Here is a 144,179-nt window from a genome sequence, read left to right on the forward strand (position 1 = left end):
CATTCGTGCACCCACGTTCGTCGTTGAGTACACCATCGCAGGCGCTCCTGTCTGTGATGCAGCGTCAAGGGTAACCGCAGCCATGGTCTCCGAGCTGATAGTCCATGCTGCTGCAAACGTCGTCGAACTGTTCGTTCAAATGGTTGTTGTCTTGCAAACGTCCCCATCTGTTGACTCAGGGATCGAGACGTGGCTGCACGATCCGTTGCAGCAATGCAGATAAGATGTCTGTCATCTCGACTGCTACTGATACAGCACGGCGTTGCGAATTACCCTCCTGAACCCACCGATTACGTATTCTGCTAACAGCCATTGGATTTCGACCAACGCGAGCAGCAATGTCGCGATACGATAAACCGCAATCACGATAGGCTACAATCCGTCATTTATCACAGTCGGAAACGTGATGGTATGTATTTCTCCTCCTTACACGAGGCATCATAACAACGTTTCACCAGGCAACGCTGTTCAACTGCTGTTTGTATTTGAGAAATCGGTTGGAAACTTCCCTCATTTCAGCAAGTTGTAGGCGTCGGCACCGGCGCCAATCTTGTGTGAATGCTCTGAAAAGCTAATCATTTGCTTATCACAGCATCTTCTACCTGACAGTTAAATTTCGTGTCTGTAGCACGTCATCTTCGTGGTGTAGCAATTTTAATGGCCAGTAGTGTACGTACTCGGATCGCTAGGTAAACAGTTCAAACAAATTGTATTAATGAGTTTTATTCCAAAAAGAAATGGCAATACATAACTTTGACAATTTCACAGATGTGTCGCAAGCAAAAGGCGACATACAAAATAAGCAATCTCTTCAGTGTAACAATTCCCAGGTCTGTGTGTCCAAGCGGAGTAACGAGTGTTTACGCTTCTGTCCAAGTCGGCAGTCCTGAAGCTGCAATTCAACTGCGCCGCGACCAGGCGGGCTTATCTCTTCTTCACACAGGGGCCGCTGCCGTTGCGTTGTCGTCCTAGAGAGGGGTCGGTCAGCGTACGATTGGCTGACGTCTTCTTCAGAGCCTCTCTGCTCTGCCGTTCCCGACTGGCGTAACGGCGCTTGACTTTACGCCTTAACACCCTCACTCCATTTGCGAGCGGGACGTAAAAAGGAGTGGGCGGTAGGTGTAGAAAGTACCCTCCGCCATGCACCCGATGGCGGTTTGTGGAGTCTGTACGTAGACGTAGACATTTTTAAACGAGTAGAGAACGCTGTGGAAGTACACATAATTGTTTTTTACGATATTCACCTGTCACCTATACGAAGGGGTCCTCAGTGAATTTTATTGAATTTCTACACGCCTGGGTATCCCCTGATGTGCAGCAGTTTTAACGGCGGCAGCGAATTGGCCACGTACTGCTCTGTCTGTGCGTACCTCGCTTAATTGACAGTTTCTGCCCGCAGCCGGAGCGGCGGCTAATCACGTGACGCGGGCGGACGGCCGGGTAATTGCTATCTGCGGTCACTTTGCCCGCCACCGACCCCCATCCCGCGGAGCAGAAGCGCCGTATGACGTCGTTCGGTACTTTCCGCTTCTATAAAAGCGAGTCTTTGTCCAGGCCGTCAGCTCCCTGTCGTTGTCGTCTCTTTTGTAACTTCGGTCAGTATCGTCATTCCGCCTACCCCTACTGCTCCACACTTTGATCAAATGCCCGGGTTCCCGGGTTCGATTCCCGGCGGGGTCAGGGATTTTCTCTGCCTCGTGATGGCTGGGTGTTGTGTGCTGTCCTTAGGTTAGTTAGGTTTAAGTAGTTCTAAGTTCTAGGGGACTGATGACCATAGATGTTAAGTCCCATAGTGCTCAGAGCCATCACTTTGATCAAATGTCTTATCCGGCACAGCGACGAACCACGTGTAAGTACGTAACATCCCGTTACTCACTAATCGTTCACTGTGGGAAACTGGCCGTGCTTTGCATGTGCCCAACGGAAATAATAAAATTTGCGATAAGGCTACCGTTTCCGAAGAAATCTGAACCTGACTGAAGGGAAGATGTGTACAACAAGCTATTCCGAAAAATAGTTTATTTCTCTCTTACTACTCTGCCGCTCATATACTTTATTTCGTCTTTGTTGATAATTAGTACAATAGCTAACGTAAAGTACTAACAAAAGGGTTACCACAAGGATCGATTAGACTGCAACAACTAAAGCGAAATGGTTTAAGATGATTAATAATTACGGTCACCATCCCAAGAGAGCAATTATCGTTCGATAAGGTAGTAATGACCTGAACAGTAGTTGTCAGAAGTAATACTGAAACAATCGCATAGTAACAGAATGCGTACACACATGTAGTTAAAATTACAACGGTCCGCAGCTCATGGTCGTGCGGTAGCGTTCTCGCTTCCCACGCCCGGGTTCCCAGGTTCGATTCCCGGCGGGCTCAGGGATTTTCTCTGCCTCGTGATGACTGGGTGTTGTGTGATGTCCTTAGGTTAGTTAGGTTTAAGTAGTTCTAAGTTCTATGGGACTGATGGCCATGGATCTTAAGTCCCATAGTGCTCACAAGAGAACCTCCCCATCGCAGCCCCCTCAGATTTAACTATAAGTTGGCACAGTGGATAGGCCTTGAAAAACTGAACACAGATCAATCGAGAAAACAGGAAGAAGTTGTGTGGAACTATGAAAAAAATAAACAAAATATACAAACTGAGTAGTCCATGCGCATCATAGGCAACATCAAGGACACTGCAAGCTTAGGTGCGCCGTGGTCCCGTGGTTAGCGTGAGCAACTGCTGAACGAGAGGTCCTTGGTTCAAGTGTTCCCTCGAGTGAGAAGTCTACTTTTTTTTATTTTCGCAAAGTTATGATCTGTCCGTTCGTTCATTGACGTCTCTGTTCACTGTAATAAGTTTAGTGTCTGTGTTTTGCGACCGCACCGCAAAACCGTGCGATTAGTAGACGAAAAGACGTGCCTCTCCAATGGGAACCGAAAACATTTGGTCTCAAGGTTCTAGGTCAACCGATTCCTCCACAGGAAAACACGTCTGATATATTCTATACGACACTGGTGACGCCGTGTGCGTCACATGACAGGAATATGTTGTCGACCCACCTAACTTCTACACTTGGCGAATGGGTAAAAAGATTCTTCTACCTTGCCCGATTTAGGTTTTCTTGTGGATGTGATAATCACTCCCAAAAAAGTGATGAAAACATAAGAGTTTGTCACATAAACTGCAACAATTGAATGCAACAGTTTCACAGACACACAGTTTTCCCTGTGCTCTGTCAAAACATCTGTTTTTAACGTTTTCAAGTTTTTCCGTGTGTAGACCGTCAAATCCTGCATATGTCCAAACAAATCTGAACATGTCCTGGAATTTTGGAGAGCGAAGTTGATTATGTGTGAGTGCCTGCACTTTGATAATTGTCTGAAAATAAAAAATTAAAATTCTCACTCGAGGGAAGAATAGAACTAAGGACCTCTCGTTCCGCAGCTACTCACGCTAACCACGGGACCACGGCTTTCCTGAGCCCATATGCTCCAAAATGTTACCTATCTTGCACATGGACTACTCAGTTGGTATATTTTGCTTATTTTTTTCAGAGCTCCACACAACTTCTTCCTGTTTTCTCGATTGATCTGTGTTCAGCTTTTCAAGGCCTATCCACTGTGCCAACTTATAACTAAATCTGAGGGGATTGCGATGGGGAGGTTCCCTTGTCAGAGCCAAAATTACACGGAAAAAATTATAAATATTGCAATTAGTGACTTTAGATAGTATAGTGCAGTTAAATGAAATAATTTGGACTCTGATTTGAAATACACAACATTTAATTTACTGGAACTGAAGCTCACTATTGTGAACGACATAACTCACGTAATCTCACGCTGCTGTCTACTCGATATTAGCGGCTTTTGAGAAACACAAATTAATTGTAGTTTAACGAAAGGACCATATCTACGTACGTAAATGATCTGAGGGGCGAGTTGAGCAGCAGCTTACAGCTGTAGGCTGATGACGTGAAGGAGTGCTCGTTGAGTGTCTGTGGAAGTAAACGAAATGACAGACAAAATTTCTAGCCGGTGTGAAGAATGGCAGCTTGCTCTAAATTTAGAAAAATGTAATTTAATGCGGATGTGTAGGAAAGCGTAACTTTCGAATACTCAGCCTCTATTTGAAAAAGGCTATGTCCCGACATTGACTGACATCATTGCCCACCCAAACCGCTAAGCATAGAAACTTGAAATTTGAAGAGTGTCTGGATCTTATACTGAAGATATTGCTCGAAATACCTCTCAAAAGGAGTGAAGCAGGGGATGAAAGGCTTTTTGAAAATATGGCGCTCTTAAAGTAATTCTGAAGGAAGAACTACGAAAGTATTTGGTTTCTCCCTAAGATATAAAAAAATAAATGTCTCAACGTTTTTGGAGATTTAACAATTAAGGGGTAAAATAGTGCATGATAATTTTTTTGGAAACAATTCATTATTAAAGCAATGTTAAAGCCTTTTTGAAGCTGCATCAATGACATCGGTATTTGGATTCACCGTCAGAAATTTAAAAATAAGTTTTTCACTCTTTTGGAAATTCAGTTCCGTGGGGGGTGAAACAGAAAATATCACTTTATATTAAAAAATTTCATAGCTAAATCTATGAAAAGTGGTATTTCACTTCCCGGTTCTATATTAGAAAACATACGTCAGGGAAAGAAAGTTCCTATGAAAATATCAGCAAAAGAATGTAAAAGGCATGATTGACAAAACCCTTGGACTCCAGACACCAAAATCGCTTTTCGAGGCACATTCGTGAAACACCATACTTCTATAACCTTAATTAGCGTGAAAAGCTTGGAAGTTATTAAATTTATGTACAAAATAAAAATCTGGTTAAAGAGAAAAAAAATCATTGCGGACCGTATAGAGACTACTCGATCGAAGCAGCGGGCACTAAGCTACTCTCTAATACATCTGGAACTATGGTTCTTGATGCAAGTACATCATATTACGCAGATTACAACCTGTTAAACCCCAACGTTGGGGGATTTTATTGTAAAAGAAAAAAGAGAAAAGAAAGAAAAAGAAAGGAAAACAGCTCGCACATCTACATTGAATGTAACATTCAACTACTTTTACCGACTTCTCCGTGCAATCAGCGACATTGATCTTGGGGTAACATTTTATAGGATTCCTGCAAATTCCTAGATTGGACTAAAAGGTCATCGAGGAGGGTGCTACGCTGTACATCTGTCAGCTCAAGTTGGAGGTAATGAGGAGGTACATCAGCAGTGACAAATAAATTGAAACCAGTCTTCATTGTGCAAAGTCTTGAAATCTCTGTGACACCTCATGACGAAATTTTTCAGTTACTAAACGGAGCTAATCGGGTCTGGTCGAGAAGTGACTGCTTGAGTTAGGAGAGATGTTCCATGCCATGGAACTGATTGTTCCATAGGATTAGCTTTTGTTTTACAGCACCAATCTTGACAGCCATATCTGTTAGCAGATCATTTACCCCCATCGTTGAAAGACTTGATTACATTAAATGACTGGCGATGTCGACCATAAAAGATTTTGTCACTGCTCTATTTTACCTGAACTCAGTTTTTTCCATACTCACATCGTCTTTCTGCTTGGTGGTGTAAGGCTGTTCCAGTGAATATTTTTTTTCTACATAATAGTAGTACGATGGTGTATTAAGCACTTTGCGTGGTGTTGAAGAAGCAGTTCCCATTCAGCGTTGAATGATGTGTCTTCTCCATTTCTTTTAGCAGGTGTGTAGACGTAATGTTGTTCCTCCTTCAGTACACAAATCTAATGCAGAGACTTGTCCGACCAGGCAACATGTTTCCAGTCATCAACAATCCAATGTCGGTGTTGACGGACGCAGACGAGGCGTAAAGTTTTGTGTCGTGTAGTCATGAAGCGTACACGACTGAGTCTTTGGCTCAGAAAGCCCATATCGATGATGTTTCGTTGAATGGTTAGCGCACTGACGCTTGTTGAAGGCCAAGCGTTGAAATCTGCAGCAAGGGTTGCACTTCTGTCAAGTTGAACGATTCTCTTCAGTCGTCGTTGGTCGCGTTCTTCGAGGATCTTTTATTTTTCGTCCTCAGCGATGTCGTGATTTGATGTTTCACTGGATTCCTCATATTCACAGTACACGCGTGAAATGATCGTACGGGAAAATCCCCACTTTATCGCTACCTGGGAAATGCTATGTCCTGTCGCTCCTGCGCACACTGTAACACCACGTTCAGTTCATTTAAATCTTGCTAACCTGCCATTGTAGCAGCATTTACCGATCTAACAACTGCGCCCGACACTTGTCTGAAGCAGGCGTTGTGGACTGCAGTGCCGTATTCTGACTGTTTACATATCTCTGTATTTGAATACGCATTGGTATACCAGTTTCTTTGGCGCTTCAGGGTATAAAATTCAATCAATTTCTTTCTTCAGTTTAGTGCGAAAATTGCTCCTTAAATTTTCTGTGTTTTTCAAAGAATAATAAAAGAAAGAGAAATGTTCTCAAACATAGTTTTTAACATGAGCTATTAACATATATACGAGTTTTCAAAGATTTTTCCGTCACCGAATGCTGACTCAGACTGACCTTCACAGCTTGAACGTACTGTTTACGTCCTGGCTGCGCGTGCGCGTGTTTACTGCAGCGAGCTTAGCACGTGTAATTTTTTACAAATGAGGACTATGGCACACTGTTCCAGAAAGAACATTTCACGTTCTCTAACGAGTATGTGAGACCTAAGGCACATGAGATCCAACGCTTTTTGCCAGACGAAATGCGAATTAATTACGATGACCTTGGGTTCAAATGGCTCTGAGCACTATGGGACTCAACTGCTGAGGTCATTAGTCCCCTAGAACTTAGAACTAGTTAAACCTAACTAACCTAAGGACATCACAAACATCCATGCCCGAGGCAGGATTCGAACCTGCGACCGTAGCGGTCTTGCGGTTCCAGACTGCAGCGCCTTTAACCGCACGGCCACTTCGGCCGGCTATACGATGACCTTATTCGTATCCTTTAAATGCGAACATTTTTAGGTTAGGCTTTACCGTGACTGTTACTGACATTAAATGAAACAACAAGTTTACTGTTATTTATTTTTTTTTTTCCACGACGCGTTTCGAAGGTTTAAACCTCCATCATCGGGTGGATTTACATTAGTTAGTATTACATATGTGTGTATGTTGTGTTACGATTTTGGAGGAACTTGTGACACTGTGGTCACAGGAGGTACTCTAGTTTACTTATTAAAGTTTACCATTAGATATCAGTTTATTTTTTGCCAAAAGTTATCCAAAACCATATTCCGAAATAGTGTCTTGTTTCACCACTAGGCAGTGTCACAAGTTCCTCCAAAATCGTAACACAACATACACACATATGTAATACTAACTAATGTAAATCCACCCGATGATGGAGGTTTAAACCTTCGAAACGCGTCGTGGAAAAAAAAAAAATAAAATAAAGTAAAACGGTGACTGGTAACAGTAAACTTGTTGTTTCATTTATTCGTATCCATTCATCTACCGTTAGTAGCGTCGCCTACGCCAAGCTGGCAACAGATTTGGCACGTGACTAGATACTGAACAATGTAAAACGAGCATTAAAGTTTCGACACTCAGATAACCATATAGAGGATGTGTCAGTGGATCGTGCGGGTTTAGGTACGTGCACCACACGGATCTCTGTACTGCCCTTCGAGGTACCAAAAATGATGGAAACAGACGCATTACGACAATGTGGAATGGTGATCGGCCACACCGCCGAAAAATGTGCAGATTTCACAATTTATCCAGTTCTCAACGGTACACATTGGGCTGACTAAACGTGTGCCCTGATGTTTGTATTTCGGGGACAGCTGATCCATAGTGATATACAACAAACAGCCAAAGACCTGTTCGGGATGCATCAGTGAGGAAGATGCTCGGTTATACGAGAGGCGTTTGCACGGACTTTTCAAAGTTCGAGAGATGGCAGCACCGGCGCGTATCGAGGTCATGTTTAGTTAGTAGCGTCTTTGGAAAGAAAGCAGACCACGTTTCAGCCACATTGGTCTATTTCTCTGTGTTTGGAATTCGTGTGACTGTCAAAAAATGGACGAAAAAGAATTTCATATGGTGATTAAACATTCCTTAATGAAAGACAAAACGCCTCAGGAGACTAAAGAGAAGCTTGATAAAATTTACAGTGACTCTGCACCTTCGATTAGAACAGTTTATAAGTGGTTTCAGAATTTTCTGAGTGGCAATATGGGCACAAGTGATGCCGAACGTTCTGGACGCCCCGTGGAGGTTACGACCCCAGAAATCACTGATAAAAATCAATGATATGGTGATGGATGACAGAAGAGTTAAGGTGCGTGAGATTGTTAGTGCTGTGGGCATCTCGAATGAACGGGTACACAATATTTTGCATAAACATTTGGACATGAGAAAGCTATCCGCAAGATGGGTTCCGCGGTCGCTCACGCTTGACCAAAAACGGAATCTTGCAACGCAAGGATGGTTTGCAGCTGTTCAGGAAGAACCTGCACGACTTCAAGCGTCATTTCATCACTGTGGATGAATCATGGATATGTTACTATACTCCTGACACCAAACAACAATCTAAACAATGGGTTTCCAAGGGAGAACCCGCACCAAAAATGGCGAAGACCGTTCCTCCGGCCGGAAAGGTTATGGCGACTGTCTTTTGGGATTCACAAGGGATAATCCTCATCGACTATCTGGCAAAGGGTAAAAATATTACGGGTGCATAATATTCATCGATATTGGACCGTTTGAAAACCGAGCTGCAAGAAAAACGCCGGCGATTGGAGTGCAAAAAAGGCCTTTTCCATCATGACAATGCACCAGCACACACCTCAGCAGTTGTGGTCGCAAAGTTAATGGAAACAGGATTCCAACTTGTTTCACTTCCCCCCTGTTCTCCAGACGTGGCTCCCTCGGACTACTATTTGTTCCCCAATTTGAAGAAATGGCTGGCGGGACAAAGATTTAATTCAAGCGAGGAGGTGATTGCAGCAACTAATAGCACACTTGGACAATTAGAACAGCGTGAACAAGTCTAAAAGGACACTACGTCGAAAAATGAGGAAGTAGTTTTTATTTTTGTACGGACTTTTCAAACGTCCGTCGTAATGCCTCCAGAGAAGATCAACGCAGTTGCCCATGGGCGACCAACAAGGTACAGGTACGGTCACGTCCCTTCCGCTGACAAACGTGGCGCCGAGGCCGTCTATCGGTGCACTGTGTACCGACTCAGCAGTGGCGGCAGCGCCGTTGCAGACCATCGAAGAAACACCGATCGCAGTTACGCCCGACCGCCTACCGCCAGTGCCAGCTGTGACCGAAGGACGACTGGGGCAGGATATGGATGTACAGGTGCATGGCGTGACGGGCAACGATGTGGAGGATGCACACCAGGATGAACTACTCACTAAGGGCGATGAGGTACTCACGTACAAGCAGCGTTCGCCGAAACGACGTAAATAGCCCCCACTCGATCAAGACGACTACCTTTATCTGCCAGCTGAGATCAGTGATGGTTGTAACAGCCTGGAGCATTCTTCGCGAGAGCTGCTACAGCATGGGGACGCCGACTGTGCGCTTTCAGATGCTGAAAGGTTGTCAAGCTTTTCAGATGACTATCCCCCTGCAGATCCCATACACTCTTCCAGCTTCCAACAGGATGCGGCAGAGGTATCACGGGCACCACACGACAATAGGGATCAGTGAGGGATTGTGGCTCCTGACACCCTCGATTGGAGGGACCAGGTAGACGACACATGGGGAGCTAACACGCAATGTGTCAGGGACGCTATGGTGACGCCCACCCACCCAGATGGCTGATGATGTCGGACGACTATAGGAAGGTAGCCCAGTCGTGGAAGTCGGGAATGTCAACGCTGCGGTACTCCACCTCAATCTCGTAGTAGAGGCACCAAACTGCAAGCCTATAAAATTGGGACTGTCAATACCAACAATACTGGTTCGACAGTGAAGTTACAACTCCTTCTTGATAAGTTATACACATATGACAATGATGCACTGTTGGTGCAAGGAGCACAGGTCAACGCTTTCCCTGAGGTACCTTGTAGCTTCACGCACAATCACATTACTCGTGCAATAATAGTGGCATGGCGATCTAGAAGCGGGGAAGGGACAGAGGCAACGGATCTCTCTTTTCTACATCTACACAGGGTCTTACATAGCATAGTTGTACTCTGCAAATACTGCTCCTCCTTTTGTCCTCAAGTACGACTACTTTCTACAGTGCGGTGACTTCAGTTGCGTCCTGGCTCCGAAGGACCAAACTCCCTGCAAGGAACTGCAAGTGATGTGCCAGGACATGAACGTGTGTGACACATGGGAACGGATCCTCGGGAATAGGGAGGGTTTCACATTTTTCACCGAACACTCGGCGAGCCGCCTTGACTGTATTTACGTATGTCTCCAGTGGCCTACAGGAAGCGATAATTGCTGCTGAAATATGGCCCACGGATTTTACTGAGTATTTGATATACGAGGGCAGTTCAATAAGTAATGCAACATATTTTTTTCTCGGCCAATTTTGGTTGAAAAAACCGGAAATTTCTTATGGAATATTTTCAAACATTCCCGCTTCGTCTCGTATAGTTTCATTGACTTCCGACAGGTGGCAGCGCTGTACGGAGCTGTTAAAATGGCGTCTGTAACGGATGTGCGTTGCAAAAAACGGGCAGTGATCGAGTTTCTTTTAGCGGAAAACCAGGGCATCTCAGATATTCATAGGCGCTTGCAGAATGTCTACGGTGATCTGGCAGTGGACAAAAGCACGGTGAGTCGTTGGGCAAAGCGTGTGTCATCATCGCCGCAAGGTCAAGCAAGACTGTCTGATCTCCCGCGTGCGGGCCGGCCGTGCACAGCTGTGACTCCTGCAATGGCAGAGCGTGCGAACACACTCGTTCGAGATGATCGACGGATCACCATCAAACAACTCAGTGCTCAACTTGACATCTCTGTTGGTGGTGCTGTCACAGTTGTTCACCAGTTGGGATATTCAAAGGTTTGTTCCCGCTGGGTCCCTCGTTGTCTAACCGAACACCATAAAGAGCAAAGGAGAACCATCTGTGCGGAATTGCTTGCTCGTCATGTGGCTGAGGGTGACAATTTCTTGTCAAAGATTGTTACAGGCGATGAAACGTGGGTTCATCACTTCGAACCTGAAACAAAACGGCAATCAATGGAGTGGCGCCACACCCACTCCCCTACCAAGAAAAAGTTTAAAGCCATACCCTCAGCCGGTAAAGTCATGGTTACAGTCTTCTGGGACGCTGAAGGGGTTATTCTGTTCGATGTCCTTCCCCATGGTCAAACGATCAACTCTGGAGTGTATTGTGCTACTCTTCAGAAATTGAAGAAACGACTTCAGCGTGTTCGTAGGCACAAAGTCTGAACGAACTTCTCCTTCTTCATGACAACGCAAGACCTCACACAAGTCTTCGCATCCGAGAGGAGCTCACAAAACTTCAGTGGACTGTTCTTCCTCATGCACCCTACAGCCCCGATCTCGTACCGTCGGATTTCCATATGTTTGGCCCAATGAAGGACGCAATCCGTGGGAGGCACTACGCGGATGATGAAGAAGTTATTGATGCAGTACGACGTTGGCTCCGACATCGACCAGTGGAATGGTACCGTGCAGGCATACAGGCCCTCATTTCAAGGTTGCGTAAGGCTGTAGCATTGAATGGAGATTACGTTGAAAAATGGTGCTGTGTAGCTAAAAGATTGGGGAATAACCTGGTGTATTTCAATGCTGAATAAAACAACCCCTGTTTCAGAAAAAAAATGTGTTGCATTACTTATTGAACTGCCCTCGTACTTGTGCACCATCAGCCTACCAGAATGTGTGGTGCAGGCGAGGGCCTTGGAAATTAAAAGTTCCTCTATTATCACATCGAGAGTGTCATAAGCGCATTGAGAACGTGTGGGTCACATGTGAGAGGCGACTCTCATCATAAACAACTGTGACACAGTGGTGGCTGGCATTACGTCGCGCCCTCATTAGGTGCAGATGGGACACAATAAAGTGGCACCGGGACACTAAAGACTAGTATTAAGTGGTACTCCGTGAGCTGTCGCTGCAAGCCCCTTCTCCCCACTGTAAGGCGCGACAGGATGGCAGATCTACCTGCAGGGGCCAGATGCTTGAACGATATTGCTTTCAATGCATCATCTATTACGCAAAAAAAAGATGATTCCGCCTAAGGTTAATCGCGGATGGTTGGTATCTGAAATCACGACGTGACATAGCTTCAGCCTTTTTGGCCGCCGGTCGATGTGGCCGTGCGGTTCTAGGCGCTTCAGTCTGGAACCGCGCGACCGCTACGGTCGCAGGTTCAAATCCTGCCTCGGGCATGGATGTGTGTGATGTCCTTAGGTTAGGTTTAAGTAGTTATAAGTTCTAGGGCACTGTGACCTCAGATGTTAAGTCCCATAGTGCTCAGAGCCATTTGAACCTTTTTGGCCAGATTTCCTCTTCTGTCGACTCGACCACTGCAGGCGAGACTGAGCCGTATGGATGAGGAAATGCTCCTGGAGGCGATCACGTGATTTCATCGAGCTTTTACAGACATCACGATGCCTTACAACGTATAATGACCTCATGCAGCCCGACGCGTACACGCCGCCAGTCCTTGTTGCAGGATACTTTCTCCCGATACCCAAAAAAGGCTGGAGGTCACATTGTGGATCAATACTGACCGCTCACGATGCTTAACGGTGATTATAAAATCTTTGGCCAAATGATGGCGACACGGCTCACAGACGTGAGTACACAGACGTGATTCCACTGGCCGCTGCCTGTCGACTTAGAGCAGCTGTAGTTTCTGTCGACTTCGTTCAAGCTTCCTAAAATCGATCATTTGCCACATGACGTTTCCATCTCTTTTTATTTCGCTCATCACGCGGCTGCAAAGGGGTGCCGTCTCCAAAGTGTTCCTGTAACGCGGTAGCGCTGAGCTGCTCACGAACGAGGTGCAGGAGACGCTCATTGGCATGGGGTTGAGGGGCAACGTCTTCATCTGTTGAGCATGTGCGGATGACCTGCTGTTCCTCCTGCAATTGGCAGAGGCGGTGCTAAAGTCCCTCGATTGGATCGTACAGTATGGAGTGGCAGCGAGCAGTGTTTTGAATATGGCGAATGGTGGAAACGCTGTGATGCCTGGGGATAGCACTTACCCGTGATCTACGGAGGACGGCGACGATAAGTTGTAGGCACCTGGTCCGGATGATCCGCATTTAGGTGCGACGTAATTCCTATGAGTCCTGGACACGCTACAATGCGTACAGTATATCTTGCGTCACGGTTACCACAAACTGCAAGGTATTTTCACTGCCGAGGGAAATCGCGGATCTGCTGATGGCAGCCTTCGAATATTTTATCAACCAAGAGATGATAAGATTCGTTATGCCGCTCTGACTCTCGGCACATCAGATGGTGGACTTGGTGCTACGAACGTCCGCCTTAAGTCTTCAGTCATGTTCTTTCGAGCGAAGCTCAGAGTACGGCACCGTCGGAGGTATGGAATAACAGTGGCAATACTTGACGATCTAATGCCACTCTCTTATGTGGCAGCCGGCCGGAGTGGTCGAGCGGTTAAAGGCGCTACAGTCTGGAACTGCACGACCGCTACGGTCGCAGGTTCGAATCCTGCCTCGGGCATGGATGTGTGTGATGTCCTTAGGTTAGTTAGGTTTAAGTAGTTCTAAGTTCTAGGGGACTTATGACCACAGCAGTTGAGTCCCATAGTGCTCAGAGCCATTTGAACAATTTTCTTATGTGGCGCCTGTTCCATTGGAAAGATTATTGTAGACTGTAGGTATGTCTGCCATCGTCCAGAGAACCGACGCTGCGAGATATTTACCGTCTCTTGATGCTGAATCGCGATATTAACTGGATGGAACGGCTGTACCCTATGAAAGCCTGTCCCACGCTCTGGCGTTCTATGCACCTCCTGTGTAAACTCGGCGGCTCGATCCTCATTGTATTTTCTAGTTAATCACAAGTATATAACACGGACCAGACCGCATGTAATAAACATGGTTGATTCGTGTTTTTGGACATACCTCGGGCTGATGGACACCGATGAACACTGTTTAGTGCGTAGAAAGTCGATGGAAGTGACGACTCTAACATGTCGTATCATAGACTTGCTTAGCTGTAGCACTTACACGGAGATCCCACTGCCAATAACTCTTTCTATAGATTTGACATACTTCACCACCAAAAAAACCAACACGATAAAACTGATCTCAAGGATGACGATGAATTGCATGTATGACGACAAAGGAGTGGACGAGCTGCGGTGTTGGGTGTACTTAAACAGCACGAGAAACTACAGCGCCGAACCAAATATGGACCACATGCCAATTTCTTAAGAAGAGTTTTATTAATCTTCCGATCAGTTGGAGTGTCCCATTTCTGAGCAGTTTTACTGCGTGATTAGTTTTTATTGGATACGCGGGCAAATCCTCATGGTCTGTGAGTTCAAGAAGCCGACTGGTTGCCCTCTGTTGGAGAGATGGAGATTCGGATGTTCTTTTATTTGGCATAATTTTGAAATGGTTCAAATGGCTCTAAGCACTATGTGACTTAACATCTGGGGTCATCAGTCCTCTAGGCTTAGAACTACTGAAACCTAACTAACCTAAGGACATCACACAAATCCATACCCGAGGCAGGATTCGAACCTGCGATCATAGCAGCTGCGTGGTTCCGGACTCAAACGCCTACAACCGCTCTACCACAGCGGCCGGCGGCATAATGTTTCAAGTCAATTATTTCCACATATTGCGGGAGTGAATATTTGATTATTTTATTATAATTTTCTACCTTTCTGCCATTTATGGCAAAAAAAATTGTCTTACAGTTTACTGCCTTTTCAGGGTTTTAGTAAAAATGATAAAAAGAAAAAAACCGTGAGTCGCATTTACCTATGACTAAGTACCACTGACTGGTTTAGAGACCTACCAAAAGTAAGTACTTACGTTTTTAACTAATTTCGCATCATCCTGTAAACCCACTGTATTTTTTTTTTAAAGAGTGTATGATTCCTGCTTCGGGTGCAAAAGGTCCTGGGTTCAAATCCCGTCTAAGTCCGTAAATTTTTATTACTAATAAGCAACAAGATCAGATCTACAACTTAGCTCTGACGTAAAATTTAATTTAATTTTATAAGAAATGTACACTTCATTAGTTTTAAGCGATGTTGTCTTGCATGATGAGGGGCCCAATATTCGGCAGGATGACAGAAACTGTCCTTCAGTGGATGCGCGACTGTTCGGTAAAACATCCAGCCGTCGCCTCTGTACGAATCATCACCTGTCTCGGGCGACTGTTGCGCCTGTGCTAGAACAAGGAGGCAGGTCTCGGCCTTAATCAACGCACCGCTGTGTTACCTCACAGAGAGGCCTCTCTGCCAGCTCTGACGTCTGGTCTGGCAGGATCCAGAAAACCCCAGGCGTTGGTGGAGATGTTTTGCAGGTTCCCAGAAAATGGAGGTTAATTTTGGTCTATTGCAAGAATTGCTAGTGAGATGTGATTCTTGAAGGGTGACTTTGTGGAGCCCTGTTATTCTCAACCACTGAAGTTGTCTAATACTGAATTTTTCGTGATGTTTTTATGTTCATCGACACCGGACTGCGCTGAACGCATAGCTTTTACGTTTTTACTCATAAAATTCGTAATTTCTTGAGATAGATGTGTGGCTATGGCTCTTGAGCAGCTTATCGTGGTCTTTCTTTACCTCTCTCTCTTTCTCTCTCTCTCTCTCTCTCTCTCTCTCTCTCTACACCTCTCTCGCTTTCTCTCTCTCTCTCCTCTCTCTCTCTCTCACTCTCTCTCACTTTTAAATGTTATTATGCTTTTTTTGTTCATGCTATTTGAAGATCATACTTTAAAAAATATTTTAGAGTCGTGACTAAACCACGACGAAACCCGTTTTCACTTTGCTCCTCACGAGTCCTCTGGATTAATGCTACGGAAGCAGAAAACTGATCGAGGTACTGAAACAAGATGTCCACTAAGTTCAAAATGTTCGAATGGCTAAAACATCTGAACTCATCAGTCCCTTAGACTTAGAACTACTTAAACCTTACTAACCTAAGGACATCACACACATCCACGCCCGAGGCAGGATTCGAACCTGCGACCGTAGCAGCAGCGCGGTTCCGGACTGAAGCGCCTAGAACCGCTCGCCCACAGCGGCCGGTTCTACTAAGTGCTAGGGTGTTAAATTTGTGATCATGTTACGGTATGTCACTTGTCTATATCACTAATGAGCTAAAACGATCATCCAATACCTTTCGCAGGATGCTCTTCTAACAGCTATCAGGGTCCACAAAAATTTGATCATCAGTATTTCGTATTTATATTACTGATAGAATTTAAAATTTTAAAATACTAACATAGTCTGCTTATTAAGAGGTCTAACCTTAACCTACAGATTTAACACATTAAGCCATGTATCAAAGTTAGAAACTATGTATTTGTCTTGAGGCAGCGTAATTCACCGTGGGCAAATTACCTAAACCATGAGAGAACTTTACACATAATGTCATATGATTTCAAAACTTTTTCTCGCTTACAACCCTCGCAAAATAAGTAGGCTCATACTACATTTTCTTTGTTTATTTACTAAAATTTTAACATTATGTATGACGTTTTAATTTATTATCTCCTTACTACTCCTCTATTTGTAACACATTTTGAAGACTGCATTCGCATATACCCCTGAATGTATGTGCAAAATTATATCATTATTCGACACACAGTTCAGAAGATACATCATAAACATAGCTTGAAAATTACTTTTGAATACATTGTGGGAGTGAACAGTGATCAATGTGTTACAAATATTTACTAACAAAACAGTCTTGATCACAATTTATTTATTACGGTGACCGCTTTGGACCACTACTGTAGTCATCGTAATAAATAAATTGAGATCAAGACAGTTTTTGCTGGTAAATATAACCTGAAAAATTAGTTTTTCTTAAAATGGACCACAAATTACCGAGACTATACTCATCCAGTGGGTGATCATAAACTAATAAAGTCAACGCGAATAGGATTTTGTGCCTTCAGCCATGAAGGTTTTACATCTTTCTTGTCAAATATTTGACACATTAACTCATTTGTGAAGTAGTCTGATATTTGAGCCTAGTTTGTACATGAGAGTCCGCTGCTTTAAAACAATCGATGGTACTGGTGTTTTCTAACAGAATACAAAAGAAATAGTTTTCATCTACCTATAAAAGACAGTGTCCTGCCTGAATGACTCATCATCGCCCAGCGCATATCGCTAAGGACAGAAACGTGAAATCTGGAAAGGATATTTATTGTATATTGTAGGTATCGTTTAACAAGTGGTTTTTCTAAATCCTATGCATAAGGATGTGAAATACAGGATGAGAGGTGTTTTGGAAATATGTCGCTGTCAAGCCAATTTTGTAGCTAGACCTACGAAAATTGATGTTTAGTTTCTCGATCAGAAATTCAGAAATACATATTTGAACATTTTTGGAAATTTAACCGCTATGAGAGCGAAATACTGAGTGATTCTTTTTAAATTAAAAAAAAAAACGTGTTTCTGTGTTCTTGGAAATTCAGCCCTTAAGAAGTTGAAATTGGGGATCAAAGTTTTTAAGAAAATATTTCGATATATTAAAATAAATTAGAGCTAAATGTATGAAAACTGGTATTTCACTAGTCGATTAGATTAAAGAAATATGTGTTAGAGAATGGACGTTCCTATGGAAATATCACCACCAGAAAGCAAAAGGCATGATTAACAAAAACTTTGGATCCAGCTACCAGAATCGCTCCATGGTCAGAAGTACACTCCTGGAAATGGAAAAAAGAACACATTGACACCGGTGTGTCAGACCCACCATACTTGCTCCGGACACTGCGAGAGGGCTGTACAAGCAATGATCACACGCACGGCACAGCGGACACACCAGGAACCGCGGTGTTGGCCGTCGAATGGCGCTAGCTGCGCAGCATTTGTGCACCGCCGCCGTCAGTGTCAGCCAGTTTGCCGTGGCATACGGAGCTCCATCGCAGTCTTTAACACTGGTAGCATGCCGCGACAGCGTGGACGTGAACCGTATGTGCAGTTGACGGACTTTGAGCGAGGGCGTATAGTGGGCATGCGGGAGGCCGGGTGTACGTACCGCCGAATTGCTCAACACGTGGGGCGTGAGGTCTCCACAGTACATCGATGTTGTCGCCAGTGGTCGGCGGAAGGTGCACGTGCCCGTCGACCTGGGACCGGACCGCAGCGACGCACGGATGCACACCAAGACCGTAGGATCCTACGCAGTGCCGTAGGGGACCGCACCGCCACTTCCCAGCAAATTAGGGACACTGTTGCTCCTGGGATATCGGCGAGGACCATTCGCAACCGTCTCCATGAAGCTGGGCTACGGTCCCGCACACCGTTAGGCCGTCTTCCGCTCACGCCCCAACATCGTGCAGCCCGCCTCCAGTGGTGTCGCGACAGGCGTGAATGGAGGGACGAATGGAGACGTGTCGTCTTCAGCGATGAGAGTCGCTTCTGCCTTGGTGCCAATGATGGTCGTATGCGTGTTTGGCGCCGTGCAGGTGAGCGCCACAATCAGGACTGCATACGACCGAGGCACACAGGGCCAACACCCGGCATCATGTTGTGGGGAGCGATCTCCTACACTAGCCGTACACCACTGGTGATCGTCGAGGGGCCACTGAATAGTGCACGGTAATCCAAACCATCATCGAACCCATCGTTCTACCATTCCTAGACCGGCAAGGGAACTTGCTGTTCCAACAGGACAATGCACGTCCGCATGTATCCCGTGCCACCCAACGTGCTCTAGAAGTAAGTCAACTACCCTGGCCAGCAAGATCTCCGGTTCTGTCCCCCATTGAGCATGTTTGGGACTGGATGAAGCGTCGTCTCACGCGGTCTGCACGTCCAGCACGAACGCTGGTCCAACTGAGGCGCCAGGTGGAAATGGCATGGCAAGCCGTTCCACAGGACTACATCCAGCATCTCTACGATCGTCTCCATGGGAGAATAGCAGCCTGCATTGCTGCGAAAGGTGGATATACACTGTACTAGTGCCGACATTGTGCATGCTCTGTTGCCTGTGTCTATGTGCCTGTGGTTCTGTCAGTGTGATCATGTGATGTATCTGACCCCAGGAATGTGTCAATAAAGTTTCCCCTTCCTGGGACAATGAATTCACGGTGTTCTTATTTCAATTTCCAGGAGTGTAGATAATCGTTTTTCCGTCGATCTGTTTGCCAGTGGAACAGGAAAGGAAATGACAAGTAGTGGCACACGCACCGTACTGTGTCTTGCAGAGTATATATGTAGATGTAGATGTAGACTGTAGAAATCAAAAGAACAAAATCTGAACAGAAAAAGTTTGAAGTAATTTGCAAGAAATTAGCTATTTCTGTTAGAAAGATTAGGATTTACCGTCCCAACGGTCAGCCTCTGTTAGTGAATATACGCCACCTGGAGGAAGATATCTCCCGAAGGACTGAGGTGTACGACCAACTTCGATTATGTCTACAAATCTACGTTTGAAGCCACTTTCGCATCAGAGACAGTTTCACGACGTTCACGAAATGTTTCATCAAGCACAGACAAACAGTCTACCGCACCCGCTCCATCCGTCCGGTCCACTTGACACTGTGTTACCTTGTACTGACTGATACTGTAGATACAGTGGCTACGTCATCTGCATCTGAGTCTCCTCCAGGTTCTGAATCTTCTGCATGCTCTTCGGCAACCTGTTCCCAGTGTTTCCCAGAACTGCATCTGCCATGGAACTACAGGATGTCACCACCATAGAGTCATTTTAGAGACGTAAAATAAATACCCTCAGAATTTCAGTATGGTCCCTCGACCAATAAAAAACCTACATAAAACGAGTAATTCGTGTGGTATTACTGTTTTCATCACATTACATACTTCCAGCAATCACCCTTCATACGCATTGTCAGCGAAAATAATTCATATTATCTCAAGTGGCTAACTTTCTCGACAAAATTTGTGAAAGAATATTACCTAAAATGTTCTTTTTTCATTAGAAGAAGCATTTCACGGCGTGTTATTAGTAAAATTGAGTACAATTAGGAACTTAATTCACGACAACCTATTTCTTTACAAGAACAGTACAAAAGATAACTTGTAACAACAACAACGCTATACTATTGTGTATATAATAATTTTTTTCTTCTGAATTTCGATAAATTAGTATAATCGATGTTCTGATTTCGTTTCTTTTTTGTTTCATGCCATTTTGTTAAAGAAACTGTAAACAATTTTCGATGTGAATCTTAATGTTTATGTTCAATTTCAAGCAATATTGTTATCAAAGTGAAGTGTAACTAATGTTGAAACTATTGTAAGATGTTAAAGTTGTAATTGTACGCCTGGTCCATACGTAGGCAATGTATTAGGATATGTAGAATGCAAAACATCTGGTGAATACCCTGTCTATAGGGGAGCAGGAAAAGTTGAAGGCAGGCGAGCGCGGGAAAATACACACGGCCGCTGTACGGCATAACGGGCTCAGCAGTAGTAGTAGTCGGAGTTGGGCATCGGTCTGAGAAACACGTTCTGGATCGAGGAGGCTCTCCTGGAAAACGTGATTTCGTTGAGCCTCGGATGCGCCGTTTCCGACGTCGATACAGCATGGCAATATTCCATAGGCACTAAAAGGAAGAGTATCGCGACGCTAAGAAGAAGCAAAGTGCCGATACATCAAGAGCCATTGCTGTAATTGTATGTGTGCTTTGTGCCTCGCCATCTCGCCGCCTGCCCACCGCCTCATCGAAGCGAACAGGTTGAAACTTTTAGTACTGTATTCGTGTGGACCAGTGTTACTTTTGTTACATACTGTTCAATAACAACTTAAATTTTATCAGAACTGTCCTATCATTTAATTATTCTCACAACTAACCTAGACAGGGTCCTTTCCACATGTTGTGCAATCCGAGTGTCCCAAGATGAAGATTTAAAGTTTATGTTAATAATAATTACTTGCATACCTATCTATGTTAGAATGATGTTTAAAGAACTTTGTTGTTAATGAATACATAGGTAAATAACATAGGTATGACAAAGTCGGAAGATAATGTTGAAATTGGTTTAGTAATGAAGTTTAATTAATTTGAGACAAAAATAATGGTAGTTAAATGAGCAGGAAATAAGACAAAAAGAGTAGTAACTCATATATTGGAAATCTTGAATGTTTAATGCTTCCAATAATCAAAAATTTCAATACAGTGATCATAACAGTTTCAGGGTCTCCCCCCCCCCCCCCTCTTTTCTTTTCTATTCATTTGAATTCTGAAGTGTACTGAACCGATTTGACCAGCAAAGTTAAAGTCAATATAAATCCTAAATTTATCAGTGTTTTACCCTTTTTAAAATTGACATTGTATGTGTGTTTCGAAAGTGCTATTTCTAGGGTAACCTATGCCCAATTTCAATCAGATCAATAGACAATACGAAGTTCGTAGTAAACATTATAGTGTATTGTTGTGTATTTATGGCTTGTCCATATTAGTACAGAAAGTGAAATTATTAGTTCAGTAGATTTTCCGGTTCTAAAATTTACCATATAATGCAGTGTTACTACGTGTTGTTATGCTCGAACGTACATCCACTTGTACAGGGAAGAAACTCAGTTAATGCCTAATTAGGCTGGCGACCGTATTATTAACAATTGGTAGCATCTGCTGTGTTGTTTCTTGTCCGTCCTAACGTGTAGTTGCACTTCAGACTTGCTTGACGTACCATTATTGTTACTGAGTGTGTGTAAGTCTGATCTTGCCTCCATTCAGGTACACGTGGTCAACATATATACCAAAATCCTTTCTTATAAGGTGAAGCCTGTCAACTTACCATAGTACAGGCTTTAAAGAGCTAACGTGCACAAGAGCGTAGTCGTTACAAACTACCTGCAAATATGCTTACAAACTACTCCCAAATTAATTTTATACTTTATAATGCACAAAATCTTATTGTGACTGTAACATAATGTCGTTTAGATCAGTAAATATCAGAAGAGTAAAGACAAAGGCGAAAAATGCTAGCTGATCACATAACCAACTCTGAAGACGAGTGCCTCAAAGACCATCAGTAAATATACATACCATTGCGCATTTTTTCGCCGATATTTCAAGCTCACCGACTTATAAATATAAAAATGGTATTCACACTTATCAGAGAAACTATTGTGAATCTATTAACATCAATAAAATCGATTGTTTATAGTAAATTAAGTAATAAACAGCTTTTAAAATCAGTGACGTACCCTTTCCCGCTTTTAAACCTTCTTCATCACTTACACATCTTCGACACATGTAGGTATGGACATAAATGGAGAAGGGAAATCAAATGTAGCTATCTGAAATTAAATGGGGAATGTTCTTCGTCGATTATTCCATTGTTATGATATCGAGGAATTACAATTGTCGGAAAAATTTCGACTCGACTAAATCGTCCAACTATTGGCGCTGCCAGGTTCAGGCCAAGCTATTCATCTAGTACCTGTTTCACTGGCCATCCCGTTAGCTCACACTGAAAAAGCTTCAATTCAGAAAATGTCAATGATCATCAGACGATATCATATGCGGAGGACGGATCCACTCCAAAATAAGGAAAATGCGGTATGGATTACACGTTACTAACTATTTACTATTAAACTTATTTGTCTTTTCTTGACCACGTCTCTCTTCTGTGTTTCATTAAATAATCATTAAAAATCATATTTATTATTTTTTGAGGTAGTATGCAATAAGAAAAATAAACAATATTACTAACTACAAACGAATTCGAATGTGTTTGTTGATCATAACAAGAATGTCACTTACTGCTGAGTGAGTTTTATTGCTCATTTATTCCATTTCTTGCAGAGTTTACCAACTTAAATTATATGTCTTCTGAAATTAGGAAGGCGAAGAAGCTCTGAGATTTACGGAACCCATTTTCATCTACTGCTTTCTGAGTAACACTCGGGCAAACTTGTCCCACTCCTTGAATAACGGCCATTCTAAAGGAATCTCTCGTATTAAAAACTTCTGATGAAACTCCGCCAGCAGCCGCAAGAAATCTAGAAGTCAACAAACAATTTGGAGAACGTCCTCCGAGGGCCTTTTGTCAGTGAGACTGGAGCGAAGTGTGGCGCAGAGGGTGCTAAGCACCTTCCCTTAATTGGAAAATGGATTCAAAAAGTCGATAGGAGGTACGACACTCCGCGCCACTATAGATACCGTATGTTTGCATTCCGCATTTTCTTCTTCTTGAAAGATAACGACAAGAAAATCAATCTTGTCTGTTTATTTCAGTGCAGAACGTAAGAAAATCGGCAAACGGAATCTCATCCTTGCATTGACTAGAATATATGTGACCACTACGTACTCAGTCTTAAGCTTTTTTGTGATTTTTCTCAACGCTTTGGTTAGTGATCTTTTTACACCTACACACTCGTTAAAGTGGTAAGAGCAACTGGACTTCATGCCACTGACTATAATTACGATTCTTAATAGATGAAGTGAAGTAGAGCTACTAACTACTGATGACTCGTTTTTGCGTTACTGCTTGTTCTGACAAAAAATACCGTTGTAGTTAATTGTAGTTTCTTATTGACTAGGTTACTGTCCAAACAAACAAGTAGAAGAGAAATTAACATTTGCAGACTGTATTCTTGACATTTTTCCTTGCCCATTAGGAAGTCACCCTGAAAAACTGTTATTTTGAATCACTTTACAACATTTCATTCAGTATTTAGTTTCATGTTTTTTCTGGTGCCGAATACCGGATGGTTATGATTAAACTTTCCCTGTTTAACACTTTACAACACGGAAACTAATTACCTTACGAGGATCAAGCTTAGTAGCATGAATGCCAAGTACATGGGGAAGAGAAATAACGCAGAATCAACTCAATCGGAACACTTTTAATGTGCTGCTACGGTACATAACACCATTACATACCGGTAGTTTTACTGTTACCAAAGGCCGGACGGAGTGGCCAAGCGGTTCTAGGCGCTACAGTCTGGAACCGCGCGACCACTACGGTCGCAGGTTCAAATCCTGCCTCGGGCATGGATGTGTGTGATGTCCATAGGATAGTTAGGTTTAAGTAGTTCTAAGGCCTAGGGGACTGATGACCACAGATGTTAAGTCCCATAGTGCTCAGAGCCATTTAAACCATTTTTTTTGTTACTAAAGGGGCTGAAAATGGCGTCAATCAGTGTCCAGAAGAGTCTTAAAGCGCAGCACTGCATTCTGGACAGCAGAACAAAGCCTGTCCGTTGGTATCCTGGCTACCTCTTTCGATATGCTGCGCTTCAGATCAGCACATGTGTGAATGTTCCCCTGGTAAACCCTCTCCTTCAGGTAGCCCCACAACCAGAAATCACAGGGAGTGAGATCAGAAGATGATCGTGCCGGTACAGCATTTGGAAACGATCGGCTGATAACTCGATTGATTCCAAGTGTGTTTCTGAGAAGCAGGTGAACTTCAGGAGCAATGTGCGGTGGGGCCCATCTTGCATGAAAAATGTTGAGTTCAATGCCCGTGTCTCATGTAGAGCGGGTATGACATGCAGGCGAAGCATATCGCAGTAACGCTGGCCACTCACATTGCACGTCTTTGGTCCTTGAGCACCAAATTTTCAAAAAAGGAGTGCGTCAATTATGAACGAAGCCGGGTATGTAGATCGGGTATGACATGCAGGCGAAGCATATCGCAGTAACGCTGGCCACTCACATTGCACGTCTTTGGTCCTTGAGCACCAAATTTTTAAAAAAGGATTGCGTCAATGATGAACGTAGCCGGGTATGTATATCGGGTATGACTTGCAGGCGAAGCATATCGCAGTAACGCAGGCCACTCACATTGCACGTCTTTGGTCCTTGAGCACCAAATTTTTAAAAAAGGAGTGCGTCAATGATGAACGTAGCCGTGAAGCCATACCATTCGGTGACATGTTCACCATACAGTGGAACGTCATGCACAGAGATTGGAGGTGAAGATCCCCACACCCAACAATTCTGTGCGTTCAGCTCATACGACAAAGAAAAATGAGCTTCATGTGTCCATAGGCTGGTCCAGCGCCAGCCATCGCCATCTTCAATCATTGCGAGAAAGTGGAGATGATGAGTCAATGATGAACGTAGCCGTGAAGCCATACCATTCGGTGACACGTTCACCATACAGTGGATCGTCATGCACAGTGATTGGAGGTGAAGATCCCCACACCCGGCAATTCTGTGCGTTCAGCTCACACGACAAAGAAAAATGAGCTTCATGTGTCCATAGGATGGTTCAGGGCCAGCCATCGCCATCTTCAATCATTGCGAGAAAGTGGAGATGATGAGTCAATGATGAACGTAGCCGTGAAGCCATACCATTCGGTGACACGTTCACCATACAGTGGAACGTCATGCACAGTGATTGGAGGTGAAGATCCCCACACCTAACAATTCTGTGCGTTCAGCTCACACGACAAATAATAATGAGCTTCATGTGTCCATAGGATGGTCCAGGGCCAGCCATCGCCATCTTCAATCATTGCGAGAAAGTGGAGATGATGTGTCAATGATGAACGTGGCCGTGAAGCCATACCATTCGGTGACACGTTCACCATACAGTGGAACGTCATGCACAGTGATTGGAGGTGAAGATCCCCACACCCGGCAATTCTGTGCGTTCAGCTCACACGACAAAGAAAAATGAGCTTCATGTGTCCATAGGATGGTCCAGGGCCAGCCATCGCCATCTTCAATCATTGCGAGAAACTGGAGATGATGTGTCAATGATGAACGTGGCCGTGAAGCCATACCATTCGGTGACACGTTCACCATACAGTGGAACGTCATGCACAGTGATTGGAGGTGAAGATCCCCACACCGGGCAATTCTGTGCGTTCAGCTCACACGACAAAGAAAATGAGCTTCATGTGTCCATAGGATGGTCCAGGGTCAGCCTTCGACATCTTCAATCATTGCGAGAAAGTGGAGATGATGAGTCAATGATGAACGTAGCCGTGAAACCATACCGTTTGGTGACACGTTCACCATACAGTGGAACGTCATGCACAGTGATTGGAGGTGAAGATCCCCAAACCCAACAATTCTGTGCGTTCAGCTCACACGACAAAGAATAATGAGCTTCATGTGTTCATAGGATGGTCCAGGGCCAGCCATCGCCATCTTCAATCATTGCGAGAAAGTGGAGATGATGTGTCAATGATGAACGTGGCCATGAAGCCATACCATTCGGTGACACGTTCACCATACAGTGGAACGTCATGCACAGTGATTGGAGGTGAAGATCCCCACACCCGGCAATTCTGTGCGTTCAGCTCACACGACAAAGAAAAATGAGCTTCATGTGTCCATAGGATAGTCCAGGGCCAGCCATCGCCATCTTCAATCATTGCGAGAAAGTGGAGATGATGAGTCAATGATGAACGTAGCGTGTTTTTGGTACTTGCATTGTTTAATTCATAAATTTCGGGCGTATTATAGTATTTGAGAGTTGTAGCATCGCGTTTTAGTACCTGAATAGTGTAAATTCGCGTAGTCGTCTGTCATCTGTTTTTGTTTTGTACGGCCAGTGTCGGTTGGTCACAGTCAGTGTGCTCCCTGCCGCCGTTGGATAAGCAGCTGCAGCAGCAAGTCGTATACTCCTAGCTCATTCATTTGTTACATAGTTTAATTCTTAATTTCTTTGCGTGTTTTTGGTACTTGCATTGTTTAATTCATAAATTTCTGGCGTATTATAGTATTTGAGAGTTGTAGCATCGCGTTTTAGTACCTGAATAGAGTAAATTCGCGTAGTCGTCTGTCATCTGTTTTTGTTTTGAACGGCCAGTGTCGGTTGGTCACAGTCAGTGTGCTCCCTGCCGCCGTTGGATAAGCAGCTGCAGCAGCAAGTCGTATACTCCTAGCTCACTCATTTGTTACATAGTTTAATTCTTAATTTCTTTGCGTGTTTTTGGTACTTGCATTGTTTAATTCATAAATTTCGGGCGTATCATAGTATTTGAGAGTTGTAGCATCACGTTTTAGTACTCGAATAGTGTTAAATCGCGTAGTCTCCTTCCGCCGCCGAGCAGTGTGTCAGCAGTGCACAAGTGGCAGCATTACTGCATTTACTAGGCAATCTTGTATTTTAATAACCGTTTCAATTTTGTGTCGTTTTGTTTGCGCTCTCTGTAGATTAGTTCAGACGTTCTTTGCACAACAGTTTTTAGCATGGATAGGGACTGCAACTGCTGTGTTTGGATGCAGGCTGAGTTGGCATCTCTTCGCTCCCAGCTTCAGGCAGTGTTGGCTTCGGTCACACAGCTTGAGGCTGTTGCCAATGGGCATCACTGTGGGGGTCCGGATGGGGGTTTGTCGGGGATGGCCAGCTCGTGCCACGCATCCCCCGATCGGACTACGACTGTGGTTGCCCGGGATACTGCCCGCATTGAGGCTGATCCCTCACCTGTGGTAGAGTGGGAGGTCGTCTCAAGGTGTGGCAGGGGGCGAAAGACATTCCGGAGGGCTGAACGGAAGGCCTCTCCAGTTTGTCTGACGAACCGGTTTCAGGCTCTGTCTCAGGCTGTTACTGATCTTCAGCCTGACATGGCTGCTTGTCCTGTTCCAGAGGTTGCCCCTCAGTCTGCAAGATCCGGGCAGTCGCAGAGGGTGGGCTTACTGGTAGTTGGGAGCTCCAACGTCAGGCGCGTAATGGGGCCCCTTAGGGATATGGCAGCAAGGGAGGGGAAGAAAACCAAAGTGCACTCCGTGTGCATACCGGGGGGAGTCATTCCAGATGTGGAAAGGGTCCTTCCGGATGCCATGAAGGGTACAGGGTGCACCCATCTGCAGGTGGTCGCTCATGTCGGCACCAATGATGTGTGTCGCTATGGATCGGAGGAAATCCTCTCTGGCTTCCGGCGGCTATCTGATTTGGTGAAGACTGCCAGTCTCGCTAGCGGGATGAAAGCAGAGCTCACCATCTGCAGCATCGTCGACAGGACTGACTGCGGACCTTTGGTACAGAGCCGAGTGGAGGGTCTGAATCAGAGGCTGAGACGGTTCTGCGACCATGTGGGCTGCAGATTCCTCGACTTGGGCCATAGGGTGGTGGGGTTTCGGGTTCCGCTGGATAGGTCAGGAGTCCACTCCACGCAACAAGCGGCTACACGGGTAGCAGGGGTTGTGTGGCGTGGGCTGGGCGGTTTTTTAGGTTAGATGGCCTCGGGCAAGTGCAGAAAGGGCAACAGCCTCAACGGGTGCGGGGCAAAGTCAGGACATGCGGGGACCAAGCAGCAATCGGTATTGTAATTGTAAACTGTCGAAGCTGCGTTGGTAAAGTACCGGAACTTCAAGCGCTGATAGAAAGCACCGAAGCTGAAATCGTTATAGGTACAGAAAGCTGGCTGAAGCCAGAGATAAATTCTGCCGAAATTTTTACAAAGGCACAGACAGTGTTTAGAAAGGATAGATTGCATGGAACCGGTGGTGGCGTGTTTGTCGCTGTTAGGAGTAGTTTATCCTGTAGTGAAGTAGAAGTGGATAGTTCCTGTGAATTATTATGGGTGGAGGTTACACTCAACAACCGAGCTAGGTTAATAATTGGCTACTTTTACCGACCCCCCGACTCAGCAGCATTAGTGGCAGAACAACTGAGAGAAAATTTGGAATACATTTCACATAAATTTTCTCAGCATGTTATAGTCTTAGGTAGAGATTTCAATTTACCAGATATAGACTGGGACACTCAGATGTTTAGGACGGGTGGTAGGGACAGAGCATCGAGTGACATTATACTGAGTGCACTATCCGAAAATTACCTCGAGCAATTAAACAGAGAACCGACTCGTGGAGATAACATCTTGGAGCTACTGATAACAAACAGACCCGAACTTTTCGACTCTGTAAGTGCAGAACAGGGAATCAGTGATCATAAGGCCGTTGCAGCATCCCTGAATATGGAAGTTAATAGGAATATAAAAAAAGGGAGGAAGGTTTATCTGTTTAGCAAGAGTAATAGAAGACAGATTTCAGACTACCTAACAGATCAAAACGAAAATTTCTGTTCCGACACTGACAATGTTGAGTGTTTATGGAAAAAGTTCAAGGCAATCGTAAAATGCGTTTTAGACAGGTACGTGCCGAGTAAAACTGTGAGGGACGGGAAAAACCCACCGTGGTACAACAACAAAGTTAGGAAACTACTGCGAAAGCAAAGAGAGCTTCACTCCAAGTTTAAACGCAGCCAAAACCTCTCAGACAAACAGAAGCTAAACGATGTCAAAGTTAGCGTAAGGAGGGCTATGCGTGAAGCGTTCAGTGAATTCGAAAGCAAAATACTAGGTACCGACTTGACAGAAAATCCTAGGAAGTTCTGGTCTTACATTAAATCAGTAAGTGGCTCGAAACATCATGTCCAGACACTCCGGGATGATGATGGCATTGAAACAGAGGATGACAAGCGTAAAGCTGAAATACTAAACACCTTTTTCCAAAGCTGTTTCACAGAGGAAGACCGCACTGCAGTTCCTTCTCTAAATCCTCGCACCAACGAAAAAATGGCTGACATTGAAATAAGAGTCCAAGGAATAGAAAAGCAACTGGAATCACTCAACAGAGGAAAGTCCACTGGACCTGACGGGATACCAATTCGATTCTACACAGAGTACGCGAAAGAACTTGCCCCCCTTCTAACAGCCGTGTACCGCAAGTCTCTAGAGGAACAGAAGGTTCCAAAAGATTGGAAAAGAGCACAGGTAGTCCCAGTCTTCAAGAAGGGTCGTCGAGCAGATGCGCAAAGCTATAGACCTATATCTCTGACGTCGATCTGTTGTAGAATTTTAGAACATGTCTTTTCCTCGAGTATCATGTCGTTTTTGGAAACTCAGAATCTACTATGTAGGAATCAACATGGATTCCGGAAACAGCGATCGTGTGAAACCCAACTCGCTTTATTTGTTCATGAGACCCAGAAAATATTAGATACAGGCTCCCAGGTAGATGCTATTTTTCTTGACTTCGGGAAGGCGTTCGATACAGTTCCGCACTGTCGCCTGATAAACAAAGTAAGAGCCTACGCAATATCAGACCAGCTGTGTGGCTGGATTGAAGAGTTTTTAGCAAACAGAACACAGCATGTTGTTATCAACGGAAAGACGTCTACAGACATTAAAGTAACATCTGGCGTGCCACAGGGGAGTGTTATGGGACCATTGCTTTTCACAATATATATATAAATGACCTAGTAGATAGTGTCGGGAGTTCCATGCGGCTTTTCGCGGATGATGCTGTAGTATACAGAGAAGTGGCAGCATTAGAAAATTGTAGCGAAATGCAGGAAGATCTGCAGTGGATAGGCACTTGGTGCAGGGAGTGGCAACTGACCCTTAATATAGACAAATGTAATGTATTGCGAATACATAGAAAGAAGGATCCTTTATTGTATGATTATATGATAGCGCAACAAACACTGGTAGCAGTTACTTCTGTAAAATATCTGGGAGTATGCGTGCGGAACGATTTGAAGTGGAATGATCATATAAAATTAATTGTTGGTAATGCGGGTACCAGGTTGAGATTCATTGGGAGAGTCCTTAGAAAATGTAGTCCATCAACAAAGGAGGTGGCTTACAAAACACTCGTTCGACCTATACTTGAGTATTGCTCATCAGTGTGGGATCCGTACCAGATCGGGTTGACGGAGGAGATAGAGAAGATCCAAAGAAGAGCGGCGCGTTTCGTCACAGGGTTATTTGGTAACCGTGATAGCGTTACGGAGATGTTTAAAAAACTCAAGTGGCAGACTCTGCAAGAGAGGCAATCAGCATCGCGGTGTAGCTTGCTCGCCAGGTTTCGAGAGGGTGCGTTTCTGGATGAGGTATCGAATATATAGCTTCCCCCTACTTATACCTCCCGAGGAGATCACGAATGTAAAATTAGGGAGATTAGAGCGCGCACAGAGGCTTTCAGACAGTCGTTCTTCCCGCGAACCATACGCGACTGGAACAGGAAAGGGTGATAATGACAGTGGCACGTAAAGTGCCCTCCGCCACACACCGTTTGGTGGCTTGCGGAGTATAAATGTAGATGTAGATGTAGAAGCCATACCATTCGGTGACACGTTCACCATACAGTGGAACGTCATGCACAGTGATTGGAGGTAAAGATCCCCCCACCTCGCAATTCTGTGCGTTCAGATCACACGACAAAGAAAAATGAGCTTCATGTGTCCATAGGATGGTTCAGGGCCAGACATCGCCATCATCAATCATTGCAAGAAAGTGGAGATGATGTGTCAATGATGAACGTGGCCGTGAAGCCATACCATTCGGTGACACGTTCACCATACAGTGGAACTTCATGCACAGTGATTGGACGTGAAGATCCCCACACCCAACAATTCTGTGCGTTCAGCTCACATGACAAAGAAAAATGAGCTTCATGTGTCCATAGGATGGTCCAGGGCCAGCCATCGCCATCTTCAATCATTGCGAGAAAGTGGAGATGATGAGTCAGGGATGAACATAGCCGTGAAGCCATACCATTCGGTGACACGTTCACCATACAGTGGAACGTCATGCACAGTGATTGGAGGTGAAGATCCCCACACCCGGCAATTCTGTGCGTTCAGCTCACACGACAAAGAAAAATGAGCTTCATGTGTCCGTAGGATGGTCCAGGGCCAGCCATCGCCATCTTCAATCATTGCGAGAAACTGGAGATGATGTGTCAATGATGAACGTGGCTGTGAAGCCATACCATTCGGTGACACGTTCACCATACAGTGGAACGTCATGCACAGTGATTGGAGGTGAAGATCCCAACACCCTGCAATTCTGTGCGTTCAGATCACACGACAAAGAAAAATGAGCTTCATGTGTCCATAGGATGGTTCAGGGCCAGCCATCGCCATCTTCAATCATTGCAAGAAAGTGGAGAAGATGAGTCAATGATGAACGTAGCCGTAAAGCCAAACCATTCGGTGACACGTTCACCATACAGTGGAATGTCATGCACAGTGATTGGAGGTGAAGATCCCCACACCTAACAATTCTGTGCGTTCAGCTCACACGATAAATAAAAATGAGCTTCATGTGTCCATAGGATGGTCCAGGGCCAGCCATCGACATCTTCAATCATTGCTAGAAAGTGGAGATGATGTGTCAATTATGAACGTGGCCGTCAAGACATACCATTCGGTGACACGTTCACCATACAGTGGAACTTCATGCACAGTGATTGGAGGTGAAGATCCCCACACCCAACAACTCTGTGCGTTCAGCTCACACGACAAATAAAAATGAGCTTCATGTGTCCATAGGATGGTACAGGGCCAGCCATCGCCATCTTCAATAATTGCGAGAAAGTGGAGATGATGAATCAATGATGAATGTAGCCGTGAAGCCATACCATTCGGTGACACGTTCACCATACAGTGGAACGTCATGCACAGTAATTGGAGGTGAAGCTCCCCACACCCAGCAATTCTGTGCGTTCAGCTCACACGACAAAGAAAAATGAGCTTCATGTGTCCATAGGATGGTCCGGGGCCAGCAATCGAGATAATGAGTCGATGATGAACGTAGCCGTGAAGCCATACCATTCGGTGACACGTTCACCATACAGTGGAACGTCATGCACAGTGATTGGAGGTGAAGATCCCCACACCCGGCAATTCTGTGCGTTCAGCTCACACGACAAAGAAAAATGATCTTCATGTGTCCATAGGATGGTCCAGGGCCAGCCATCGCCATCTTCAATCAAGGCGAGAAAGTGGAAATGATGAGTCAATGATGAACGTAGCCGTGAAGCCACACCATTCGGTGACACGTTCACCATACAGTGGAACGTCATGCACAGTGATTGGAGGTGAAGATCCCCACACCCAACAATTCTGTGCGTTCAGCTCACACGACAAAGAAAAATGAGCTTCATGTGTCCATAGGATGGTCCGGGGCCAGCAATCGAGATAATGAGTCGATGATGAACGTAGCCGTGAAGCCATACCATTCAGTGATACGTTCACAATACAGTAGAACATCATGCAAAGTGATTGGAGGTGAAGATCCCCACACCCGGCAATTCTGTGAGTTCAGCTAACACGACAAAGAAAAATGAGCTTCATGTGTCCATAGGATGGTCCAGCGCCAGCCATCGCCATTTTCAATCATTGCGAGAAAGTGGAGATGATGAGTCAATGATAAACGTAGCCGTGAAGCCATACCATTCGGTGACACGTTCACCATACAGTGGAACGTCATGCACAGTGATTGGAGGTGAAGATCCCCAAACCCAACAATTCTGTGCGTTCAGCTCACACGACAAATAAAAATGAGCTTCATGTGTCCATAGGATGGTTCAGGGCCAGCCATCGCCATTTTCAATCATTGCGAGAAAGTGGAGATGATGTGTCAATGATGAACGTGGCCGTGAAGCCATACCATTCGGTGACACGTTCACCATACAGTGGAACGTCATGCACAGTGATTGGAGGTGAAGATCCCCACACCCGGCAATTCTGTGCGTTCAGCTCACACGACAAAGAAAAATGATCTTCATGTGTCCATAGGATGGTCCAGGGCCAGCCATCGCCATCTTCAATCAAGGCGAGAAAGTGGAAATGATGAGTCAATGATGAACGTAGCCGTGAAGCCACACCATTCGGTGACACGTTCACCATACAGTGGAACGTCATGCACAGTGATTGGAGGTGAAGCTCCCCACACCCAGGAATTCTGTGCGTTCAGCTCACACGACAAAGAAAAATGAGCTTCATGTGTCCATAGGATGGTCAGGGGCCAGCAATCGAGATAATGAGTCGATGATGAACGTAGCCGTGAAGCCATACCATTCGGTGACACGTTCACCATACAGTGGAACGTCATGCACAGTGATTGGAGGTGAAGATCCCCACACCCGGCAATTCTGTGCGTTCAGCTCACACGACAAAGAAAAATGATCTTCATGTGTCCATAGGATGGTCCAGGGCCAGCCATCGCCATCTTCAATCAAGGCGAGAAAGTGGAAATGATGAGTCAATGATGAACGTAGCCGTGAAGCCACACCATTCGGTGACACGTTCACCATACAGTGGAACGTCATGCACAGTGATTGGAGGAGAAGATCCCCACACCCAACAATTCTGTGCGTTCAGCTCACACGACAAAGAAAAATGAGCTTCATGTGTCCATAGGATGGTCCGGGGCCAGCAATCGAGATAATGAGTCGATGATGAACGTAGCCGTGAAGCCATACCATTCAGTGATACGTTCACAATACAGTGGAACATCATGCAAAGTGATTGGAGGTGAAGATCCCCACACGCGGCAATTCTGTGAGTTCAGCTAACACGACAAAGAAAAATGAGCTTCATGTGTCCATAGGATGGTCCAGGGCCAGCCATCGCCATTTTCAATCATTGCGAGAAAGTGGAGATGATAAGTCAATGATGAACGTAGCCGTGAAGCCATACCATTAGGTGACACGTTCACCATACAGTGGAACGTCATGCACAGTGATTGGAGGTGAAGATCCCCACACCTAACAATTCTGTGCGTTCAGCTCACACGACAAAGAAAAATGAGCTTCATGTGTCCATAGGATGGTCCAGGGCCAGCCATCGCCATCTTCAATCATTGCGAGAAACTAGAGATGATGAGTCAATGATGAACGTAGCCGTGAAGCCATACCATTCGGTGACACGTTCACCATACAGTGGAACGTCATGCACAGTGATTGGAGGTGAAGATCCCCACACCCGGCAATTCTGTGCGTTCAGCTCACATGACAAAGAAAAATGAGCTTCATGTGTCCATAGGATGGACCAGGGCCAGCCATCGCCATCTTCAATCATTGCGAGAAAGTGGAGATGATGAGTCAATGATGAACGTAGCCGTAAAGCCATACCATTTGGTGACACGTTCACCATACAGTGGAAAGTCATGCACAGTGATTGGAGGTGAAGATCCCCACACCCGGCAATTCTGTGCGTTCAGCTCACACCACAAATAACAATGAGCTTCATGTGTACATAGGATGGTCCAGGGCCAGCCATCACCATCTTCAATCATTGCGAGAAAGTGGAGATGATGAGTCAATGATGAACGTAGCCCTGAAGCCATACCATTCGGTGACACGTTCACCATACAGTGGAACGTCATGCACAGTGATTGGAGGTGAAGATCCCCACACCCAACAATTCTGTGCGTTCAGCTCATACGACAAAGAAAAATGAGCTTCATGTGTCCATAGGATGGTCCGGGGCCAGCAATCGAGATAATGAGTCGATGATGAACGTAGCCGTGAAGCCATACCATTCAGTGATACGTTCACAATACAGTGGAACATCATGCAAAGTGTTTGGAGGTTAAGATCCCCACACCCGGCAATTCTGTGAGTTCAGCTAATACGACAAAGAAAAATGAGCTTCATGTGTCCATAGGATGGTCCAGGGCCAGCCATCGCCATTTTCAATCATTGCGAGAAAGTGGAGATGATAAGTCAATGATGAACGTAGCCGTGAAGCCATACCATTAGGTGACACGTTCACCATACAGTGGAACGTCATGCACAGTGATTGGAGGTGAAGATCCCCACACCTAACAATTCTGTGCGTTCAGCTCACACGACAAAGAAAAATGAGCTTCTTGTGTCCATAGGATGGTCCAGGGCCAGCCATCGCCATCTTCAATCATTGCGAGAAACTGGAGATGATGAGTCAATGATGAACGTAGCCGTGAAGCCATACCATTCGGTGACACGTTCACCATACAGTGGAACGTCATGCACAGTGATTGGAGGTGAAGATCCCCAAACCCAACAATTCTGTGCGTTCAGCTCACACGACAAATAAAAATGAGCTTCATGTGTCCATAGGATGGTTCAGGGCCAGCCATCGCCATCTTCAATCATTGCGAGAAAGTGGAGATGATGTGTCAATGATGAACGTGGCCGTGAAGCCATACCATTCGGTGACACGTTCACCATACAGTGGAACGTCATGCACAGTGATTGGACGTGAAGATCCCCACACCCAGCAATTCTGTGCGTTCAGCTCACACGACAAAGAAAAATGAGCTTCATGTGTCCATAGGATGGTCCAGGGCCAGCCATCGCCATCTTCAATAATTGCGAGAAATTGGAGATGATGAGTCAATGATGAATGTAGCCGTGAAGCCATACCATACAGTGACACGTTCACCATACAGTGTAACGTCATGCGCAGTGATTGGAGGTGAAGATCCCCACACCCGGCAATTCTGTGCGTTCAGCTCACACGACAAAGAAAAATGTTCTTCCTGAGTCCATAGGATGGTCCAGGGCCAGCAATCGAGATGATGAGTCAATGATGAACGTAGCCGTGAAGCCATACCATTCGGTGACACGATCACCATACAATGGAACATCATGCACAGTGATTGGAGGTGAAGATCCCCACACCCGGCAATTCTGTGCGTTCAGGTCACACGACAAAGAAAAATGAGCTTTATGTGCCCATAGGATGGTCCAGGGCCAGCCATCGCCATCTACAATCATTGCGAGAAAGTGGAGATGATGAGTCAATGACAAAAGTAGCCGTGAAGCCATACCATTCGGTGACACGTTCACCATACAGTTGAACGTCATGCACAGTGATTGGAGGTGAAGATCCCCACACCCAATAATTCTGTGTGTTCAGTTCACACGACAAAGAAAAATGAGCTTCATGTGTCCATAGGATGGTCCAGGGCCAGCCATTGCCATCTTCAATCATTGCGAGAAAGTGGAGATGATGAGTCAATGATGAACGTAGCCGTGAAGCCATACCATTCGGTGACACGTTCACCATACAGTGGAACGTCATGCACAGTGATTGGAGGTGAAGATCCCCAAACCCAACAATTCTGTGTGTTAAGCTCACACGGCAAATAAAAATGAGCTTCATGTGTCCATAGGATGGTCAAGGGCCAGCCATCGCCATCTTCAATCATTGCGAGAAAGTGGAGATTATGTGTCAATGATGAACGCGGCCGTGAAGCTATACCATTCGGTGACACATTCACCATACAGTGGAACGTCATGCACAGTGATTGGAGGTGAAGATCCCCACACCCAACAATTCTGTGCGTTCAGCTCACACGACAAAGAAAAATGAGCTTCATGTGTCCATAGGATGGTCCAGGGCCAGCCATCGCCATCTTCAATCATTGCGAGAAGGTGGAGATGATGAGTCTATGATGAACGTAGCCGTAAAGCCATACCATTTGGTGACACGTTCACCATACAGTGGAAAGTCATGCACAGTGATTGGAGGTGGAGATCCCCACACCCGGCAATTCTGTGCATTGAGCTCACACGACAAAGAAAAATGAGCTTCATGTGTCCATAGGATGGTCCAGGGCCAGCCAACGCCATCTTCAATCATTGCGAGAAAGTGGAGATGATGAGTCAATGATGAACGTAGCCATGAAACCATACCATTCGGTGACACGTTCAACAAACAGTGGAACGTCATGCACAGTGATTGGAGGTGAAGATCCCGACACCCAACAATTCTGTGCGATCAGCTCACACGACAAAGAAAAATGAGCTTCATGTGTCCATAGGATGGTCCAGGGCCAGCCATCGCCATCTTCAATCATTGCGAGAAAGTGGAGATGATGAGTCAATGATGAACGTAGCCGTGAAGCCATACCATTCGGTGACACGTTCACCATACTGTGGAACGTCATGCACAGTGATTGGAGGTGAAGATCCCCACACCCAACAATTCTGTGCGTTCAGCTCACACGGCAAAGAAAAATGAGCTTCATGTGTCCATAGGATGGTCCAGGGCCAGCCATCGCCATCTTCAATCATTGCGAGAATGTGGAGATGATGAGTCAATGATGAATGTAGCCGTGAAGCCATACCATTCGGTGACACGTTCACCATACAGTGGAACGTCATGCACAGTGATTGGAGGTGAGGATCCCCACACCCAACAATTCTGTACGTTCAGCTCACAAGACAAACAAAAATGAGCTTCATGTGTCCATAGGATGGTCCAGGGCCAGCCATCGCCATCTTCAATCATTGCAAGAAAGTGGAGATGATTTGTCAATGATGAATGTGGCCGTGAAGCCATACCATTCGGTGACACGTTCACCATACAGTGGAACGTCATGCACAGTGATTGGAGGTGAAGATCCCCACACCCAACAATTCTGTGCGTTCAGCTCACACGACAAACAAAAATGAGCTTCATGTGTCCATAGGATGGTCCAGGGCCTGCCATCGCCATCTTCAATCATTGCGAGAAAGTGGAGATGGTGTGTCAATGATGAACGTGGCCGTGAAGCCATACCATTCGGTGACACGTTCACCATATAGTGGAACGACATGCACAGTGATTGGAGGTGAAGATCCCCACACCCAACAATTCTGTGCGTTCAGCTCACACGACAAAGAAAAATGAGCTTCATGTGTCCATAGGATGGTCCAGGGCCAGCCATCGCCATCTTCAATCATTGCGAGAAAGTGGAGATGATGAGTGAATGATGAATGTAGCCGTGAAGCTATACCATTCAGTGACACGTTCACCATACAGTGGAACGTCATGCACAGTGATTGGAGGTGAAGATCCCCACACCCAACAATTCTGTGCGTTCAGCTCACAAGACAAAAAAAATGAGCTTCATGTGTCCATAGGATGGTCCAGGGCCAGCCATCGCCATCTTCAATCGTTGCGAGAAAGTGGAGATGACGAGTCAATGATGAACGTAGCCGTGAAGCCATACCATTCGGTGACACGTTCACCATACAGTGGAACATCATGCAAAGTGATTGGAGGTGGAGATCCCCACACCCAACAATTCTGTGCGTTCAGCTCACACGACAAATAAAAATCAGCTTCATGTGTCCATAGGAGGTTCCAGGGCCAGCCATCGCCATCTTCAATCATTGTGAGAAATTGGAGATGATGTGTCAATGATGAACGTGGCCGTGAAGCCATACCATTCGGTGACACGTTCACCATACAGTGGAACGTCATGCACAGTATTTGTAGTTGAAGATCCCCACACCCGGCAATTCTGTGCGTTCAGCTCACACGACAAAGAAAAATGAGCTTCATGTGTCCATAGGATAGTCCAGGGTCAGCCATCGACATCTTCAATCATTGCGAGAAAGTGGAGAGCGAAGTCAACACGTGGTTGCGCGTCCTGTGGTGCAAGCTGCTGTAAGATACGGATCTTGTACGGAGTCCATTGGAAAATGGTTCGAAGCACCTTCTGTAGAGTGGACAATGGGATGTTCAACGGTTGTGACACAGCACACGCACTACCTGACGATCGGGAACTGCGCGCAGCGTTGTGTGTCGTAGCAACAGCGATTTTATCAACCACCTGTAGGCCAACCGATCGTCGGCCTCTACCCGGAGCGACGCACAGTTGTCAAGTAGATTCGAACTACTTCGTCATGCTCCGCACAGCACGTGCTGCAAGAAGAGCCTTCCGTAGTCCTTTCAGCTGACGATATTCTCGAAGTGCAGCTGGAGCATTACTGTTGTTTTATAACAGAGCTTCACCAGTAATGCCCTGCTCATGTTGTCAATGCCTTGTTGACACGTCAATAAGTGCACAGCAACAAATTGGTATGTGAGACTATGAATCACGCTGACTGATCACAGCACCTAGTGGCCAAAGTTGGAACTGGACGGTGGCGCTGTGAGGCGAGGAAATCATGCACCCCATACTATGGTCATTAATGGTAATACGTTTGGTACTTGTATCGTAAATAGTTTTCACGTTATAACGTCTTAAATTGGGAAATTTTCATTAATACCACTCGGTACTATCATCCCCCCCCCCCACCCATGAACCATGGACCTTGCCGTTGGTGGGGAGGCTTGCGTGCCTCAGCGATTCAGATAGCCGTACCGTAGGTACAACCACAACGGAGGGGTATCTGTTGAGAGGGCAGACAAACGTGTGGTTCCTGAAGAGGGGCAGCAGCCTTTTCAGTAGTTGCAGGGGCAACAGTCTGGATGATTGGCTGATCTGGCCTTGTAACAATAACCAAAACGGCCTTGCTGTGCTGGTGCTGCGAACGGCTGAAAGCAAGGGGAAACTACAGCCGTAATTTTTCCCGAGGGAATGCAGCTTTTCTGTATGATTAAATGAAGATGGCGGCCTGTTGGATAAATTTTTCCGGAGGTAAAATAGTCCCCCACTCGGATCTCTGGGCGGGAGAAAGAAAACTGGCGTTCTACGGATCGGAGCGTGGAATGGCAGATCCCTTAATCGGGCAGGTGGGTTAGAAAATTTAAAAAGGGAAATGGATAGGTTAAAGTTAGATATAGTGGGAATCAGTGAAGTTCGGTGGCAGGAGGAACAAGACTTCTGGTCAGGTGACTACAGGGTTATAAACACAAAATCAAACAGGGGTAATGCAGGAGTAGGTTTAATAATAAATAGGAAAATAGGAATGCGGGTAAGCTACTACAAACAGCATAGTGAACGCATTGTTGTGGCCAAGATAGATACTAAGCTTACACCTATTACAGTAGTACAAGTTTATATACCAACTAGCTCTGCAGATGACGAAGAAATTGAAGAAATGTATTATGAGATAAAAGTAATTATTCAGGTAGTGAAGGGAGACGAAAATTTAATAGTCATGGGTGACTGGAATTCGAGTGTAGGAAAAGGGAGAGAAGGAAACGTAGTAGATGAATATGGATTGGGGCTAAGAAATGAAAGAGGAAGACGTCTGGTAGAGTTTTGCACAGAGCACAACATAATCATAGCTAACACTTGGTTTAAGAATCATGATAGAAGGTTGTATACATGGAAGAACCCTGGAGATACTAAAAGGTATCAGATAGATTATATTATGGTAAGACAGAGATTTAGGAACCAGGTTTTAAATTGTAAGACATTTCCAGGGGCATATGTGGACTCTGACCACAATCTATTGGTTATGACCTGTAGATTAAAACTGAAGAAACTGCAAAAAGGTGGGAATTTAAGGAGATGGGACCTGGATAAACTGAAAGAAACAAAGGTACACAGTTTCAGGGAGAGCATAAGGGAACAATTGACAGGAATGGGGAAAAAATACAGTAGAAGAAGAATGGGTAGCTTTGAGGGATGAAGTAGTGAAGGTAGTAGAGGATCAAGAAGGTAAAAAGACGAGGGCCAGTAGAAATCCTTGGATAACAGAAGAAATATTGAATGTAATTGATGAAAGGAGAAAATATAAATATGCAGTAAATGAAGCAGGCTAAAAGGAATACAAACGTCTCAAAAATGAGATCGACAGGAAGTGCAAAATGGCTAAGCAGGGATGGCTAGAGGACAGATGTAAGGATGTAGAGGCTTATCTCACTAGGGGTAAGATAGATACTACCTACAGGAAAATTAAAGAGACCTTTGGAGATAAGAGAACCACTTGTATGAACATCAAGAGCTCAGATGGAAACCCAGTCCTAAGCAAAGCAGGGAAAGCAGAAAGGTGGAAGGAGTATATAGAGGGTCTATACAGGGGCGATGTTCTTGAGGAAAATATTATGGAAATGGAAGAGGATGTAGATGAAGATGAAATGGGAGATATGATACTGCGTTAAGAGTTTGACAGAGCACTGGAAGACCTGAGTCGGAACAAGGCCCCCGGAGTAGACAACATTCCATTGGAACTACTGACGGCCTTGGGAGAGCCTGTCCTGTCAAATCTCTACCATCTGGTGAGCAAGATGTATGAAACAGGCGAAATACCCTCAGACTTCAAGAAGAATATAATAATTCCAATCCCAAAGAAAGCAGGTATTGACAGATGTGAGAATTACCGAACAATCAGTTTAATAAGCCACAGCTGCAAAATACTAACACGAATTCTTTACAGACGAATGGAAAAACTAGTAGAAGCCGACCTCGGGGAAGATCAGTTTGGATTCCGTAGAAATGTTGGAACACGTGAGGCAATACTGACCTTACGACTTATCTTAGAAGAAAGATTGAGGAAAGGCAAACCTACGTTTCTAGCATTTGTAGACTTAGAGAAAGCTTTTGACAATGTTGACTGGAATACTCTCTTTCAAATTCTAAAGGTGGCAGGGGTAAAATACAGGCAGTGAAAGGCTATTTACAATTTGTACAGAAATCAGATGGCAGTTATAAGAGTTGAGGGACATGAAAGGGAAGCAGTGGTTGGGAAGGGAGTAAGACAGGGTTGTACCCTCTCCCTGATGTTATTCAATGTGTATATTGAGCAAGCAGTAAAGGAAACAAAAGAAAAATTCGGAATAGGTATTAAAATCCATGGAGAAGAAATAAAAACTTTGAGGTTCGCCGATGACATTGTAATTCTGTCAGAGACAGCAAAGGACTTGGAAGAGCAGTTGAATGGAATGGACAGTGTCTTGAAAGGAGGATATAAGATGAACATCAACAAAAGCAAAACGAGGATAATGTAATGTAGTCGAATTAAGTCGGGTGATGTTGTGGGTATTAGATTAGGAAGTGAGACACTTAAAGTGGTAAAGGAGTTTTGCTATTTGGGGAGCAAAATAACTGATGATGGTCGAAGTAGAGAGGATATAAAATGTAGACTGGCAATGGCAAGGAAAGCGTTTCTGAAGAAGAGAAATTTGTTAACATCGAGTATAGATTTAAGTGTCAGGAAATCGTTTCTGAAAGTATTTGTATGGAGTGTGGCCATGTATGGTAGTGAAACATGGACGATAAATAGTTTGGTCAAGAAGAGAATAGAAGCTTTCGAAATGTGGTGCTACAGAAGAATGCTGAAGATTAGATGGGTAGATCACATAACTAATGAGGAAGTATTGAATAGGATTGGGGAGAGGAGAAGTTTGTGGCACAACGTGACCAGAAGAAGGGATCGGTTGGTAGGACATGTTCTGAGGCATCAAGGGATCACCAATTTAGTATTAGAGGGCAGCGTGGAGGGTAAAAATCGTAGAGGGAGACCAAGAAATGAATACACTAACAGATTCAGAAGGATGTAGGTTGCAGTAGGTACTGGAAGATGAAGAAGCTTGCACAGGATAGAGTAGCATGGAGAGCTGCATCAAACCAGTCTCAGGACTGAAGACCACAGCAACAACAACATACCACCATACCCTCACATCCAACGTACAGCCATTAAAGAGAAGCTGTTGTATACACAGGAAATATATATAAAATTAAGACTTTATTGGCAGTGTAATATGCTTCACAACCAAGCCATTTCTCTTGGTAAGTGCATTCCAAGTTCACCATACAGTGGAACGTCATGCACAGTGATTGGAGGAGAATATCCCCACACCCGGCAATTCTGTGCGTTCAGCTCACACGACAAAGATAAATGAGCTTCATGCAAACAATAGGATGGTCCAGGGCCAGCCATCGCCATCTTCAATCATTGCGAGAAAGTGGAGAGCGAAGTCAACACGTGGTTGCGCGTCCTGTGGTGCAAGCTGCTGTAAGATACGGATCTTGTACGGAGTCCATTGGAAAATGGTTCGAAGCACCTTCTGTAGAGTGGACAATGGGATGTTCAACTGTTGTGACACAGCACACGCACTACCTGACGATCGGGAACTGCGCGCAGCGTTGTGTGTCGTAGCAACAGCGATTTTATCAACCACCTGTAGGCCAACCGATCGTCGGCCTCTTCCCGGAGCGATGCACAGTTATCAAGTCGATTCGAACTACTTCGTCAGCCTCCGCACAGCACGTGCTGCAAGAAGAGCCTTCCGTAGTCCTTTCAGCTGACGATATTCTCGAAGTGCAGCTGGAGCATTACAGTTGTTTCGATAATAGAGCTTCACCAGTAATGCCCTGCTCATTTTGTCAAAGCTCGTGTTGACACGTCAATAAGTGCACGGCAACAAATAGGTATGTGAGACTATGAATCACGCTGACTGATCACAGCACCTAGTGGCCAAAGTTGGAACTGGACGGTGGCGCTGTGAGGCGAGGAAATCATGCACCCCATACTATGGTCATTAATGGTAATACGTTTGGTACTTGTATCGTAAATAGTTTTCACGTTATAACGTCTTAAATTGGGAAATTTTCATTAATACCACTCGGTACTATCATCCCCCCCCCCCCACCCATGAACCATGGACCTTGCCGTTGGTGGGGAGGCTTGCGTGCCTCAGCGATTCAGATAGCCGTACCGTAGGTACAACCACAACGGAGGGGTATCTGTTGAGAGGGCAGACAAACGTGTGGTTCCTGAAGAGGGGCAGCAGCCTTTTCAGTAGTTGCAGGGGCAACAGTCTGGATGATTGGCTGATCTGGCCTTGTAACAATAACCAAAACGGCCTTGCTGTGCTGGTGCTGCGAACGGCTGAAAGCAAGGGGAAACTACAGCCGTAATTTTTCCCGAGGGAATGCAGCTTTTCTGTATGATTAAATGAAGATGGCGGCCTGTTGGATAAATTTTTCCGGAGGTAAAATAGTCCCCCACTCGGATCTCTGGGCGGGAGAAAGAAAACTGGCGTTCTACGGATCGGAGCGTGGAATGGCAGATCCCTTAATCGGGCAGGTGGGTTAGAAAATTTAAAAAGGGAAATGGATAGGTTAAAGTTAGATATAGTGGGAATCAGTGAAGTTCGGTGGCAGGAGGAACAAGACTTCTGGTCAGGTGACTACAGGGTTATAAACACAAAATCAAACAGGGGTAATGCAGGAGTAGGTTTAATAATAAATAGGAAAATAGGAATGCGGGTAAGCTACTACAAACAGCATAGTGAACGCATTGTTGTGGCCAAGATAGATACTAAGCTTACACCTATTACAGTAGTACAAGTTTATATACCAACTAGCTCTGCAGATGACGAAGAAATTGAAGAAATGTATTATGAGATAAAAGTAATTATTCAGGTAGTGAAGGGAGACGAAAATTTAATAGTCATGGGTGACTGGAATTCGAGTGTAGGAAAAGGGAGAGAAGGAAACGTAGTAGATGAATATGGATTGGGGCTAAGAAATGAAAGAGGAAGACGTCTGGTAGAGTTTTGCACAGAGCACAACATAATCATAGCTAACACTTGGTTTAAGAATCATGATAGAAGGTTGTATACATGGAAGAACCCTGGAGATACTAAAAGGTATCAGATAGATTATATTATGGTAAGACAGAGATTTAGGAACCAGGTTTTAAATTGTAAGACATTTCCAGGGGCATATGTGGACTCTGACCACAATCTATTGGTTATGACCTGTAGATTAAAACTGAAGAAACTGCAAAAAGGTGGGAATTTAAGGAGATGGGACCTGGATAAACTGAAAGAAACAAAGGTACACAGTTTCAGGGAGAGCATAAGGGAACAATTGACAGGAATGGGGAAAAAATACAGTAGAAGAAGAATGGGTAGCTTTGAGGGATGAAGTAGTGAAGGTAGTAGAGGATCAAGAAGGTAAAAAGACGAGGGCCAGTAGAAATCCTTGGATAACAGAAGAAATATTGAATGTAATTGATGAAAGGAGAAAATATAAATATGCAGTAAATGAAGCAGGCTAAAAGGAATACAAACGTCTCAAAAATGAGATCGACAGGAAGTGCAAAATGGCTAAGCAGGGATGGCTAGAGGACAGATGTAAGGATGTAGAGGCTTATCTCACTAGGGGTAAGATAGATACTACCTACAGGAAAATTAAAGAGACCTTTGGAGATAAGAGAACCACTTGTATGAACATCAAGAGCTCAGATGGAAACCCAGTCCTAAGCAAAGCAGGGAAAGCAGAAAGGTGGAAGGAGTATATAGAGGGTCTATACAGGGGCGATGTTCTTGAGGAAAATATTATGGAAATGGAAGAGGATGTAGATGAAGATGAAATGGGAGATATGATACTGCGTTAAGAGTTTGACAGAGCACTGGAAGACCTGAGTCGGAACAAGGCCCCCGGAGTAGACAACATTCCATTGGAACTACTGACGGCCTTGGGAGAGCCTGTCCTGTCAAATCTCTACCATCTGGTGAGCAAGATGTATGAAACAGGCGAAATACCCTCAGACTTCAAGAAGAATATAATAATTCCAATCCCAAAGAAAGCAGGTATTGACAGATGTGAGAATTACCGAACAATCAGTTTAATAAGCCACAGCTGCAAAATACTAACACGAATTCTTTACAGACGAATGGAAAAACTAGTAGAAGCCGACCTCGGGGAAGATCAGTTTGGATTCCGTAGAAATGTTGGAACACGTGAGGCAATACTGACCTTACGACTTATCTTAGAAGAAAGATTGAGGAAAGGCAAACCTACGTTTCTAGCATTTGTAGACTTAGAGAAAGCTTTTGACAATGTTGACTGGAATACTCTCTTTCAAATTCTAAAGGTGGCAGGGGTAAAATACAGGCAGTGAAAGGCTATTTACAATTTGTACAGAAATCAGATGGCAGTTATAAGAGTTGAGGGACATGAAAGGGAAGCAGTGGTTGGGAAGGGAGTAAGACAGGGTTGTACCCTCTCCCTGATGTTATTCAATGTGTATATTGAGCAAGCAGTAAAGGAAACAAAAGAAAAATTCGGAATAGGTATTAAAATCCATGGAGAAGAAATAAAAACTTTGAGGTTCGCCGATGACATTGTAATTCTGTCAGAGACAGCAAAGGACTTGGAAGAGCAGTTGAATGGAATGGACAGTGTCTTGAAAGGAGGATATAAGATGAACATCAACAAAAGCAAAACGAGGATAATGTAATGTAGTCGAATTAAGTCGGGTGATGTTGTGGGTATTAGATTAGGAAGTGAGACACTTAAAGTGGTAAAGGAGTTTTGCTATTTGGGGAGCAAAATAACTGATGATGGTCGAAGTAGAGAGGATATAAAATGTAGACTGGCAATGGCAAGGAAAGCGTTTCTGAAGAAGAGAAATTTGTTAACATCGAGTATAGATTTAAGTGTCAGGAAATCGTTTCTGAAAGTATTTGTATGGAGTGTGGCCATGTATGGTAGTGAAACATGGACGATAAATAGTTTGGTCAAGAAGAGAATAGAAGCTTTCGAAATGTGGTGCTACAGAAGAATGCTGAAGATTAGATGGGTAGATCACATAACTAATGAGGAAGTATTGAATAGGATTGGGGAGAGGAGAAGTTTGTGGCACAACGTGACCAGAAGAAGGGATCGGTTGGTAGGACATGTTCTGAGGCATCAAGGGATCACCAATTTAGTATTAGAGGGCAGCGTGGAGGGTAAAAATCGTAGAGGGAGACCAAGAAATGAATACACTAACAGATTCAGAAGGATGTAGGTTGCAGTAGGTACTGGAAGATGAAGAAGCTTGCACAGGATAGAGTAGCATGGAGAGCTGCATCAAACCAGTCTCAGGACTGAAGACCACAGCAACAACAACATACCACCATACCCTCACATCCAACGTACAGCCATTAAAGAGAAGCTGTTGTATACACAGGAAATATATATAAAATTAAGACTTTATTGGCAGTGTAATATGCTTCACAACCAAGCCATTTCTCTTGGTAAGTGCATTCCAAGTTCACCATACAGTGGAACGTCATGCACAGTGATTGGAGGAGAATATCCCCACACCCGGCAATTCTGTGCGTTCAGCTCACACGACAAAGATAAATGAGCTTCATGCAAACAATAGGATGGTCCAGGGCCAGCCATCGCCATCTTCAATCATTGCGAGAAAGTGGAGAGCGAAGTCAACACGTGGTTGCGCGTCCTGTGGTGCAAGCTGCTGTAAGATACGGATCTTGTACGGAGTCCATTGGAAAATGGTTCGAAGCACCTTCTGTAGAGTGGACAATGGGATGTTCAACTGTTGTGACACAGCACACGCACTACCTGACGATCGGGAACTGCGCGCAGCGTTGTGTGTCGTAGCAACAGCGATTTTATCAACCACCTGTAGGCCAACCGATCGTCGGCCTCTTCCCGGAGCGATGCACAGTTATCAAGTCGATTCGAACTACTTCGTCAGCCTCCGCACAGCACGTGCTGCAAGAAGAGCCTTCCGTAGTCCTTTCAGCTGACGATATTCTCGAAGTGCAGCTGGAGCATTACAGTTGTTTCGATAATAGAGCTTCACCAGTAATGCCCTGCTCATTTTGTCAAAGCTCGTGTTGACACGTCAATAAGTGCACGGCAACAAATAGGTATGTGAGACTATGAATCACGCTGACTGATCACAGCACCTAGTGGCCAAAGTTGGAACTGGACGGTGGCGCTGTGAAGCGCGGAAATCATGCACCCCATACTTTGGTCATTAATGGTAACACGTTTGGTACTTGTATCGTAATTAGTTTCCACGTTATAACGTGTTAAATAGGGAAAATTTCATTGTTACCACCCGGTACCATCATATCCTCGCATCCAACGTACAGCCATTAAAGAGAAGCTGTTGTATACACAGGAAATATATATAAAATTAAGACTTTATTGGCAGTGTAATATGTCCACAACCAAGCCATTTCTCTTCGTAAGTGCAGTCCAAGTCTTTAGAATACAGTTACACTGAAAAGCCAAAGAAACTGGTACACCTGCCTAATATCGCGTAGGGGCCCCCAAGAAGACCCGTAACACGACATTACACGGACTCGACTAATGTCTGAAGTAGTGCTGGAGGGAATTGACGCCATGAATCCTGCAGGGCTGTCCATAAATCAGTAAGAGTACGAAGGGGTGGAGATCGCTTCTAAACAGCACGTTGCAAGGCATCACAGAGACGCCCAACATTGTTCATGTCTAGGGAATTTGGTGGCCAACGGAGGTGTTTAAACTCAGAAGAGTATTTCTGGAGCCACTCTGTAGCAATTGGTGTGTTGAACTGTCCTACCGGATTTGTCCAAGTCCGTCGGAACGCACAATGGACATGAATGGATGCAGGTGATCAGACAGGATGTTTACGTACGTGTCACCTCTCAGAGTCGTATCTACACATATCATGGGTCTCATATCACTCCAAATGCACACGCTCCACACCTTTACAGGGTCTCCACCTGCTTGAACAGTCCCCTGCTGACACACAGGGTGCATGGATTCGTGAGGTTGTCTCCATGCCCGTACAAGTCCATCCCCTCGATTCAATCTGAAACGAGACTCGTGCGACCAGGCAACATGTATCCACTCATAAACAGTCCAATATCGGTGTTGACAGGCGCAGGAAAGGCGTAAAGTTTCGTGTCGTGCAGTCATCAAAGGTACACGAGTGGCCCTTCGGCTCCGAAGCCGATATGGACGATGTTTCGTGGAATGCTTCGCAGGCTGACACTTGTTGATGGCCCCACACGGAAATCTCCATAAATCTGCGGAAGGGTTGCACTTCTGTCACGCTGAACGATTCTCTTCAGTCGCTGTTTGTCCCGTTCTTAGAGGATCTTTTTCCGGCCGCAGCGATCTCGGAGAGTTGATGTTTTACCGGATCCCTGATATTCACGGTACACTTGTGAAATGGTCGTATGGGAAAATCAACACTTCATCGCTACCTCGGAGATGCTGTGTGCCATCGCTCGTGCGACGACTGTAACACCACGTTCAGAAAAAATGGTTCAAATGGTTCTGAGCACTATGGGACTTAACATCTGAGGTCTTCAGTCCCCTAGAACTTAGAACTACTTAATCCTAACTAACGTAAGGACATCACACACATCCATGCCCGAGGCAGGATTCGAACCTGCGACCGTAGCAGTCGCGCGGGTCCAGACCGAAGCGCCTAGAACACGTCGGCCACATCGCCCGGCCCACGTTCAGACACATAGATCTTGGAAACCAGCTACTGCAACAACAGTAACCATGCAAAAATTGCAACCAGACCCAACAACACTATTTCCGGCAAACTTTAAAATCATTGAACATGCACTCACCGATACACAGAAGTAATACATAATAAGAAGAACCCACAAACACTGACGCTCCGCAGCCAACCAAAGACATACACTACTGGGCATTAAAATTGTTACCACGAAGATGACGTGCTACAGACGCGAAATTCAACGGGAAGGAAGAAGATGCTGTGATGTGCAAATGATTAGCTTTTCAGAGCATTTACACAAGGTTGGCGCCGGTGGCGACACCTACAACGTGCTGACATGAGGGAAGTTTCCACGGATTTCGCATACACAAACAGCAGTTGACCGGCGTTGCCTGGTGAATCGTTGTTGTGATGCCTCGTGTAAGGAGGAGAAATGCGTACCATCACGTTTCCGACTTTGATAAAGGTCGGATTGTAGCCTATCGCAATTTCGGTTTATCGTATCGCGACATTGCTGCTCTCGTTGGTCGAGAATATGGAATCGGTGGGTTCAGGAGGGTAATACGGAACGCCGTGCTGGATCCCAACGGCCTCGTATCACTAGCAGTCGAGATGACAGGCATCTTATCCGCATGGCTGTAACGGATCGTGCAGCCACGTCTCAATCCTTGAGTCATTAGATGGTGACGTCTGCAAGACAACAACCATCTGCACGAACAGTTCGACGACGTTTGCAGTAGCATGGACTATCAGCTCGGTGTCCATGGCTGCGGTTGAAACATCCCCTTAGAAAAATTATACAAGACTGTGCTTAAACTGACACTCAGTATTTTTAGCGCAACGCAATCTGACTTTGAAAAATCCCTACAAAAGAATGGCCCTGACTAACATTAACCTATACCTTTCACGAATCACTCACCTCACAAAAATGTTCGTTCCTCGGACTACTGCAATACAGCGAGCGCCACTACTGCCAGCTAAATAAAAGATTCAAACTACTGATAGGCATAGTTAGCAAATGAAAGATTTTGATAGAAAACAAACAATGTATTTACCTTAATAGTGTTCAAAGTTGCACAGAAGATCAGACAACAGAAAATGAAGAGAGCATATGGTATGACATATGAAATATACAATAAAAAATGCATCTCCTCGAACACAAAAATCAGACACTACTGCGCAGTAATTAAGCCAGCAGCACTATATGCTAGTTAAACGCTCACACTCCACACAAAATGTGACTTAGAAAAAATACTAAAAGAAGAACGCAAAATTATGAGAAAGATTTTAGGTCCAAAATTAACAGAAGAAGGATACCGGATACAATCAAGAAGAACCACAGAAACTATATCAAACCTGGCAGCAGACATAAGAAGGCGAAGATTAAAATTTTATGGACATGTCACTAGACTTCCCCCCACACGACTCACCAACAGAATTCTCACTTACATAGAAAAAGTCAAATCAACAACACCATGGATTAGCCAAGTAAAATTAGATTTACAAAAAGCAAATATTGAACTTAATGTTGTCAAAGATAGAAAAACTTTTAGAAATAAGGTGGAAAAGTGGATTGTATTGTCGGAGAAGGAAGCACTAAAGAGACCAGGAACAAAATGGACAGAAGAAAGAAAAAGAAAACATGGAGAACGAATGAAAGAAGTATGGAAGAAACGACGTCAGAAAGCTTTCGGGATCCTTCTGGGTCCATTCGCGATAAGTAAGTATATATATATATATATATATATATATATATATATATATATATAATCAGTTCATGATATCCAGTCTTACAAATTTACTGTCTCATCATCCGCTCTCACAATTCCGCCATCTCTCTCCCCACATCCACCGCTGCTGGCGGCTCACGTCCAACTGCGCAACGCTACGCGCTGTTAACATCCAGCTGCCCAACACTACAATAGCCAACAACAATGCAAACCAGCCACAGACTGCACACAGCACAGCCAGTGATTTTGATACAGAGCGCTACGTGGCGTTACCAATAAAAACAAACCTAAACGGCCTACTTACACGGTTACACTTGACGCTGCATCACAGACAGAAGCGCATGCGATGGTGTATTGAACGACGAATCTGGGTGCACGAATGGCAAAACGTCATTGTTTACACCATCATGATGGTCGCATCCGTGTTTGGTGACATCGCGGTGAACGCACATTGGAAGCGTGTATTCGTCATCGCCATAGTGGCGTATCACCCGGCCTGATGGTATGGGGTGTCATTTGTTACATGTCTCGGTCACCTCTTCTTCGCATTGACGGCACTTTGAACAGTGGATGTTACATTTCAGATGTGTTACGACCAGTGGTTCTACCCTTCATTCGATCCCTGCGAAACCATACATTTCAGCAGGATAATGCACGACCGCATGTTGCAGGTCCTGTACGGGCCTTTCTGGATACAGAAAATGTTCGACTGCTGTCCTGGCCGGCACATTCTCCAGATCTCTCGCCAATTGAAAACGTTTGGTCAATGGTGGCCGAGCAACTGGCTCGTCACAATACGTCAGTCACTACTCTTGATGAACTGTAGTATCGTGTTGAAGCTGCATGGTCAGCTGTACCTGTACACGCCATCCAAGCTCTGTTTGACTTAATGCCCAGGCGTATCAAGGCCGTTATTACGGCCAGAGGTGGTTGTCCTGGGTACTGATACCTCAGGATCTACGCACACAAATTGCGTGAAAATGTAATCACATGTCAGTTCTAGTATAATATATTTGTCCAATGAATACCCGTTTATCATCTGCATTTCTTCTTGGCGCAGCAGTTTTAATGGCCAGTAGAGAATAAAGACGATACACCAATGAGAGCCATTATTAATTTAGGGAAAGTCCCAACATATTACATAGCCAAAAATCTCCGAAAGGTAATGACAAACCATTTTAAAACAGAAAACAACAGAAGATTGATAAAAGTAGGAGACCTAAGGGAACACATCTAGACTACGCAGGTACCACACCCAGCATCACTAACTTCCTTTGACACAGAAAACATGCGTACCAGCATCCCCATCACAGGCACAATAGAAATCATAGAACAAAATCTCACATCCCACGGCAATATCACTACAGCAGCAATAACAGAAATAATAAATATGCTCAGATTCGTAACCAAACAAAATTACTTCCAGTCTAGGCTTAGCAATCATACACAACCGCTCGCTCGACGAAAGGTCTGTACTCGAACACTGGATAGTTGCACACGTCAGTATTGAAGAAAGGCAGTGCCAGTAACCAACTAAATTTCAGGCTCATATAATTAACGTCGATATACAGCAGGATTTCGGGGCATATGTTGTATTGGTCCAATTAGTCAGTCCTGATTCAGACAGCATCCCCAGCCGAGTCACAGACCTTACTCGCATGAGACAAGCTGGGTGATATTCCCATTTTGGTCTGAATTAACTCGAAGAGAACGGTCTATTGACACACAGCTCGTTACTCACACGAAATGTTGAGTGTTATTGACAAGGAATATCAAATTGATTCTGTATTTCTAGATTTCCCCAAGGCTTTTGACACTGTACCTCACAAGCGGCCTCTAGTCAAATTGCATGCTCACTGAATATCGTCTCAGTTATGTGACTGGATTCGTGATTTCTTGTCAAAAAGGTCACAGTTCGTAGTACCTGACGGAAAGTCATCGAGTAAAACGGAAGTGATTTCTGGCGATTCCCAAGGTAGTGTTACAGGCCGTCTGCTGTTCCTTATCTCTATAAGCAGTTTAGGAGACAATCTGAGCATCCATCTTAGATGATGCTTGCAGATGATGCTGTGATTTATCGTCTAGTAAAGTCATCAGAAGATCAAAGCAAAATGCAAAACGGTTTAGTAAAGATGTCTGTATGGTGCGAAAATTGGCACTTGACCCTAAATAACGAGAAGTGCGAGGTCATCCACATAAGTGCGAAAAGGAATCAGTCAAAACTACAATTATGAACAACTTAAATTCAATGAAATGTTTTGGGGTACGTGAACCGAAGACTGCGTTTTATTGGCAGAACACTCAGAAGATTCAACAGATCTACTAAAGAGACTGCCTACACTACGCTTGTCCGACCTCTTTTAGAATACTCCTGCGCAGTGTGAGATCCATACGAGATAGAATTAACGGAGTACATCGAAAAATGTTCAAAGAGCAGCACGTTTTGCATTATCTAGAAATAGGGAAGTGTCACTGACATGATGCAGGATATGGGGTGGACATCATTAAAACAAAGGCGTTTTTCGTTGCGGAGGAACCATCCCACGAAATTTCAATCACCACCTTTCTCTTCCGAATGTGAAAATATTTTCATGCCACCGACCTTACATAGGGAGAAGCGATGATACAATAAAATTAGGTAGATCAGAGCTCGCATGGTGCTGACTTCTTCCGCGTGCTATTTCAGATTGAGTTATTGTGAAGGTGGTTCGAAGAACCCTCTGCTAGGAACTTAAGTGCGATTTGCAGAGTATATATGTAGATGTAGATCTGCAAAGTAAGCGAGAGGGCATAGGATTCACAATATCAGCAGTATGAGAGAATATTTTTACCAGTTATTTAGAAAATCAGATATTTGAAAAAATGACCACTGATGAAAGATTTAAAATCATATATCGGTACAGATATGTGGATGACATTGTTTGTCTGACAGATGAGCCAAATGGAAAATACAGATGAATGCCACTCTGAAATCAATAAAGCCCATCAGAACGTAAAATTCATATTTGAAAAAGAAGATCAAACAAATTTTGCCGGCATAACAATAATAAGAGATAATGGCAAACATACATTCGGACACAATAATATATTCCACGTGTAATCATCCCCACAAGGCTTGCGGCACTAAGACATATGTAATATAGATTACACAGGATTCCTCTCTGCAAGAGAAACTATGAAAAAGAAATGAGTACAATCATACGAACAGCTAGGAACAATGATTATGTGAGTGCAGGCTTTCTCGGCGAATTTCATATGTGAAGTATTCACGGGTTGTCAGGCCTGAAGATGATGGAGACGCATTCCATCGAAACGTTGCTACGAGACGACGACGTTACTCGGCTGACAACCCGTGAAGACTTCATATATAAACAATGAGTATGACACACATGTAGTACACAGACTCTGTCAGAAAGAAAAAAAAATACAACATGCCGAACATTTTCTGAATGGAACGAAACTCACAAGCTGAAAACTGACAAACACACTCAACACACATGCACAATGACAACATCGCACAGATAAGAAGCAGATGCTACACTATGACTTGCACACATAACACAGAGAGTGGCAAACGTACTAAAAGAGGAGGAGGATATTAGTGTTTAACGTCCCGTCGACAACGAGGTCATTAGAGACGGAGCGCCAGCTCAGGTGAGGGAAGGATGGGGAAGGAAATCGGCCGTGCCCTTTCAAAGGAACCGTCCCGGCATTTGCCTGAAGCGATTTAGGGAAATCACGGAAAACCTAAATCAGGATGGCCGGAGACGGGATTGAACCGTCGTCCTCCCGAATGCGAGTTCAGTGTGCTAACCACTGCGCCACCTCGCTCGGTGTACTAAAAGACAGGATTTCGAAATAACATATAAAGCTGTGAAAACCTTCCAATCAAATTTAAGCCAACCAACAATCAAGAGCGTCACTTTCCACGTATCAGGAATATACAAACTCGACTGTCAAAGTTGTTGTGCTATAAGGCCGTTGTGACTGAGCGGTTCTAGGCGCTACAGTCTAGAACCACGCGACCGCTACAATCGCAGGTTCTTACCCTGCCTTGGGCATGGATGTGTGTAATGTCCTTAAGTTAGTTAGGTTTAAGTAGTTCTAAGTTCTAGGACTGATGACCTCAGAAGTTAAGTCCCACAGTGCTCAGACCCATTTTTTGTTGTTGTGCTATACACATAAGCATGATATGCAGGAATTTTGAAACACATTAAAAGAACACATCAGGTGTTGGAAGTATGAAAGCAACCACTCCACACTCACAAAGCACTTAAAACACCACAACCACGGTCCTACAAACATGAATAAGATGTGAAAATCATCAGAATAAACAACCTTACGTAGATCTTATACAGATCCATTTAACAAGCCATTTCTGAAAACAGACATGTGATAAATGAGTAAACACACATCAATGCAGAGTCTCCACTACACTTAATAAACGTAATGATAAGAAAGAAAGCATTCGATTTGCACATTGTCACGTTAATAGAAATACAACTCTCTCTCTCTTTCTCTGTCTGTCTCTCTCTCTCTCTCTCTCTCTCTCTCTCTCTCTATCTCTATCTCTCTATCTCCCTCCCCCTCTGATTACACACATACAGATAAGCACAAAATTATATTAAAGAAACAAAACAAAAAATGTATTTAAAAATCATACCAACCCAAATGCCATTTCACACACACACTTTTATATATTCTCAGTCACAGACGTATACCTTCACACACTCAAAAAGGTACACATACTATCACCTAAGCATACCAAAGCAAAAACCAGTTCACACACACACACACACACACACACACACACACACACACACACAGACACAGATACCACACAAACAGATGATAGACATCTCAAAATTACACTCAATAATGTTCGATCTTTGGAAATAACATTCTACTGTAGGCAAAACCAATCAAAACAAATGTTCAGGTCCCAGTGCTGTGAAGCCTGAAAAACAAAATTTCAAATGGAAATTATGAGATGAAGAACAGCGCAGAAATGGTACAAAAACACAATATGTAGAACATCGTCCACGGGATCTGTAAGAAGAATTAAAAATTATTAGTACATCGCAGAAAACCCAACCACCAGAACTGTTTATAGCCTGTCAATACATCGTCCCAAAATATAAACTAAACGGTATAAACAAAAAAAGTATATATCCCTGGCCAAGGAAGATACCTTGCAAAGAATAAAGGCGAAACGTGTATGGCACAAAAATTGTGTTTCATTCAGTTGTAATTAGACGGTCGAAAAATAAAAAATTGTATTATTCCATCGACTCTAACACACTGGATATGCATACACTGATAAGCCAAAACGTTATGACTACTGCACACCGCGACGATGGATGCCGCATGCTGGCATTGCTGGCACGTGACGCTTTAAAAGAAGAAGACCACGATGTAAGCGGAGCAGACACGGATGGGGCATAAATCTAGAAAAGATATAAGCTGCAAATGGGGAAATTTGACAAAGAGCAGATTATTATTATGCAAAAAATGGCTCTGAGCACTATGGGACTCAACTACTGTGGTCATAAGTCCCCTAGAACTTAGAACTACTTAAACCTAACTAACCTAAGGACATCACACACATCCATGCCCGAGGCAGGATTCGAACCTGCGACCGTAACGGTCGTGCGGTTCCAGACTGTAGCGCCTTTAATCGCTCGGCCACTCCGGCCGGCTATTATTCTGCATATCCTGTGAACGAGTAACGGGGAAACTGGCAGTGCTACTGTCGTGAGCTTGTACAGAAGGAGGTAAAGGGACAGTGAAACTACCACCAGGCGCTAAACGGCTGGATGTCCACGACTCTTCACAGAGCGTGGGATTCGGAGGCTTCTCTGCTCTGTAAAGGAGGATAGACGGTGACACGTATCATCTCTGCCGCTTCACGCACAGGTGTGTTGCAGGACACTGTTGAATACGGAGCTCCGCAGCGCACCATCCCTACGTGCTCACGCGTTGACCCAACGACACCGTCAATTACGACTTCAGTGGGCACGGGGTCATCGGGATTCGACCGCCGACCAATGGAAACGCGTCGGCTCATCGAGTGAATCACATTTTTGTCACACTAGGTCGCTGGTTGTTTCTACAAACTTCGTCATCTAGGCGAACGGCGGCTCGAAACGTACAGCGCTCCATGGACGCAGGCTGCTGGGAGCAGTACTATGCTATGGGAGGAGACATTCTCCTGTGTTTGCACTCGACCTGTAGCAGTAATCGAAGACGAGCTTGTAACCTCCCCCTCACTTATCGACCTTAATGACAGTGAAAAATTAAACCGCGTGTACCTAATGGAAATTCTGGAAAAGCAATCGTCTCCGAGGTTAATTTGTCGGTAAAGAGGGAGGAAAGGGTTACATCTAAATGAAAGGAAAAATGCTAATGAAACTGGTGGAAATTAATTTTGAAATAGGGGTAAAGTTAATAAAGAAAGTAAATGTGCGGCCGCTACGTTAACAGTTAACTAGCGGTAATTAGATATTTGAGATTTGGGGGAAATTACGGTCGCCAGTCCTAAGGACAATTACTATAGTAACTGAAAAAGAAAGATTATTACACATATAATTAGCACTAGAAGCGTGGCAACTGAAGGTTGACAAGTGTAGTGTGAAAACTGAAAGTTTGTCAGAAGTAATAAATTTCTCTACACTCTGACTTAATTTTAGCAAAAGAATTAATAAAACCGGAAAATCGAAAGTTAATTTAGTGACTGAAGTTAATACTGAGCTTTCTTTCTGAAACACATCGAAATTCAGTAAAATACGGTTAGTCTTGGACTACCTCAACAATCATTTCAAAAGCTACTCGAATCTACGCAATTTAGAAACAAGAGATTTGACTTTGAACTTGAATTAAGTGATTCTGAACAATTAACAATAGTAAAAATTAGTACGTACCAAGCTGAGCTGCAGTCACAGGTAAGCTAAAATACGGTAACAAAACTCGCACTCTTAATTTATGCTTGTGTAATCTAGATATTGTAGCCAGCTATGAATACTTTAACTGAACTTTGAAATTAAAGCAGCTAAATTGAATTATGTTACTTTAATGCTGGCGTTTGAATTTCAACGACACTCGGGTTCATTTCGGAAAAGGAAGGGACCCTGCTTGGAAATGCAATTGGGACAATGAGCAACAAAGGTTCATGCTAAGTAGCTGTAATTTTGTGATGCAACAATTTTAAAAGTTGGAAAAGCTGAGGTCTGCCATACAGTTCTAAAACTTTACGTGCTTCCTGTCTTCCTTGTTGGTTGATTGAAGGTTTGAAGCCGTCGATCGAGGAGGTTGCGACAGTCACTCATTGTCGGCCGTCGCTGTTGCAGAAGCTGGATGTTGGCGCGCCTCCCTCTCGACACGGTCACCAGGCGAAACGGGCTCTTGATGTGCGCCAGATAATGCTTCCCGTCCGCGACACCATGTCAGAGACTATCATCGCAAGCCGAGCGCAATTACATGCTGCCAAACCCCGAAAGCGCGGCAACTCGCGGGAGCTTCACACAACACACCTGCTCCACTCGCTACTCCCGCCAGACTCTCTCTCTCAGCCCGCGCTCCACGCGACAGAGTTAACACTACCAAAGATCCTACACACTTTGATTCTTCACACGACCTATCGATGTAATCGTTCGATAGCAGTTTTCCCTAGGCAAGACCCAGCGTAAAAATACAAATAATATTTACGAAACAAACCAATTATACATCGATATAAATGCATATAAGTAAAACAATTACAATATGTAAAGGCACAGAAATGTCATATATTCAGGTAACAAAAATAAGGAAAACAAATTTATAGTACAATAGACAGAAATAGGAGGATATGCATTTTCGGCGTTACAAGCTGACAGCTGCGAACCACTTGCATGCGTCCATGCTCTACGTCTTCCCCGACGGTGCTGTTATCTTGCAGCAGTATAATTGTCCGTGCCTTGGAGCCATAAACTTGCTACAGTGGTTTGAGAAGCATTACAGTGAACTCGCGTTGACAACTCTGTGACCAAATCCGCCTGATGTAAATCCTATGGAACCCATCTGGTTCGCTACCGGTCGCCATCACCGCCGAAGCAAATCAGCGGCCCGTTGTTTACATGACTTGTGCCTAGACATGTAGTGCCACATACCTCCACAAACCTACCAACGAAATGTCAGATCCCTGATACGCCGAATCAGTGATTCACTTCCTTCCAAAAACGTAGAAACAAGATATTAAGCAGGTGGAAATCCTATGAATATTAAAATTGGAACTAAGAAAGGTAAAATAAACCTAAATTGCTTGGGATTTGCTGATGACCTAGCATTACTAGCTAATAATATTCAGGAAGCCACGAAACAAATAACATGCTTACAAAATATAGCACAAAAATTAGGACTCCAGATATCATTTGAAAAGACTGAAATAATGGTGACGGATCCACTTGTAATAGATCACATCACAGTGAACAATAGGGAAATTAAAATAGTGAAGCAATTTAAATACCTGGGTGAAATTATAACACATAAATTGGACGAGAAACCTGCATGGCGAGCAAGAACTAATAAAATGATAAAAGCTCAAAAACTAACATGGTCTACGTTCAATAAAAAATGTCTATCAATTAAAACAAAATTAAAACATTACAAGACGGTGGTTCAACCAGAGGTTACATACGGAAGTGAAACTCTTTTTAAAGTCACCCAGAAAAACAGAATTGACAAAATTCTAAAAGTAGAGAGAAGAATTGCTAGAACATGCATAAATAAGAAATATCAAAAAGCTGGGCAATGGCGGATAGTTCCAAATGAAGTGGTATACACAGAACTGGAGCCCATCACCGATACTATACGAAAGAAAAGGATCTCTTTTTGTGGTCACATTCTGAGGACACCAGAAACCAGATTATCAAGGAAAATTATTGAGAAACTCTGGAAATTGAAACAACAAGGAGGATGGCTTAAGGAAATAAGAGAGGATATGGAAGAACTGGAAATAACTCTGGGTGATTTGCAGAACAAAACGCCAAATTTAAAGAAGTTGAGGGACACAGAAATAAGATTTAAACCAAAAATTGACAAACGACATACAATGAAAAGGGTATTTACAGATGAGGAACGACGAAAAGCATCGGAACGAATGAAGAGATACTGGGCCACTCGGAAGGGGAAAATACCAAAGAAGAGGACCAGAAATGATTGACTGAAGTGGTCCAATGAGGCCGTAAAAGCAGAAGAAGAAGCAGGTGGTCATAATGTTTTGCCTCCTCTGTGTATTTCTCAGTACGCTACTTCATTAAACGACGAAATTTAATTTATTATACTGCCGTCGTCAGCTCGTGGTCGTGCGGTAGCGTTCTCGCTTCCCGCGCCCGGGTTCCCGGGTTCGATTCCCGGCGGGGTTAGGGATTTTCTCTGCCTCGTGATGACTGTGTGTTGTGTGATGTCCTTAGATTAGTTAGGTTTAAGTAGTTCTAAGTTCCAGGGGACTGATGACCATAGATGTTAAGTCCCATTGTGCTCAGAGCCATTTGAACCATTTTTATTATACTGCCACTGGGACTTCTCCAAGGGAGTCCACTCATCTTGGTACTGATGGCTGCTAAACACATTGTGTTATTCCTCCATGACCTAGAAAGGAAAAACATTATCTCTCTGTGTTTTATTATCTTCTGTTGCCATTTTCTGTTTGATTTCCTTGATGCTGGCAGTAGGACTGTCAGTGTCCCGACTCATAATGGAAGTGTATTAGATCTAATGCCAGAAAGCAGACCTGGCCTCTTTGAAGACTTCCACATTGCGACTCGTATCAGTGAACACCGCATGGATGCGGCAACGATGATTACCAAAGGACAATGGGCAGCTAAAACATGTAGGAAAGAATATATGTTCAATAAACTAGATGAAAAGCACTGGTGTCATACCTCAATCAGGAATTTTAACACACGACACGAGCATGTAGAGTAGCTATGGCTCAAGTTTAAAACAATAGTTGACGATGCAGTGCATAGATATGTACCCAGTACAACAGTTCATAATCAGAAGGACCCTCTGTTGTATACAGTAACTGTAAAGAAACTTCTAAAGAAACAGAGATTGCTGCGTAATACGTATAAAACAAAGTGTAGGGCTATAGACAGAGAGACGCTGAATGAAATGCGTTTGGCTGTTAGGAGTAAATACGTGATGCCTTTAAAGACTACCGTATCAGAATGTTGTCAAATGGTCTTTCACAAAATGCAAAGAAATTTTGGTCGTATTTAAAGGCTAATAGTGGCACCAAAATTAGTTTCCAGTCACTCGCTGATGAAACAGGAACTGAAATTGAAGGTAGGAAACCAAATCAGAAAAGCTGATCTCCGTTTTCAAATGTTTCTTTACGAAGGAAAACCCAGGAGAGTTGCCCCAGTGTCATCCTTGTTCACAGATGTGTGAAATAAGTGCCATTGTAAGTAGTATCGAGAAACAACTAACATCGTTAAAACTGAACAAAGCTCAAAGCTCCAATGGAATCCCTATCAAATTCTACACTGAATTTGCGGCCGAGTTAGCCTCTCGGTGAACCCGTAATCTATTGTAGATCCCTCCAGCAAAATACCGTGCCCGGTAGTTTGTAGACGCGATCCACAAGCTATTGCCCAATATCTTTGACATTGACTTATTGTAGAATCTTGGAACGTACAGGGTGTTATAAGCATAAATATTTTGATCATTAGCACCTTAACATCTAACTTCAGTGTGTTACTTGTTTTTTTACTGTAGTCCAACAGTCTTTCTGCAATATGTCACACAGTTTACTGCCTGTTGTTTTCTACACGGTCAGCACTGCGCCAGTAATTGGACTACAACTGTCAGTATAAACTAACCGTTATACGTCCATGCTTACACACTTAACCTCCTGACCTGCTGCACAGCGGTAAATAAGCACTAATGGCTGGCTCTTGCTTCATGTACTTCGAGGTTCTAACCTACCTCGAGACGTACTGCTCCTAACAGCTAGAATTATAAGTCTGCAGGTGAAGTAAGTATTACAGTAATGTCACCAATAAAAACATGTGCACTTATACCCCTGATAAAGTGTATTTTGAGCTCAAACGTAGTGAGATAATTACTTCGAACAGAGTGACGTCCTTCAAGCCAACCAACGTCGATTCTGAAAACCTCGATCATGTGAAATCCAACTCACATGTTTCTGACTTGATGTACTGTAAGTTTTGGATCAAGGCAGTCACGTAGATGCAGTGTTTCTCGATTTCTGAACAGCAACTGACTCAGTACCAGGGGTGCGTTTGTATGATTGTTATCAAAAGTACAATCGTGTCGAGTATCGAGCGAAATTTTTGATTGGATCGAGGACATTTTGACAGGGAGGACACAAAAAGTTTTGTTGGATGGGTAGCCATTGACAGATGCAGAAGTAACATCGGGCGCGCCCCAGGAATGTTTACTGAGACACTTGCTGTTCATGTTGTATATTAATGACCTTGCAGAGAATATTAATAGTAACCTCAGAATGATGCAGTCATCTATAATGAGGTTCTTCTGAAAGAAGCTCTGAAAATATTCAGTCTGACCTTGATAAGATTTCAAAGTAGTGGAGAGATTGGAAACTTGCTTTGAATGATCAGAAATTAAAAAATGTGCACTTCACAAAACGAAAATCGTAGTGTCCTTCACTTTGGATCAAGGCAGTGAGGCAGATGCAGTGCTTTGGATTTCCGAGAAGCAATGGACTCAGTACCACGTGTACCTTATGTGCTTTGTTTTCGAAAATACGATAGTGTGGAGTCTAAAGCAAAATTTTAGACTGTATGGACGGTTTTTTGATAGGGAGTACACAAGTTTTCATGGATGGTTACTCATTGACAAATGTAGAAATAACTTGGGGTGCGCCCCACGGAAGATTGTTGGGACACTTGCTGTCCATGTTGTGTATTAATGACCTAGAAGAGGATATCAATACCAATGTCAGAGTTTTTGCAGATCATGCACCTATCTATAATGAGATTCTTCTGGAACAAGCTCTGCAAATATTCAGTCTGTCCTTGATAAGATTTCCAAGTAGGGTAATGATTGGCAAGTTACTTTAAACGGTCAGAAATTCAAAAATATGGACTTCACAAAATGAAAAAAAGTGTTGTGTCTTTCGATTATAATACCAGTGAGTCACAGTTGGAATCGATCAGCTCAAACAAATACCTAGGTGTAGGACTATGAAGTGGAATTATGAAACAGGCTCGGAGACTGCTTACAGATTACTCGTGCAACCCATCCTAGAATACTGCTCAAGTATGTGGATCCCGTACGAAATAGAACTAACAAGGGACACTGAACATTTACAGAGAAGGGCAGCACGAATAGTCACAGGTTTGTTTGGTCCATGGGATAGAGATACTGAAGAAACTAAACTATCACACTCTTGAAGGTAGATCTGAAACATTCCAAGAAAGCCTACTCACAAAATTTTAAGAGTAGTCTTTAAATGATGATTCTAGGAATGTACACTACTGGCCATTAAAGTTGCTACACCAAGAAGAAATGCAGATGATAAACTGATATTCATTTGACAAATATATTATACTAGAACTGACATGTGATTACATTTTCACGTAATTTGGGTGCATAGATCCTGAGAAATCAAAACCCAGAACAACCACCTCTGGCCGTAGTAACGGCCTTGATACATCGGGAATTGAGTCGAGCTTGGATGGCGTGTACAGGTACAGCTGCCCATGCAGCTTCAACACGATACCACAGTTCATCAAGAGTAGTGACTGGCATATTGTGACAAGCCAGTTGCTCGGCCACCATTGACCACACGTTTTCAATTGGTGAGAGATCTGGAGAATGTGCTGGCCAGAAAGGCCCGTACAGAACCTGCAACATGCGGTCGTGCATTATTCTGCTGAAATGTAGGGTTTCGCAGGGAGCGAATGAAGGGTAGAGCCACGGGTCTAACACATCTGAAATGTAACGTCCACTGTTCAAAGTGCCGTCAATGCGAACAAGAGGTGACCGAGACGTGTAACCAATGGCACCGGATACCGTCACGCCGGGTGATACGCTAGTATGGCGATGACGAATACACGCTTCCATTGTGCGTTCACCGCGATGTCGCCAAACACGGATGCGACCAATATGATGCTGTAAACAGAATCTGGATTCATCCGAAAAAATGACGTTTTGCCATTCGTGGACCCAGGTTCGTCGTTGAGTACACCATCGCAGGCGCTCCTGTCTGTGATGTAGCGTCATGGGTAACCGTAGGCATGGTCTCAGAGCTGATAGTACATGCTCCTGCAAACGTCGTCGAACTGTTCGTGCAGATGGTTGTTGTCTTGCAAACGTCCCCATCTGTTGACTCAGGGATCGAGACGTGGCTGCACGATCTGTTACAGCCATGCGGATAAGATGCCTGTAATCTCGGCTACTAGTGATACGAGGCCGTTGGGATCCAGCACGGCGTTCTGTATTACCCTCCTGAACCGGCCGATTCCATATTCTGCTAAGAGTCAGTGGATCTCGACCAATGCGAGCAGCAATGTCGCGATACGATAAACCGCAATCGCGATAGGCCACAATCCGACCTTTATCAAAGTCGGAAACGTGATGGTACGCCTTTCTCCTCCTTACACGAGGCATCACAACAATGTTTGAGCAGGCAACGCCAGTCAACTGCTGTTTGTGTACGAGAAATCGGTTGGAAACTTGCCTCATGTCAGCACGTTGTAGGTGTCTCCACCGGTGCCAATGCTCTGAGAAGCTAATGATTTGCATACCACAGCATCTTCTTCGTGTCGGTTAAATTTCGCGTCTGTAGCACGTCATCTTCGTGGTGTAGCAATTTTAATGGCCAGTAGGGTACTACAACTCCATAGGCTTCATGACGACAAGACTAGTTTAATTACAACACTCACTGAGGAATTTAAACAAACATTATTACCGCGCTCCATATGTGAATGGAACAGAGGAGAAACCTAAGAAATGGTGCAGTATGATGTACCCCCTCCAATGCAGTTCACTGTGGTTTGCAGAGTATGGGTGTAGATTGTTTAAGGCGCCAGCTGAACGTGTTGCTGGTGCGGCGGCCCTGCCAGCATTCGTCGTGACGCAAAAATTCTGCAACAGCGTCTCGGCAGGGTGCGAAACGTTGACCAGTGCTGCCGACAGCGTGGAGACCAGTCGCCACGTCGCCACGTCGCCACGTCGCCACGTCGCCACGTCGCCACGTCGCCACGTCGCCACTAGGCAGTGGTGCGGTGCTGAAATCTGCTGCTGCTGCTGGATGGCGAACTCTTCCCCGAGGGGTGTCAGCTCTCTGCTTCTAGCGCACCGCGTCTTCTGCTGACCCCCATGTTGTGGCTGGTCGCAGCCATTTCTACAGCCTGTGTCACGCGTTACGAGGCAGTTTCAGTGACACTCAAATACCGTCTGTTGTGTCGGGCGCGGACAGCGAAACGGCACAGTCGCTTCTTAAAAGCCAGTACCACAACCTCAGTGCTCAAAAAGCACCTCTATCCACACAAAATAATTAATAACTTTTCCAATTGTAATGTATCTGTGGTGTCACCGCCAGACACCACACTTGCTAGGTGGTAGCCTTTAAATCGGCCGCGCTCCGGTAGTATACGTCGGACCCGCGTGTCGCCACTATCAGCGATTGCAGACCGAGCGCCGCCACACGGCAGGTCTAGAGAGACTTCCTAGCACTCGCCCCAGTTGTACAGCCGACTTTGCTAGCGATGGTTCACTGACAAAATACGCTCTCATTTGCCGAGACGATAGTTAGCATAGCCTTCAGCTATGTCATTTGCTACGACTTAGCAAGGCGCCATTAGCAGTTACTATTGATGCTGTAAACCACGTACCGTCAAGAGCGATGTTCACCATTTACGGATTAAAGTTAAGTATTCCAACAGCTACGTCCTTTTTTTTGCTAAAGTCTAACTTCCCTGTCCTGTTCCAGACCTCACGCCTTTCGGCTTCCTCTCATAGTGGGTTGGCTCTCTTGCCAATCCACAAGAGTATCACCTTTCTATTTTTTCCTGTCGGAGATCAACGTTTAAGGAACATTTTATTTAAATTAAAATTTTATGTCTTTAATATATGAGGGGAAGTCAAAAGATAAAGGTAATTTGGGGGAAAAGGAATATTCATTCTAACGATAAACTGAAACGTACATTATTTTTCTACATAATCTCCCTGCACTTCAACGCACTTTGTCCAACGTTTCGCTAGTTTTTTGATTCTGTCGGGAAAAAGGGTTTTTGGTTGCACCTCTAACCAACTCTGCACCGCATCAATGACTTCTGCACCGGTTGCGAAACATCTTCCTCTGGTCGCTCCCTTCAATGGTCCAAAGATATGGAAATCTCTTGTAGCCAGGTCTGGAGTGTACAAATGGTGGGTGTTCCAATAATTGTAATACCAACTTCCGCTGTCCGCCTCTGGAACAAACTGCCCCTTACCTTGCGCAAAATTCAATCTCCTGCTGCTTTTAAGAAGAAGTTGAAGCATTTCCTACTATCATCCTCATAAAGTTCTCCACAAAATTAATGTACCAGGCCAATCCTCTCATCTGTCAAATAGCAACGCTAGCGTCTCCTATCTTGCTCCTGAGATGCCTTCCTCTTCTTCTATCTGTATTAGCCAGGCAATCTTCTTTTCCTTTATATTTCCTTAATTATGTTTCATCATGTCTATTCTTCTCCTCCCTTCACCATGAGTCTCCCTCATACTCCCTGCTGCCAGCACTCCTATCTAAAATTTGTCTCTTCAATAATGTCTAATTATAACAGTACTTATGATCTACGAATATAAACTCTATATGTATGTATTTTTCCAGGTGTACCTTTCTAATAGTTTATTTCACTTTTTGTACCAGATGTAGTTTAACATGCCTACTAAAACGTATGAATGTAAAATAAGTAGAATGCCTGGTTAGATGTAAGAGAGGGCCTGATGGCCCTAATCTTGCCAGGTTAAATAAATCAATAAATAAATAAATAAATAAACTTCATTGTTGTTTCAATCGTATATTTGGCAGAATGTGGCCGAGGGTTATCTTGCTGCAGGATGACACCATTTCGCAGGTTTTCACGACATTTGGACCTGACGGCAGGTTTTAGCAGAAAGACGTCTCCTTCCCCAGCCGTTGTAGTTGGAGGAGGGTGTCCTTGATATTCTGAAGTATGTTATCTGCTGGATACAAGGTTGGGGAGAGTTAAGGGCACTCAGAGACTCGGAACAGACAAGCAATTTAGCTCTCGAAGCACATCTCATCCGCCGCAGTGCCCACGGGATCGCATACAATTCCGCATAAAAGACAAGAAAGTCTCTAGACAGTGGAACATTGAGGACGTGATCAGGGGAAACAACATAGCAACCAATGGAGTCCCCTGTTTCGAACAATCCGTAAAGACAGCTAAGGAGATGCAGTGCTCATTTAAAATGTCTTAAAATAACGTGTTAAAAATGCAGAGGCGCAGTCTCTCCTGTACTGCACCAAATAAAAAATACGCCTGTGCAGCAACCAGGACGGCAGACGGTTAAAAACCTGGATTAGGGGGCATACTTGCCCCAGATCAAGTGACTCCAACATATGCCGCATGCGGCCTTGTTGCTTGTGTATGATATTGGAAAAGGCGTTCCAAAAGTGGAAAAGCAGAACTATGATACGCAGATGAAATCGAAGCTGCGACGAACTTATATGCCTAACGCACCTGAGGAGCTGCTACACAATGGTGAGTGGCAATTACCCATCCTCAGCATACCGGGTGCACTTCAGCGCTTCAAGTTAACTGTGTAAGCACCTGTGGTGAGCCTAATCCCCCGTGGTCGATGTGGTGTCACCGCCAGACACCACACTTGCTAGGTGGTAGCTTTAAATCGGCCGCGGTCCATTAGTACATGTCGGACCCGCGTGTCGCCACTGTCAGTAATTGCAGACCGAGCGCCACCACACGGCAGGTCTAGAGAGACGTACTAGCACTCGGCCCAGTTGTACGACCACTTTGCTAGCGACTACACTGACGAAGCCTTTCTCTCATTTGCCGAGAGACAGTTAGAATAGCCTTCAGCTAAGTCCATGGCTACGACCAAGCAAGGCGCCATTAACCATTGCTATAGAGAGTCTCACTTGTATCATCAAGAATGCTGTATACAAATGATGGATTAAAGTTAAGTATTCCAGCAGCTACGTACTTTTCTTTATAGCATTCATTACGTATCCTGTTTCAGACCTAACGCCAGCCGGCGTGTGTAAACGCGTGCCTTTCGGTTACCCGTCACTGTGGACTGGCTGTCTTGTCAGTCCACAACAGTCGATAGCGTCAATAATCTACAGGTAAGAAGGCCTGGCTGACCCGTACACTGCACATCCACAGTCTAGCCATGAACGTACAAAAGCCCTGTAAAACTGGAGCGGAAGCACCCTGTGGCGAAGACACATTGCGCATTACGATATTCAGTGCCTTCTGTGTTATGGATATAGGATCTCTCAGTTGTGGTAACCATGACACTTTGGAGCAAAAAATGAGGCCCACTTAGTCTTCAATACTCAAATCAGGTAAACTAAAAATACAACAACAATGATTAAAGTGAACACACCCACATCTTTCTGCAGAAAACTGAAAAAGCGTCCGTGCAGCCTACTCTGCAGTAGTAAGACAAAGCCGGTCCCATCACACTTTTGATATCAAATTAAAATCAAATTAATTACGCAAATTAATTAATTGATCAAGGAATTACCCACACCCTTTGATGATGCCATAGTTTTTCCCCAAGCGGCATGTGGGGCCCTTCCATCACCACTCCTCCCCCATCCCCTCCCATCTCCCTTCCCTGCCAACCCACTCCCTTGGGAATGATGGAAACTCGCTCACTCTGCATTGAGCTGCTGGGCTGAGAAGACCAATATAATATTTATTTAAACAATTTCACCCTATTTGTTTACTTAAACAATTAGGATTGCCACCACCAGAGGAAGTCCCACCCATCCCAGAAAAAAATAGCAGGAAATTCAAATTTATTGGCAGGAACATCAAATTTTGAGTATTGAGGTTTGGAGTTCAAAACAACACCACCACCACCAGAGGTCTCCCCCCCTCTCCCCTCTCGACCACTCCTCCTCCAATTGTAAGGGAGCTTAGTCTCTGCTGAGCTGCTGGACAGGATGGATGAAAGTCTTTATTTTGTATGCATTGCAGAATATTGTTTATTTAAACCATTTGAGTTGGCCAGGAGTAGTTGCCATTGATCGAGCACTAGACATTAGCTCCTCCCAGTTTCATCAATATCTGATGGATGTGGAGATGACATTTTCGCTGTTAATATAGCACTAGAGAGTTGTTCTAGCCAATCTGGCGAATAGTCCTTTATGGGAAGGATGGGTATTAATAATAGCACAGCAAGCTATCACACAAGTACTGGGGAGTAGCCTCCTGCAAATCTACAAGTTAACAGCTGCTGGAAGGAACATTCGAATGGGTAATAATATTAGAATAGCGATCCGCTGTCCCATTGCACCTGTTTCTTTTTTAAATTATTATTGTGATTTCATTCCCCTGCCCCATATGGGCAGGGGAGGGCTGTCAGTGGCACAATCCGCTGCTCTTCAGCCGAGTGACATGACAACTAATACGAGAATAAAATGTTACATATAAGGCAATAAAAAAGGGAGACATAAAACAGAGTAAGGGGAGATAATGGAGGTAAAAATACACTGACATGGAGACGTTCATGGGGGGACAATTAAAAATGTCGACATAAAGTTAAAAAACACAGTTGGCGATTCTTAAAACATAAAGAAGATACTGAAGGCACACACACAGGTTAAAAGTCGGACACAGTATTAAAAACACTCCAGAACAACACACTTTAAACCCACTTGGACCATACACAAGGAAGAATAAAACTGCCAGGTGGGACCTGCTGAGGAAGAGGCTGTAGAAGATGGAAAAGGAGGGAAGAACAAGGTACAGCAGGGGAGAGGGCGGGATGAAAAGAGGAGGAGCGTCAGTGGGTTCACCAAGAGGCAGGAGACTGGTGGGGCAGGAGAGGAAGGGAGAAGACAAGGCAGGAGGGAGTGCAGGGACACTGAAGGGGAGCACAAGAGAGGGAGGGGGAGTAGGAGGGGAGAGCTGCTCAGGAGAAGGGAGGGGGAGGAGAGGCAGCCCTGAGGAGGAGGCAGGAGGAAGATGGTTAGAGTTGGTAGGAATGGAGATGTCAGGGTGAAGCTCATCATCCAGAAGGGGTGGTAGATGGTGGAAGTTGCATCTGGAAAGGAGGTGGAGGGTGTGGCGATGGAGAAGGGTGGGACACAATGGTAAAGGTGTGGCAACAGGCTGGCGGTGGAGAGGAAGGGAGACACCAGGGGGTGAGGGGGATATATGCAGCGGACAATATATAGTGTGCAGATATGTTCAAAGAAAAGAAGGTAGGGGCAGGGGATGTGGTCGTAGAGGATGCGCGTGGGGATGGAAGGCGGATGCGGAAGGCAAGGCAAAGCGCATGGCGTCGTTCAAGGATTTGGAGGGATTTATAGAACCAGTGAGGGGCGGAAATCCAAGCCACACTGCCATAACAGAGGATGGGGTGGATCAAGGATTTGTAGGTGTGAAGGATAGTGGAAGGATGCAGAGCGCATGTCCAGCTGGATAGGTGTTTCAGGAGGCGGAGTATGTTGTGAGCTTTGTGTTGAATGTTAAGGAGATGGGGAGTCCAGGTGAGGTGGCGGTTGAAGGTGAGGCCACAGTATTTGAGGGTAGGAGTGAGGTGGTTAGGACGGCCATAAATGGCGAGGTAGAAATCATGGAAAGAGCATGTGGTGCGGCCTATGATGATCACCTGGGTCTTGGAGGGGTTGATAAGGAGGAACCACTGGTTGCACCAAGCAGTGAATTGGTCAAGGTGGGTTTGGAGGGTACATTGCGACCGTTGAGGGGTAGGATAAAGGGCTAGGAAGGTTGTGTCATCAGCAAACTGGAGGAGATGAACAGGCAGGGGAGGTTTGGGGATATCAGCAGTGTACAGGAGATAGAGAAGAGGGGAAAGGACGAAGCCTTGGTGTTATTGCGCCTGTAACTCCCTCCCTTTATGTACAGGACTCCTGTAGCAACATCATTTGGGAATGAAACACACTGTACATATTTACGACTCGCAAGTCACATCCTAGCCATCAGAAACATGGGAAAGACGAAGAAAAACTACCCAGTCATCTCCAGTCTAGTCCAGAGCCGTCTACCAAGTGTGCTGTGTACCTGAAGGGCAAGCCAGCCAGGAACCACTACTCCTGACAGCATTAACCCTCGACTTCCGATCGCCCTACCCCCTTGTGACCACTCCTGCTGCTGACCATGGCACAATGTGGCACGTCTTGAACTAACTGCAGTTCCACCTCTGACATACACTCCTCGCTTTAAAAATTCTGAAACAGGGATGTTGTTTTGTCAGTACAACTCGAATTACTCACGCAAAATGTAGATTCATCCCTTTTATACAACTTAGTTTTGAAGGTAGAAGAAATGACCACACATGCGTTTTCATATCGTTAAAGTATCGTTACTTGTGAAAATCCTGTCCCATACTATGGCATAGGCTATATTTCCTCTAAGTATCCTCTCTTCAGGTAGAAAAATCTGTTCTTCTCCGCTAATAACTGCCACGTCCTGCATCACAGGTCTAGAATACTAAACTTATTTTTGCCTCATGACGGTGTGCTTTACCTCTGTCGGGAGATGCTTCCTCACTCATAAAGTAAACAAGTGTCTTATCACATAAAAAGTCTCTCTACGAAATACGAGAAGTTGAAAAAATCAGGTTCAAACTACATATTACTTTATAAATTCTATAACATAGCTGATTTTATTACAACTATCTCTCTTTGTGTAGGTGGGAGATTGAAATTCCGTTAAATGATCTCATTGCAACAAAAAAGCCTTGTTACCGCTCTAACTCTTGAATGATATCTGTGGTAGGCTTGCCCTAACTTCCATCCACGTGGCAGCGTGTCACTGACATGAAATTGACAGGCTATGCCTCTGGAGGCTTCCCACGGGCCAAGTGGACTTCCTCTTATACCTAAATGATTGTCAACTGTTGTCAAATAGCTGAAGCCACACAACACCAATTGCATCCTTTCTCTTGGTTGCATTGTCATGATGGTGAAAGTAAGCCCTTAGAATTCTGGTGCACTGCTCCTGAAACAATCTTGCTGACACCTCTCAGTCTATTGGGGTGTTTCACTCTCTTCTCCACCCTCACGTGTAGAGGGATGCCGCAATATCTTATCGAGTTCTCTACTGGGTGACATTAGTGAACCTTTTATAGTTCGTAGTTTTACTCCGTTGGATGTTATAAAAATAACGAGCAGAGAGAAAGAGAGAGAGACTGTGCCGTCAACGAAGTCTCTGACACCATTACACTGTCGTTTTTCTAATGTAGTAATCGTAGTAAACAAAAAAGGGAAGCAGGACATGTGCAGAGTGATATTTACAGACCATCATTTGATATCGATGAATTGTACAAGTAGATGTTATACTGTTGAATTTTTTTGTACAGTCGATATATGCTCTGCATGATTGCATATTTGCTACTGTACATTAGTGTGGTATTTTTCTTGTTGTTATAGCTCTCTACATAGCCAGCCTTCCTAACTAATGTAACAGTGCTGTCAGAATGTGATAGGTTTTCAGGAGAACTTGCAGGAATCTGTGACTTACTGGGGGACATCTTTTACACGTGGAAATGATGTGAATTCAATTGCTATATATCGAAGAGTGGAAGATTCGTGACATTACGGTAAGTAGGCGATAATCCGACAAAGGAGGAGTTGAGAGGTGAGCTCCATACTGCTTCTTCTAAGTGTTGTGGGCGAACATATTACACTCTCTCACATATGCCTGATGAAGTGACTGCAATGAGAAAGTTAGGAGCTAATACAAAGATTTTTACCAAGAGACAATCAGCAACAGAAGCTTCGTCTTTTGCTTACTCGATAAATAAGAGACGAGATTTAGGTTTGTGTGCCTATAAATGGAGGAAGTGACGTCTTAATCAGGGTACTAAATTTACATTTACACCCATACACTTACTTTGCAAGCCATTGTATGTTGTGTGGGGGAGGGTACCCTGTATCACTACTAGTCCTCCATTTTCTACTCCACTAATAAACATAGCGAGGGAAAAAGACTGCCTGTATGCCTCCTGATGAACGCTAACTTCGTGGTACTTTTGAGAAACGTGTCCTGGTGGTGGTAGATTGCTTCTGCAGTCAGTGTCAAATGTCAGTTCTCGATAGCGTTCCTTGAAAAGATCATTGCGTTCCATCCAGGGATACTAATTTCAATTCTCAAAGCATCCACCCACTAATTTGGTGGGATGCAATAGGAACGCTTCTAGCGGGCTGTATTCCTAGGTAACCAAGGTCTGCAGACTCGTAAACGTTTGGAATGTAGCAGTCAGTAGACAGGTATTTTACTATTACTCACGGAGCATTCCTTTCCAGGATATTTCGAAAACACAAAGTAAGAATGGAGTTGAGATCGAACTGCGGTATTGACCATCTAGGCATGGTTGAACTACAGACAACACGAGCTGTGTACCTCCTTCCTGGTGGAATGACTGGAACTGATCAGCTGTCGGACCCACTCCCTCTAATAGTCACTGCTCATGCAACCCTGTTTACATCTTTGGGTGGGTTTAGTGACATCTCTGAACCGTCAAAGGGACTGTGTCTGTGATACAGTATCCAGAGTAAACATCTATCTTCAGGAGTTCTTGGAGCCAGGATGTTGCAAATTATTTTTGATGTGTATAGTTTTAGTGAAATGAGATTTCCGAGTAGTATGATTGGAGATCCAATTTTAAGTCAAATCAGTGTAATGGAATTCCTGGTACATGCAGAGAGTTGAGAAGTTCTGTAGGAAAGTTCGCACTTTCTTCAAAATTTACCATCATATCGATCGATTTGTATATTACTCCTTCACCATGAATTTTCTTTTGAATTTAATTTGATATCATCGACAATATTATTTTAGTTGCCAGAACTGCCCTCTCAAATAGCCAGTCCAGACTGGTATAGTTGTGCACAATGATTGGATAAATTTGGTCCATGAGTTGGTTTTTAGCAGTGTCTATATTGCAGAAATCACCATTGAGTTTAATGAGGCCAGTCAGTTATTCACTTTTACATCAGCAGGAGACTACTCCCGTGTACTTGCTGTTCTGTTGTTATTACCCATCCATCCAATATAGGGCAATTGGCTACAATGCCTGTAACAACTACCTAGTGCTAAACTCATAGCGAAACTACCCTTTCCACATCCAGCAGTTATTGATGAATCTGGACAGAGCTACTCGCTAGTGCTCGATCAATGGCAACTAACCCTGCCCAATACAAATTGATTAAATAAACAATATTCTGGACTGCATACCAATATAAAGACGTATCCCCATCCTATCCAGCATCTCAGCGCAGTCGGCCGCGGTGGCCGTGCGGTTCTGGCGCTGCAGTCCGGAACCGTGGGACTGCTACGGTCGCAGGTTCGAATCCTGCCTCGGGCATGGGTGTGTGTGATGTCCTTAGGTTAGTTAGGTTTAAGTAGTGCTAAGTTCTAGGGGACTTATGACCTAAGATGTTGAGTCCCATATTGCTCAGAGCCATTTGAACCATCTCAGCGCAGACTGAAGCTCCCTTACAAGTGGAGCAGGAGTGGTGGTGGTGCTGTTGTGAACTAGGTTGTTGTTAACTAGTTTGCTGTGAATCTCAAGCTGAAGATACAGAATTTGATATTCGCGCGAATAAATTTGAATTTACTGCTATTTTTATTGGGAGGAGTGAGATTTCTGTCGTGGCAGCATTCCTAATTATTTAAATAAATAAATACACATGGTGAAATATTGATCCTCCCAGTGTGGCAGCTCGACACACACTGAGTGAGGTTTCTGCCATTTCCGGAGGTGGTGGGCGATGGTTGTGGGAGGGGGTGGGGGATGGGACAGCTGGTATGGTGAGGGTAATTAATTGTTCAATTAATTAATCTGCAGGATTAATTTGACTAAATTTGATATTAAAAAGTGTGCCAGAATCTGCTTTACCCTGCAACTCGCTTCTAACATCAGCACTGAAAGCTGAAACTGATGGATCGCTGTTACATCACTAGCAGAAGGACAGCAAATGGCAAAATAGTCTACAAATAAGAAGTATTATATAGGGCTGCTTACTGCAGATGTGATACTGCTTACGGCTATGGTAATGAAAGTAGCACACTGCGTTGAGAGACACCATTCACCTGTCCTCGATCCCTAAAATGCCGCTGAGACATGATAGACTTGCAGAGGGGGGTGGAGATGTCCACGAAAGCGCCACTGCTGGTGTTCCGCAAGAGTACTGTGCCTCATGATAGTGCCATAGACCTAACTAATATCAAAGAATATGTCAATACATTGATGTCTACGTAAGGAAACAGCCGCTTTTGGCAGGATGAGGTTATCAACAGAGGACTGACTGGAATCCACACTGTGAATAGGTAATGAGTTGCCTGGTCTCTAACAAACATACCAGACGATAGTTAACCTTCGCTCCAGGGGCTTTCCTACACTGTCCATTAAGGTGATACTCCAATAATTAATGGGACATGTATGTTCCTTCCCTGGTTTGAGGAGAGGTATCAGAATTGCCTCTCTTCACGAGTTCAGGAAGTAATCTGTCTGCCATATGAAATTAAAACATTTGAAGAGGATGTCTCTGGACACTGCTGGCATATGTCGAAGTAGGCAGTACCGAACTTGGTTGTGAACAGGTGCAGTATGACAAGTCTCAGACACTGCCAATTCCATTTCCTCCCTGGGGAAATAATAATGATTAGAGTCGGAATTGTTGGATCTGAAGTCCAACTTGCGTCCTCACAACAGTCCGGCAGTAATGACCAAACGTCGGATCCTGGGTTGCATTGGCAGTAGTTTTTGCAAAATGCTCCGTCGGTGTCTGAGCGATGTCTCGAGGGACATGTATTTAAGCACTGCTGTTATTGGTAACGGCTGTGTCTACTGTAGATCCTCCAGACGGCTTCGCTTACTTTTGTAGAACAAGTAGTACGGTTGATCGAGACCAGAAACGCTTTCCAATGCCTCTTCTTTGTCTCTTTCATTACGCGTCGAGTTTTGGCTTTAGCAACTCGAAAGGCTGTGGGGCTTTCTGCTGTTCCGCAGCATTTATACCATCAAAGAGCCACACACGTGGCCCTGATAGCTGAGTGACACTCATCAGTCCACCAAGCTACTAGTTGCCTCTTAAGATGGCCCGTAGACTTTGGCATGGATAAGTCATTGTATCACTCCTATGATGTGGTCCACTCATTTTGGACGCTGCTGCAGTGTTCATACACAGCCAGCTGGATGAACAGCGTCCAATTAGCTCTGCTGACCGTCCATTTTGGTTGTTTCTCTTCAGGTAATGCTCCATCCAGTAGGTGAATGCAGAGTGGGAAGTGGTTACTGGAATGAAGTTTGTGAGAGTAGTAAGCTTGCCTCTGAAGTGATCGGATGTATCTTTTTATTTTTGTTCGAACAATGTAATTTCGACTTTGTTAATGTGAAAAATCAAAATACTGTATAATATACTAAAATGTGAGAAAATGTAAATACGTAAAAAATGCTGCAACAAAAATTTTCAAATTTATTTAGTTCAAACCAACGGTGAGGACCAGCTCAGTAAGTGCGGGGTCGGCAAGCCAGTACTCAGCAATGAATGCTGAGCCACCGAGGTGACACAAAAAGAAGTCCTCCAAAACGTGATAGGTGCGATATTAAGGGAGGATATCATTACGGCGAACACAAATGGGTGGATTTTTCCGTTATTGATGCTCCTAAAGAAGACAAACGTCTGACGGAAGCGAAAGTGGAGAATAGTTACAGACTAGTGGAGACTAAATGACATCTACATTAGCTCTGTTCTTCTGATAACCCGTATTAATGAGATTTTGGATAGCTTAGGCCTGTGCAAAAGTTTACCACCAGATACTGTTGAATGGCAATGACTGAGAGAAGACACTCTTCTCTATTCCACAAGGGCATTACGAATACATAAGATTACCGATCGGTAACAGGTGGAGCGACTTTTCAGAGACTGCTGAATGCAGTGCTAACCAGACTTCAGAGACAAAAGGACTTTGTTTATTTAGATGGTATGGTTGTGTTTGGAGCTATGTTAGAAGAACATAATGCCAGACTTGGAGAGGCATTTAAGAGGTTCTGATTTCACCATTCAAAATTACTGGTTGACGAATGTGAGTTCCTACTGAAAGAGACAGAGACTGGAGCCTGTGACCACTGCAGGTATTCTGCTTTACCTGTTTCATTTCACCGTTAGATATAGGTTTAGTTTTCAGTAAAAGAAAAAAAATGTTCTGAAGTGGTGTTTTTGCTCTTTCACTAGACAGTGCCACAAGTTACCCCAAAATAGTAACACAACACAACACAATCACATGTCGTACTAAAACATGTAAATCCACCTGATGATGAATGTTCAGACCTTCTAAACGCATTGTGGATATAAATAAACAGTGACTGGTAATAGTAAACTTGTTGTTTCATTCGACAACTTACTTAGGGTACGTAATTACGATAGAAGCATTGGAACCTGACCCACAGAAGGTGAGCTTGATAAGAGTATTCAAGATCCAGTACCACAAATCAGTTAAAGTACTTTCTATGAATCGTGTCATATTATCGACGCTTTATCAAAGACTTCAGTAAGATAACAAAACCGTTGCATGCATTAGTGAAGAAAGGAACATACTACGAATGGTCGACTCCGCAGGAAGCAGTTTTCCAGGAAATGAAAGAGAAAATTGCTATTCCCAAATCTGATTTTACGCAAAAGTTCACAATTAAAATCGACGCCACCAAGCAGTTGATCGGTGCCTTTCTGGGCCAAGGAGAACTACTGAAGAATTTGCCAGGAGCCTTTGTATCCGGAACCGTGAACCGCGCCAAGCAAGGTTAGTACTACCGAACGAGAGCTCTTAGCCATAGTGTGGGCTTGAGTTACTACTGACCTTACGTGTACAGAAGCAAATTCGTTGTGTGTGGTGATCACAGACCCTTGAAATAGTTGGAGCACATAAGTGATGAGAAATTAGAATTATATTAATACGTTCAGCTCTTGACGGGCGTTGATATATATCAACGGGGACAGGTGAAAATGTGTGCCCAGACCGGGACTCGAAACCTGGATCTCCTGCTTGGATGGCAGACGCTATATCCATCTCAGTCAATGAGGACACAGAGGATAGCGCGACTGCAGGGACGATCTCGTGCACGCCTCCCGTGAGACCCACATTCCCAACTCGTATGCCCACACATTACATTCGTAGTGTCCCACCCCATCACACTCGTTACTCGTGGAAGACATTCTTTCTAAGTCCCGTAAGAGTTCGGGGAATACGTGTGCATCCGCACAGAATTAGGTCATGGCCGGTATTGCCAGAACTATATACAGGGTGAGTCACCTAACGTTACCGCTGGATATGTTTCGTAAACCACATCAAATACTGACGAATCGATTCCACAGACCGAACGTGAGGAGAGGGGCTAGTGTAATTGGTTAATACAAACCATAAAAACCATGCTTTTTAAGACAAACCTACGTTTTTTTAAATGGAACCCCGTCAGTTTTGTTAGGACATCTGAACATATAAACAAATACGTAATCAATGCCGTTAGTTGCATTTTAAAATGTTAATTACATCCGGAGATATTGTAACCTAAAGTTGACGCTTGAGTACCATTCCTCCGCTGTTCGATCGTGTGTATCGGAGAGCACCGAATTACGTACGGATCCAAAGGGAACTGTGATGGACCTTAGGTACAGAAGAGACTGGAACAGCACATTACGTCCACATGCTAACAACTTTTTATTGGTCTTTTTCACTGACGCACATGTACATTACCATGAGGGGTGACGTACACGTACACACGTGGTTTCCGTTTTCAATTACGGAGTGGAATAGAGTGTGTCCCGACATGTCAGTCCAATAGATGTTCAATGTGGTGACCATCATGTACCGTGTGTACCATGAAACAATGTATTGTGGCAGCCTGCGGCGACATTACACCAGATGTACTGCGGCGTGTACGACATTCATTACGCCAGAGATTGCAACTGTGTGCAGCAAATGATGGCCACCACATTGAACATCTATTGGCCTGACATGTCGGGACACACTCTATTCCACTACGTTATTGAAAACGGAAACCACGTGTGTACGTGTACGTCACCCCTCATGGTAATGTACATGTGCGTCAGTGAAAAAGACCAATAAAAAGGTGTTAGCATGTGGACGTAATGTGCTGTTCCAGTCTCTTCTGTACCTAAGGTCCATCACAGTTCCCTTTGGATCCCTACGTAATTCGGTGCTCTCCGATACACTCGATCTAACAGCGGAGGAGTGGTACTCAAGCGTCAACTTTAGGTTACAGTATCTCCGGATGTAATTAACATTTTACAATGCAACAAACGGCAGGGATTACGTATTTGTTTATATGTTCAAATGTGCTAACAAAGCTAACGTGGTTCCATTTAAAGAAAAGTAGGTTTGTGTTAAAAAACATACTTCCGTGCATTTTTTTATGGTTTGTATTAACCAATTACACTAGCCCCTCTCCTCACGTTCGGTCTGTGGAATCGATTCGTCAGTATTTGATGTGGTTTACGAAATATATCCAGAGGTAATGTTAGGTGATTCACCCTGTATATGGTGTCTGTTCTTTCGGACATGTCCATATAAGTATAAATGATCTATCGTCACATTAACGAAACTCAGGATTAAAAAGGCAGAATACGACTTTAAGGTAACACAGAGTGGGACCACAAGACACAGTTGTCTCGGATACCAAAAGACCCAGATGCGTTCATTAAAAATGTGGAGGAAGTCGACAGGGAAGAACAAGAGGACCAACAATCAGTGATTAGTGAAGAGGAGAAACGAGACATTCCGAAGCACTTACATGATTCTCAAGTAGGTGGACATCAAGAAATCAGTCGCACATACGACGGTATTAAAAGGTATATGTCGTGGTGAGGTAAGAAGAAAGACCTACGAGAGTGCGTTATAAGTTACGAGAGTTGTCAGAATAACAAGATTACTCAGAATGAGGTGAAGATACCCAAACTGGTATCTGCTTGCTGTGATATCGATATACTAGAACTCCCAATGAGATAGAAAGGGAATATTTACATCCCAACGTCTCAGGATGGACTATGCATATGGACTATCAGACCAATTGTGTGATTGGATTGAGGAGTTCCTAGATAACAGGACGCAGCATGTTATTCTCAATGGAGAGAAGTCTTCCGAAGTAAGAGTGATTTCAGGTGTGCCGCAGGGGAGTGTCATAGGACCGTTGCTATTCACAATATACATAAATGACCTGGTGGATGACATCGGAAGTTCACTGAGGCTTTTTGCAGATGATGCTGTGGTGTATCGAGAGGTTGTAACAATGGAAAATTGTACTGAAATGCAGGAGGATCTGCAGCGAATTGACGCATGGTGCAGGGAATGGCAACTGAATCTCAATGTAGACAAGTGTAATGTGCTGCGAATACACAGAAAGATAGATCCTTTATCATTTAGCTACAAAATAGCAGGTGAGCAACTGGAAGCAGTTAATACCATAAATTATCTGGGAGAACGCATTAGGAGTGATTTAAAATGGAATGATCATATAATGTTGATTGTCGGTAAAGCAGATGCCAGACTGAGATTCATTGGAAGAATCCTAAGGAAATGCAATCCGAAAACAAAGGAAGTAGGTTACAGTACGCTTGTTCGCCCACTGCTTGAATACTGCTCAGCAGTGTGGGATCCATACCAGATAGGGTTGATACAAGACATAGAGAAGATCCAACGGAGATCAGCGCGCTTCGTTACAGGATCATTTAGTAATCGCGAAAGCGTTACGGAGATGATAGATAAACTCCAGTGGAAGACTCTGCAGGAGAGACGCTCAGTAGCTCGGTACGGGCTTTTGTCAAAGTTTCGAGAACATATCTTCACCGAAGAGTCAAGCAGTATATTGCTCCCTCCTACGTATATCTCGCGAAGAGACCATGAGGATAAAATCAGAGAGATTAGAGCCCACACAGAGGCATACCGACAATCCTTCTTTCCACGAACAATACGAGACTGGAATAGAAGGGAGAACCGATAGAGGTACTGAACGTACCCTCCGCCACACACCGTCAGGTGGTTTGCGGAGTATGGATGTAGATGTAGATGTAGATGTAGATGTCCTCACATAGCCGGCCGGAGTGGCCGAGCGGTTAAAGGCGCTAGGTCTGGAACCGCACGACCGCTACGGTCGCAGGTTCGAATCCTGCCTCGGGCATGGATGTGTGTGATGTCCTTAGGTTTAAGTAGTTCTAAGTTCTAGGGGACTTATGACCACAGCAGTTGAGTCCCATAGTGCTCAGAGCCATTTGAACCATTTTTTTGTCCTCACATAATTCGTTGTAGTAGATCCTTAATCAGAACAGGATGATGACGCAGTAGTGTGAGTCTTAGTACTGCGAATAATTTTCAACGACGGAATAGCGTCAGTACTGTAGAGTAACCAAGGAACTGACTTCCTAAGTGTCGTGTGTTGGCTCGAGAGGACTCAATCTTGTGCATACCATCCACAAACGAATGGAGCACTCGAAATGACACATCGAACAGTAACAGGATATCTTTGCCAGTATGTGGGGACGAAGCAGGAAAACTGATATGAATGAATGCATTCATCAACTGGATTCACTCTAGTTGAGTTACTTGTGGGACACTATGTAACATTTCTGGAATCCTTCGAGAGTTCCAGCGACAGCAGCCTCAGATGAATGAGCCTACTATAGATTCCTGTGTAAGTGAGCATCAGACCCCTCAACTTTGTGCACTAACAAGGACTTGCAAAGGTTGCCTGTACGTACCTCCGAACTATTGTTACTGATTTCCATCGTACGTTTGTCTGCATGTACATGTGTTTATCACTTTCACACTGACGAGTACATTGGCCCAGGAGTTCGGTTAGAATAACATAATGTGCTACTTCCATCGTTCTTAGTCAGTATTACCATACGTTACTGAGTCTTAACAAAATTATAAGCTGGGCTGACCATTTGTTCTAGTACGCTTCATCTATGTTTTTGTAAGCCGGTACCTGTGCTCTTATGCACGTCCATTGCTAACACATGAAGAAGCAATGAAAAGAACACAAGTAAGCCAACCCACCGTCCCATGTCTCTACTACCATCATATCTACCTCCTTGGCCATACCAACAAGTTTTTCTGTATCGTCTCCAACCACAGAAAATGTCAGCTTGCACACATCGCTGTTCCACTCTTGTAGAGAGAATTGATGACGATATATTCCACTTCACCTCTGACCTGAGTGTAAGTACGCCGCTACCCGCGTCTGGTCATGACAGCACGTTACCAGTGGGTGAGAGATTTCGTGACGTGCTGTCCAGGTCGATACTGCAACAAATCACCTTCTGTATTGAAGTAGGTCAGGACATCACGGTCAACTTAGAGTCTTACGTTTTCTTGTTAAAAGATAATTTCATGGAGATCTTGAAGATCGGGCAAAGCCAGTGGCGTTAACACGTCGGGAATGTAACGGCTGCTGTCAAAATTAGCGGCTGCGTAAACTGGAGGTGATCGTGTTTTGTAGCCAACGACATGTCACGCGAGTACTCCAAGTACTGTGACCATGTGATGATGACGAATGCAAGGTGGCGATATTTGTTCTCTACGGAGCCTCCACACACGGATTCGTCCATCGCGATGCGCCACGCTGAACCGATACTCATCTGGAAAGATGTTGTGTTGCGTCCAGGGTGCAACATGGTCAGTTCGCCCCTGTCTGCGGCCGTGTGAAGGGAATTCGTAATGATGGTCTCCGAACATCGTCACACCGTCCGTGTGGCTGCCTGTCTTATCCATTTCCCGAATCAAGGTACGTGACGTGGGTCTTGAACCCTCCGAGCTGTACGTCGGTCTTCTCGGGCGGTAGACACTCGGGGCCGCTTAGATCCGCCACGGTGAAGAAGGTGGCCACATTCAAATGTCCTTTCTGAATGATAAACCCATTGCATAATCCTCCTTTGTTCAGAATATAGTGGAGTTAATTGTTCCTATTTGTCATTAAAAAATACAAGCATGTAATGGTATTAATGCCTACTTGCCGTTCGCTGCATGCCGTTTTCATGTTTCTGCAGTTTTAGTGGTAAGCAGTGTGCTAGAAGCAACCGCAGCTATCACTGTCGGATAAGTCGACTGGATTAAAGTGGTAACAGCGTCGGAATGCGGTAGAATTAATATTGCACCTCTTCCAGGTATTCGGTGGCTCCAGCACCCAGTATTTATTTATTTATTTTATTATCCATCTTTAGGCATTAAAAATGCAATTTATGTCGTCATTTGTGTACATATACAGTTTACATAACTAACAGAAATGGTGTAATACAGGGCTATTACAAATGATTGAAGTGATTTTATAAATTCACTGTAGCTCCATTCATTGACATATGGTCATGACACACTACAGATACGTAGAAAAACTCATAAAGTTTTGTTCGGCTGAAGCCGCACTTCAGGTTTCTGCCGTCAGAGCGCTCGAGAGCGCAGTGAGACAAAATGACGACAGGAGCCGAGAAAGCGTATGTCGTGCTTGAAATGCTCTCACATCAGTCAGTCATAACAGTGCAACGACACTTCAGGACGAAGTTCAACAAAGATCCACCAACTGCTAACTCCATTCGGCGATGGTATGCGCAGTTTAAAGCTTCTGGATGCCTCTGTAAGGGGAAATCAACGGGTCGGCCTGCAGTGAGCGAAGAAACGGTTGAACGCGTGCGGGCAAGTTTCACGCGTAGCGCGCGGAAAATTGGCTCATGCCACAACTGGAGACCGACAGCGCCGACTTCATCTTTCAACAGGATGGTGCTCCACCGCACTTCCATCATGATCGGCATTTCTTAAACAGGAGATTGGAAAACCGATGGATCGGTCGTGGTGGAGATCATGATCAGCAATTCATGTCATGGCCTCCTCGCTCTCCCGACTTAACCCCATGCGATTTCTTTCTGTGGGGTTATGTGAAAGATTCAGTGTTTAAACCTCCTCTACCAAGAAACGTGCCAGAACTGCGAGCTCGCATCAACGATGCTTTCGAACTCATTGATGGGGACATGCTGCGCCGAGTGTGGGAGGAACTTGATTGTCGGCTTGATGTCTGCCGAATCACTAAAGGGGCACATATCGAACATTTGTGAATGCCTATAAAAACTTTTTGAGTTTTTGTATGTGTGTGCAAAGCATTTTGAAAATATCTCAAATAATAAAGTTATTGTAGATCTGTGAAATCGCTTCAATCATTTGTAATAACCCTGTATATTGTAGATCATTATTGTCTAATAAGATACAGAAATTTGTCCTTGATGATGCACAAGGTATTTGCACTATATTTACATGTATAAGTTTAATCTAAGTGAAACTATATTAGTACCGGTACTTAAGATCATGTTTAGTGCACATTATAAACTCTTCTACTGTATAAGCCATTTATTTGTGACACTTTTAAACTCATTCAGTGACACATTATGTGCCTCTATTGGCAACATGTTAAATAGTTTTACTCCCATGTACCTGTAACTATCTTGAGTTTTCTTTAGACTAGCAACTGGGATGTCAATTTGCTGTTTTATACGTGTGTCATGGTGATGGATCGATTGTCGTAGTTTGTGACTGTGTTGATTTTCTTTTGTGTGTATCAGACAACTTAATATAAGGAGAGCTGCAGCTGTTAGTATTTTTAGATTTTTGAAATATGGTCTACAAGACTCGTTATTTCTGACTCCATGGATGCATGTGACTGCCTTCTTTTGCCAAATGAAAACTTGTTTTTCTCCGGATGAGTTTCCCCACAAAAAAGTGGCCTATGTTAAATGGGTGTGGAAAAAGGCATAGTATGCACTGAGTAATAACTTACCACTAACACATGACCTTAGTTTACCTAACAAATATGTCACACGTGCTAACTTAGTACAAATAAAATCGGTATAGCGACATCCATTATCAAGCGCAAAGTTACAATTGCCTCTAATGGAAGCAAGACTAAAGAAAAAGCAAGACACGTTCATAGGACTTGACGATCAGGAAAAAGCATTCGACAACGTAAAATGTGCAAGATGCTCGAAATTGTGAGAGAAATAGGGGTAAGCTACAGGCAGAGACAGGCAATAAACAACAAAGAGGGAATAATAAGAATGGACGACCAAGAACGAAGTGATCTGATTAAAAAGGGTGTAAGGTAGGGATGTAGTATTTCGCCACTACTCTTCAAGAAGCAATGATCGAAATAAAAGTTCACGAGTGCAATTAAAATTCAAGGTGAAAGGATATCAATGATACGGTTCGCTGATGACGTTGCTATCCTGAGTGAAAGTGAAGAAGAATTACATGATCTGCTGAATGGAATGAACAGTCTAATGACTACAGATAAATAGCAGAAATGAGAACAGCGAGAAACTTAACATCATAATTGATGGTCACGAAGTAGATGAAGTTAAGGAATTCTGCTACCTAGACAGCAAAACAGCCAGTGACGCACGTAGCAAAGAACACGCCAAAGGCAGACTTGTTGTTGTGGTCTTCAGTCCTGAGACTGGTTTGATGCAGCTCTCCCTCCTACTCCATCCTGTGCAAGCTGCTTCATCTCCCAGTACCTACTGCAACCTACATCCTTCTGAATCTGCTTAGTGTATTCATCTCTTGGTCTCCCTCGACGATTTTTACACTCCACGCTGCCATCCAATACTAAACTGGTGATTACTTGATGCCTCAGAACATGTCCTACCAGCCGTCACTTCTTCTAGTCAAGTTGTGCCACAAACTCCTCTTCTCCCCAATTCTATTCAATACCTCCTCATTAGTTATGTGATCCACCCATCTAACCTTCAGCATTATTCTGTAACACCACATTTCGAAAGCTTCTATTCCCCTCTTGTCCAAACTACTTATCTTCCATGTTTCACTTCCATACATGGCTACACTCCATACAAATACTTTCAGAAACGACGTCCTGACACTTAAATCTATACTCGATGTTAACAAATTTCTCTTCTTCAGAAACGCTTTCCTTGCCATTGCCAGTCTACATTTTATATCCTCTTTACTTCGACCATCATCAGTTATTTTGCTCCGCAAACAGCAAAACTCCTTCACTTCTTTAAGTGTCTCATTTCTTAATCTAATTCCCTCAGCGTCACCCGACTTAAATCGACTACATTCCATTATCCTCGTTTCGCTTTCGTTGATGTTCATCTTATAACCTCCTTTCAAGACACTGACCATTCCGTTCAACTGCTCTTCCAAGTCCTTTGCTGTCTCTGACAGAATTACAATGTCATCGGCAAACCTCAGAGCTTTTATTTCTTCTCCATGGATTTTAATACCTACTCCGAATTTTTCTTTTGTTTCCTTTACTGTTTGCTCAATATAGAGTTTGAATAATATTGGGGAGAGACTACAACCATGTCTCACTCCCTTCCCAACCACTGCTTCCCTTTCATGCCCCTCGACTCTTTTAACTGCCATCTGGTTTTTATACAAATTGTACATAGCCTTTCGCTCCCCGTATTTTACATCTGCCACCTTTAGAATTTGAAAGAGAGTATTCCAGTCAATATTGTCAAAAGCTTACTCTAAGTCTACAAATGCTAGAAATATGGGTTTGCATTTCCTTAATCTTTCTTCTAAGATAAGTCATAAGGTCAGTATTGCCTCACGTGTTCCAATGTTTCTACGGAATCCAAACTGATCTTCCCCGATGTCGGCTTCTACCAGTTTTTTCCATTCGTCTGTAAAGAATTCGAGTTACTATTTTGCAGCCGTGACTTATTAAACTGATGGTTCGGTAATTTTCACATCTGTCAACACCTGCTTTCTTTGGGATTGGAATTATTATATTCTTCTTGAAGTCTGAGGGTATATCGCCTGTCTCATACATTTTGCTCACTAGATGGTAGAGTTTTGTCAGGACTGGCTCTCCCAATGCTGTCAGTAGTTCTAATGGAATGTTGTCTACACCCGGGGCCTTGTTTCGACTTAGGTATTTCAGCGCTCTGTCAAACTCTTTACGCAGTTTCATATCTCCCATTTCATCTTCACCTATCTCCTTTTCCATTTAAATAATATTGCTCCGAAGTACATCGCCCTTGCATAGAGATTCTATATACTCCTTCCACCTTTCTGCTTTCCCTTCTTTGCTTAGAACTGGGTTTCCATCTCAGCTCTTGATCTTCATGCAAGTGGTTCTCTTTTCGCCAAAGGTGTCGTTAATTTTCCTGTAGGCAGTATCCATCTTACCCTAGTGAGATAAGCCTCTACGTCCTTAGATTTGTCCTCTGGCCATGCCTGCTTAGCCATTTTGCACTTCCTGTCGATCTCATTTTTGAGACGTTGGTATATACCTTTTTTGCTGCTTCATTTACTGCATTTTTATATTTTCTTCTTTCATTAATTCAATATTTCTTCTGTCACCCAAGGATTTCTACTAGTCCTCGTCTTTTTACTTACTTGATCCTCTGTTGCCTTCACTACTTCATCCCTCAGAGCTACCCATTCTTCTTCTACAGTATTTCTTTCCTTCATTCTTGTCAATTGTTTCCTTATGCTCTCCATGAAACTCTGTTCAACCTCTTGTTTAGTCTGTTTATCCAGGTCCCATCTCCTTAAATTCCCACCTTTTTGCAGATTCTTCAATTTCAATCTCCAGTTCATAACCAATAGTTTATGGTCAGAGTCCACATCTGCACCTGTAAATGTCTTACAATTTAAAACCTGGTTCCTAAATCTCTGTCTTACCATTATATAATGTATCTGAAACCTGGCAGTATCTCCAGGCTTCTTCCATGTATACAATCTTGCATAGAGATGTGTTAGCTATAATTAAGTTATGCTCTGTGCAAAATTCTACCAGGCGGCTTCCTGTTTCATTTCTTCCCCCCAATCCATATTCACCTACTACGTTTCCTTCTCTTCCTTTTCCTACTATCGAATTCCGGTCACCCATGACTATTGAATGTTCGTCTCCCTTCTCTATCTGAATAATTTCTTTTATCTCGTCATACATTTCTTCAATTTCTTTGTCATCTGCGGAGCTAGTTGGCATATAATCTTGTACTACTGTAGTAGGCATGGGCGGCTTTGTGTCTATCTTGGCCACAATAATGCGTTCACTGTTTGTAGTAGCTTACCCGCACTCCTATTTTTTTATTCATTATTTAACCTACTCCTGCATTACCCCTATTTTATTTTGTATTTATAACCCTGAATTCACCCGCCACCGAACTTCACTAATTCCCACTACATCTAACTTTAACCTATCCATTTCCCTTTTTAAATTTTCTAGCCTACCTGCCCGATTAAGGGATCTGACATTCCACGCTCCGATCCGTAGAACGCCAGTTTTCTTTCTCCTGATAACGTCCTCTTGAGTAGTCCCCGCCCGGAGATCCGGAATATTTTACCCAAGAGGACGCCATCATCATTTAACCATACAGCAAAACTGCATACCCTCGGGAAAATTTACGGGTGTAGTTTCCCCTTGCTTTCAGCCGTTCGTAGTACCAGCACAGCAAGGCCGTTTTGCTTAGTGTTACAAGGCCAGATCAGTCAATCATCCAGACTGTTGTCCCTGCAACTGCTGAAAAGGCTGCTGCCCCTCTTCAGGAAGCATACGTTTGTCTGTCCTCTCAACAGATGCCCACCCCCCCTCCGCCGGCCGGTGTGGCCGTGCGGTTAAAGGCGCTTCAGTCTGGAACCGCGTGACCGCTACGGTCGCAGGTTCGAATCCTGCCTCGGGCATGGGTGTGTGTGATGTCCTTAGGTTAGTTAGGTTTAATTAGTTCTAAGTTCTAGGCGACTGATGACCTCAGAAGTTAAGTCGCATAGTGCTCGGAGCCATTTGAACCAGCCCCCCCTCCATGAACCGTAGACCTTGCCGTCGGTGGGGAGGCTTGCGTGCCTCAGCGATGCAGAAAGGCTGACTAGCACTGCCGAAAAGGGAATTACTGACCAAGAGAGGTCTACTAGTAGCAAACGTAGGCCTTAATCCGAGGAAGAAATTTCTGAGAATGTACGTCTGGAGCAGAGAATTGTATGGTAGGGGACATAGACTGTGGGAATACCGGAACAGGAGAGAATCGAAACATTTCAGATGTGATGCTACAGACGAATGTTGAAAATTAGGGGTATTGATAAGGGAAGGAATGAGGAGGTTCTGGGCAGAATCGGAGAGGAAAAGAATATGTGGAAAACACTGATAAGGAGAACGGACAGGATGATAGAACATATGTTAAGACATCAGGGAATGTTCCATGCTACTAGAGGGAGCTGTAGAGGGAAGAACTGTAGAGGTAGGCAGAGATTGGAATACATCCAGCAAATAATTGAGGACGTAGGTTGCAAGTGCTACTTTGAGATGAGGAGGTTGGCACAGGAGAGAAATTCGTTGTGAGCCGCATCAAACCATTCCGAAGATTGACGACTCAAGAAAAAAAAAAAAATTACAGGTTCTCAAAATTTTCCGGAGATTAGCAAGTGTACGACTGCGTCCCAATAGCGACGTGTAAGATTAGTGGCAAGTTTGTAGACCCTGCCATATCGTTCAAACACCTAGCGGAAACACTTGGAAGGAATGCGAAGTGGGAAGAACAGGTATAATTAATTGTTCGGAAGGTGAATGAGAAAACTGACACGTCTGTTGAGGAAACGGCGTCTAGTACTTCACTGCGACATGCATTACTGAGGAGCTCTACTAGAGGTGAGTGCTGTGTTGGGAATAGGGCGCTGATGTCACCGCGGCAAATGGAGTGGTTGGTCTTCTCACGTGACTCTGAACTGATCGTCGGCGCTTCGGTAAAGTACAGGAGGGACGAGAGGTCTTATCAGAGTACATGACACCGGGTAGACTGCCTGTGGGCCTCTCTATCTCCAAGGTCGTGGCCTTTGGCGTGAGTATCTCGGTTCAGAGAAAACTGCCGCCGATAAAGTTATTAGATGCCGAAGGTCACTGCGTGTCACCGACGTAGGTCGACTTCGACCACCGCAGATGTCAACAGGTTGTACATGAGCTACATTGCAGCAAACTAATTCAATACCGGCCATAAAATGTCGAGGGCAGGCGTGCTATAAGTGACAACAGTTGTAGCCATCTGCCAGCAGCGGCACTTGTGCCGAAAGCACATCTCAAGTTATGAAGGTCAGCTTGGGCGCTCAGACGCCACCAGTAGACACCTTACAGTAGGTATCAAGATCCCCTGAACTGGATTGTTCAATAAGTAATGTAACACATCTTTTTTCTCATAGCACGATTGTTTGAGTAGAGACTTAAATACACTCCTGGATATTGAAATAAGAACACCGTGAATTCATTGTCCCAGGAAGGGGAAACTTTATTGACACATTCCTGGGGTCAGATACATCACATGATCACACTGACAGAACCACAGGCACATAGACACAGGCAACAGAGCATGCACAATGTCGGCACTAGTACAGTGTATATCCACCTTTCGCAGCAAAGCAGGCTGCTATTCTCCCATGGAGACGATCGTAGAGATGCTGGATGTAGTCCTGTGGAACGGCTTGCCATGCCATTTCCACCTGGCACCTCAGTTGGACCAGCGTTCGTGCTGGACGTGCAGACCGCGTGAGACGACGCTTCATCCAGTCCCAAACATGCTCAATGGTGGACAGATCCGGAGATCTTGCTGGCCAGGGTAGTTGACTTACACCTTCTAGAGCACGTTGGGTGGCACGGGATACATGCGGACGTGCATTGTCCTGTTGGAACAGCAAGTTCCCTTGCCGGTCTAGGAATGGTAGAACGATGGGTTCGATGACGGTTTGGATGTACCGTGCACTATTCAGTGTCCCCTCGACGATCACCAGTGGTGTACGGCCAGTGTAGGAGATCGCTCCCCACACCATGATGCCGGGTGTTGGCCCTGTGTGCCTCGGTCGTATGCAGTCCTGGTTGTGGCGCTCACCTGCACGGCGCCAAACCCGCATACGACCATCATTGGCACCAAGGCAGAAGCGACTCTCATCGCTGAAGACGACACGTCTCCATTCGTCCCTCCATTCACGCCTGTCGCGACACCACTGGAGGCGGGCTGCACGATGTTGGGGCGTGAGCGGAAGACGGCCTAACGGTGTGCGGGACCGTAGCCCAGCTTCATGGAGACGGTTGCGAATGGTCCTCGCCGATACCCCAGGAGCAACAGTGTCCCTAATTTGCTGGGAAGTGGCGGTGCGGTCCCCTACGGCCCTGCGTAGGATCCTACGGTCTCGGCGTGCATCCGTGCGTCGCTGCGGTCCGGTCCCAGGTCGACGGGCACGTGCACCTTCCGCCGACCACTGGCGACAACATCGATGTACTGTGGAGACCTCACGCCCCACGTGTTGAGCAATTCGGCGGTACGTCCACCCCACCTCCCGCATGCCCACTATACGCCCTCGCTCAAAGTCCGTCAACTGCACATACGGTTCACGTCCACGCTGTCGCGGCATGCTACCAGTGTTAAAGACTGCGATGGAGCTCCGTATGCCACGGCAAACTGTCTGACACTGACGGCGGCGGTGCACAAATGCTGCGCAGCTAGCGCCATTCGACGGCCAACACCGCGGTTCCTGGTGTGTCCGCTTTGCCGTGCGTGTGATCATTGCTTGTACAGCCCTCTCGCAGTGTCCGGAGCAAGTATGGTGGGTCTGACACACCGGTGTCAATGTGTTCTTTTTTCCGTTTCCAGGAGTGTATATTATGTCGTTACTCAATTCGTTGACTGGAAACACAGCCACATTGATTAAATATCTGGGCGTAGCGTTGCAAAGCTATATGAAATGGAACTACATGTAAAGACTGTAATGGGGTAGGGGAATGGTCGGCTTCGGTTTATTGGGAGAATTACAGGAAAATGTGGGTCACCTGTTAATGAGATCGCGTGTAGAACACTAGTGCGACCTATTCTGCCGGCCGGAGTGGTCGTGCGGTTCTAGGCGCTACAATCTGGAGCCGAGCGACCGCTACGGTCGCAGGTTCGAATCCTGCCTCGGGCATGGATGTGTGCGATGTCCTTAGGTTAGTTAGGTTTAATTAGTTCTAAGTTCTAGGCGACTGATGACCTCAGAAGTTAAGTCGCATAGTGCTCAGAGCCATTTGAGCGGACCCATTCTTGAGTACTGCTCAAGTGTTTGGGATCCCTACCAGGTTTGGATTAAAGGGAGATATCGAAGCAATTCATAGGCGGTTTGCTAGATTTGTTACAAAATCCCTGGTGGGAAGGCGATGTTCTTTCCAAGGAATATTTTGTTGAGAAAATTAACTGGCATTTGAAGCTGACTGCAGAACGATCCTACTGGCGCCAAAGTACATTTGCTGTAGGCACCATGACGGTAAGATAAAAGAAACTAGGGCTCAAACGGAGGCATAGAGACAGTCGTTTTTTCCTCTATTTGTGAGTGGAACAGGAGACGAAATGATTTATCAGCCAACCCTCCGCCACGCACCATACGGCCAATTCCGGAGTATGTATGAAAATGTACGTGTAGAAAACTTATTTTGCAAAGTAACCTCCTTTCAATTCGAGGGACTTAGGCCACATTAATGTGCGAGCCTGTATACTCCCATGGTACAGCTCTATTGCTCTGCATCTCGGCCTAGTTCTTGCTGCATCAATAAATTCCCCATCTTGTAGTGCTTCCCGTGGAAGTTAGTGAGCCAAAAAAATAGATTCAGCAGGGGTGAAGTTGGAGCTGTAGGGCGAAGGAGGAACAGCAGTCCACTCTAGTTTTGTGACCTCCTCCAGGGCCCGCAGATCTATGTGTGACCTTGCGTCATTGTGAAGAAGAAGATGCATTTTTGGGGCCACGACCACGCTGTAATCAGTTTTTCAGTTCTCTAACAGTCTCACAATAGACTCTGGCGTTGATAACCTTTCTGGAGCTCGAGAGGACTGTAGCCACTATTTTTATCACTGGGGGAGTATCATTTTGGACTTCTCCTTCGAAGGTGACGTTTTGTGGTGCCACTCCGTGGATTTCCGTTTTATATGAATCCATGTTTCAATTGTTGTGCGAATGTTTGACAATGAGACATCAGCAGCAACTTCATAACGAGCAGTCGATTCGGCACAGATGTCCCTTCTGTTCCGTTTATGCCCTTCATTTAGAATTCGAGGAACTCACTGGTCACAAACCTTTGAATGTGCTACCTGTTGAACAAGTGTGTCTTTGCTATCAACAGAGACAACAAGTCGAGTGCTCAGCTGCTCCACTGTTATTTGTCGGTCACGTCGAGCAAGAGAGCACGCGTCGCAGTTGCGTGCGACTACCCTACGTGTAGGTCAGACAGATTTCCTTCTCATTGTTCTGTTGACGACAGACCCGTCGCCCAGTAACTTTCCGTGCTTCTTATCCACTGCGCAGTGTCCATCGACACTTTGCAAATGCTTGTCGATATTTGTGATGATCTGGCTTTTCACCTTTGCTTTGAATGCATCTGTGTTATTGAGACAATTTTCAAGACTGGTTATAACGCTGCTATATTCTGGGACTTACTGGAAATATATGAGATGACGTGCGAACGTTTAAGGTGTAACGTCCCCTTAGAACAATTATACATGACTGTGTTTAAACTGACACACAGTACTTTTAGCGCAACGCAATCTGACTTTCAAAAATCCCTACAAAAGAATGGCCCTGACTAACATTAAACTATACCTTTCACAAATAACTTACCTCACAAAAATCTTCATTACTCGAACTACTGCAATACAGCGAGCGCCACTATTGCCAGCTAAATAAAAGATTCAAACTACAGGAGGCACTAACTACTGATAGGGATAGTTAGCAAATGAAAGATATTAATAGAGAACAAACAATGTATTTACCTTAATAGTCATAATATATATAGCAGTTCATGACAAATTACAAAACTCCGCCATCTCTCTCCCCACATCCACCACTGCTGGCGGCTCACCTCCAACTGCGCAACGCTACGCGCTGTTCACATCCAGCTGCCCAACACTACAATGGCAGACAACAACGCAAACTAGCCACAGACTGCACACAGCACAGCCAGTCATTTTCATACAGAGCGCTACGTAACGTTGCCAATAAGAAAATATAAACAGCCTACTTACAAAGGATGTCACCAAAAAATTGTAATTTCTTTAACTAAAACTTGAAGAGGATGAAGATGTGTATGAACTACTTACTGAACACCGCTGGCATGTATGGTCGTAAACGTCGGCACAGGCCGACGACAAGGTACGAGAACGTCGAAAAACAGATGAGACGTTTCTAGAATGAATTTTCACTCTACAGCGGAGTGTGCGCTGATGTGAAACTTCCTGGCAGATTAAAAGTGTGTGCCGGACCGAGACTCGAACTCGGGACCTTTGCCTTTCGCGGGCAAGCGCTCTACCGGAAGTTTGGAAGGCAGGAGACGAGGTACTGGCGGAATTAAAGCTGTGAGGAGGGGGCGTGAGTCGTGTTTGGGTAGCTCAGTCGGTAGAGCGCTTGCCCGCGAAAGGCAGAGGTCCCGAGTTCGAGTCTCGGTCCGGCACACAGTTTTAATCTGCCAGGAAGTTTCAGATGAGACGTTGCTTCTGTTTACCAGCAGGCCACTATCGAGGTAGGTGCTGAAGATTGGTGGGGTGACTCTGGTTTTCATGAGGTCTTCCGTTGCCGGCGGGCCATGCAGTAACATAGGGCCCTCCCTTTCCTCGCCTACAGCTCCCGGCCCACGATATGCAGCTCCAGAGACGTAGAGGTAGTACCACGCCCCGTCCCCAGTGGTCAAAATGGTTCAAATGGCTCTGAGCACTATGGGACTCAACTGCTGAGGTCATTAGTCCCCTAGAACTTAGAACTACTTAAACCTAACTAACCTAAGGACATCACAAACATCCATGCCCAAGGCAGGATTCGAACCTGCGACCGTAGCGGTCTTGCGGTTCCAGACTGCAGCGCCCTTAACCGCACGACCACTGCGGCCGGCGCCCCAGTGGTCGTCCGACTTTTAATACTACTGAGCACGTCACGCTGTTATTCGACCCAGTCCCGAACAATCAGCATCACCTTTTTGCTGCTAACTGATCATTCATGGATAAAATTGGTTGTCCTTAGTTTTCTGTGGAGTCTACGTGACGACCTATTGCAGCTTTTAGCGACAACAAACGATCCACGTAATATAAGGTAGCCTCTAACTGAAATGCAGATGTATGTACTCTAGGGATTTACACCCCCATTGGACAGTTTAAGGTCTTGATACAGTAGGTCTATGGGATACTGCCGCTAAAATGTTGCATCTGTACATTCACCAGCCACTGTACGGCGAGTGGCAAGGGAGGACTGGGTGCCAGTCTCCTCTCTCCCCCCCTCCCCTCTTTTCCTTTTCCAAATGCTGACGGCACGTGGGAAGAAATACAGTCGTTAACTAACAGTACGAACATGAATTTCTCTGATTTTAGCGCCGTAGTAATTACACGACGTTTATGTCGGAGGAATATGGTAACTAAGGTTCCCGATTGTTTGTCAACGCACGCTCTCTGAATTTTGTGCTTAAGGCTTCCGGGGATGTACTGTCTCTCCCTCACACTTTTGTTTCAGTCTTTATCTGTCTTCTGTTAATCTAACTTGGTCAGGATTCCAGGACGACAGGCGCTACACAAGAGTCAGTCGAACGAGTGGTTTGTCAACGATCTCACTGGTGTATGAATTATGCTTCGTTAGAACTCATCTGGTAAATCAGACGTGCTTTTCTAGAATAATGAACGGTCGGTTCAGCAATATCACTAAATGCCTCGAATATTCACCCAATTGTAGTAGTTGCAGGTTTTCAGGGGAGAAAAATTACATTTTCAGTATTTCATATAATTATTGACCAAATTAAAAAAATTAAAAATGCTGCTGTGATCTACTCATTAAGAGGCCCGAACTTTAACGCAATACGTCGAGTAAGGTTAGAAACCGCGTACATGTCCTGAAGCAAACCTAGTCAGTGTTTGACAGTCAGTGACTTTCAGCAAACTTTACACATAATCTGAAAGCTTTTGGAAACTTTTTATCACCTACAATTACACAAAATAATAAAAGGAAGTCAAGTTTATCGTGTACGGAATCTAAATCATTTGTAAAGAAATCAGACTTTTAAAGCTGTTTTATGAATGAGACTTCGATGTTTAAATAATCGGTGTGTACCAAGGGGGACGGGAGGGAAGTTGCTAGTGTTATACGAAGCTGAAGGGAAGTCGTCACACGCGGAATCTTTACTAAAGCGGTATTGACAATTTTCGCAGTATAATGAAAGGGACTGCAGTACTTTAAAACCACTGACGCTTGCTCTGTATGTTATACCGTCTAAGCCCGATATTCCGAAATACACAGACTTCCTGGCGAAACTCTGCAATTTGTGTACGTGTAAACTGATAGATCTACGCCACATGAATATGAAGACAGATTACAGGAATCAGCTGATGAAGTGTGTTCAGGAGAATAATATGATTACATTTTTATTACGTATTTAGTAGGTAGCTGTAGAAACGTCGGACGAAAGTGTCTGTGTATTTCTTCGTTTCAGAAACCTGAATTACTTATTGCAGAAATACATAACAGCACTACTTACCGATCCTCTACAATAATACATCTTAATCTTTTCACGTTTGTAGATCGCTTCCAGCATTGTGGAAAGCGAAATACACTCCTGGAAACTGAAATAAGAACACCGTGAATTCATTGTCCCAGGAAGGGGAAACTTTATTGACACATTGCTGGGGTCAGATACATCACCTGATCACACTGACAGAACCACAGGCACATACACACAGGCAACAGAGCATGCACAATGTCGGCACTAGTACAGTGTATATCCACCTTTCGCAGCAATGCAGGCTGCTATTCTCCCATGGAGACGATCGTAGAGATGCTGGATGTAGTCCTGTTGAACGGCTTGCCATGCCATTTCCACCTGGCGCCTCAGTTGGACCAGCGTTCGTGCTGGACGTGCAGACCGCGTGAGACGACGCTTCATCCAGTCCCAAACATGCTCAATGGGGGACAGATCCAGAGATCTTGCTGGCCAGGGTAGTTGACTTACACCTTCTAGAGCACGTTGGGTGGCACGGGATACATGCGGACGTACAATGTCCTGTTGGAACAGCAAGTTCCCTTGCCGGTCTAGGAATGGTAGAACGATGGGTTCGATGACGGTTTGGATGTACCGTGCACTATTCAGTGTCCCCTCGACGATCACCAGTGGTGTACGGCCAGTGTAGGAGATCGCTCCCCACACCATGACGCCGGGTGTTGGCCCTGTGTGCCTCGGTCGTATGCAGTCCTGATTGTGGCGCTCACCTGCACGGCGCCAAACACGCATACGGCCATCACTGGCACCAAGGCAGAAGCGACTCTCATCGCTGAAGACGACATGTCTCCATTCGTCCCTCCATTCACGCCTGTCGCGACACCACTGGAGGCGGGCTTCACGATGTTGGGGCGCGAGCGGAACACGGCCTAACGGTGTGCGGGACCGTAGCCCAGCTTCATGGAGACGGTTGCGAATGGTCCTCGCCGATACCCCAGGAGCAACAGTGTCCCTAATTTGCTGGGAAGTGGCGGTGCGGTCCCCTACGGCACTGCGTAGGATCCTACGGTCTTGGCGTGCATCCGTGCGTCGCTGCGGTCCGGTCCCAGGTCGTCGGGCACGTGCACCTTCCGCCGACCACTGGCGACAACATCGATGTACTGTGGAGACCTCACGCCCCACGTGTTGAGCAATTCGGCGGTACGTCCACCCGGCCTCCCGCATGCCCACTATACGCCCTCGCTCAAAGTCCGTCAGCTGCACATACGGTTCACGTCCACGCTGTCGCGGCATGCTACCAGTGTTAAAGACTGCGATGGAGCTCCGTATGCCACGGCAAACTGGCTGACACTGACGGCGGCGGTGCACAAATGCTGCGCAGCTAGCGCCATTCGACGGCCAACACCGCGGTTCCTGGTGTGTCCGCTGTGCCGTGCGTGTGATCATTGCTTGTACAGCCCCCTCGCAGTGTCCGGAGCAAGTATGGTGGGTCTGACACACCGGTGTCAATGTGTTCTTTTTTCCATTTCCAGGAGTGTACTACGACTTTATTAAAAGAATATTTTATGATTACACTAAGATGTGACACAGTTCACCAATTCGTTGAAAGAGTGTTGGTCTATCCTTAAAAAATTCCGATACTCGTCTGAGTCTGCTGAAATTTCTCTCTAGCATGTCAGTACGGCCGTCTTCCAAGCCTTTCTTATTTTTTTTTATTTTTATTTGCTCGTCGCCGCTTGCTCTTGCTTTTCTTTTTGCAACTCGTAGCAAATGCAGTCGCAGTACACGTGAGTACCATATCGTTGAACACTAACATACACTATCCGCTATGAAGACAGAGTTCTAACTGACGCGTCCAAGGTATAAATATTGCGCCATAGCAGTGTGCCGTTCTAGGTCTCGCACTTTCACGCAATATAATGACACAGTATTATTGCGCAGCAAATATTGAGCGTACCAGGGCCGCCTCACAGAGATGCGTAGGAAACGTAAGTACCGCGCTGCTGCTGCTACGGTAGCAGGTTCGAATCCTGCCTCGGGCATGGATGTGTGGTGTCCTTAGCCAGGTTTAAGTAGTTCTAAGTCTATGGGACTGATGACCTCACATGTTAAGTCCCATAGTCTTTAGAGCGATTTGAACCACTTGGAACGTAAGTGTGAGTCTGGGAAAGAAAGGCGATGCCGCTAGACAGATTTAGAAAACAGTACTCTAGGTACTCTGAGCTATATCTCTGGCTGCCTCCAACGTACATACACTCATGAGCCAAAACGTTATGATCACCTGCTTAATACGTTCAGCTTCTTCATGCTAAGACTCTGCTCTATTTGCCTCTGTGTGGGCCGGGAGGCATTGTCGCGTCCGGCCGCCGTGGATGTGTAGACTTTTCGCAGCTGTACCATGTTACAGCGTTGCCCGGGGTGCACCATCTAGGAGGTTGTCTACACTCCGTACCCCGTTCCTTTCGAAACTGGCTGGAATGACATGGGGATGTGGAGCGAACACTTTGAGAACTTCAGCACTAGCCCTTGTCTACAGTGTAGCTGAATACTGCTCACCAGTCTGGAGGAGAAGTGCACACGTATCTAAATTGGATGTCCAGCTGAGGGAGACAATGCGAATAATCTCGGGAACACTCAGGGCCACCCCCTGTGCGTGGCTTCCTGTATTGGAGAACATAGAGCCTCCAGAAATCAGGCGATCACAGCTAGCCCTAAAAACCTACGGGAAAATTATAGAAAACCCGGACCTCCCTATCCACCAAGATATGACACCGACAAACAGGCTTAAATCCAGATCACCTTTTTGGAAAATCGGTGAAGAACTACAAGCCTTTGAGCCGAGAACGGCCTGGAACGAAGTATGGTCGGCAAGTGAATTTAAGAACAAAATCTTAGTACACGATCCGCACAAGAAGATTGATGGCTTCAACCTACCAAGAAGAGTGTGGACAGCTTAAACCGGGTCAGAACGAGTGTTGGGAGATGTAAACACCTGATGAACAAGTGGGGCCTGTCAGACAGCGCTGTATGTGAGTGCGGTGAAATACAGACAATGGACCATCTACTCGTGTGCAAAGTGTATGGCTATGGTGGTGAACTCATGGACATACATAGACTCAGTGACTCAGCCATAGAGTGGCTCGAAAACATATATAGTGTAGATGGTTCAAATGGCTCTCAGCACTATGGGACTCAACATCTTAGGTCATAAGTCCCCTACAACTTAGAACTACTTAAACCTAACTAACCTAAGGACATCACACACACCCATGCCCGAGGCAGGATTCGAACCTGCGACCGTAGCAGTCCCGCGGTTCCGGACTGCAGCGCCAGAACCGCTAGACCACGGCGGCCGGCTATAGTGTAGAATTATATTGTTTTCTTTTTAGTATATAGTGATAAGAATATTGTAAATTATGCCTCTGTGATGCCGAACGAGTAAGTAAATAAAACCTGCTTAATAGCTTGTTGCGCCATCTTTGGAACACAATACATATCCGATTCTGCGTATCATCGATTCTGCAGTTCGTTTGTATACTTGTGCAGCTATGTGGCAGCAGGTAGGTGTGTACTGTACGCACAGACCATGTAATTCGCGTAAATAACGGGCCGCAGATTTGTGTACGCGGTGATGGCGCTCGACACCGGACCCAGATGGGAACCGTCGTATCGCACCAGCTGAATTTGGTGTGCAAGACATTAACGTGGTTTCACTATCATTTCCCTCGAACCACTGTAGCACGATTCTGGCTCCGAGACACGGACAATTACACTCCTGGAAATTGAAATAAGAACACCGTGAATTCATTGTCCCAGGAAGGGGAAACTTTATTGACACATTCCTGGGGTCAGATACATCACATGATCACACTGACAGAACCACAGGCACATAGACACAGGCAACAGAGCATGCACAATGTCGGCACTAGTACAGTGTATATCCACCTTTCGCAGCAATGCAGGCTGCTATTCTCCCATGGAGACGATCGTAGAGATGCTGGATGTAGTCCTGTGGAACGGCTTGCCATGCCATTTCCACCTGGCGCCTCAGTTGGACCAGCGTTCGTGCTGGACGTGCAGACTGTGTGAGACGACGCTTCATCCAGTCCCAAACATGCTCAATGGGGGACAGATCCGGAGATCTTGCTGGCCAGGGTAGTTGACTTACACCTTCTAGAGCACGTTGGGTGGCACGGGATACATGCGGACGTGCATTGTCCTGTTGGAACAGCAAGTTCCCTTGCCGGTCTAGGAATGGTAGAACGATGGGTTCGATGACGGTTTGGATGTACCGTGCACTATTCAGTGTCCCCTCGACGATCACCAGTGGTGTACGGCCAGTGTAGGAGATCGCTCCCCACACCATGATGCCGGGTGTTGGCCCTGTGTGCCTCGGTCGTATGCAGTCCTGATTGTGGCGCTCACCTGCACGGCGCCAAACACGCATACGACCATCATTGGCACCAAGGCAGAAGCGAATCTCATCGCTGAAGACGACACGTCTCCATTCGTCCCTCCATTCACGCCTGTCGCGACACCACTGGAGGCGGGCTGCACGATGTTGGGGCGTGAGCGGAAGACGGCCTAACGGTGTGCGGGACCGTAGCCCAGCTTCATGGAGACGGTTGCGAATGGTCCTCGCCGATACCCCAGGAGCAACAGTGTCCCTAATTTGCTGGGAAGTGGCGGTGCGATCCCCTACGGCACTGCGTAGGAGCCTACGGTCTTGGCGTGCATCCGTGCGTCGCTGCGGTCCGGTCCCAGGTCGACGGGCACGTGCACCTTCCGCCGACCACTGGCGACAACATCGATGTACTGTGGAGACCTCACGCCCCACGTGTTGAGCAATTCGGCGGTACGTCCACCCGGCCTCCCGCATGCCCACTATACGCCCTCGCTCAAAGTCCGTCAACTGCACATACGGTTCACGTCCACGCTGTCGCGGCATGCTACCAGTGTTAAAGACTGCGATGGAGCTCCGTATGCCACGGCAAACTGGCTGACACTGACGGCGGCGGTGCACAAATGCTGCGCAGCTAGCGCCATTCGACGGCCAACACCGCGGTTCCTGGTGTGTCCGCTTTGCCGTGCGTGTGATCATTGCTTGTACAGCCCTCTCGCAGTGTCCGGAGCAAGTATGGTGGGTCCGACACACCGGTGTCAATGTGTTCTTTTTTCCATTTCCAGGAGTGTATACTGCTGAAAGCTGGCATCGTTGCCAGGGAAAACATCAAGCATGATGGGATGCAGGCGGTGCACAGCTCACATGGTGTCTTCGATTACCATCGCAGGTCCCATGCAATCGAAGGAGAACGTCTCCAGGAGCATACTACCGCTCCCACCAGTCTCCGTCCTCGGGGAGCTGCACGATTCGAGCCACCGTCCACGTCGGCGTTTGTGGAGACGACCAGTGACCTAGTACAGCAAAAATGTGATACACACACGTTTCCATTTATCGACGGCCGAATCCCGATGGTCTCGTGCCCACTGCAGTCGGAATTGACTATGTCGTCGAGTCAACATGTAAACACGTAGGAGTGGTCTGCTGCGAACCCCTTGTCAAAGTTGTGCGCTGAATAGTGTGCTCTGAAACACTTGTGCGTCCACCAGCATTCCGCTCTTTCGGCAGAGATGTCACGGATCCCCGTCTGTCCTACTTTACAGAGCAGACAAGCCACCAAAAACCACATTCTGTGAAAATTCGTGGACGTCCAACCGCTTAGCGGCTAGTGGCAGTTTCATTGCCCTTCTACCACTTTGCGTAGATGCTCACGACAGTAGCACGTGAATATTCGACGTGATTCGCCGTTTTCGAGATATTCGTTTCTTGATCCTGCATAATAATAATCTGTCCTTTGGCACAGTCGCTTATCTGAGTGTATTTCTCGACTTGCAGTGCATCTCTCCGCTACGGTAATTCCCCCTACTGTCTCTACTCGGCTTACATACTTTTCTTTCTGCGTCACATGCCCGCAAATCCACCAGGAAACATCCAACATCGCGGTGGGCACCGGTCATAATGTCATTTGAAACATTTTTCGTGACACTAAAAGTAGAAGATGAGTTTTGCTATTTGAGAAGTAAAGTTCCTGACAATTGTCGAAGTAGAGGGGATATAAAATGTCAGCTGGCAATGGCAAGAAAAGCAATTTGTGAAGAAGAGAAATTTGTTAAGATAGGTGTGTTAGGAAATGTTTTCTGAAGGTATTTGTCTGAAGTGTAGCTTTGTATGGAAGAGAAACCTAGGCAGTAAACACCTCAGACAAGAATAAGAAGGGCATAAAAGCTTTTGAAATGCGTTGCTACAGAAAAATGCTGAAGAAAGTAGACGAAAAGAACTGTTCTCTTGATAGTGCAAATTTTGAGACAACAAGCGATCGACAGTGTAGTATTGGAGAGAAGTGTGTGTGCCGGCCGGTGTGGCCGAGCGGTTCTAGGCGCTTCAGTCTGGAACCGCGAGAGCGCTACGGTCGCAGGTTCGAATCCTGCCTCGGACATGGATGTGTGTGATGTCCTTAGGTTAGTTAGGTTTAAGTAGTTCTAAGGTCTAGGGGACTTATGACCTCAGATGTTGAGTCCCATAGTGCTTAGAGCCATTTGAACCACTTTTAGAAGTGTGTGTGTGTTGGGGGGGGGGGGGGGTAAAAACCGTAGATGGAGACAAAACATCAAAAGCATGTAGGCTGCAGTAGTTATTCGTAGATCGAGAGGCTCGTACAGGATACAGTGGGTCGACAGCTGTTTCATCCCATTCTTCGGACTGGATAACTGGAGATCAGAACAAAACTAACACCATTGCAACTTAAAAACTTCATCTCTTCTTCATTTGCTGCAACTAATAGTTCTACAAATGACTTTCGGGGTTTGATATCAATGGCAAAGACAAAAAAAAAAAAGCAAAATTAGTGGGAAGGAGCCTGTCATATTCTTGATAAATTCTGTACAATCATGTTATTGCAGGTCTCTTCAAGATGTTCCGTGCTGATGTGAGCCCATCGGAGTCACTATTTCCCATTTCTTCCACAGCTCTACTAGTAAATCCGTCCTCATGCTGCAACAGTAGATAGGACCAGAAGATCTGACAAACTAACAACACTAAGTTACTGCGATTTCTGCAACACTTGACATATGGAGTTTTAAAACCACAGACTTTTGCTTGATAACTTTTGTTTGGTAGACAACTCCTCACTATATGTACGTGGTGGTTCGGACAGCAGTTTGAGGGAACCATGGATGTGTCGACGATAAACGCAAAGAAGTGTTGATGACTGGTCGCTCTTAGCACATACATCTCCTCCGCGCATTCGCTCTACGCGTTCGTTACCAATGGATGAAGTGCTGGTCTGAAGATTAGCAGCAAAATAAACACGATTTGCGATCTAAACTCATTATTTTTGTTGCATTAGGATAAAATTTCGTTGTCGTTCCAGTTTTGGCTTCAAAATTTATTAGTACGAACATATTACTTATAGGTGCAGATTATCATTTCATTTATTCGTTGGCTACATGACAAAGAAACAAGCTCAGAGCCAGAAGAACCGTGGATCAACACTCACAGACGAGAGAAAGAGCTTGAAGACTTAAAAGCTCGAATATACGAAAGTCGTTGGCTTTTCGATGTACGTATTTATATTCATAGGGCAGTAAAATAATGATCGATACAAATTAGGTAGATCGTAAAATATAGATAACGGGTCGACATAGAGGAAGAAAGATGTGTGTACTGTTGTTGAGTATTATTTAAATTGCCTGACGCGATTAGCTGCTTTAATTTGTACCTTGCAACATATCAAGTAACACGTATCACTTGTAGAACTCCAGTCCTGTTCACAGGAATGGTGACTCAATTCGCTCTTTAATTTTTGATGGACTAACGTGTGAACTATTCAGCTTAATGGTATCGTGATAAAGACCTAGGTCCCTTAGTTTTTACTAATTAATAAGTTTTTCGTTTTAAGCAAACTGCGATTTCCTCGACACGTCTGAAGCTGGGAAGCACATTGTGTATTCCTGTCGGAAGCACAAACTGACGTTTTTATCTGGAATTCGCACTGATACGATTGGCGCAAAGTGTTGTGCTTGAAAAATAGCTTTTGTGTTTAGCGGAAACTCGTAAACTGAGGCCAGTCGGGAAGAACAACATTTACGTAACAGTTGTCTTCTGTGATTATCACATACTGCATTTCCTCTCGAAACGTTTGTTCTCGATTATCTTCCAAACAGTTTTTTCCCTGAAGTACACCGGTCGAGTTCTAAGAATTTCCGTGTGGTACATCAAGACGAAAACTGAGGTGAGGCCGCGTTTCGCGCCGTTTAGAGCTGCCCTGCGGCACACACCGTCTAACAGGGGTAACTGTACTGCCAATACCGCGAGCCACGCCAGCTGGTTTTGTGCATCCTGTCTGCTTCGCCGCGTCCATTGTGTCCTCACCAGCTGCAGGCGGTCCGTATCGCCTCATTCCCCCCCCCCTGCTCGATACCCCGTGTTGCCTTCCGGGAGCTCCAGATCTGTGCAGACCTTGACCTCATCCATCCGCTCCCACCTCGCACTCGCTCGCCCATAACGAACAGCTTGGCGGTCTGCCACCTCTCCTTCTTTCCTAGTTGTAAGCATCGATCTTTTTATTACTGCTCACCTTCTTTTGCTTTCGTCAAGCGGTGTCAATGCGGAAAGGCCCGTCCGAGTTCCGTAGTACCTACGACAGCCTGCCGAAAACGTTTGGACACTGACTACTTTCCGCGAGTAGTCCTCCGCAAACTTTATCTCAACTAGCAACTTGCTGTTCTGCTTCTTCTCAACGCCACAGGCCGTCGAGACAAAGTGGAACAGTAGTCGTCCTCTTATAAGCGCACAGTGGTTGCTTTGGGACACTACAGTTGGTGTGCAGATTTGGTACTTAGCGATCTTGTGAGTCATTGCAATGTAATGATGTCTGTGTGCGCCAGTGGTTGTATGGAAATAGGACACTGACGGTCGAGTGCACCAACGTCAGTCAAAAAGCAAGGTATCCTGCTTCAGATAGCGTAGTTTATGACCGAACTCACTCCACGTGAGATCTTCCCATCTTCCGTTCCGTTTTGTTAGTTTTGCTTGCGGTCCAACCACTATTGTACCATTTCCATTTCCTATATTGTGGGGAACATCAACAACAAGCAAAAATTAAACAGGGTGTGAGACAGGGATGTGCACTCTCCCCTGTCCTCTTTAATATGTACATACAGAAAGCAATGGACGAGGTCAGAGAAAAGTTAGGACAAGCTAATGGAATCAGGATCCAGGGAAAAATAGTTGATATGCTGCGTTTTGCGGATGACATTGCTGTCCTAGCGGAAAATGAGGAAGAATTACAAGTAGTGTTGGAGGAAATGGAAAACACTCTTGCTACACGGTACAACATGAAAATTAATAAGTCAAAAACAAAAATCTTAGTTGCAAGCAAACAAAATAATCAAGCAATTACGAATATAAGGCTGAATGGAGAGAAGCTGAAAGAAATACAAGACTTTGTCTACTTGGGAAGCAGAATAACATCAGATGGTCGTAGTAGGAAAGATGTAATAAGTAGAATAAATCAGGCAAAGATTGCATTCTATAAAAGGAAAGGACTCCTCACATCAAATATGATAAGTCTGTCGTTAAGGAAGCGGTTAATAAAGACCTTTGTTGGGAGTGTGCTTCTCTACGGCAGCGAAACCTGGACACTTGGAGAGGACGAAAGAAGAAGGATTGAAGGATTCGAAATGTGGTGTCTGCGAAGGATGTTAAAAATTCCATGGACGGCCAGGATGACAAATGAAGAAGTCCTGCAGAGAGCGGAGGAAGTTCCAGTTCTTTGGAAGACGGTCAAGAAGAGGAGAGATATATGGATGGGACACATTCTGAGACATGAAAGTCTTCACACTATAACGGAAGGCCTTGTGGAGGGCAAAAGGGCAAGAGGCAGACCTAGAAGAAAGTACATAAGCCAGATAATGCAGGACCTAGGATGCGGAAGTTTCACAGAACTGAAGAGGCTGGCCGACAATCGCACTGAATGGAGAGCTGCTGCAAATCAATCTTAGGATTGGCAACTTAAGAAGAAGATATTGTTTAAAGACGTTCCTTTAAGAAGGAACAACTTGTACGTCTGAAAGAATAGGCAGCACATATATGCTTTTGAATACTGTGAGACGACCAAAGACCCAGTATTTCAGTGGGAATACACAACAAGCCAGATCTCTTGCTGGAATTTGGGGTTCATAAGCTAGTAGTAGTGTGCTGAACAGCTGTGAATTTGGGTCGGATGGGAAGCGTGCCTGAATGTCCTAGGCGGCTAAGGCGACCAGTGGAAGATCTGGGTTTGAATGCTGGTCTGGTATAAATTTTCCTCTGTTGCTACTGATTCATTTCGATGCCCAAATTCGACTAACGTCACTGGAAACCTTTGAATAAGAAGCCTTTGCATCACTGTGGGGTTTATGAGAAATATTGATCTAATGTACCCTGGAAGTATAGTTTGCCTTGTGTGCAAACAGACCTCTTTCAGTATGGCATACCTGAAGAAACTTCTGGACCCTCGTCCTAGACGCCCTTATCCCATTATCAAGACCAGAATTAGTATTGCTGGGTATTAGTTTGTGTCTTCTGGTGGTGACTAAAATTTGTCTGTTAATATTATTAGTATGACTTTTTGTTGTCATATTGGGATTCAGCACACAAGAATCCCAATTATTTCATTAAAGAAGCATTTTCTGGCTTGGCCAGTGCTGTCATTACCTAAGTCTCTGTTATAAATGATATTTCTCGATAAATACCCTATACGATCTAAAATATAACTAGAAGACCATACTTCCGAGCAAATGTCGGACTTATATCTACGATGTAACAAGTTTGTTTGTGTGGTCATCCTCCGCAGCAAGCATATAAATACTTGTTTTGTAAATAAAACTGTCTTTTTCTGCTGCTAGTTACTTTGTTTATCCCATACGTGTTTCGCCTTCTCTTGCTATAAGACATCATCAGTGGGATCTATAACGATACATTTTTGTTAGTTTTAGATTATTAAACACTTCAGTTCACGATTTTTTGTATAAAAATAAAATCAGCAAATCGTAAGTATTTACTTTTATGCAAAAAAATCCCGAAGTGAACTGTTTAATACTCTAAAACTAACAAAACTGTATCGCTATAGATCCCACTGATGAGGCCATAGAACAGGAAAAGGCGAAACGCCTATGGGATAAATAAAGTAACTAACAGCAGGAAAAGGCAGTTCCATTTACAAAACAAGTATCTACGATGTGTTTTACCTTAAAAGCGATACCGACGCAATGACAAAGAAATCACAGAATTACAACAGATGTATGGTACAGTACTACTCTCCCTAAGGGGCAAGCCAAGACAGGAAACAACGATCAAGTTTTAAAAATTCGCTGGTGATTCCGACGCTTTTACGCTACGTATTCGAAAAGTAAACACGTACAGAAAGAGGTGCAGTCCCACTGCAATGGTGTTTCGTCAGCCCGTAAAGGGAAGATTTGATCGTAAGAGAGGACATACCCAAGGAATTAAAAGTGTACAGCGTCATGTATGAGGTTAGGTAATACGATGCGCTGGAGCGATGATCTTTCATGTATATCGCGAAGACGGCTTCTTTCAAAAACGTGGAGATGTGAACCTACCCGCGCTTTTTAGACTGGGCTAACAATGAGCAATGGAAGAGGCTAATTAGTCTAATCCTTGAACGAAAGCGATGAGGATGTACTACAGTAAATGCCCATCACAAATTCCGTTCAGGCTATTCTTTTGATAGGATCTACATCAGAAGGTTCATCTCAGATACACCAGTGCATCTGGCGTCGGATTTTAGGCACCAATATCTTGAGTGCTATGGTAGCCTAGGACCGTTAAAAATCAGATAGTATCCCTGGTGACTTTCTTGAAAAATGACGAAGGAAAATGAAGGAAACAGAGAAGAGAAGCAGGGGGGAAGCGAGTGCGATTAATGAAGCAAAAAGAAAAGGATAAGGCGCCTGTGTAGTTAGAGGTGTACTCTTTGCATGCCGCAGTTGCAATCTGTGCTACTAGTGAGCACGTTAGTCTAACATAGAACTGTCATTGTGTGTTAACTAGGCATGAGATTAGCAGCGAACGTGTTGCATGCATTAGCGGTGAGAGAGCTGTGTCCCCAGTGAGAGCAAAAAGAAAAAAAGTAGCTCAGGGCCAGTCAGTGACGAGCGGGACCATACCAACATCTGGTTCAAAGTGTCACGCGTTCCTTGGATCAGTTCGCCTGTCTAGCTGACATGAACTGTTGTTGCATGTTCTCAATTATTTGCTGAGAATTGTCCTTGAAAAATAGAAGTTTTAGTTTCAACTCAAATGCAACAGGTGGAACAAATAATATTACTTCCCATGAGCACTTATGAACCCTGACAATACTGTCATAGTACTCATTCAACTCTAACGAAATGTTGGTAGAAAGATCTGGGCAGTTATTATTTTGCTCACATAAGAACTGGAAGCGAGGTGTAGCAAAGCTAATGCAGTGAGCGCTCAGCTACGATCTACTCTCTTCTGCAAGAAGGAAGTCAGTACCAAGACTAAGTTATCTGTGCACCGTTCAATCTTTCGACCAACTTTGTTGTATGGGAGCGAAAGCTGGGTGGATTCAGGTTACCTTATCAACAAGGTTGAGGTTACGGATATGAAAGTAGCTAGGGGGGCTATGCTCCAGACTGAACGCTGAAAGGCATAATCAGTCTTAAATGATGATGATGATGATGATGATGAACTTTTCATAGCTGCCTGATACTGATGTCTGAAAGACATGGCAGGAACAATGGCAGGAGGGTGTCCACAATGAGGAAATCAAAGAAAAACTGGGAATGAACTCTATAGATGTAGCAGTCAGGGCGAACAGACTTAGATGGTGGGGTCATGTTACACGCATGGGAGAAGCAAGGTTACCCAAGAGACTCATGGATTCAGCAGTAGAGGGTAGGAGGAGTCGGGGCAGACCGAGGAGAAGGTACCTGGATTCGGTTAAGAATGATTTTGAAGTAATTGGTTTAACATCAGAAGAGGCACCAATGTTAGCACTGAATAGGGGATCATGGAGGAACTGTATAAGGGGGGCTATGCTCCAGACTGAACGCTGAAAGGCATAATCAGTCTTAAATGATGATGATGATGATGATGATGATGATGATGATGATGATGAACTTTTCATAGCTGCCTGATACTGATGTCTGAAAGACGAATCTATCGTCTTATGACTTACAGAAGATTGCGAAAATAAATATCCCAAAGGAATACGATTAATAAATACTGTATTGATCGTGTTCCTTTGAGATATTTAATTTTTTTCGCAACCTTCTGTAATTCATAAGACGATGGTCTTACGACGAAACACTTGATTCCTTCGGCCACGGCAAGGTGCGAAATCACATGTTTGGCTACTCTTAACGTGACCACACCTGCTCGATATCGGAGGCTCAGGGACGGATTTTCTGATTACCTGCCTGTTGGTCGAGCTGGCGTGAAACAGAGTTTCCAGTGCGCACTGGCAAACTGTGTACTTTTTAGGTGACAGTGACTGAGCCATTGCAAGCATTTAGTCACCTCACGTAAGATGACCGGATAAAACTGGAGAGTAACAATAAAACACAGCGACATAGCAGTGGAATGTAGTCCAAAAGATTAAGAAGCTATTTCAGCGCCTAATGGCCGTCAGTAGACTATTCGACGCGTACCCTTTTTTCAGGTTTAGTAGATGGACTCAGGAGGAAGTACGATTCTTAAGACAGCAACATCCTCCACCAATAATCGTTGGTCAACGTTATAAGGTCTTATTAACATTTACAAACGTGTTCTTCGTAGTGATAAGACATTTGCAGAGGCTTCTCGGTCACTCGTGTCCACTTTGCAGAGCTTATTCAGTTCTCTAACACTTCTCTCCAATGGTCTATGATTTAAGTCAATGAAGAGCGCTTATCTTCTACTATAATAGTGTCAGCAGTTTAGTACGGACAGTAAATCAGAGACATAAAGTGCAAATCGCGAAGTAAGTAGTTATTTAAATAAACATTAACATACATAAATGGAAAGATTTCACCAAGTGATTTTTTATGTGTCTGTCATTTGACGGCACAAATTACAACGTAGTTTTCTAGAAATTCAAAGTTTATGGTCATTTAAAGTACAATGAACGAATGTTTCACTTATTTTACTGACAGCAAGCGAAGGGTCACGTTAGATAGCTAATGTAGTTTTCAGGATGCATCTTCTTATTAGCTGGAATACTTCTGCTGTTCCACACAGTTCAATCCTGTGACTACTCCTGTTTTTGACTTATATAAATATAAATATTCTTCCATCTTACACTCGTAAATTGTAAACAGTGCGTGTTGTCGGGGATGCAAGCATCATAGTTAAACCCAAGAGATCTGCAACAATAGAAGCAGCAGTTAATCATTATCAGTAAAAGATTTATCAGAAAAAGGTTCATTTAGTTCTGTGCAAAACAAGATATAACGCTATTAGCAACAGTACAGTATGGAGGAAAGGAAATACGTAAGACTGATTGTTCAGTATTGCTGGGTGTGCACGATTACGTATTATAGATTCTTGCATTCAGCAAGATCTGCTTTGGATGTAATTGCTGAGATTGATGAGGGAACCATTGCATCATTCCATTATTTGATGTTACATGGAATAGTTTTCGCTTGCAGGTCCTCGTGCAGTAACAAAGTATTCACAGTGCAAAAATCTGCCGTAACGATAACATATGGTACCCATATTTGAACATCGTGTAGTAAACAGTTTAAAAAAATTAAGTATACTATCAACAGTCTCATTCATTCACTTATGACGTTTGTTGTATAGAATCAGAGATAATTTGAAAATAAAGGCAACTTTCACAAATATAACAGCAGAAACATAATAGCCTCCACTATCTACAATCATATTCAGAGAAAAAAAAAAAGAAAAAAAAAAACAGAACACCTTCAACGAATAGAGACTGGACGTTCATATTCACGGGACATGTACATTAGCATGTTCTGCAGGAATGATTAGTGTTTCAGTCACCTTGGGTCAGCATAAGTCCTGTTGCCTGGTAAGCATAGGGACCGCCATGGGCCCTGATAACTAGTTCCATGCGTGACGGCATCGACGCATATAAGACGCGAATGACGTCCTGTGTGTATCCACCCATGCTGCACTTACCTGGATTCAAAGTCCGTCTGTGGTGGTTGGCACTGGATCACAGTGCTGCACCCGTCGTTTCACCAAGAAGGCATATATTCGTCAGCAACTTGTGTTCGTGCATTGTCTTACTGAAGTATGGCATCTGGAGTGTTGTGGAGAAAGGATATGGCTAGGGGTCGCACGATGTCATCCACGTACGTCACGCTTGTCACAGCGCTGTGTGAGTGTCCAACTCACCATCTGTGCTTTGTGATCGTATCCCAATGGCACCGCACACCATAAGGCCTCGAGATGGCGCTGTATGTCTTGTGCGAATACAATCACTGCCATGCCGCTCTCCCCGTCTGTGGCGAACCAAAATTCGGCCGTCATTTCGAAACAAACAGAACCTGGATTCGTCCAAAAATACTATCTGATGCCATTCCTGCCCCCAGTCACACCGTTCCATATACCATTGCCGTCTAGCATGTTTCTGCACATTCGTCAAAGGTAGTCACAGAAGGAGAGGAGAGGAAAGTCCACTGTACCTGGCGGGATACCAATTCGATTCTACACAGAGTACGCGAAAGAACTTGCCCCCCTTCTAACAGCCGTGTACCGCAAGTCTCTAGAGGAACGGAAGGTTCCAAATGATTGGAAAAGAGCACAGATAGTCCCAGTCTTCAAGAAGGGTCGTCGAGCAGATGCGCAAAACTATAGACCTATATCTCTGACGTCGATCTGTTGTAGAATTTTAGAACATGTTTTTTGCTCGAGTATCATGTCGTTTTTGGAAACCGAGAATCTACTATGCAGGAATCAACATGGATTCCGGAAACAGCGATCGTGTGAGACCCAACTCGCTTTATTTGTTCATGAGACCCAGAATATATTAGATACAGGCTCCCAGGTAGATGCTATTTGTCTTGACTTCCGGAAGGCGTTCGATACACTTCCGCACTGTCGCCTGATAAACAAAGTAAGAGCCTACGGAATATCAGACCAGCTGTGTGGCTGGATTGAAGAGTTTTTAGCAAACAGAACACAGCATGTTGTTATCAATGGAGAGACGTCTACAGACGTTAAAGTAACCTCTGGCTTGCCACAGGGGAGTGTTATGGGACCATTGCTTTTCACAATATATATAAATGACCTAGTAGATAGTGTCGGAAGTTCCATGCGGCTTTTCGCGGATGATGCTGTAGTATACAGAGAAGTTGCAGCATTAGAAAGTTGTAGAGAAATGCAGGAAGATCTGCAGCGGATAGGCACTTGGTGGAGGGAGTGGCAACTGACCCTTAACATAGACAAATGTAATGTATTGCGAATACATAGAAAGAAGGATCCTTTATTGTATGATTATATGATAGCGGAACAAACACTAGTAGCAGTTACTTCTGTAAAATATCTGGGAGTATGCGTGCGGAACGATTTGAAATGGAATGATCATATAAAATTAATTGTTGGTAAGGCGGGTACCAGGTTGAGATTCATTGGGAGAGTCCTTAGAAAATGTAGTCCATCAACAAAGGAGGTGGCTTACAAAACACTCGTTCGACCTATACTTGAGTATTGCTCATCAGTGTGGGATCCGTACCAGATCGGGTTGACGGAGGAGATAGAGAAGATCCAAAGAAGAGCGGCGCGTTTCGTCACAGGGTTATTTGGTAACCGTGATAGCGTTACGGAGATGTTTAACAAACTCAAGTGGCAGACTCTGCAAGAGAGGCGCTCTGCATCGCGGTGTAGCTTGCTCGCCAGGTTTCGAGAGGGTGCGTTTCTGGATGAGGTATCGAATATATTGCTTCCCCCTACTTACACCTCCCGAGGAGATCACGAATGTAAAATCAGAGAGATTCGAGTGCGCACGGAGGCTTACCGGCAGTCGTTCTTCCCGCGAATCATACTCGATTGGAACAGGAAAGGGAGGTAATGACAGTGGCACGTAAAGTGCCCTCCGCCATACACCGTTGGGTGGCTTGCGGACTATAAATGTAGATGTAGAAATTTCTTAGAAACGACTGAAAGATAACAGGTTGGAAATTTCGTTTCTATACTAACATCGTTCTCCGATGGACGTGATTTCATTTCGCGGCACATTGAATTACGATTCTGGTTTGTTTGCCACATAAACTGTACAAATATTAGTAAAGTGTTTGTACTTTTTCATTGTGGAGCAATACACTTGAACGTTTCTGGATGCGACTGTAATATGTATTGTAAAAAAATCCAGTTGTCATCAGGGCTCTTTCCGCACTCTAAATATCACACAGTATGCAGTTTTCGGCTCTTCCTATGGGTGACAGAGTCCGTGAAGCTGCAGTTGCACGTCAGGGCTAGACACAAGGCTATATGGTGCTAGAGTTATAAAATACTATTGTAGATTAAAATTAAGAAAAAAAAACCATCCAGTTGTGTAAGATACGAATGCGAAGGGATGTTTTCTCGGATATAACGTTTCTTACTTGTTGTAAGTAGGCTGTTTAGGTTTTTATGTTGTTACCGTCACGTAGCGCTCTGTATGAAAATCGATGACTATGCTATCAGTTCATGACATCCTTCTTTACAGATTTCATTTTTCTGGCGGACACACGTCCAGATCGTCCGCTTATAGTGACCGCACAAAACACTGGCATCTCTCTCCCCACATCCACCACTGCTGGCGGCTAACCTCAAACTACCCCACGCTACGCGCTGAACACATCCGACTGCCCAGCACTACAATAGCGAATATTCCAACAATGCCAACCAGCCACAGACTGCACACAGCGCAGTCAGTGATTTTCATACAGAGCGCTACGTGGCGTTACCAACATAAAAACCTAAACAGCCTACTTACATTGTAATCTACTGACACTCTCCACACGTTAAGGGGCTCCGGAAAGGCTCAAAATCATGAAAAGTTCAATTTTTACTTTTTTGCGTTTTCTGAATCTGCAGACTATTACCTTTTAACAGATATATAAGACTACAACTATTTTTAAATTTTTTTTGAAATGTGTTCTACATGGGCGTGACCCACTGTGGCGCTGTTAAACTGCTGTCAAATGGTGTTATTATTAGACCAAGTTTACGACCTATAATAAATTAATAGGTCTAAAGTAGAAGATGTCTGTATAGAATCTATGAAGAACGCTGTGGAAGAGGCAGTAATGGAAAATAATGGTAACAGAGATTTGACTGCAGCGTTCGATGGTACCTGGCATAAACGGGGACACACATCTCTTCATGGTATAGTATCTGCCACCAGTATGTATACAGGGAAAGTTTTAGATGTAGCAGTAATATCAAAGTATTGTAGATGTCCACAAAAATATAAAGGTACACATGAAAATAATTGCAAAGCTAACTATAGTGGCAGTAGTGGAGGAATGGAAGTGGCTGGTGTTGCCACTATATTCCAGCGTTCTGAGGCGTGTGATAAAGTGCGATATGTTAATTACCTTGGTGACGGTGATTCTAAAAGTTTCAAATATGTTCAAGGACTGAAGCCCTATGGTGATTATGTTGTAGTGCAGAAATTTGAGTGTACTGGACACGTACAGAAGCGAATGGGAACAAGACTTCGGCGACTGAAAGCTTCGTACAAAAAACAAAAACTCAGTGATGGTAAAGGGTTGGATGGGAAGGGAAGGTTAACTGACAGTGTAATTGACAAAATACAGAACTATTATGGAATGGCTATTAGGCAAAATACACAAAGTGTCGACGAAATGAAGAAGGCTGTTTGGGCTCTTTTTTTTCATACTTCTTCAACCGATGAAAATCCCCAACATAGCTTGTGTCCCAAAGAAGAAGACAGTTGGTGTAAATATAACAAAGAATTGCTAACTGGTGAAGTGTACACTCATAAGCATAGTCTGCCTCATGCAATAATAGAGGTGATAAAACCTATTTTCAGAGACTTAGCAGCACCTGAACTGTTGAAAAAGTGTATTCACGGAAAAACTCAAAACCCCAATGAAAGTGTAAATAGTGTTATATGGTCGAGAATCCCCAGGACTGTATTTGTTGGAATAGAAACACTTCACTTTGGTGTGTATGATGCTGTTGCGACTTTCTATGATGGCAACATTGTAAGGTGCAAGGTATTTAGAAATATGGGAATGAAGATAGGTTCTAACATGGTACGAGCGATGCTTGCTTTAGACAAGGAACGCCTTCGGGCTGCAGACAGGGCTGTAAAGAGTCTAGAAATAGAAGCAAGACTAAACAGGAGGAGGAACAAGAGGAAGCTGGAGGAGGAGTTTGCAGAGGATGAAGATAATCCATCCTATGGACCTGGAATGCACTAAAAAGTTAATCCAATCTTTGTCGCTCGATTCCCAAAACTTTTATTTTCTCATACTAATTACATGTTTTCTAAGGATCTTCCAAACATATTTGTTTCAAACTTTCAGTAAATGTTACCCAGTACCATCTGCATAATTTAACACAGCCTCTTTCCAAAAAACTGTATGTTTTTGAATATATAAATAAAAAATTGCAAAAAAATGTTGTGAATTTTCATTACAATTGAAGAAAAAAATCATCTTTAATAACTGAACTAAAATTTTGTAAAATCCCTGTGTTAAGTTGTAGCCCATATTCCAATAAATAATCTGTAAAAAGTTCAACTTCCTACCTCAAATACTTTGTGAGGAAAAATGTAATTTATAAGCGTTATTTTAACATTGCAAGTATAGGGCGTTCCGGAGCCCCTTAAGGACTTGCGAGGAATGTGAAGCACAGGACGTGGAGTTAACTGAACCTGGCTCCCTGCAGCCCGCTGCCGGGGCCAGGTGGCACCACCTTGCCGTGACGTACAGTTACAGCGACCAGCGTCTCGCGTGACCTGCGCTGCGGCATACGTGCCGGTGCGCTGCTGCCCACGTGACGAGTCAGCAGTCAGCTAGCGGTCAGCCGACAGCGGTAGGCCTGACTCACCCTCAGCCCACGCCGGCGTACGACGCCAGCTGCGTGGCACCACACCACTCTCTGGCTGCAGTGTGGTGTTGCAACCTCCAAAAATACGTGTATACAAGTTCCATCCAAATAGAGAGTACAATAGAACTATGGATTAACAAAACAATCTACATCTACATTTACATGGATACTCTGCAAATCACACTTAAGTGCCTGGCAGAGGGTTCATCGAACCACCTTCACAATTCTCTGTTATTCCAATCTCCTGTAGCACTCGGAACGAATTAACACCTATATCTTTCCGTACGAGCTCTGTTTCCTCTTATTTTATCTTGGTGACCGTTCCTATGTAAGTAGATGTCAACAAAATATTTTCGCATTCTGAGGAGAAAGTTGGTGACTGGAATTTCGTGAGAAGATTCCGTCGCAACGAAAAACGCCTTTCTTTTAACGATTTCCAGCCCAAATTCTGTATCATTTCTGCGACACTCTCTCCCATATTTCGCGATAATACAAAACGTGCTGGCTTTCTTTGAACTTTTTCGATGTACTCCGTCAGTCCTACCTGGTCAGGATCCCACTTCGCGCAACAGTATTCTAAAAGAGGACGGACAAGCGTAGTGTAAGCAGTCTCCTTAGTACGTCTGTTACATTTTGTAAGTGTCCTGCCAATAAAACGCAGTCTTTGGTTAGCCTTCCCCACAACGTCTTCGGTCTGTTCCTTTAAATTTTTCGTAATTGTAATACCTAGGTATTGACTTGAATTTACGGTTTTTGGATTAGACTGACTTATCGTGTAACCGAAGTTTAACGCGTCCCTTTTAGCACTCGTGTGGATGATCTAACACTTCTCGTTATTTAAGGTCAACTGCCACTTTTCGCAGCATTCCCATATTTCTTCTAAACCGTTTTGCAGTTCGTTTTGATCTTCTGATGACTTTATTAGTCGATTAACGACAGCGTCATCTGCAAACAACCGAAGACGGCTGCTCATATTGTCTCCCAAATTGTTTATATAGATAACGAACAGCAAAGGGCGTATAACACTACCTTGGCGAACGCAAGAAATCACTTCTGTTTTACTCAATGACTTTCTGTCAATTACATCGAACTGCGACCGCTCTGACAGGAAATCACAGATCCAGTCATATAACTGAGACGATATTCCACAAGTACGCAATTTCACTACGAGCCGCTTGTGTGGTACAGTGTCAAAAGCCTTCTGGAAATACAGAAATACGGGATCGATCTGAAATCCGTTGTCAACAGCACTCAGCACTTCATGTGAATAAAGAGTTAGTTGTGTTTCACAGGAACGATGTTTTCTAAACCCATGTTGACTGTGTGTCAATAGACCATTTTGTTCGAGGTAATTCATTACGTTTGCCGGCCGGTGTGGCAGAGCGGGGGTTCTAGGCGCTTCAGTCTGGAATCGCGCGACCGCTACGGTCGCAGGTTCGAATCCTGCCTCGGGCATGGATGTGTGTGGTGTCCTTAGGTTAGTTAGGTTTAAGTTGTTCTACGTTCTAGGGGACTGATGACCTCAGATGTTAAGTCCCATAGTGCTCAGACCCATTTTTGAATTCATTATGTTCGAACACATTATATGTTGTAAAATCCTGCTGCATATCGACGTTAACGATGTGGGCCTGTAATTTAGTGGATTGCTCCTACTACCTTTCTTGAATATTGATGTGACCTATGCAACTTTCCAGTCTTCGGGTACGGGTCTTTCGTCGATCGAACGGTTGTATATGATTGTTGAGTATGGAGCTAATACATCAGCATACTCCGAAAGGAACCTAATTGATATACATTCTGGACCAGAAGACTTGCTTTTGTTAAGGGGCTCCGGAACGCCCTATACTTGCAATGTTAAAATAACGCTTATAAATTACATCTTTCCTCACAAAGTATTTGAGGTAGGAAGTTGAACTTTTTACAGATTATTTATTGGAATATGGGCTACAACTTAACACAGGGATTTTACAAAATTTTAGTTCAGTTATTAAAGATGATTTTTTTTCAATTGTAATGAAAATTCACAACATTTTTTGCAATTTTTTGTTTATATATTCAAAAATATACAGTTTTTTGGAAAAAGGCCGTGTTAAATTATGCAGAAGGTACTGTGTAACATTTACTGAAAGTTTGAAACAATTATGTTTGGAAGATCCTTAGAAAACATGTAATTAGTATGAGAAAATAAAAGTTTTGGGAATCGAGCGACAAAGATTGGATTAACTTTTTAGTGCATTCCAGGTCCATAGGATGGATTATCTTCATCCTCTGCAAACTCCTCCTCCAGCTTCCTCTTGTTCCTCCTCCTGTTTACTCTTGCTTGTATTTCTATACTCTTTACAGCCCTGTCTGCAGCCCGAAGGCGTTCCTTGTCTAAAGCAAGCATCGCTCGTACCATGTTAGAACCTATCTTCATATTTCTAAATACCTTGCACCTTACAATGTTGCCATCATTGAAAGTCGCAACAGCAACTTTACTTTTACTCATTATTATACTTCAACAAAACAGAGACTCAAGAAACAGAATTAATTACGAATATTTTCGAGATAACGACAGAGTAAATAAACATGAAACAATCGACAATCACACCAGCGATATATATTGAACCATCACAGGTTAGCCACAACACATACTTTATCTCACATCACTAAAATGTACCTGATGAACACGGACGTTAACAATAACACCATTTGACAGCAGTTTAACAGCGCCACAGTGGGTCACGCCCATGTAGAACACATTTCAAAAAAAATTTAAAAATAGTTGTAGTCTTCGGAATTGAATAAATTATATATCTTTCAAAAGGTAATAGTCTGCAGATTCAGAAAACGCAAAAAAGTAAAAATTGAACTTTTCATGATTTTGAACCTTTGCTTCACTAATCCAAGGATATTTAGTTATACGTTACTCATGTTGGCAGCTGTTCCTGATTCGAATTCTGGAATATTTACTTCGTCTTCTTTTGTGAAGGAATTTCGGAAGGCTGTGTTTAGTAACTCTGCTTTGGCAGCACTGTCTTCGATGGTATCTCCATTGCTATCGTGCAGAGAAGGCACTGACATACTTCACACACGACCAGAATAGCTTTGGATTTTCTACCAGGTTTCGAGACAAAGTTTCGTTGTGGAAACTGTTATAAGCATCTTGCATTGAAGTCCGCGCTAAATTTCGAGTTTTTGTAAGAGATCGCCAATCTTGGGGATTTTGCGTCTGTTTTAATTTGTCATGTTTGTTTCGTTGTTTCTGCAACAGTGTTCTAACCCGTTTTGTGTACCAAGGAGGATCAGCTCCGTCGTTTGTTAATTTATTTGGTATAAATCTCTCAATTGCTGGCGATACTATTTCTCTGAATTTAAGCCACATCTGGTCTAACATTATTAATTTGGAATGAGTGGAGATTGTTTCTTAGGAAGGCGTCAAGTGAATTTTTATCTGCTTTTTCCTTACTGTATACTCTGAGGTAAGCAGTCCACTACGTTAAAAGATTGATCGTGTCTCTCGTCCGTACCTCGTAGATATCCGTGCCGCAGCGGGAACTGCCACTGGCGGCTGCGTCCAGAATACACAGTATCTTCGGCAGTGTCAGACAAATCACGCGACTTACTGCCCCAGGGATTCAATAGCAAACATTTACTGGCGAACCCGGGGCAACTTACCACACAGTCCAGCCATATTGATGTGGCCACCTGTCAAAAGGCTCAGTAACCACCGTCTGCAGTGCGGACGTACGTTAAGAGGGTCAGTGAGGTTCTAGAAGGTACTGACACAGGGACGATGAGAAATGCCAACTCCAGTTCTGTGGCCACCTGCGCTAGGTGATGGTCCCACAGACTCTCAATTGGGTGTAAATGCGGGAAGTTTGATGGCCAGAGAGTACGATAAACTCATCTTGGTGCCCTTTGAACGACGCATGTACACTGCAAGCTGTGGGGCACGCAGCATGGTCGTGCTGGTAGATGCCGTCGTCCTGAGGAAAAACTAATTGCATGTACGGGCTGAGATGGTCCCCGAGGATAGTTTTGGTCCACTGTGCCTTCCATAACGACAAAATCAACCACGGAATACCACGATAACACTCCTCAGACCATAAAGCCCCCTCTTCCTGCCTGGATCCTTCTGACGATTGTGCCATGGCCGGACGCACCAATGCCCATTTGTCCCAGGGTGCTTGCCTTCAGTACGATGGAGCATACAACATGGTTCATCTCAAAAGCCGCCTGTCGGCCATCACTGTGGTGCTGGCATGCAAATTCCAGCCTTTGTCGCTGATAAACCACAATCAGCATGGGTTCATGAACCAGGCGCGTGCAGTAGACGTCCATAAACAGCAACATTCGCTGAATGGTCGTTGAGGAGACACTGTTGGTAGCCCCTTTGTTCATCTGAACTTTCAGTTGCTCAACACATGCACATCTATTCGCCCCTAAACATCTCTCCAGCCATCGTTCATCCCTTTCATCTATGGCCCATGGTGCACAGCAGTTGCCTCAATGCTGGTTTTGCATAGCGTTGTTTCTCATACATGGTGTATTTTAGCCACGCCGGCACACAGACAGTTTACAAGCGTTTCCATCGTTGGCCTGAAACCCAATGATCCTGCCCTTTTGCACATCAGAAAAATCGATCCTTTCACACCACGACAAACAGACAGAATACGGCGCTGGCTCTGAGCACTATGGTTCAAATGGCTCTGAGCACTATGTGACTTAAGTTCTGAGGTCATCAGTCGCCTAGAACTTGGAACTAATTAAACCTAACTAACCTAAGGACATCACACACATCCATGCCCGAGGCAGGATTCGAACTTGGAACCGTAGCGGTCGCTCGGTCCCAGACTGTAGCGCCTAGAACCGCACGGTCACTCTGGCCGGCTACGGCGCTGGGTCGGCAACGCCCAAATAAGACAAAAAGCGTCTGACGTTGTTGTTAGAATGTTTACTGCTGATACAACGGCAGGTTATCAAGATTTAAGTGAGTTTGAACGTGGTATTATAATCGGTGCACGAACGATGGAACACAACATCTCCTAGGTAGCGATAAAGTGGGGATTTTCCCGTACTACCATTTCGCTAGTATTCTGTGAATATCAGGAATTCGGTAAAACATTACATCTGTGATATCGCTGCAGCCTCAAAAAGATCATGCGAGAACGGGACCAACGACGGCTCAACGTGACAGATGTATAATGCTTCCACAAACTGTTTCAGATTTCAGTGTTGGGCCATCAACAAATGTCAGCGTGCGAACCATTAAAAGAACCATATCGATATTGGTCTTTAGTGCCGAAGGTCCACTCTTGTACCCTTGATGACGGCACGGCACAAAGCTTTGGCCGGCCGGTGTGGCCCAGCGGTTCTAGGCGCTTCAGTCCGGAACCGCGCTGCTGCTACGGTCATAGGTTCGAGTCCTGCCTCGGGCATGGATGTGTGTGATGTCCGTAGGTTAGTTAGGTTTAAGTAGTTCTAAGTCTAGGGAACTGATGACCTCAGATGTTAAGTCCCATAGTGCTCAGAGCCATTTTTGAACCAGAACTTTGCACCTCGCCTGGGCCCATCGACACCGACAATGACCGAAACTTCCTGTCAGATTAAAACTGTGTGCCGGACCGAGACTCGAAGTCGGGACCTTTTCCTTTCGCTGGCAAGTGCAGTACCAACTGAGCTACCCAAGCACGACTCACGCCCCGTCCTCACAGCTTTACTTCCTTCAGTACATCGTCTCCTACCTTCCAAACTTTACAGAAACTCTCCGGCGAACCTTGCAGAACTAGCACTCCTGAAAGAAAGGATACTGCGGAGACATAGCTTTTCCACAGCCTGTGGTATGTTTCCAGAATGAGATTTTCGCTCTGCAGCAGAGTGTGCGCTGATATGAAACTTCCCTACAGATTAAAACTGCGTGCCTGACCGAGACTCGAACTCGGGACCTCTGCTTTTCGCTGGCATGTGCTCTACCAGCTGCTACCGACATTGACTGTTGATGACTGGAAACATGTTGCCTGGTAGGACGAGTGTCGTTTCATTATTATATCCAGCAGATGGACGTGTACGGGTACGTAGACAACCTCATGAATCCATGGACCCTGCCTCTCAGCATGGGACTGTTCAAGCTGGTTGAGGCTCTGTAATGGTGTGGGGCATGTGCAGTTGGAGTCATATGGGACACGTGATACGCCTAGATGCGACTCTGACACGTGACACGTACACTACCATCCTGTCTGGTCTCATGCATCCATTCATGTCCATTTCTCATTCCGACGGACTTAGGCAATTTCAGCAGGACAATACCACACCCCACCCGTCCAGAATTTCTACAGAGTGACTTCAGGAACACACTTATGAGTTGAAACACTTCTGCTGGCCACCAGACAAGAACATTATTGAGCACATCTGTGATGCCTAGTAACGTGCTCTGCAGAAAAGGTCTCCACCCCATCGTACTCTTACGGATTTATGAGAAGCCCTACAGGGTTCATGGTGTCAGTTCCCTCCAGCACTACTCCAAACATTAGTCGAGTCCATGCCATGCCGTGTTGCGGCGCTTTTGCGTGCTCTCGGGGGCCCTACACGGTATTAGGCTGGTCTGACTCTTCAGTGTATATCCTCCACTGCTAGTGCTGCCACCTACCGTCTGTGAGTGGTTACTGGACGCTGCATACCGGTTGGTCTTTCTGTCGAATGAGGAATCCATGGGTCAGAAGACCTTATCCTATACAGAGGTGCGTTAAAAGTTCTTGCTCCCGTCGCAGTGGGAGAAAGTAGGAACGCCGCGGTGGTGTTTTTACGGGCCCCAGGTGGTTGTTCTACAACCCTAGCCACTCCTCTCCCACAGATGGGTGATATTATTTCTCAAAAACGAGGTTACTGCATGAGAAAGGCAGTACATTCAGAAATTGTAGCTTCCAAACGGGCAAGTGTGGTTATGAGTTGTTAGAAACATTCAACAAAACGTAAATTAAAAAATGGAATCTGCAGCCTTCCTGGGACTGTCCCACTCACACTGTTATACAAAACAGCAAAAGATGGATGCCTAAGGTAGGGTGTGAGTGAAAGACATAGCTATAACAAAACCAAATCTAAAATGGTGAAACAAATAATTACGCCTACACAATTAATTGGAAAATAAACAATGAAGCAAGCACTCTATTATCACATTAAATTCTTTTACCTAAGACAATATTGAAAAGACCAGACACCACACAGAATCTTAAAACACAGACCACATTCGTTTCCTCATTACCTGAAATACAGGACAGGTCAACTGGTGAGTGGTTTGCGCCCTCAATTAAAATGTGTACAGGAACTTGTACACGACAAGCACTGCATACCGGTTGGTCTTTCTGTCGAAGGAGGAATCCATGGGTCAGAAGATCTTATCCTATACAGAGGTGCGTTAAAAGTTCTTGCTCCCGTCGCAGTGGGACAAAGTAGGAACGCCGCGGTGGTGTTTTTACGGGCCCCAGGTGGTTGTTCTACAACCCTAGCCACTCCTCTCCCACAGATGGGTGATATTATTTCTCAAAAACGAGGTTACTGCATGAGAAAGGCAGTACATTCAGCAACTGTAGCTTCCAAACAGGCATCCTTAGCTGCTGCATCTGTTGTTTCATTACTCCGAACGCCAACGTGCTCTGGTACCCAGCAGAATGACACATCCTATCCTTACGTCTGTTAAGTGGAAAAGGATCTCATGAATCAGCTGAAGATACATTTCGGACGGAGACACGTGATCGATAGCCTGGAGGGTACTTACGGAATCGGTGCAGATGAGGAATTTTGTAGCAGGAAGGCATCGCGTCTTCTTCAGTGCCCTCAAGATGGCATTTAAGTCAGCGTCGTGCACTGTAGGCGAATCTTCACGACACAGTCTGGAAATAACACAGCATAGGTGACGGAATTATCCTGCTTAGACCCGTCGCTGTAAACAACCACGCAGTCACAGGGCTTGGTTAAAATTCTGTAAAACATGGATTTAAAAACAGGGAATGGCGTAAAAATCTTCTTTGACACTGACAGATCCAAAGTAACCCTGGATCTCCCCATTAACCAGGGCGGCGAACGACTCCAACCGTGATGAAGCACAGAAATGTCGTCTGCACCCAGAGCCACTGAGTCCTGCCGCACGCGAATGCCGAATGGATTCGTTGCTCGGCCAATAGGGGGCAAGCAACAATATGGAACGCTAGTGATTTTGGCTTGGAGAGCAGGTTGCACATATGATGATGCATCATGAGGATCCACAGCCGGATGACAAGTGGTGGTTCACCAACGTCAACACACAGGCTGGGAATCTGACTCATCCAATATGCTCCGGGCCGCCAATCGAATCCCCTCATGATGAACAGCATCAATTAAGATAAGATGGTCGTGCTGAGCCATAAACTGTGCAACCATAGACAAGGCAGGATCGCAAAAGCGCCTTGTAAAACTGAAACAGACATGTTCGGTCTGCTTCCTATGACTTATTGCTGAGGCATTTTAAAATATTCAATGTATTTAAACCTTTGGCCTTAATAGCCTTCAGATGTGGTAACCACGTGAGGCGTACATCGAAAGTCAGACCCAGAAATTTCACTGAACACGTAAAGTGAAGAACATTGTCCCAATGTGTAAGATGAGGTAGTTTAAAAGGGGGACAGGGACGATTAAAGTTAGCACAAACATATTTTCCTGAGGAAAATTTAAAACCTGCACAGTCTGCCAGCTCCTCCTATCACAGCATCGTAAGCTGCTGCTGACGAACGGACGTTGCAAGATAGGAGGTTCAAATGGTTCAAATGGCTCTGAGCACTATGGGACTTAACATCTGAGGTCATCAGTCCCCTAGACTTAGAATTACTTAAACCTAACTAACCTAAAGACATCACACACATCCATGCCCCAGGCAAGATTCGAAACTGCGATCGTAGCAGCAGCGCGGTTCCGGACTGAAGCGCCTAGAACCACTCGGCCACAGCGGCCGGCATAGGAGGAGGAGCAGAAGATGGCAAAGCAGTCCACAAACAGAGAACGTCGAACAAGAGACTTAACTGTGGATGTATCACCATTGATGACAATAGCGAACAGAGTTATAGTTAAAACATACACCTGAGGACTCCCGTTTTCTTGCTCGAATCACTCGGAAAGAGTATCCAGACCCGATATCGAAAAAAATCGTCTGGGAAGGAAGTACAGCATAAAAATAGTAATTATCCTCATAAGCTCCAATGGTTAAGCTGTTGCAGGATGTGATGCCTCCAAAGAGTGTCATAGGCTCTCTCAAGATCGAAGAAGGCACATATAAGGTGTAGAAATGTCAAATCAAACCAATTTCTGCGATGTACTGCGCCAGTTTCAGGCACCTGACCGACATGGAGAGAGATTCCAACCTCGGTTCTGGGCAAAACAGGGTCCAGCATTTGAAGACTGATATCTGTAGATTTCTCCTTGATACAGCGATCACTTCAAACAACATCTGCCGACTGGTCTGAACGGTACCTCTGAAGACCACACTGGGAGCCACGAAGTAGCTCCCGTGATTCTACAACCCAAATCAGATGGCGGTTAACCATGTGTTCTAGTGTCTCCCATACAGCTAGTGAGGGCCACGCTGTGGTAACTACTGGGAAACATGCAGTACTTCCCTGGTTTCAGGAGGGGCGCTAAAATTGATTCCCACCACCAGTCTAAAAAGTCCCTTGTCAACCAAATCGCATTCAAAAGGGACTAGAGTATTTACTTTGCATCCTGGTTAAGGAATTGTAACATGTGCGGGATTCGATCCTTACTCTACGCAATCTCCTTGACCCAAGACTGGCACACTGAAGCTCACATATGGAACAAGAGCACTTGTAGTCCTTGGTGTTAGTAAAACGGAAATTCCAACCACCACTGTCAACTAACGCCCTGTGGCGGTGGAAAGCTGGAGTTTGGTTTGCAGTGGCAGTTATCGAACCAAAGTAATCCAACAGGGCATTCACTAAGTCTCCTTCCGCAGTACTGCTGTTATAGGCTGGCTGGCACGATGCCAGATATACTCGATATGGCTTGCAATACCTTTCAGAAACACTTGCCACGCCCTCTTCCTTTTCTCCATGACTGTCCGTCGTGCCTTTGCCCTCGAAATTCAGAAGAATGCGAGGTTCATAGCAGAGGGTTCATATTTAAATCGTCGCAAGGCCAAGTGTCTCTCCATGGGACATGTCACCACCAAGGCCGGTCTGAGGACTTGGGGATAGATGCATCAGTGGCATGGTCGATCACATTAGTAATATGATCCTCCCAGTCCTGGACACTGTCTCGACGCTCAAAAACAGTTATTGCCTGTATACTGTCCAATTCGCCTGCTAAGCACACACACGTGGTCACACAGTCGTGCTCAGGCACTCGGCCAGTGCACACCGCGCGGTGACGGGCGGTAGCGCGGGCCAGTGTTTACGTCGCGAGCAGTGCTGCGGTGGAGAGCTGAGCAGCGTGTGCGAGCGCTGTTAACGTTTGTTTCTGTACCACTGTTGTAAGTAAGATGTCGACAATTAACAGAGCGAACAGCGTTCAGTGTATTTTCGATCGTGCTGCCTTGCGACCGACGGCTTTCGAAATCCATGAGTGGATTTTTGAGGATCTGAAATTGCCGGAAGATATAGTCGACACGTTCCAGTTGGACTTTGTGCAGTACTCGTTATTTATCAAATTTATTTCGAGTGACACTTATGAGAAATTCGTTGAGGAGCATGCTGGTGTGAGACCATTTCGTCATAATGATGGCAGTATTAGCAATGTCCAAATCGTGCCTTCGGGATACGGAGTGAGAACCGTCAGGGTATTTAATGTGCCACCCGAGTGCCCTAATGACCTGATAGCACGTTCTCTGTCACTGTACGGCGTTGTTTTGTCAGTTACCAATGAAAAATGGTCGAGTGCTTATCGCTACCAAGTTAACAGCGGGGTGCGAAGTGTACGTGTGGACCTAAAAAAGCATATACCTTCGTATGTTGCTATTGGCGGTTGTCGTGCACAGGTAACTTACATTGGACAACCCCCTACCTGTTCGATCTGCCATTCAACAGAACATCTGCGGATGAATTGTGCACGTCGACGTCCATTTCAACTTCCACGGGAACGTCCTGCAGACGGTAGAGTGAAACGCATGTTCCGCTATTGAGTGAGGTAGTCGCGGGGACGGTACCACCACCTCGGCAGCCGGAACGTGTTAGCGAGGCGGAGATGCCAGTTCAGGTGGAATGCAGTGCCCAAGACACTTGCGGTAGGACGGACGTCGACCCGGCACCGTCATCCTCACCGGGGCAGTTACCGCTGGATAGCAGCGATGCGCCAGCCACCTCTGAAACTAAGTCGTGTGAGATACAGGAGTGGGTGCAGATCAGTTTGCCTGAACCGCCCCTATCGGTAGAAACTGCAGCAGAAACGAAGAAAGGCCGCCGAAGGAGAAGCAAAGGGAATAGTAGCGAAGAGGAGAAGTCGGATGATTTGAGACCCGTACACGTGTCAGAAAGTGGCAGCGAGACTGAACCTCAATCTTCTTGCTCCGTGCGCTGCGAGGACACCGCGAGGAAAGAACGCATTCGTGAACAAACCAAACACCTGAAGGCACTACTGAGCGCTGAGAGGGAACAGAGCACCGTAACGGCTAAGAGGAAGAGCGAACAGAGTAGCGAGCAGCTGCAGCAGCGCTCCCGCAGGAACTCGCTGACGTCAGTCGCAGCCCCGCGCCCAGAGCGGCCTGAGCTGGCGAGGCGAGCGCATCGCTGCCGTTGCGCGCTTAGCCTACTCGGCCGTTGAGAGCTCGTGAAGAGGTTTTCTGTGCTGTGGGCGCCGCGGAGAGTAGATTGTCGTGCGTTGTTCTTACAACGCGTGCAAATTGTCGTGTTCCGCGCCTCGCAGCATGGGAAAGAAGGGTGCGCATAGGAAACCTGCCGCTACGAAGGGTCCTTCGGTTGTGCAACTCACCGAGTCTGCCGACCATGCGAGGAACTCCCGTGAAGACGAGTCGCGGCCTGCTCCCCCTTTGTATGTCAAGTGCAAAGGCGCGTGGACAGCGCTGTTCGACACCATCACGAATTGCGCTCGGAACGAGGTGGTCTACGAGTCTGTCGATACAGACTCGCTGATCTGCGTTCGAGCCGCAAACGTGGCCGACCACAGGGCGATCAAGGTCGCAGTGGCCGACCACGTCGTCGACGCGCCGCCGGCGCGTGATAAGGCACCTTCTGTCGGAAGGATGAAGACGACCAAGGCACTCCTCAGGGGGTTGCCTTGGTGCTGCGACGAGGCAGCGGTCCGGGAAGGGATGCTGCGAGCCGGGTTTGGATGCGCAACCGCAAGGCTGCACAACCGGACCAACAGGAAGAGGGCGCCGCTCTATGCCGTGACCGTGCAAACGGTCGACGGCGGGAGCGACATCTTCGACTTGCGGAAGTTGCTGGGCTTCCCGGTGACGACGGAGGCTCTCCCAACCGCCATGGACCCTCTGCCCCAGTGCTTCAGGTGCCAGGGCGAGGGCCATGTAGCGAAGTATTGCCACAACGCGGCGCGGTGCGTCAAGTGCTCAGGCGAGCACGACAGCCGCGCCTACGATCGCGGCAGCAACGCTCTGCCGACTTGTGTCCGGTGTGGCGGCCCGCACGTCGCCAGCTGGCGCGGTTGTGCGGCTTTCTCAAGCCGCACCCATGCCGGGGGCGGCGAAGCGGCCGCGGCCGCACCGACGCAGCAGCAGAAGAGAAGACGACGTCGGAAACGGCGTAGGGCGCAGAGCAGCCCGGCGCAGCTGAGGGACGGCGCAGTAGCAGATCCACCTGCCAGGGGCAGGGACGGCCGCTCGGAAACGGGCAGCTAGGACGCAGCTCGCCCTCTCGTGAAGAGGTGTGACCTCGACCTCGGGGCCGCCGTGAAGGAGGCCACAGCAGCCCTCAAAGCCGTCATGGCGGCGGAGAGGGCTGCCTTCGCAGCCGCCGTGGCTGCAGAGAAGGAGGAGGTCTTGAGGCAACTGCGTGCAGTCTTCGCCCAGGGCCCCAGCGCAGTCGTACCTGCGATTACTCCTGCGACCTCGCAGAAGGACGTTCGCGCGCCTATCCCAGCGGTTGTCCCAGCAACACCGCAGGTGAGAGGCGCGAAGAAGACAACCGCCGCCCCGGCGGAACCGGTGGCGACGCCGACCGCTACGGGAGCGTCCATCCTCGCGACAGCGAGAGCGAACGGCGTACATTTCTCCGACGCTGAAGCGGCGCAGCTCACTGAGACAGCGGCGCGTCTTGAAGCTGTAGTGCAGAAGGGCTGCGCCGTGCAGTAGAGGAGAACGCTGAACGGTAGCCGATCGCCGCCGTTCTGCACCAGCCTGATGAAGCTGCACCAAGTCACTGACGACAAGGCGCAGCAGAGGGCCTAACAGCAGCGCATACGCTGCCGCCCCGAACTTTTATGTTACAGGGAGGAAGCCACTGCGGCCGGCCCAGGAGACTACAAGCGAGCCCAGCCGCAGCAACCGGACTGACCCAGCTAACGACCACGCAGTACATAGGTAACGTTGCACGATACCTCACGCTAACCTTCCCTCACCTTGCATGCTCTGTCGCAGCTAGCAAGCCGCTACTGCCCTTGCTACCCATCCTACTGTCGCAGAGGTTTTTTGCCCTTGGCGCTGGCCTTGGCACTTTTTTTCCTCTGCCCTTAAAACCGCTACCCTTCAATCGTTTTCGACCACTTCTATCTCCTGATGGACCATGTTAATGAGTAGTCTTACCCAGACGCATGGACAACATCACAGCCCGCATCCTGTGACGCCTGATTCAAAAACTAACATGTTTACGGAGGTGACAGTAGAACTTTTGGTTTGGTCGCCACGTTGGTGTGGGCGTGGAGGGGCCCCATCCTTATGAAAAAAAAAAAAAAGTCGCAGCCCCGCGTGGTGGCCAGTCGGATGCGACCACGTTGACAGGCTCAGCCGGCGGTGGCGGGCAGGGCGGCGCGCGCACCGCGAAGCACCCCGACAGCAATCAGCCGTGGTGGCGGCAGGACGAGGAGATGCAGCAGTAGCTGCTCTCGCGCATGACCATCGCGCTGCGACATTTCCACTCTCTGAGTACTCCAGACGTTCCCAACGAGTTTGATTCAAAGCCGTCGAGAAGGACGATCCAACACAGAGCTCATTGTCCTCTGAACCATCATGTGCGATAGCCAAACCTACAACGTTACCACACTTAACGTCAATAGAATTCAAAGTGCGGTGAAACTTCGTTCGCTAACTGATTTATTGTATGGTACCAGCGTTGACATTGCCCTCCTACAGGAGGTAGTCACAGTCTTAGAAGTGCCCGGTTACGTTCTCATTGATAAAATCAATCTCCAGGATGCTGTAGGCACTGCCATACTTCTGCGCGACGGTATACCCTTTACGGATGTGCAGCGGCTGCCTAGTGGTCGTGGCATTTCTCTTAGAGTGAATGGTGTGCAGATTGTTAACGTGTACGCCCCCTCAGGTAGCACTCATAAGAGAGATCGCTCAACATTTTACAAAAACGAGGTTCCCATTCTTCTTAGCGCTTATCGTGCACATCTCATCCTCGGTGGTGACTTCAATTGTGTGCTTAACGACAGAGACCAACTCCTAACACGAACAGATGTATCGAACTTGAACATTTAATTCATGGCATGCGTCTTCACGATACATGGCAACAACTGCACGGTGAACGGGTAGCGTACACCTTCGTAACCAGTCATTCTGCCAGTCGGCTTGATAGGATCTATGTGTCCGAGGCCCTCCAGCGACACGCTGTGAACTGTGACATAGCTCCTGTCAACATCTCCGACCATTGTGCGTATCAGTGTTACCTTAACCTACACCGCCAGCAAATATACCGCGGGAAAGGCTACTGGAAATTGAATGTCAGCCTTCTGCAGGATGCCCAACTTGAAGACGAGGTGAACATAACGTGGCAACAGCTCCAGCGGCAACGACGTCGTTACGATAGCGCTCTCCAGTGGTGGACTCAGTGTGCTAAGCCTAAATTACGCCTCACCCTCATGAGTTACGCCCGACAAAAAAGCTTTTGGCAGAAACAAGACTATTGAGTTTTATTATCGCTGTTTGAGAGAACTGTACAGTCGCGCTAACAATCCTTCTCGCGATATCGACATAAAGATCAAACGATATAAGGCGAAAATCACGGCGATACAACGCCAACGAATGCAAGGCATCATCGTGCGAGTCCACCCCAAGGACGATGCCGCCGAAGAACGGGCCTCTCTGTACCACATCCTGAGAACGACGAAACGGTGTAAAGCCATGTTGATTGAAGCCGTCGTTGATGACTCTGAGAATGCCATCACGATGCAACGTGACATCATCTCGCACGTCTACGACTATTATCGTCAACTTTACAAGAAGCAAGCCGTTGATGAACACTCGTGCGACGATTTTCTTAGGACCTTGAGCTGTCGCTTGTCACAACAGGATAATTCAAATCTGGAATCTCTTTTCACAGAGGACGTAATCCGACTGGCGGTCCACAGTGCAAAGAAAGGGAAGTCACCAGGACCCGACGGTCTCAGCGCTGAGTTTTACCAGCGTTACTGGAACCTCCTCGGTCCGACACTCCTCGAGATAGCGAATGAACTCTGGCACCTGGAAGTCATACCCAAGGCATTTACGGAAGGTATCATCCTGCCCTTACCGAAAAAAGGGAACAGCAGGAAGGTCGAAAACATGCGACCCATCACACTCCTGAATGCCGATTTCAAAATCATCACCAAATCGATTAAGCTAAGGATGCAAACCGTTATGTACAAGGTTTTGGGCAGTTACCAGTACAGTGCAGTGCAAGGCCGAAGTGCAATCTCAGTAGCCTGCGATTTGAGGGACATCATCTGTTCGTATGCTGAAACCAAAGGACAGGGCGCTCTGATCTTTCTAGATTTTGAGAAGGCTTATGACCGTGTACGTCATGACTTCCTCTTTAAAAGCATGAAGAAACTAGGATTTGGACTTCATCTCATAGAATTAATTCGCAAACTAACTACAAACGCCTCTTCACGGATTATCATTAATGGCCATTTTACAAAAGAAGTTTCCATTGAGCAATCCGTCCGCCAAGGATGTCCTCTGTCAATGATTTTGTACGCCATTGCAGTGGAGCCGCTACTGAACAACTTGGCGCATAGCGGGATCGGACTTAGCGTCGAGTCTGTCACTATCCCATGCATTGCGTATGCTGACGATGTATGCGTAACTGTGTCATCATCGCAACAACTTCTGTCAGCGGAAACTCTTTTACAAACATTCACGTTTCTTTCAGGAGCAATACTCAATAGAACTAAAACCACAGCTTTGCAGATCGGTGGCGGTATCGGAGACATATCCCAGATTACCTGGTGCAAGGTCAAGGATTCTCACACAACCCTCGGTGTTACTTTTGAGGCCAAACCAGACAAATTCCTGACGAAGAACTGGTCACACATGCTTAATAAATTACGTGCTGCTTTGATACTTCACTCCGACCGTGACTTGAACATACTACAGAAAGTTAAGACCATCGAGATCACCATTACGAGCAAGATGACTTATTTGGCGCAAATTCTTCCAATCTCCGACCAACTAGCCAAGAGTATACAACAAGCGTTATGTTGGTTTCTTTTTAGGGGGCACATTTTCAAAGTTCAATTCGATACCTTAACCTTACCTTCGTTCAAAGGTGGCCTTAACCTCATTAAAGTACACAAAAAATGTGTCACTCTGCTCCTAAATCGCATCAGGAAGGAGTTCCGTACCCGGAGGACCAGTATCATCACAAACCTCATTCAGCGGTGGAAGCCTCATAGCCTTGACCCACCCGTTAATACCGCCGGCATTCCACTTTCTTACCGACATGTGCGACTGTACTACATGGAAATGAGCTACATTCGACACAACATCGTCGATAACGGAAGCCTGACGAACAGGAAGCTTTACGGCCTTCTCACGACAACAAACCACAGGAATCGTCTCGAAGAAAAACATCCACATACACTTTGGAGTACAGTATGGCGGAATGTGCATAGCGACGTGTTACCGTCACGCGTCATAGCCGACTGGTATCTAACAGTCAAGGATAAAGTAGCAACGAATGAAAAGCTACATAAAATTGGCCTTCATCCAATGCCCAACTGTGACGCATGCGGAAGGGTCGATACGCTTATTCATAGGTTCACGTGCCGACATGCAGAAGAAATTACTACATTTCTTCGTCAACGATTGTCGGTGATAGACCGTACGACGCCCTGTGGTGTAGATCTTTTAGAGATCATTCAGCCACATAAACTGAGATATCCACGAGCAAAAAACAACGCTGCAACGTGGATCATGGGCCACACAGCATCGTTTATTATGCAGAATAGGCATGCTACTTTCCTCGACTATTATTCTTACATAGAAATTGAACACTTTAAAATGAGACAACATTGTGACTACAGAAGGATATTTGGAAATATGCTGAACATCATAATTAACGGTTAAATGCTTCAGATACAATATTTCGGATCGCAGAGGTTGCCAGTGACCTGTATGTATGAATCCCATTTGCTTCCTGCGACTTTACTACTTGTCGGAAATTTCTGAAACTATTCAGATGCTCACCAATGCAGAAGGCATTTTTTCTTTCCCATTTTCGTTTTCACATTTCCTTTCTCTCGCAGAGCAGCGGAGCAACCTTCCTTCAATTATGAAGTGATAGTCTTTTGTGCACCATAAAAAAAATTTCTGTTTACTACTTGGCAAAAAAAAAAAGCCCTCAAGAAGACATTTCATATCTTATATTGCGCTACGGCGGATTAGCAATGATATACACTTTGTTCATTCTATTCTTATTACAAATTGGAGCAAATATTAAAAAAAAAAATGGGTAGAGCACCTGCGATGTAAGCAGGAGATCCCGGGTTCGAGTCAAAAAAAAAAAAATGTAAGCAGGAGATCTCGGGTTCGAGAAAAAAAAAAGTTGGTAGAGCACTTGCCCGCGAAAGGCAAAGGTCCCGAGTTCGAGCCTCGGTCGGGAAAAAAAATTAAAAAAAAAGTGGTCTAGGGGAAAAAAAAAGTGGTCTAGGGGTAGCGTCTTTGATTCATAATCGAAACGTCTTCGGTCCCGGGTTCGATCCCCGCCACTGCCTAAATTTTGATAAATAATCAGCATTGGCGGCCGAAGACTTCCGGCATAAGAAGTCAGCCTCACTCTGCCAACGGCCTTGTCAAAGAGGGCGGAGGAGCGGATAGAGATTTAGGGCACTCTCTTGTCCTAGGGGTGGCAAATTGCCCATAAAGGCGGAAGAATCAGCAATGATCAACGACATGAGGATGCAGAAGGCAATGGAAACCACTGCATTAAAGACATGTAACGTGTATCCACAGGACATGAGGCCTGTAATTGAAGAAGTGTTATGATGATCTCTCCATTGGCAAAAGATTCCGGAATAGTCCCCCATTCGGATCTCCGGGAGGGTACTGCCAAGGGAAGGTTACCATGAGAAAAAGACTGAATAATCAACGAAAGGATAACATTCTACGAGTCGGGGCGTGGAATGTCAGAAGCTTGAACGTGGTAGGGAAACTAGAAAATCTGAAAAGGGAAATGCAAAGGCTCAATCTAAATATAGTAGGGGTCAGTGAAGTGAAGTGGAAGGAAGACAAGGATTTCTGGTCAGATGAGTATCGGGTAATATCAACAGCAGCAGAAAATGGTATAACAGGTGTAGGATTCGTTATGAATAGGAAGGTAGGGCAGAGGGTGTGTTACTGTGAACAGTTCAGTGACCGGGTTGTTCTAATCAGAATCGACAGCAGACCAACACCGACAACGATAGTTCAGGTATACATGCCGACGTCGCAAGCTGAAGATGAACAGATAGAGAAAGTGTATGAGGATATTGAAAGGGTAATGCAGTATGTAAAGGGGGACGAAAATCTAATAGTCATGGGCGACTGAAATGCAGTTGTAGGGGAAGGAGTAGATGAAAAGGTTACAGGAGAATATGGGCTTGAGACAAGGAATGAAAGAGGAGAAAAACTAATTGAGTTCTGTAACAAGTTTCAGCTAGTAATAGTGAATACCCTGTTCAAGAATCACAAGAGGAGGAGGTATACTTGGAAAAGGCCGGGAGATACGGGAGGATTTCAATTAGATTACATCATGGTCACACAGAGATTCCGAAATCAGATACTGGATTGTAAGGCGTACCCAGGAGCAGATATATACTCAGATCACAATATAGTAGTGATGAAGAGTAGGCTGAAGTTCAAGACATTAGTCAGGAAGAATCAATACGCAAAGAAGTGGGATACGGAAGTACTAAGGAATGACGACATACGTTTGAAGTTCTCTAACGCTATAGATACAGCAATAAGTAATAGCGCAGTAGGCAGTACAGTTGAAGAGGAATGGACATCTCAAAAAAGGGCCATCACAGAAGTTGGGAAGGAAAACATAGGTACAAAGAAGGTAGCTGCGAAGAAACCATGGGTAACAGAAGTTGATTGATGCAAGGAGGAAGTACAAACATGTTCCGGGAAAATCAGGAATACAGAAATAAAAGTCGCTGAGGAATGAAATAAATAGGAAGTGCAGGGAAGCTAAGACGAAATGGCTGCAGGAAAAATGTGAAGACATCGAAAAAAATATGATTGTCGGAAGGACAGACTCAGCTTACAGGAAAGTCAAAACAACCTTTGGTGACATTAAAAGCAACGGTGGTAACATTAAGAGTGCAACGGGAATTCCACTGTTAAATGAAGAGGAGAGAGCAGATAGGTGGAAAGAATACATTGAAAGCCTCTATGAGGGTGAAGATTTGTCTGATGTGATAGAAGAAGAAACAGGAGTCGATTTAGAAGAGATAGGGGGTCCAGTATTAGAATCGGAACATAAAAGAGCTTTGGAGGACCGACGGTCAAATAAGGCAGAAGGGATAGATAACATTCCATCAGAATTTCTAAAATCATTGGGGGAAGTGGCAACAAAACGACTATTCACGTTGGTGTGTAGAATATATGAGTCTGGCGATATGCCATCTGACTTTCGGAAAAGCATCATCCACACAATTCCGAAGACGGCAAGAGCTGACAAGTGCGAGAATTATCGCACAATCAGCTTAACAGCTCATGCATCGAAGCTGCTTACAAGAATAATATACAGAAGAATGGAAAAGAAAATTGAGAATGCGCTAGGTGACGATCAGTTTGGCTTTAGGAAAAGTAAAGGGACGAGAGAGGCAATTCTGACGTTACGGCTAATAGTGGAAGCAAGGCTAAAGAAAAATCAAGACACTTTCATAGGATTTGTCGACCTGGAAAAAGCGTTCGACAATATAAAATGGTGCAAGCTGTTCGAGATTCTGAAAAAAGTAGGGGTAAGCTATAGGGAGAGATGGGTCTTATACAATATGTACAACAACCAAGAGGGAATAATAATAAGAGTGGACGATCAAGAACAAAGTGCTCGTATTAAGAAGGGTGTAAGGCAAGGCTGTAGCCTTTCGCCCCTACTCTTCAATCTGTACATCGAGGAAGCAATGATGGAAATAAAAGAAAGGTTCAGGAGTGGAATTAAAATACAAGGTGAAAGGATATCAATGATACGATTCGCTGATGACATTGCTATCCTGAGTGAAAGCGAAGAAGAATTAAATGATCTGCTGAACGGAATGAACAGTCTAATGAGTACACAGTATGGTTTGAGAGTACATCGGAGAAAGACGAAGGTAACGAGAAGTAGTAGAAATGAGAACAGCGAGAAACTTAACATCAGGATTGATGGTCACGAAGTCAATGAAGTTAAGGAATTCTGCTAGCTAGGCATTAAAATAACCAATGACGGACGGAGCAAAGCGGACATCAAAAGCAGACTCGCTATGGCAAAAAAGGCATTTCTGGCCAAGAGAAGTCTACTAATATCAAATACCGGCCTTAATTTGAGGAAGAAATTTCTGAGGATGTACGTCTGGAGTACAGCATTGTATGGTAGTGAAACATGTTCTGTGGGAAAACCGGAACAGAAGAGAATCGAAGCATTTGAGATGCGGTGCTATAGACGAATGTAGAAAATTAGGTGGACTGATAAGGTAAGGAATGAGGAGGTTCTACGCAGAATCGGAGAGGAAAGGAATATGTGGAAAACACTGATAAGGAGAAGGGACAGGATGATAGGACATCTGCTAAGACATGAGGGAATGACTTCCATGGTACTAGAGGGAGCTGTAGAGGGCAAAAACTGTGGAGGAAGACAGAGATTGGAATACGTCAAGCAAATAATTGATGACGTAGGTTGCAAGTGCTACTCTGAGATGAAGAGGTTAGCACAGGAAAGGAATTCGTGGCGGGCCGCATCAAACCAGTCAGTAGACTGATGGACTGAAAAAAAAGGTGATGTCTGCTTGCAAACACTCGCAGTCGCAGGTTTCTTCACGAGTACTGCAGCAAATGAAGTGGAAAAGCTTCGGGGTTGTAGGTTTTTGTACGTCTTTCTCACCGTAAGACACGCGTCTGATCATCTTTAACTCCTTAATTTTATTTTCCTCCTTGTACACCGTACACTCTCTGTTCAAAGCTGGATGTGGACCTGAACAGATGACACAGAGGTCAGGTAAGGTACACGTAGCTCTGTCAGGCTGGGTGGCCATACCAACCTTCCACACGCAGCTAGTCCATTACAACTGAAAGCAGTGTCCCCATATTTCTGACACTTCAGTCAATTGATAGGGTTGGGTAAGTATGGTCTGACTTACACTCTTAAAAACCCAGCTCTGATGTAAACTGACAAAGTGGTGAATCAATGTAAATGAGTCTGATTTTTTCAGTTTTCCTTCCACCCTTCATCCCTTTCCCCCTGTAGTTCTGAAGTGACCATATTCATCATGTCACTGCATGTGACCACTCCTTGACTGTAGCACTGTTCAAAAACAAAAATGTGGATTTCAAAAGATTGTTAACTTGGCCTGTTTCGCCGTATTGACCAACAATGTTCCATTCTGCAACCGTTTCACAGATTTGAGAGTTCCAGCCAAACCATCAAGGCATTTCTGGATATAGAAGAACGATATCTTCTCAAACATACCGTCTTTTCTCCTGCTCATAAGAAACACATTTTGACATCCTGGGCGCGCCCTGATGAGTCGCAGGTAGCAAATATATTTGATAATCTTTCCGTAAATTCAGAAGAAAGTATACGGAAATGCCGTTAAAGAGAAAAATCACAGAAATGTGCTCAAAAAGCATCTCTCATAAAATTGATATGAACGTACCACCAACTATTCTCTCGAAACTAAAAACTTATATTGTTTTTATGGTGTTTCCTATAGAATACTAAAGATTTCTTCCCATATAATAAGCCCTGTATTATCTGGAATATGTAAAGCATCGCTAATTAACGAATTTTTTTCCAGAGAGACTGAAATATGCCGTCGTCGAACCCCTCAACAAGAAATGTGATAAAAGAGATGTTAATAACTACCAACCTGTTTCACTGCTGACATCATTTGTCAAAACACGAGAGAAGGTGATGTATACCAGTATAGTACCTCAGCTGAGCAACAATAGCATCCTTAGGAAGCCATAGTTTAGATTTCAGAAGACTTGCTCTGCTTAGAATGAGATTTACATGTTCACTCACCAAATTGTACAAGCATTAAATAATAAAATAGTGCGGGTTCGTCTTTTCTGTGACCTATGTAACTCATTTGAATGTGTGAATAACATTTTTTAGACAAATTGAGGTTTGTAGGATTATGGTATAGCCAACCACGTCATATCTAACCAAAAGAATGCAGAAAGTTGACTTAGTAACTGAAAAAAAAGACGTCTTGGGACATTATTATGACTGAGGAAAAATCACGTATGGGCTTTCCCAAGGCTCAGTCTTAGGTCTACTATTATTCCTCATGTATGTAAACGATCTTCCATGTAATATACTACAAGGAAGAATTGGTTCTTTTTGCTGATGAAACTAATATTATAAGTAATCCAAGAATACATACTGAAACAGAATAAATGGTAAATTATTTTCTTAAAAGTATCATTGATTAAGTTTCTGTGAATAGTCTTACCTTCAATTTTAAAAAGCCGCAACGTATTCAGTTCTTCGCATCTAGAGGTACTATACCAATCATAAGAGTAACACATGGTGAGGAAACAATAAATAGCGATTAAATTTCAAAATGCGTAGGTGTGCATATTGACCAGAATTTAAACTGGAGAAAGCACAGTTTGGATCTGCTATAACAATTCAGTCAATTTTCGCTTAGAGTAATTGCAAATACCGGAGAAAGAAAAATCAGTAAGCTGAGATATCTTGCGTATTTTCATTTAATAATGTCTTGTAGAATAATGTTCCAGGGTAACTGATGTTAAAGAAACAAAGTCTCCGTAGCTCAGAAATGTACGGTTAGAATATCGTGGTCACCCACGATCATCTTGCAGACATCTCCCTAAAGATCTGGGCATCCTGATTATTGCTTCGCAGCATATTTATTCCGTCATGAAGTTTGTTGTAAATGATCCACTGCTGTTCAACAGGAACAACGACATACATAATTACTGTAACAGAAGGGAAAATCACAATAAAAGCACAATTCTAGCTCAACCCACGTATGATAATCAGATACCAAAAAATCATGAATAGAACAAACAGAAAATTATGATACTTGCACTCGAAAAAGTTGTTTCTTACCTAACAATAAGAGAATACCAAAAAAATTGTAATATGGTTACACACAGGGTGGCACACGAAATGTGTTACCATTTTGTTTTTGAATATAAATTTTTTTGTCAATACAATCTGAAAGGAACATGTACTACAATGAAGAGCCGTCCATGGAGATTTGCTCTAACTCAGCACATGCTCAATACATCCACCACTTCGTTTCCTAACTTCCTTCAAACGAACACTGAAGTTAGTGATTACCCTACGGCACATGTCTTCCGTAATTTCACTGCAAGCTTGAAGAATAAGTCTTCTGACGTTTCGGGAAAATATTTTCCTTTAGGTACCCCCAAAGAAAAAAGTCACATGGATTGTGGTCTGAAATATTGGGGGGGGGGGCAATTTTATCCGTCATTGAAGCGACCTGGAAACCTGAGTGAAATGATCCGCATGTCGAAATGCTCGTGTAAAAACTCCAATACAGTGTTTGCAGTATGTGCCCTTGCTCCATCTTGCATGAACCACTGCGTGTTGTAAGGCATGGCAGTAGCAAGAAGCTGTGGAATGAAGCTATTGCGAAGCATGCTCAAATAACGATCGCTGTTCACAGATTATTCGAAGAAAAAGGGTCCACTAAGTCCGTGACTGGAAACTGCTGCTCACGCTGTAATCCTCGGAGCATAATGTTGTCGTTCATGAAGCACTTGTGGGTTTTCAGTGGACCAAAAGCGCAAATTTTGTTTGTTAACCACACCGCCTAAGTGAAAATGCGCCTCGTCTGAAAACCAAACGTCGTTGAGAGTTTCTTCCCTATCCTCCGCACAGTGAGCAAACAGTAGTCTCTGCTGCTTGTGTTCTTCAGTGAGCTTCTGTGCACAGGTCATCTTGTATGGGTACATATGGAGGTCACTTTGAAGAATGCGTTGAACGAAGCGTCTGGATATTCCCAGTTGCACTGCTGCCTTTCTACACGATTTACCGGCACTTCTCTGTACAGCAACTCGTATCCCCTCAATTTTCTCCAGTGAACAAACAGACCTGTGGATGGTCTTCTTGCAAGGGACCCATCGTGTGTTAAACTGTTGTCGAAAACGCCTCTGAGTCACAACAAGGCTTTCGTTTCATGAAAAAGTAACACAATTGCCGATCGTTGCTGTGTCGTCAGTCTTCCATTGTGAGCCATTGATGCTTACTAGGCTGCTAGCAGCAGTATCGTGAATTACACGTCATTTCGTAACTCATTTGTTTCTCCAAGCTCTGCTGTAGAGATCCTAACGGGATATCTAATGTGCGTCGTAAATTGTGAAAGAAACAATTGGTAACAAATTTCGTGCACCACTCTGTATATGGAAATACACGAAACATTTATTTTACACTTATCAGAATATGTTTTACTAGTGACTGAGAATGCTTGCTAAACAAAAAGAAGTGAAATGCATACGGCATGAAAACAAACATCCTTTCATTTGGTTACATACAAGGGAACCTCCCCCTCGAACCCCCCTCGAATTTAGTTATAAGTTGGCACAGTGGATTGGTGTTGTTGTTGTTGTTGTTGTTGTTGTTGTTGTTGTGGTCTTCAGTCCTGAGACTGGTTTCATGCAGCTCTCCATGCTAATCTATCCTGTGCAAGCTTCTTCATCTTCCAGTACCTACTGCAACCTTCTGAATCTGCTTAGTGTATTCATCTCTTGGTCTCCCTCTACGATTTTTAACCTCCACACTGCCCTCCAATACTAAATTTGTGATCCCTTGATGCCTCAGGACATTCCTACCAACCTATCCCTTCTTCTAGTCAAGTTGTGCCACAAACTTCTCTTCTCCCCAATCCTATACAATACCTCCTCATTAGTTACGTGATCTACCCACCTAATCTTCAACATTCTTCTGTAGCACCACATTTCAAAACCTTCTATTATCTTCTTGTCCAAACTATTTATTGCCCATGTTTCACTTCCATACGTGGCTACACTCCATACAAATACTTTTAGAAACGACTTCCTGAAACTTAAATCTATACTCGATGTTAACAAATTTCTCTTCTTCAGAAACGCTTTCCTTGCCATTGCCAGTCTACATTTTATATCCTCTCTACTTCGACCATCATCAGTTATTTTTCTCCCCAGATTACAAAACTCATTTACTACTTTATGTGTCTCATTTCCTAATCTAATTCCCTCAGCATCACCCGAGTTAACTCGACTACATTCCATTTCCTCGATTTGCTTTTGTTGATGTTCATCTTATACCCTCCTTTCAAGACTGTCCATTCCGTTCAACTGCATTTCCAAGTCCTTTGCTGTCTCTGACAGAATTACAATGTCATCGGCGAACCTGAAAGTTTTTATTTCTTCTCCATGCATCGTAATACCTACTCCGAATTTTTCTTTTGTTTCCTTTACTGCTTGCTCAATATACAGATTCAATAACGTCGGGGAGAGGCTTCACCCCTGTCTCACTCCCTTCCCAACCACTGCGTCCCTTTCATGTCCCTCTACTCTTATAACTGCCATCTGGTTTCTGTACAAATTGTAAATAGCCTTTCAACATTGTCAAAAGCTTTCTCTATGTCTACAAATACTAGAAACGTAGGTTTGCCTTTCCTTAATCTTCCTTCTAAGATAAGTCGTAAGGTCAGTATTGCCTCACGTGTTCCCACATTTCTACGGAATCCAAACTGCTCTTCCCCGAGGACAGCTTCTACCAGTTTTTCCATTCGTCTGTAAAGAATTCGCGTTAGTATTTTGCTGCAGTGACTCATTAAACTGATAGTTCGGTAATTTTCACATCTGTAAACACCTGCTTTCTTTGGGATTGGAATTATTATATTCTTCTTGAAGTCTGACGGTATTTCGCCTGTCTCGTACATCTTGCTCACTAGATGGTAGAGTTTTGTCAGGACTGGCTCTCCCAAGGCCGTCAGTAGTTCTAATGGAATGTTGTCTACTCCTGGAGCCTTGTTTCGACTCAGGTCTTCCAGTGCACTGTCAAACTCTTCACGCAGTATCGTATCTCCCATTTCATCTTCATCTACATCCTCTTCCATTTCCATAATATTGTCCTCAAATACACCGCCCTTGTATAGACCTTCTATACAGTCCTTCCACCTTTCTGCTTTCCCCTCTTTGCTTAGAACTGGGTTTCCATCTGAGCTCTTGATATTCATACAAGTGGCTCTCTTTTCTCCAAAGGTATCTTTAATTTTCCTGTAGGCTGTATCTATCTTTCCCCTAGTGAGATAAGCCTCTACATCTTTACATTTGTCCTCTAGCCATGCTTGC

Source organism: Schistocerca cancellata, chromosome 9 (assembly GCF_023864275.1).
Source record: "Schistocerca cancellata isolate TAMUIC-IGC-003103 chromosome 9, iqSchCanc2.1, whole genome shotgun sequence".
Lineage (NCBI taxonomy): Eukaryota > Metazoa > Arthropoda > Insecta > Orthoptera > Acrididae > Schistocerca > Schistocerca cancellata.